Source organism: Cucurbita maxima, unplaced genomic scaffold, assembly GCF_002738345.1.
Source record: "Cucurbita maxima cultivar Rimu unplaced genomic scaffold, Cmax_1.0 Cma_Scf00006, whole genome shotgun sequence".
NCBI classification, from domain to species: Eukaryota; Viridiplantae; Streptophyta; class Magnoliopsida; order Cucurbitales; family Cucurbitaceae; genus Cucurbita; species Cucurbita maxima.
The window spans coordinates 2,198,630-2,331,461 of record NW_019272022.1 but is presented as its reverse complement, the minus strand read 5'-3'; the positions used below and the strand labels follow the sequence as shown (position 1 = coordinate 2,331,461).

General features: G+C 36.2%; 25 protein-coding genes, 2 long non-coding RNA genes and 1 other non-coding gene across 36 annotated transcripts in view; 18 read left to right on the top strand and 10 right to left on the bottom strand.

The window, feature by feature from the left end:
* The window catches only part of LOC111480653, a 1,406-nt gene extending 936 nt beyond the window's left edge, over positions 1 to 470 (top strand). Inside the window, exon 2 of the mRNA XM_023125807.1 lies at positions 1 to 470. This exon is cut by the window's left edge and continues 112 nt beyond it. Coding sequence (XP_022981575.1) covers positions 1 to 248 — 248 coding nt within the window. The 3' untranslated portion in view covers positions 249 to 470.
* A 584-nt stretch (positions 471 to 1,054) lies between these two features.
* LOC111480660 (vesicle-associated protein 4-1-like) lies at positions 1,055 to 4,184 on the bottom strand. Of its 2 annotated transcripts, XR_002717883.1 has the most exons (8): positions 3,731 to 4,184; positions 3,281 to 3,351; positions 2,638 to 2,719; positions 2,412 to 2,530; positions 1,899 to 1,976; positions 1,667 to 1,786; positions 1,477 to 1,572; positions 1,055 to 1,352 (listed from the first exon to the last, which is right to left on the bottom strand). XR_002717883.1 is itself a non-coding variant. In XM_023125817.1 (7 exons), exons 1-7 carry the CDS (start codon positions 3,984 to 3,986, stop codon positions 1,528 to 1,530), a joined length of 771 nt encoding a protein of 256 aa, XP_022981585.1. In that variant the 5' UTR covers positions 3,987 to 4,184; the 3' UTR covers positions 1,056 to 1,527. The 2 variants fall into 2 exon arrangements, 1 of the variants encoding a protein (XP_022981585.1); XM_023125817.1 differs by having other exon boundaries at positions 1,056 to 1,572.
* Positions 4,185 to 6,260: 2,076 nt separating this feature from the next.
* On the bottom strand, positions 6,261 to 21,048 carry LOC111480528 (ubiquitin carboxyl-terminal hydrolase 14-like). Its single transcript, XM_023125624.1, has 20 exons — positions 20,672 to 21,048; positions 17,893 to 18,064; positions 17,132 to 17,244; positions 16,701 to 17,037; positions 15,773 to 15,867; positions 12,870 to 13,003; positions 12,734 to 12,790; positions 12,573 to 12,650; positions 12,359 to 12,413; positions 12,231 to 12,272; positions 11,874 to 11,954; positions 10,413 to 10,611; positions 10,285 to 10,342; positions 10,086 to 10,208; positions 9,755 to 9,843; positions 9,574 to 9,663; positions 8,440 to 8,610; positions 8,151 to 8,266; positions 7,871 to 8,009; positions 6,261 to 6,853 (listed from the first exon to the last, which is right to left on the bottom strand). Exons 1-20 carry the CDS (start codon positions 20,777 to 20,779, stop codon positions 6,675 to 6,677), a joined length of 2,436 nt encoding a protein of 811 aa, XP_022981392.1. The 5' UTR covers positions 20,780 to 21,048; the 3' UTR covers positions 6,261 to 6,674.
* Positions 21,049 to 21,930: 882 nt separating this feature from the next.
* On the top strand, positions 21,931 to 23,089 carry LOC111480657. 2 transcript variants are annotated; one of them, XM_023125814.1, is made up of 3 exons: positions 21,931 to 22,357; positions 22,496 to 22,789; positions 22,894 to 23,089. In XM_023125814.1, exons 1-3 carry the CDS (start codon positions 22,085 to 22,087, stop codon positions 22,936 to 22,938), a joined length of 612 nt encoding a protein of 203 aa, XP_022981582.1. In that variant the 5' UTR covers positions 21,931 to 22,084; the 3' UTR covers positions 22,939 to 23,089. The 2 variants fall into 2 exon arrangements, with proteins under 2 accessions (XP_022981582.1, XP_022981581.1); XM_023125813.1 differs by having other exon boundaries at positions 22,496 to 23,089.
* Positions 23,090 to 24,477: 1,388 nt separating this feature from the next.
* Positions 24,478 to 34,107, top strand: LOC111480662 (universal stress protein PHOS32-like). 4 transcript variants are annotated; one of them, XM_023125818.1, is made up of 3 exons: positions 24,478 to 25,345; positions 33,687 to 33,725; positions 33,806 to 34,107. In XM_023125818.1, exon 1 carries the CDS (start codon positions 24,577 to 24,579, stop codon positions 25,342 to 25,344), a length of 768 nt encoding a protein of 255 aa, XP_022981586.1. In that variant the 5' UTR covers positions 24,478 to 24,576; the 3' UTR covers position 25,345; positions 33,687 to 33,725; positions 33,806 to 34,107. The 4 variants fall into 4 exon arrangements, with proteins under 4 accessions (XP_022981586.1, XP_022981587.1, XP_022981589.1 ...); XM_023125819.1 differs by lacking the exons at positions 33,687 to 33,725; positions 33,806 to 34,107 and adding an exon at positions 26,426 to 26,644; XM_023125821.1 differs by lacking the exons at positions 33,687 to 33,725; positions 33,806 to 34,107 and adding an exon at positions 26,422 to 26,644.
* On the top strand, positions 28,219 to 34,107 carry LOC111480659 (universal stress protein PHOS32-like). Its single transcript, XM_023125816.1, has 3 exons — positions 28,219 to 29,091; positions 33,687 to 33,725; positions 33,806 to 34,107. The coding sequence occupies exons 1-2, from the start codon at positions 28,320 to 28,322 to the stop codon at positions 33,692 to 33,694; spliced, it is 780 nt and encodes a 259-aa protein (XP_022981584.1). The 5' UTR covers positions 28,219 to 28,319; the 3' UTR covers positions 33,695 to 33,725; positions 33,806 to 34,107.
* Positions 34,108 to 37,643: 3,536 nt separating this feature from the next.
* On the bottom strand, positions 37,644 to 39,292 carry LOC111480652 (histone H3.v1-like). The gene is made up of 2 exons (XM_023125806.1): positions 38,541 to 39,292; positions 37,644 to 38,179 (listed from the first exon to the last, which is right to left on the bottom strand). The coding sequence occupies exons 1-2, from the start codon at positions 39,102 to 39,104 to the stop codon at positions 37,898 to 37,900; spliced, it is 846 nt and encodes a 281-aa protein (XP_022981574.1). The 5' UTR covers positions 39,105 to 39,292; the 3' UTR covers positions 37,644 to 37,897.
* A 4,314-nt stretch (positions 39,293 to 43,606) lies between these two features.
* Positions 43,607 to 46,575, top strand: LOC111480539 (G-type lectin S-receptor-like serine/threonine-protein kinase SD1-1). The gene is made up of 6 exons (XM_023125641.1): positions 43,607 to 44,531; positions 44,619 to 44,872; positions 44,948 to 45,158; positions 45,233 to 45,470; positions 45,923 to 46,073; positions 46,151 to 46,575. Exons 1-6 carry the CDS (start codon positions 43,757 to 43,759, stop codon positions 46,454 to 46,456), a joined length of 1,935 nt encoding a protein of 644 aa, XP_022981409.1. The 5' UTR covers positions 43,607 to 43,756; the 3' UTR covers positions 46,457 to 46,575.
* A 3,774-nt stretch (positions 46,576 to 50,349) lies between these two features.
* Positions 50,350 to 54,697, top strand: LOC111480527 (G-type lectin S-receptor-like serine/threonine-protein kinase At4g27290). The gene is given in 9 exon segments (XM_023125623.1): positions 50,350 to 51,570; positions 51,573 to 51,689; positions 52,162 to 52,278; positions 53,142 to 53,272; positions 53,350 to 53,560; positions 53,644 to 53,881; positions 53,970 to 54,120; positions 54,193 to 54,555; positions 54,598 to 54,697. Coding segments are annotated over 8 exon segments (2,454 nt in total). The 5' UTR covers positions 50,350 to 50,387; the 3' UTR covers positions 54,499 to 54,555; positions 54,598 to 54,697.
* Positions 54,698 to 54,944: 247 nt separating this feature from the next.
* Positions 54,945 to 57,841, top strand: LOC111480671 (multiple organellar RNA editing factor 9, chloroplastic-like). The gene is made up of 5 exons (XM_023125833.1): positions 54,945 to 55,450; positions 56,651 to 56,748; positions 56,831 to 56,896; positions 57,025 to 57,201; positions 57,679 to 57,841. Exons 1-4 carry the CDS (start codon positions 55,098 to 55,100, stop codon positions 57,198 to 57,200), a joined length of 693 nt encoding a protein of 230 aa, XP_022981601.1. The 5' UTR covers positions 54,945 to 55,097; the 3' UTR covers position 57,201; positions 57,679 to 57,841.
* Positions 57,842 to 60,443: 2,602 nt separating this feature from the next.
* Positions 60,444 to 61,581, top strand: LOC111480695. The gene is made up of 2 exons (XM_023125866.1): positions 60,444 to 60,973; positions 61,502 to 61,581. Exons 1-2 carry the CDS (start codon positions 60,520 to 60,522, stop codon positions 61,552 to 61,554), a joined length of 507 nt encoding a protein of 168 aa, XP_022981634.1. The 5' UTR covers positions 60,444 to 60,519; the 3' UTR covers positions 61,555 to 61,581.
* Positions 61,582 to 64,061: 2,480 nt separating this feature from the next.
* On the top strand, positions 64,062 to 65,999 carry LOC111480639. The gene is made up of 4 exons (XM_023125790.1): positions 64,062 to 64,502; positions 64,974 to 65,142; positions 65,286 to 65,379; positions 65,469 to 65,999. Exons 1-4 carry the CDS (start codon positions 64,147 to 64,149, stop codon positions 65,777 to 65,779), a joined length of 930 nt encoding a protein of 309 aa, XP_022981558.1. The 5' UTR covers positions 64,062 to 64,146; the 3' UTR covers positions 65,780 to 65,999.
* Positions 66,000 to 66,022: 23 nt separating this feature from the next.
* On the bottom strand, positions 66,023 to 71,155 carry LOC111480609 (mRNA cap guanine-N7 methyltransferase 1). The gene is made up of 13 exons (XM_023125752.1): positions 70,889 to 71,155; positions 70,544 to 70,683; positions 70,374 to 70,442; positions 70,226 to 70,297; positions 69,920 to 70,021; positions 69,623 to 69,679; positions 69,184 to 69,322; positions 68,646 to 68,710; positions 68,503 to 68,553; positions 68,307 to 68,369; positions 66,595 to 66,718; positions 66,452 to 66,513; positions 66,023 to 66,358 (listed from the first exon to the last, which is right to left on the bottom strand). The coding sequence occupies exons 1-13, from the start codon at positions 70,962 to 70,964 to the stop codon at positions 66,266 to 66,268; spliced, it is 1,113 nt and encodes a 370-aa protein (XP_022981520.1). The 5' UTR covers positions 70,965 to 71,155; the 3' UTR covers positions 66,023 to 66,265.
* Positions 71,156 to 72,266: 1,111 nt separating this feature from the next.
* LOC111480728 lies at positions 72,267 to 75,991 on the top strand. Its single transcript, XR_002717902.1, has 2 exons — positions 72,267 to 72,467; positions 75,565 to 75,991. It is a non-coding gene; the product is annotated as an uncharacterized LOC111480728 (long non-coding RNA).
* On the bottom strand, positions 72,489 to 75,375 carry LOC111480568 (putative beta-glucosidase 41). Of its 2 annotated transcripts, XM_023125687.1 has the most exons (13): positions 75,186 to 75,375; positions 75,046 to 75,112; positions 74,868 to 74,926; positions 74,630 to 74,705; positions 74,474 to 74,545; positions 74,306 to 74,393; positions 73,973 to 74,228; positions 73,757 to 73,872; positions 73,445 to 73,668; positions 73,281 to 73,312; positions 73,095 to 73,197; positions 72,912 to 73,020; positions 72,489 to 72,809 (listed from the first exon to the last, which is right to left on the bottom strand). In XM_023125687.1, the coding sequence occupies exons 1-13, from the start codon at positions 75,300 to 75,302 to the stop codon at positions 72,614 to 72,616; spliced, it is 1,515 nt and encodes a 504-aa protein (XP_022981455.1). In that variant the 5' UTR covers positions 75,303 to 75,375; the 3' UTR covers positions 72,489 to 72,613. The 2 variants fall into 2 exon arrangements, with proteins under 2 accessions (XP_022981455.1, XP_022981456.1); XM_023125688.1 differs by lacking the exons at positions 74,868 to 74,926; positions 75,186 to 75,375 and having other exon boundaries at positions 75,046 to 75,115.
* A 2,743-nt stretch (positions 75,992 to 78,734) lies between the features above and the next one.
* On the top strand, positions 78,735 to 79,869 carry LOC111480740. The gene is made up of 3 exons (XR_002717915.1): positions 78,735 to 78,926; positions 79,252 to 79,382; positions 79,552 to 79,869. It is a non-coding gene; the product is annotated as an uncharacterized LOC111480740 (long non-coding RNA).
* A 534-nt stretch (positions 79,870 to 80,403) lies between these two features.
* On the top strand, positions 80,404 to 82,523 carry LOC111480658 (60S ribosomal protein L8). The gene is made up of 2 exons (XM_023125815.1): positions 80,404 to 80,918; positions 81,956 to 82,523. Exons 1-2 carry the CDS (start codon positions 80,479 to 80,481, stop codon positions 82,296 to 82,298), a joined length of 783 nt encoding a protein of 260 aa, XP_022981583.1. The 5' UTR covers positions 80,404 to 80,478; the 3' UTR covers positions 82,299 to 82,523.
* Positions 82,524 to 83,309: 786 nt separating this feature from the next.
* Positions 83,310 to 86,247, top strand: LOC111480692 (organelle RRM domain-containing protein 2, mitochondrial-like). Its single transcript, XM_023125859.1, has 4 exons — positions 83,310 to 83,647; positions 84,330 to 84,398; positions 84,488 to 84,594; positions 85,864 to 86,247. The coding sequence occupies exons 1-4, from the start codon at positions 83,395 to 83,397 to the stop codon at positions 85,957 to 85,959; spliced, it is 525 nt and encodes a 174-aa protein (XP_022981627.1). The 5' UTR covers positions 83,310 to 83,394; the 3' UTR covers positions 85,960 to 86,247.
* A 592-nt stretch (positions 86,248 to 86,839) lies between these two features.
* LOC111480564 (organic cation/carnitine transporter 4-like) lies at positions 86,840 to 88,895 on the bottom strand. Its single transcript, XM_023125678.1, has 2 exons — positions 88,300 to 88,895; positions 86,840 to 88,216 (listed from the first exon to the last, which is right to left on the bottom strand). Exons 1-2 carry the CDS (start codon positions 88,721 to 88,723, stop codon positions 87,054 to 87,056), a joined length of 1,587 nt encoding a protein of 528 aa, XP_022981446.1. The 5' UTR covers positions 88,724 to 88,895; the 3' UTR covers positions 86,840 to 87,053.
* Positions 88,896 to 89,461: 566 nt separating this feature from the next.
* On the bottom strand, positions 89,462 to 92,027 carry LOC111480553 (scarecrow-like protein 21). Its single transcript, XM_023125663.1, has 2 exons — positions 91,919 to 92,027; positions 89,462 to 91,733 (listed from the first exon to the last, which is right to left on the bottom strand). Exon 2 carries the CDS (start codon positions 91,624 to 91,626, stop codon positions 89,887 to 89,889), a length of 1,740 nt encoding a protein of 579 aa, XP_022981431.1. The 5' UTR covers positions 91,627 to 91,733; positions 91,919 to 92,027; the 3' UTR covers positions 89,462 to 89,886.
* A 9,675-nt stretch (positions 92,028 to 101,702) lies between these two features.
* On the top strand, positions 101,703 to 105,333 carry LOC111480588 (calcium/calmodulin-regulated receptor-like kinase 1). 2 transcript variants are annotated; one of them, XM_023125710.1, is made up of 8 exons: positions 101,703 to 102,079; positions 102,534 to 102,900; positions 103,025 to 103,178; positions 103,319 to 103,445; positions 103,995 to 104,080; positions 104,173 to 104,244; positions 104,355 to 104,558; positions 104,781 to 105,333. In XM_023125710.1, exons 2-8 carry the CDS (start codon positions 102,587 to 102,589, stop codon positions 105,096 to 105,098), a joined length of 1,275 nt encoding a protein of 424 aa, XP_022981478.1. In that variant the 5' UTR covers positions 101,703 to 102,079; positions 102,534 to 102,586; the 3' UTR covers positions 105,099 to 105,333. The 2 variants fall into 2 exon arrangements, with proteins under 2 accessions (XP_022981478.1, XP_022981479.1); XM_023125711.1 differs by lacking the exon at positions 101,703 to 102,079 and adding an exon at positions 102,104 to 102,458.
* A 799-nt stretch (positions 105,334 to 106,132) lies between these two features.
* LOC111480584 lies at positions 106,133 to 107,870 on the bottom strand. Its single transcript, XM_023125705.1, has 2 exons — positions 106,877 to 107,870; positions 106,133 to 106,758 (listed from the first exon to the last, which is right to left on the bottom strand). Exons 1-2 carry the CDS (start codon positions 107,553 to 107,555, stop codon positions 106,133 to 106,135), a joined length of 1,305 nt encoding a protein of 434 aa, XP_022981473.1. The 5' UTR covers positions 107,556 to 107,870.
* A 1,812-nt stretch (positions 107,871 to 109,682) lies between these two features.
* On the top strand, positions 109,683 to 110,649 carry LOC111480720 (histone H2A.6-like). Its single transcript, XM_023125898.1, has 2 exons — positions 109,683 to 109,970; positions 110,160 to 110,649. The coding sequence occupies exons 1-2, from the start codon at positions 109,782 to 109,784 to the stop codon at positions 110,376 to 110,378; spliced, it is 408 nt and encodes a 135-aa protein (XP_022981666.1). The 5' UTR covers positions 109,683 to 109,781; the 3' UTR covers positions 110,379 to 110,649.
* A 1,331-nt stretch (positions 110,650 to 111,980) lies between these two features.
* Positions 111,981 to 119,590, bottom strand: LOC111480513 (formin-like protein 5). The gene is given in 8 exon segments (XM_023125597.1): positions 111,981 to 112,669; positions 112,718 to 113,696; positions 114,322 to 114,557; positions 115,857 to 116,059; positions 116,147 to 116,966; positions 117,071 to 117,512; positions 117,514 to 117,722; positions 118,780 to 119,590. Coding segments are annotated over 7 exon segments (3,111 nt in total). The 5' UTR covers positions 117,607 to 117,722; positions 118,780 to 119,590; the 3' UTR covers positions 111,981 to 112,331.
* Positions 119,591 to 120,817: 1,227 nt separating this feature from the next.
* TRNAA-AGC lies at positions 120,818 to 120,890 on the top strand. Its single transcript has one exon. It is a non-coding gene; the product is annotated as a tRNA-Ala (tRNA).
* Positions 120,891 to 123,153: 2,263 nt separating this feature from the next.
* On the top strand, positions 123,154 to 128,130 carry LOC111480530 (kinesin-like protein KIN-14N). Of its 2 annotated transcripts, none has more exons than XM_023125628.1 (16): positions 123,154 to 123,959; positions 124,143 to 124,287; positions 124,374 to 124,483; positions 124,571 to 124,690; positions 124,766 to 124,948; positions 125,037 to 125,246; positions 125,324 to 125,398; positions 125,522 to 125,668; positions 125,749 to 125,887; positions 126,461 to 126,570; positions 126,649 to 126,810; positions 126,896 to 127,113; positions 127,282 to 127,363; positions 127,462 to 127,566; positions 127,658 to 127,762; positions 127,839 to 128,130. In XM_023125628.1, the coding sequence occupies exons 1-16, from the start codon at positions 123,768 to 123,770 to the stop codon at positions 127,992 to 127,994; spliced, it is 2,259 nt and encodes a 752-aa protein (XP_022981396.1). In that variant the 5' UTR covers positions 123,154 to 123,767; the 3' UTR covers positions 127,995 to 128,130. The 2 variants fall into 2 exon arrangements, with proteins under 2 accessions (XP_022981396.1, XP_022981395.1); XM_023125627.1 differs by having other exon boundaries at positions 123,154 to 123,986.
* Positions 128,131 to 128,954: 824 nt separating this feature from the next.
* On the bottom strand, positions 128,955 to 130,010 carry LOC111480674 (photosynthetic NDH subunit of lumenal location 3, chloroplastic). The gene is made up of 3 exons (XM_023125837.1): positions 129,650 to 130,010; positions 129,283 to 129,569; positions 128,955 to 129,211 (listed from the first exon to the last, which is right to left on the bottom strand). Exons 1-3 carry the CDS (start codon positions 129,918 to 129,920, stop codon positions 129,113 to 129,115), a joined length of 657 nt encoding a protein of 218 aa, XP_022981605.1. The 5' UTR covers positions 129,921 to 130,010; the 3' UTR covers positions 128,955 to 129,112.
* Positions 130,011 to 130,562: 552 nt separating this feature from the next.
* Positions 130,563 to 132,832, top strand: part of LOC111480664 (transcription factor ILR3-like) — a 3,002-nt gene continuing 732 nt past the window's right edge. The window contains exons 1-4 of the mRNA XM_023125824.1: positions 130,563 to 130,884; positions 131,523 to 131,585; positions 132,610 to 132,687; positions 132,782 to 132,832. The exon at positions 132,782 to 132,832 is cut by the window's right edge and continues 112 nt beyond it. Coding sequence (XP_022981592.1) covers positions 130,745 to 130,884; positions 131,523 to 131,585; positions 132,610 to 132,687; positions 132,782 to 132,832 — 332 coding nt within the window. The 5' untranslated portion in view covers positions 130,563 to 130,744. The remainder of the gene's footprint in view (positions 130,885 to 131,522; positions 131,586 to 132,609; positions 132,688 to 132,781) is intronic.

Below are 132,832 nucleotides of genomic sequence, written 5' to 3'. Positions count from 1 at the left end.
GCCTGGTCACGGATTGCTCCGGCGGCGACAACAAAGGGCGAGTTCTGGCCAATGATTTTGTGGTGAGAAAGCTTGAAAAGCTGTGCTCCGTTAAAAGCGCCTCCGCTAAAAAAACCGTCTCCGGCACCGTCGCTTTTTGTCTGTGGGAGAGCTTTAACGGCACGAAATGCGGCGTCGCCGTCTTCGTTCAGAATAATTCGCATCATATTTTCGGTTGTCAGAGTTTTCAATTGCCGGAAGATATATGAAATTTGAGCGGAATTTGAGTGGTTATCGACTTCCTTGGGGCTCATCAATGGCGGCCGATCGTTTGTGGCGGCCGTTTTATGTCTAGTATATGCAAGTCCGTTAACTACTTGGTAGAGTTATTGTTTAAATTTTTTTCCTCGTTTGTTTAAATAGTTGTTTTGTGACTTTTTATAACTATTATTTTCTTTAAAATGGTCTATTTTAAACTGAGATTTAATTTGTATTCATGTATGTGTATCCATTTACTCAATAATCTATTCATTCTAAACTTATCCATTTTGCTCCATTTCATTTAATTTATCATTATATATATGGATTAGCCCAAACCAAAATACCCAACAAGCATTAGCTCTCCCTGAAAAGGAGGTGATTCAACCGCACTTCACTCCAGTCACTAGCCCTGCCTTCGGCATCCCCCTCCTTGCGGTTAAGGTAACGACTTCGGGCATGGCCAGCTCCCATAGTGTGACTGGCAGCGTGTACAAGGCCCGGGAACGAATTCACCGCCGTATGGCTGACAGGCGATTACTAGCAATTTCGACTTCATGCAAGTGAGTTGCAGCCTACAATCCGAACTGAGGACGGGTTTTTGGAGTTAGCTCACCCTCGCGGGATCACGGCCCTTTGTCCTGGCCATTATAGCATGTGTGTCGCCCAGGGCATAAGGGGTATGATGACTTGACGTCATCCTAGAATTTAATGGTGAGATTACCCATGATTAAAGAACAAAATATAATAAAAACATCTCCCTAACAAATAGTGTATAGTGTCTGTCCGTAGTAGAGAAATTTTGGCAAACAGATAAAAAAAAAATGAAATATGAAACTCAAAAATGCATTGTTGCCGCTTAGTAAGCCATACAAACGTTGTATAACCTGGCCTGCTTCTTGATTAAATAACAGAAGCAACACCCAGATTTAACCTCAACGTATGTAATTTCTGCAAAAACATCTTTCACCACATTAATTAATTCTACACCTTATCCATCCAAAACTTTGAAATCTTATGATCATAAGCTCAGGTACATTTATTTTCACAACCAGAATTCATCATCTACGATGAGCGGCATAGCATTCGACTCTCGATCGAGTTCTTCAACTTTCCTGCAGCTCATTTCATAAGTAACAACACTGACGACGTCGATGTCGTATTATTTTTCCGCTTGATGAACATTCCAACTAATTCCATTCATCTTCCAGATATCCAGGGATTGAAGATGGGTAATACCTGTACAGATTTACCACTGGAAAAGTGTGTAATGCAACAGTAAATCTAACTTTACACAACTTGTTGACGAGCAAGGTATTTCTCCCTTCTTTCTTTCTGAACAATCAATCCAAAAATGAAAATCAGAGGATTATAAGATTAATTAATATATGAACATAAGATGAACTCAACATTATTCAGAACATCATACCCATTCATCTATCACAAGGCCTTCCCCTACAACCGGTGGACCTGTTTCTGCTGGAGGTTTCTTGCGTGCTTCAAGTGCAGCATCAGCTTCGGCCAAATGACGTTTGAGTTTTTCAAGAGCCTAAAACATCAAAATGGCATTAAATTGGACCTCTCTCTTTCTCACTCTCTCCGACAAGAACAAGAACACGAACACGAACAATAACAAGCCTGTGTTTTATTGATTTACTTACAGCACTAGGTCGCTCTGGATCTACAAATACGACCCGCAAAATTTGCTCAACTGTTACCTGGTCCTTCTGTTCATCAAACTGAAAATTTTGCACAACATAAGTACATGCCAACAAAAAAGTTTGATGTCGAACTTTTACTATCGATCGTTCAGTGATCGAAGACAAATATGCAGAGTTCTTGAGGTGAGGAGGTCATTAAGTGATTGCACCCAACTTCAAATAATGAAAAAACGAACTCATTAACTTATTTCAGTTGCTACCACAGAAGAAAGTCCATTAGGAAGTAGTACACTAACTGGAGATGCTGGTTGACAAAAATTCACACTAAACTACATTGACAACATGGAGGAAGACAATGGAAACCTTAATGTCGGATAGAACACACAAAATGACAAAAACAGAAGGCAAGACATTGGCTATGTTTCATGAATCAGAAATGTATAAGTTTAACCAATCTCAAAACAAGCAGAGAGAGAGGAGGGGAAGAAAACCCCAATTCAAACCGACACTCACCAGCTCGGGTACGTATTCAGTTCCTGCTTTCACTTTAAGGCTCATGATCTTAAACTTAATTTTGCTCTTCTGGTCCATTGGCTTTTCATTATTCTCGGGCTGCTCAACAAATCTGAAGACTGTTTAAGAGATGAAACCAATGGATTCTTGAGTTGATATTGATTATGTATCAAAAAGTAAGAAAACCACAAAAAAGGAAATAGGGTTATGAAAATGGAAATATTACCAGTAGCAATAAAATTTTCTCCTGGAGCCAGAAAACCACCAGGAGGCCGCATATAACAGCTCTTGGGGGCGGTAGTTTGGAACTGAAGAGAAAGATACAGAGACCATTTAGGATGATATACTCGCATTTCAAGTAATCTTGGAAGTGAACAGTTCACATTCATTTGAATGATATTCAAACAAGTATGCAGTTCACCAGCCTTTCCCTGGCTTGCTGGTAATGTGAATTTACTTTAGTAAACCAAAGAACAAAAATACAGGAAAAACTCGAAGAAAAACCTTCAACGAATTTGATTTCCTCAGCTGAAGAACTTTACAAGAAGCTGAAAACAATTTGAATGCAAATTTTCACAGCTTGGAATGCAAAATTGAATGCAAACAATTTGAATGCAATTACCCAGAAACATCAATTACTATAAAGGTAATTGGAAGATCAGCATAATCTAACAAGACTCATTGTTTTCAAAGTATAGAGAGGAAAAGTTCATCAGAAGAACAAAATCAGATGCATTCAAACTTCAGTAAAGCGTTTGCCGTACCCTTGGCTTGTTTGGGGCTTAAAAAGTAAGAAATCAATAAAGAATAATGGAAAAGAACAAAAGGTGAAAGTAGGCCTGCTATGGAAAAAAACACTAAAGTAATACCTTGAAAGCTACATGAGATCTGCTCGTGTTCTTCAACCTGATGGCGCTCTTTACCTGCTTCCCGGGTTCATCTACACAGCAATCATCAAACAATACAGAGATGAAGACGAGTAAGAAGAAATCGATGCAAATTCTGAACAATTATTCCGTACATTTATCCAAAACTTGCAACTCCCCTGCTTCATGTAAATTTGAAATTCAACTCGCAAATGGCAGCCGGAAAATCGATTGGAACCACTATTTAATTAGATTCAAAATTCGAATTCATGAGAAAACGAGTATCATTTCGGGCTCGCATTATCCAGATTGAAGGTTTCCAAATGGTTCGAAACATCCGATTTCGAATTCTAATTAACCACTACAAGTCAACAACAGCAAAACCTCACCATCCAATTCAACAACCTAAGCACCAGCAATGAACAGAGAGACGAAGAGAGAACAACAACTTACAAGGGAAGAACAAGCAGTTGTTAGGATCAAGCCGAAGCCGACGGCGAGGAGGCAACAGCGACTTCGCCACAGAGGACACCGTCTTGGAAGACGATGAAGTTTTCATATTATTCGACGCGGCTAAGTTTCTATCACTAGGGCCATGGATACTACGATGAAGATTCTGAGTGGAGGACGAAGAAGACGAAGTATTCCCCGATTGCCACATCGAACACAACCTGAAGACCTTGCGACGATCAGCAACGGACATGGTCATCAACAATATCCCATTAAATTTTCCCGACCAAAACTGAAAATGGACGGAGGAGGAGGAGGCGACGGTGACGGAGAGAGCGGAATCGAGGAGCGTATGTAAATACGACGGAATTTTGCTCTGATATCCGTGCGGGTGGACACGTGTCGAAAGGAGAATGCATCTTGATAGCCCAAACGACCGGTCGTGCAATTATTACGAATCCGTGCTTCTCTGAGTTGTAAGATTTTCTTTTTATGAGATGAGATGGAATTGTTTGGATAATATACACGCGCCTTTATGGCGCGTGTATTCCACGTTTACCTTTTCCCATTAAATTAATTCATTTTTTTTTTTTACAAGCACGTCAACAAACAAGACAGAGAATAATTACCGGGTAACATTTTGATTTATTTAATAAAAAGTCAATTTTTTTTTTTTTGGTAAATTGACTGTAAAATAAATTTAATGTTTTTTTTTTTTGGAAAGTATTTGATTGGTTTTGTTGATAAATACTTTGAATTTATTTTTAATATCTTTCAGATGTTTTTGTGATTAAAGTAAATTAATTACTCAAATATTAAATAGTTACTAGAAAAGAATTATTAGATTAAAATCTAAATCGTTATAGCGTGAAATCATGAATTTAAAATTTTTAGGTTAAATTTGTAAGTCCGAACTTTAACTCAAATAAGTTGAGAAATTTGGTGCAACCGACTCAAAACTAGTACCATAAAAAGTGAGACACGAGATAGAACCGTGTCTAAGATTTACCAACTTTGATCCATAGGGCAATTAAAATAGTGGGCTGTGGCTAAAGCAGTTTGGTGGAAAGTTGTTGGTTGATTTCCTACCAATTTATTGGGTCAAAGTAATGATGAAAAATAAATGCTTCAAGTTGACTTTTTGTATTTTTAATATTAAAAATCATTTTTCTATGTTCATTTTAATTATTAGAAAAGCCCATTATTTTGGGAGGGATCTAATCAACTGCTTTAATTATTTCTAAATATGGTATCCTTTAATTAATTTTTTTTGTTGTTGTTTTTAAAGGTCTGACTAATTTATTAAAAAACAATCTTGATTGTACTATTTCATAAATAATTTTTAGAACGGTTTATTTAAATACGATCATTTAAAAAAAAAAAAAAAAGGTTTGAATTTAGAACGAATTTGTAGAATTTGTAAATGACAAAAATACCCTTTTAACGAGATACTAAATTTATTGTAATTCAATCGGTAATTCAAATCAAAATATATTCAATTGTTAAGTATTTAGAAATAGAAAATATTAGTAATTAGTATTCTAATCAATTGATTAAGAATTTGATACATATTCTTACATTCATAGAGACAGAATTACTTGAAAACTAAATTTCACCTAAAAAGAAAATGCGTTGGAAAGAAATTATAGCCATTAAAGATGCCCCCATTCTTGGCCACTGGCTTCTTTTATAAATTCCCCCTTTTCACATTCATGAATTAAATTTGAACTAATCTAATGCAACAAATAACAACTATTGAAATTATATTATATAATTAAAATTTAAAAGCTAAAAGCAAAAGGCCATCACTCAATAAATATAAAATTATTAAGGACAGAAAATAAATCTCTCTTAGAACGTTAAATGCTACGTTAATGTACAACCTATGAGCCACATTTAATCAATTTCAACTCCCCAACTTTGTGCCTTAAAAAGGTTCATAATTTGGTATGCTTTACGAGAATGAAATGTATAGAGTTATTGTAACGGTTAAAGCTCATTGTTAGCCATATTTTTTTTTGGATTTTTCCTTTCAGGCTAGGAAAAGGTTTTCACACCTTTATAAAAAAATATTTTGTTCTCTCCCCCAACTGATGTGAAATCTCACAATCCACTCTCCATTGGTGCCTAATGTCCTCGTTAACACTCATTTCTTTCTCTAATTGATGTGAGACCATCCAATCCACCTCCTTTGAGCCCAATATCCTTACTGGCACACTACCTCATATCCACCCCCTTCAGGGCTCAGCCTCTTCGTTGGCATCACCCGGTGACTAACACCGATACCATTTGTAACATCTCAAGTCCACCGCTAATAGATATTGTCTCCTTTGGACTTTTTCTTTCTGTTTCCCTTCAAGATTTTTACTATGTGTTAACAATACTTCGTTCTCCTCCCATGTGGGTGGTATCTCACAGATAATAAATGAAAAAGAATTTTAAAAGAGCGAAACAACATTCAAAAAAATAACCAGAAGAGGAAATCAGATGAGTAGCCGTTGTTGACCAATTTCCTCATCTAATTATTGAAACAAGCAAAGCAATCTCAGTCCAAGATTATGTGTTAACAAAAAAGGCAGTAAGAACAATACCACAAAGAAATGACAGTGTTGTCAGTGTGTGATTTTTTGTTCTAATTAATCTTCTTTTTGGTTCCACAAATTTGGAAAACAAAGGGATAAAAGAAACCATGGAAACAACGGTGAATGAATTTTTTATGTGGGAGAAAAGGGCAGGCGGCCCACATTGAACAACATCAATTACAGCAATGAAAGGAGTCCCAACAAGACACCATTTTTCACAAATTTTCCATCAAATATAGGCATCACATAGATCCGAACGAGTGTCGCAGCAAAGCTGATGAAATCTGAATGATTTCCCTTTTCTCCCTGGCTCAGCTCTTACCATATTTGGGTGAATTATCAACTGAGACGAAATTGGTCTACGATTACTCTTTGAGTCTCTCAAAGAAATATAAATATCCCATGTCCTTGGGTGGGTTCACCGAAACCCCAACCTTGTCGTCATTGAAAATAACCCATCTACCATCTTTAAAGATGTGAGCAACATAGTGACCACATTGAGTAGACGTCCCAATGTGGCTTATTATTCCCATCAGTCTATATCCTGAAACAACACAATCGTTGAGGGCTCTTGAGAAATCGAAAGATATCATCTTAAATATTGAACAGAAATTCAACAGACCAGAGACAGGCTAACAAGATAATTGATTAATAGTAAAGTACAAGTTAAAAGAAAGTGGTTAAAAAGTACGTAGGTTAGATGTTATTTAAAAAAAAAAAAAAAAAAAAAGCACGATGTATTCTATCTGACGCATTCTGAGAAAAACAAAAAATGTTTTTCAAAGGTATCATGCAATTGACCAAGAAACAAAAAATTGATTCACCGAATAAAGGAAGGCTTTTCATTTGGTAGACAATGTTCATCGTCATATAGGGTTATGTAATAAAGTGGCACAAAAGTTTGTTCAGAATTGATGCACAATAGAACAAAATTTTCAAGCGTAAAATTTCCCCGTTGTAATGAAATACAAAAATTTCCCCGTCATTGCGTAAAATACAATAATTTTTTTCCGCTTTTATAAACACTAATCTTATCATTACCAGTTTATTTCTTTAGATTTTCATTCTTTACAAACTCTTGAAATCCTAGACAAATTTCTATACAATAATAGATAAAAGAAAATAAACTCGAAAACTTATTTCTTCTAGTTCTTTAAATTCCACTAGAAAATCAGTAACTTTTTAAAAAGAATTTTCAAAGCCAATCTAAAGGACAGAAATTATTAGTAAATAAACCTAATTCAACATAAGGATCAATGGGTGCAAAATGATTTTTTTTCCCCTGAATAACAAAATTTGGAATAAGAAAGAGTAAATATCAAACACATATTTTGAAATAAAAGACGAATGTTTGAGAAAAGACGGGGATTAAAAAAAACGTTGAAATGCTCAAAGTAGACCATTTAGTCTTGGAAAAAACATTTTTGAAAATTGTGTAAAACTAAATTTGTCATCTAAATTGCGACTGTAAGTCCAGGGATTTATCAAAGTAATTAAAAAGAAAGAAAATGCATCCAACAGACAACATAGAAATAATTATCAAGAGGAGTAAGAAACTAACTCTCTCCACCATCGGGTAGAGCAGCATCGAGGTTAGTTGGTGTGCTTGATGTAGTGGCATTTAAACAGTCTGACTCAGATGATATAGAAGCTTCAGGATTGTTAAATATCCAATCTGTCGCTTTCTCAATGTCCCCACCCTGCAACCAATGATGCGGGGAGGATTAACACTATCATATGACTTAACACGTTTCTTCTTTTTAGTTGTTTTCTATCCTTTTCTATTCACCCTCTTTCAGAAGTTCTTTTTTCTGTGTGTGAGTTAAGGGAGCAGAGCTTACAGATGCCTTTAACGCTTTTCTAGCAATTGCTTCTTGAAATCCAAATTGAAGCAACATGTCAACTTTAGTTTGATCAACAACAAAATCTTCCTTCTGGGAGATCGGATCATTTATATCTACCAGAAAAAAATAAATACATGAATGGCGAGTATTTCTAAATAACACCTTAAAGCATAAGCGATGAAACAATAAAAACTGTGGATTAATGTTCCGCAAGGATAAGAACATACGTAAAATAGAAACACAAGGAGACGAACCTACACATCAAGACAATAATGTTTAAATATACCTGGATCATCCATGTGAGAAAGTAACCAATTCATAGCCTCTTCAACTCCAGCGTTTGAGGTATTAATGGCAGCTTTCTGACAGTGAAGATAGTTAAATCCCATTGACACAAGTTGGGAAACAATATCCTCGTTCGCTGAAGGTTTATTTGACTGAAACTCATCCTCAGGACCTTACAAAGATGACAAAAATTGGGATCAAATGTCACATCATCAAGTAAAACAAACAAATATGTAAAACCAAGAAATTTTTGAAGTTCTTAATCTTAAGAGGATACGGAACTTGCACCATTATATTCCATAAATATTGACAAGATAGAGACGAGACACAAAGATCAATACATACATATATGTGCCAATCGATGTTTTCCTATTTTAAAAATTACATTGATAGGTAAGCTTTAGGTATACAATTTTATAATATTCTACAGATGTAAATATCAAATAGTATAAATTATATGACAGGAACTCAACATTCTTCAACAAAATCGGAAAGCGAAGTCAATTTCCCACCAAATGAGTAACAAGTCATCCACAAAAAATAACACATCTTCATGAGCACGGTTATTTCTTATTTTGTATCATCTATTTTTGTTGCCGGATTTTTTCCATTAATTTAATTTCTTTCTTACTTTATTCTTCATTTTGGCGCATGCCTTCTTATTGGTTTTTATTTTTAAAATTTCTTCAAAACGGATATCTGCAAATATCAATAAGAAAAACTATGTTCTCCGGTCATTTTTATTCATTATCTATGCATGTCTCTTTGCACATTCCCACAGTTACACAATGCATATTTATAAAAGCAGGGGAAAAAAAATCTTTCAGTCGTGTGCCTTGCATAGGGTCCATGTTAAATATGTGCCCAACATTAGAATTTGAAAAAAGCGTTTCTATCCAAGAAGCAGATACACAAGACAAACGCATATGTGAACACACAATCTAAATTAAAGAAATAACTGTAACAATATATTTATGAAAGCGCATACGTGTACACAATCTAAATTAATTAAAGAAATAACTGTAACAAGAATCCATAAATTAAACTTATGATCTATCAACAGTAAACTTATGGAAGCGTCAACTTCTCATCTGTGAGAGAGTAGAGACTGAAAGACCAAGAAGAATCCACCTACCAGCCTCAGGCAAAAGCTCTTCCCCAGCCCTTGGTCCTTTACTACGCATTTGACTAAGATCAATGATATCAGGGACATCGACATAGACATCTAAGTGATACAAAATAAAAAAGTTAAAACAAAAGGGACGGAAAACCACAAAAGAAAAGACAAGAAAATCAAGAAAGGTGTAGAGAAATACCAAGTTTTTTGGGCACCCAACCGTCCCCCATAATAAATTTGCGCATATGCAAGACCAGGTAGTCTGGGAAGGAAGTTAATCTTGCAGTCCTGTAGAGTTATAGAGCACAGAAGATGGTAATAACTCACTTCTGCTCATTGGCAACAACTCAACTATGGACAAAAAATCTTGCAATGGATTGCTTAATGACATTGATTACCGTATACCATAAACTAAACTTTTGGAAATGACGAATGAGTACTGAATGCCAACATTACAAAATAAAATAGTGGAACATGCAATTTTTAAAATTTTATTTTATAGGAATCTGCAAAAAATGAGGAATTCTTACTTTGTTGCTGTTGTCTTAGCTTGCAAGGCAGTGCTGTAAAAATCATGAATCTCCTCCGGAGATGAAAAGCTTGCAAGGCATGCCTCTAGAGGTACTCTAGGCCGCACAATTTCATCAGTGCCTCTGATAAACCCATTATTCTTAGTAACAAACTATCAATGTGAAGTGAAAAGACATACAAAAAAAGATTCCCACTTACAGTTCCTTCCCTTCTGAGATCTTTTGAGCCTTGAGCTTCTGGAAGGCTTCAATTTCATCTGAGATTTCAAACAATGGTGTCATTTGGTGATTGATTGTTATATAGAAATAATGGCTAAACCATTTTACCTTTATTAGCAGCTTCGTGTAATGGGATGTTCAATGAGAGAATGTAATCATGCCGTCTATTATAAGCAACTTTTCCAGAGGAACACACAATACGATCCTCAATACCAAATTTGAAACTTCTTGCAGGATTGTCTCCAGAACTCCCAGAATTCTGTTGCTCAACTTGGTCAAGAAAATGCAGGAAGAATTCCAAGGCATCCTGTAAAAATTTCATTACTTTTATATAAAACAGACTAGCAGATTTTGTGTGCAAGACTAGATAAACCTAAAGACAAAATGGTTTTCTTGACAAAACCAGCTTCTTTTGTGGCCATCAGGCACAGGCCACAGTTTTTGAAAACATCTTTGACATAAAACCTTAAAGGTTAATCATCTGAGTCTCAGGGCCTCGGTATAAGTGGATACAATGGATTGCAGTGTAGTTGTCAAGAGAAAACTTGAAGATATTATAATTTAAAACAGTAAAATAACTAAACAAGAAAAAATGGGAAAAATAGCTGCTGGTAGTGATATATATTTCTTCCAGCACTGAGTCAACCCTAAAGCTCTTCCATATATAGGTCCAGGCTTTTGCAACAGGCATATGAAATATAATTCTCCAAGTTCCAAAGGACTAATGCAATGCCCAACACTGATCTGATCTACCCCTCGCACAGGAGTCATGGCGAGGCACCTTTTTACCATTACACTTACCCAAAAGTTCCTTTCGAATCATTATTCACTGACTCTTCTCTTCTACAGCACATATCCACCTCTGCTGTGTTACAACATTACAACAACATCTCATTCGCAAAGAAAGCACAAACACTCCTCTAGGAGCTTCTTCAGTATCAGCCAACCTTACTGGGATCAAGGTACAGGTTACCAACCAAACATTGACTCTCCAATATCTCCTTCACACTACTTGACTCTTCTCTATCATTCAAAACAGAAGTTTTGCTTCATCCCTAAAACAATCTCCAATGTTTCCTAATCGTTCCTCAAACTACATTTTGTTTCAGGGTTCACATACTTAAGGCGTTGGCCACCTCCACTCAACATACAACTAGGAATCGTTCTTCTTTCTCAACATATTGAGTAATACAACCTCAAGAAACCTTAAATTCCCTTCATTGAAATAGTTTCTCCTGGAGGAACAATGAGCTCCATGCCTCAATTATCATTTCTTTTTTCGGTTTGGGGCTTTCTTTTAACTCTTTCTTTTTTTATGCATGTAATTCCCTTGTATATGCTTTCATTTCTGCTCAATTGGCTTCGACATTTAAAGAAAATATAATAAAATTAAATTAAAAAGCATCCATAGTGTAAAGCCAGAGGATTGGTTGAGAAAAATGGAGAAATAGTGAAACTACATCTACTGACCCAGATCGATAATATACTACTTGCACAACTCAAATAAACAAAATCAAGACTTGCCAATAAAAAAATTGCATAAATAATAAACTTACAGTGTGAACATACCTGCTGTCTCATCGTAGAAAATTCTGGATGATTAGCGGCAATAACTGTTTTGAACATCCGAGGGGGTATGCCTTCCTGTTTCTATAGTTGATACACGTAAATGTCAACAGAAAGACAAACAAGAAAATCTTCAAAATATGTTCAGAAGTTTGAACCAGCAACACAAGAACAGATATTACTAGTGAACAAAGAAATTTCGAGTACTTCTAAAGAACATAGCAAACAAAACAAGGAAATATTCACAATTTCCAAGAATTGAAAGAAAAATAAAAGTGCAGTCACTATCATTATTCAGCAATTATGTTATTCTATCTCAGGTCTTTAAAAAATTGAGTAAAGAGCTCGTCCAAAACTTACTGCATTTATTGCTGAGGAAGAAGAATTCATCCTTTCACATTTCTACAGGACAGATCAGAAAATTCCAATCAACTAATAGCAGAAACAATAGATACAGAGGGCTTGCTTCCTTTTGTTTAGCTACTTACTTCTAGTGAAGGAATGGAATATTTTCCCGATAGCAAACCATGTGCCAGCTTTGTTCTGTAAGACCAAAAAGTAACTAGTATAACTATATCATCATCCACCTTCCTCTTTCTCTCTCTCTCTCTCTCTCTCTCTCTCTCTCTCTCTCTCTCAAAGAAAAGAGTGAAGAGAAATACTAGGCAATTATAAAAGCCTTAGAATTTCCTAGCCACTTACAGTTGCATGTTAAAGTCAACAGTCGGATCTGCAGGTGCAGTTTCAAAAGCCGACTTTAAACTTTGCTTGGTGTAGTATCTGAAAACATACCCGAGGGAAATTATGATTGAGAAAGAACATACAACATGATTTGTTGTAATAAAACTATGTAGATATGGGACCTTTCACAGAATGAATACGTTGAAAGAACAACTTGCATTGTCGCTGCCAAGTAGCAGCTGCAAGAAAAAGCATATTTGTGAGCCAAGAAAAATTTAGATACACTAGTTTAACACACAGTCAACAATGCATCAATACCTGTTTCCCAAATTAACCAGCCCTGTGTAACCTGGTCCAAAAACTGGCTCAACTTCTTGTCCACTTTCTTGTATCCGATTCCAATCAAAATTAGTGTTTTGGTCAAGCTCTCTTTCAGCAGTGGTCATTTCAGTCTGTAAATGAATAATGGAAGCTGCTTTCAACAAGATTGGACAACATAGACATGAAAGATAAAGCTATAGGTGCATAACATGGTATTCCAAAAAGCTTCCACAAAAGCATCCAAAACATGGCCACATAGTAAAGTGAAGAAGAGATCTAAAAGTCAACATATAAGTGCTATTAAAAAAAAAAAAAAATCCTGGATAAGAAAGAGCTAATTCAATTTTTAAGAACACCACCTGAGTTGAATCCCTATTTACTCTTTTTTTTTACTTCCTGATTGGGATCCCCAGTTTTAGGAGTAGAAACATAGAGTTTACTGAAAAATTTTGTATGGGGAGGAATTGAGGAGGGCAGTTAATCTCACTTGGTAAGGTGGGAGGTACTTCCGAAGCCAATGGAGGCTAGAGGTTTAGACATTGGTAAATTGAGATTAAGGAATGGACGATGCTGGCAAAACAGTTGTGGCAGTTTTCTAGTGAACCACGTGCTCTATGGTATAGGATATTAGAGAGTAATTACAGTTTGCACACAGTTGAATGGGTTTCAACTTCCAAGTGGTGAATTGAAAGGCTTTAGTACCTCTGCACTGCTACTGATTAGAGTTCTCCATTTTCTCCCAGTTAGTTAAATGTTCTATTGAGGATGGATCTCATAGTTATTCTTTGGAGAATTGTTGGATGAGAGTTAAGCCCCTCTGTGCATTTTTCCCGCAACTTAATCACCAACACTTGTCAGGTAAGAGGTGGCGCTTGGTGGCCTCTGTTTTGTCGTCCTTGCTCACTTTATTCTGTCATCCTCACACTAACTAAAAGTTTTGAGAGGTGGTGGGTTTTCTTTCTATTATGTCTGATCATAAGGTCTATTTAGGGAGGCGGGCTTTCTAGGCTTGTACCCCTACCCCTACTAATCCATTTTAGGATTTTTCTTTTATTGTTCATTCGCCCACTTCTTTTGTTCCCCTTCTCCCAATTGAGGGGTCTCATTTTTTTCCTCTCTAAAGAAAGATACAATCCCTAAGAAAGTGAATGTTTTTTCGTAGCAAGTTTTGCACATGAGAGTGAACACTCAATATTGTATCCAACGGCATTTATATTGTGACTGCAATATTTTGTCTTTTGCAAATATCAGGAGGAGAATTTTGATCATGTTTTGTGTTCTTCTATTCCTTTTGGAGTTGGAGCTTTAGCTTGTTTTTAGTTGTTATAGTGCATAATGGGGACTATCACTTCAAAATGAGGAGATAATGATGAACTCTTCCTTTGGAGAAAGTGATCTTGTGGCAGGCTTGTTCTTTTTCGATCTTGTGAGCAATGGTTTGAGAGTAATACAAAAATTTCTAGACGGGTTGAAAGGTTTTTGAAGGGGATTTGGGAGCTTATGAGATTTAATGCTTCTTCAAGGGTATCCATTAATCAGACTTTTTAAAATAAAGGCTTGTTTTAGGAGATGTATGGGGCACCGTTTATTATCTTTCTACTGGAATGGTATGGAGCACAGTCTAGTAATTTATTGTAAAGCAGTTAGACCTTGAAATACATTCTTTTACATGTTCTTAAAATTCTGGTAAGAGATGGAGCTTTCGTGGAGAAAAATGAAAAATGATTCTTTTTAGTATTTGTGAGCTGTGTTTGGACCAGTTTATGTACACCTCAACTAATCTCACAAAAATACTGCTCAATCCTACAACATTTCATTACTAAGAAAAACACACAGGCTACTAAATTCTATGTAAGTAGCGGTCAACATAGACTGAACTCATTCCCTCTAAGTCCTTTATTATTTCCATGGCCCTTATTAAACACTAGTTCAATCCATCCCAATCAGAAGATAATTATAATAGAAGAAAGAAGCATACAAACAAACCAAAAAAAAAAAAATAACATTTACAATAAAGGATCAACATGATTGCCAAGATCACCACAACAGCAGAGCTGGAGAGAGGTGGAGGAAATGTCAAGGTAAGGAACGATAATGATGTAATTCATAGAAGAAAACTCAAATCTTACACTAGCAAACCAAATTTTTGTTTCCTTCACATTTTGAGTCTCTTTTTACTCTCTGAGGATGGCCATCCAATAGAAATTTAAATCCTAAAATACCTAATAGTAACTAGACCAATCAATCTGACTCCCACCAAAATGGACTTTCCACAAGGTTAGGTGAATTGTCCTTAGACGGAAGCTCAACAGAGCAACAATGCCCATTTGAGGTGAGACCTTCAATCTACAATCATCTGCATGATCACTATCCACAACTCCTTATCGCCCCCCTCCAAAACCCCAACCTGCCCCGGTTATCACTCCTCTCATGCATTGTCATTCTCTTGGGATTCTTAATCTAATCTCTTCTTTAGCCTTTTCCTTCCCTTATCATAATGGCATCTTCAACCCCTCGCACCACTTCAATTTTTATTAAAAAAAATTACAACTTATATTCAATTGTCAGTTCAGAGATCCTCTCCTACATGTATAAAACATTTCTATTACGCAATTCCCCTAGATATTAAAAACTAAGATTAGCCTCATTTCAGATGGCAAAAGAATAAAAGAAACGGAGAACGCTATAAAATTCCTACCTTAAAAATATTGTGGATCCATTGCAAATTGAAGATAAATAAGCACATCATAAGAACCAAATGTGCACCAAAAATATAGTTTGCACCACAACAAATAACTTCTAATCCGAATTAAAAATATCCAGTTTCTATCTATTTCCACATATAAGCCCCCTGCAAAATTAAATAAGTGCTTCAAGCATTCCGTGAGAGAATACCTAACCTTCTGTAAGGATGAAAAGTCAATGCCAAAGAAAGCAAGGTGTTGTCCTAGCATTGGGTCCAAGACACTATCATCCTCTGGATAAGAGTAAACATCTGAGCTGCCACAAAACATTGCCCATATTTTAAATTCATGCATGCATCAGCTGTGATAAAAAAACAAAAGTGGGTAAAATAACACACTTAATTGCTTCCCAAAATTTCCAATCATTAAGAAAAACGGTCATAAATTGATATGGCAATGAACCAAGGGAAACAACCCAGAACGTTGTTCCCAAAGAAGGTCTTACTACTATTACCAACACAATTGAAAGATTCTGCACATTGCAAAAATAATTCAAAAGGTTATGGCCAATTCCTTGTGTTAAGAAGTCCATTTGTGCTTTTGGAATCTTTGGAAAGAAAGAAATCAGAGAATAATTGCAGAAACAACACAGACCTACACAAAACTTTTCGACAATGTTGTTTACCAAGTTATATCTTGGTGTAAACTGTCTAATATTTTTACTTCCTATAGTTATACCTCCCTCATTGCAAATTGGGAAGGTGTTTTGTAAACATCATGGACTATACATCCCTCTTGTAAATTTCACTCATCAATGAAATTGTCTCTTATCAAAAAAAAAAAAAAAGAAGAAGAAGAAGTCCATTTGTGCTCATCCTTCCGATAAATACAAGCCACCACCTTCTGCCACAACTCATTTGTTTCCTTTGGAAATCTTTGATACGATTTTGATAACAGGGCTTTAATCAGACTTGGAAACCATATGCCATCCCATTAAATGTCCCACTCTCCGCTTCTTTTTAGTGGCTTTCTAATTTTTTTCCCCTTTGCAGATGAGTGGTTCAATTTTTATGAAGTAAATGAATCGATTAAGATGAATACAATTATAAAGTGACATTGATAACTTTATCAAGCAAAACATTACCTGCTGCTTCAAGGTCAGCCGTGATTGTCCCTAGCTTAACAGCAAGAGGATAGCCTGTATCTTTGTAGTGCTCAACAGCATGGTTGTTACCTCCTGTTCCATCCCAATTTTTTCTCCCACAAAGTATCATTCCATCAGTTAAGTTGAGCCACAGATTCTCAGTTTTATCACATTTTGAACACTTCCATCCAGAAGGAGGAACTATCACACCATTGTCAATCTGCTGCAAATTCATTGCATACGAACTAATTTTCAGCTTATCAGTTGTCCATGATGCAAGTTGCTCTTTTCTCTCAGCACCCTCAGCCAATAAAACAGCATCAACTGCCAACCTTACCTGCAATTATAGCATTAGCCATGGTTTAAAATATTTTATTAAAAAAAAAAGTTCTGCTCCAAGTGAGAGATGGAGGTGGGGGAAGAATATTCACCTTCTCTGGCAGCTCCACGGAAGGAAATGGAAGAGTTGCATAATTAGGCAGTATCACTACACTATAAGTTTCATCATATTCAGGTTCATTGCTATCAAACCCACCATCAACTCCTGGAGAAAAACTAATAATAAGCATGACAAGGACTGAATCGTTGTCCAAAATTAGAGGTTAGCAGGAAAGTTCAATAATATGCATTCTCGGTGGTGTGCTGCAGAGAATATTATTACAGTGAAAGCAACCCCTCTCATAAACTAAAAACAAGCGCTTCATTATTGAATGAACTTTGGCAAATCATTGCCATGGTAGCTAAGCCTGACTCGAAATAACAGGATTCTCTTGGAGAAATCTAAAGATAGGACAGAAATTTGGGCACTAGCTAAACTTTTATGGTTGTCTTGGCATACTAAACAAACAATTTTGTATTATCCATATGTTAAAATCACTCCTGGAGTAGTTTATCTAGACGTATTGGCAATACTACGTTTTTTCTTTCTAAATATATAAGGGAAAAGGTTATCAAATATTCTTATTTCTACATATAAGTAAAAGTGAGTCACAACATCAACATGTTAAGTATGAATAACGCTACTGGGAGAAACAACTTATTAAACTACCAACAATGCTTTTGGGAGTGAAAAAGCAAAATGTGAAAAACATAAAAATGTGTTTATACCTCAATCAGAAAAGAAAAGTAACAACAAGACAGATTAAATGAGATTAACCATAGTAAGGCATACAATGTTGTGGTAGAAAAATACCTATAGCTAAGAGCATAGGTTTCTTCGAAGGCCGGTCTTCAGGAACCAACTTCTTTGTTTGCTTTATGTGCAAATATACAGGGTCTCCAGTCCTTTCATAATTCCAAACTACAAAATCCTTCCCAAATGCTAGAAATGTATTCAAATCAATGAACAGACCACCTTCTGATCTCTGTAACTCAAAAGAAAACAAACATCATAAGACAACAGCAAGGAAGAGGAGTTTCCACAGATAAAAAGGTGTAGGATATCATAAAAGCATGTTGAACAAATGTTGTTGCTTTTGGACAAATACTATCCAGATAAAAGCATAGAAGAGCCCACGGAGGTGATCAAGGTGAATGTTACTGGTCCAACATTTTCATACACATGAGAATTTGAATTTCATTTATATTCCTTGATCTGCATATAATGTCTTTCTACTCGAGAAGGAAAACTATGAAACAATAATAGGTCAAACAGATTCTTGAATCTTGGCTGGGCTTGTTCTATCATACATACTGATACAACCTTTAACATTCTAAATATCTTACTACAGATCAAATCTAACCCTTTTCTTTTTCATAATAGACATCTTTTTTCTTCATTTTAAGTTCAACAGATTCTTAAAGATGTCATTAACTTATAAAGAATTGCAAAATCAACATCACATCACTCCTCGACCTTCTTTTCAAATAATTATCTTATACGGATGATAGTTTTTAATGGAAAACATACTTCCATAAAGATAACAAAGGGCCAACAGAAATACAAGCCAACAACAAAAAGAAGCAAACAAAAACCTAAATTATGCTCTAAATACAAAGGACTCCAATCACCCAAAATAAGGCCTAAAGATCCTTAGCAATAGAATCTCACAAATAAGCGTTGAAACTAGCTGAGAGGGTAGGATACTCTCTCAGCTGAGAAAGAAACTAGTAAAGGAATCTCATGAATAAGTGTTGCATTCACATTCCTTGATCTGCATATAATGTTTTTCTACTCAAGAAGGAAAACTCCGAAGCCCAAACCTCCCTGAAGGCCACTTCACCCCTCTAAAGAATTGTCTTGATGGCAGCTATATTATGATGAGTTGACATTTGTGTGAATAATGTCTTCATTTATTTTATTTCTTTTCTTAGAAGTTAGAACCATCATCGCTTCAGGCTCAGTTGAAATTAGATACCCAAGAAAGCATGAGACCAGCAATAATTTAGGCGTGAAATTTATTTTAGTCCAACTTATCCTATTATTTCATAATTTAATTTTAGTTCATTGCTAACGCCAACAAAGAGATGCTATGATATTTGAGTAAATTTTTTAGTAAACCAATTTAGTTGTTAATCTAAATATTACCCTTGAGATCATTGGTAATACGTAAGCTTTAGCCTATGCTTATTCTTTGCACTAGTCCCTGCAGTCTCCATTGTCCTGACTAATTAAATTGAAAAAAGAATTAAAGATTTCAGAAAACTTAATAATCGATCAATTCATTACATAATTTGGCGGATTAAGAATTAGAATCACAGCTACATTGAGGGGTCTAAACTCTATCCAATGCTATATATGCACCTAACAGGTGTAAATGCTAACATACACATGACATCAAATTGTTTTCTAAAAATTGGGTAAGAGCATGCAGAGTATACAAGCATAAATGGCTCCCATTTATTTGTATGTTCTGATACGTTGTATGGATGTCATGTTTAAAAGTTCTTGGTGCCAATTATGAAATTGCATTCAGTCTGCAGTATGAGAGAAGATATAAAATCCACTACATGTTTCCAATTATGGAATATTTGTAACAGAGCAGGTAAAGAAATCCAAAATTGAATAAGCATATTTGTAAATCATTTGGGATTTACAAGAGACTTCAAATTTAAAATTAAATCTCCATACAATTGTACAATTTAAAAATAATAATAATAATGTCTTTCGAGTCCAAATTCGTTATCTATATTCACTTTTTTTTAAAATATCCGTGAGTGTCCCAAGCCAGCTCGCGTCTACCTCGACCAATCTCACAGGACAACTATCAAACTCTACTATCAAACTCTACTACATTTGGTTGCCAAGGTAACTTGTAGGATATTAAATCCTAGGTAACTTGGCCACCATGGTTTGATCTCATTCCCTCTAAATCCGTTATTACTTACATGACTCTTCCTGACCATTAGGCTCACTCATGGTGATTTATCTGTATTCACTTCTTCTTTTGTCCGAAGCGAACAAATGAACAATATATTTTTATATTAATGCATCACTCAAACCAAGTTATCTCCCACTCACTGTATAACTGAAATACATGGACCTATCTCCGAACAATCAATAATGACAGTGAACATAAATACAGCCAGAGACAAAGGAAAATATCGGGACGTTTGAAATGAATATAACAGGAGGATGTGGAAACAATGCTACGAGATAGAGAAAATACATATATTAAACAGGGGAGGCTTCATAAATTGACACTTGGACGAGTGCATTGGTGATCATAGCTTCAAAACGACTGTAATCGAAATGTTCAAACCAAATGAATGACAATCCTCGACAAAGCCAGGCAAAGACTCGCTATTCCTTTGACATTCATTAACATTTCTTCAGAACAAAACGGAAATTGACCACATGAAGTTCTCAAGCAAGCACTCGGCAAAAACAAAGCTCTTGACTACTGAGCACCGTAATTCCAGCACAATGAAACTAAATGGAGCAATCGACAGAGAAGGCACAAAAAAAAAAAAGTAATAATAATAAATAACAGCGGTAGCCACAGTAGCAAAAGAAATGGAGAACATGTTACCGGAGTATCGAAGGACAAGCAGCATTCCTGCTTGTAGATGCGATTGGTAGGCTCCGGAATCCGAACACGCGACAGATTAGATCGAAGCAAATCCATTGTGCAGGTCATCGGAGCGAAATCCGAAGAAGCTGCAAAATAGATTGTTGATGATTCAGAGGGAAAGAGGAAGAATAGATTCCTTTTCCTTTGCCCTAAGCAGATAGAAAGCAACTGAATGGGCTCTTGCTCTCACTGCGAGTAAAATCAGGGGACATGATGAGGAAACATAGCCTTTTATATACAGCGCGATTTTTCCATTTTCTTTGTCTTCTCGTCTTCGTTTCTTATTCTACTTCCGATAAAGGAGACGGGTTCACGCAACGCAGTCACGGAGAAAAAAAAAAGTGTTTATATTCTTTTATTAAAATAATATAATTTTATTATTTTAAATTTTGTAATCTTTTATAAATATTTCAAAACCATAACTATAATACAAAATCTTGGACAAAAAAAAGTTTGAAATACCATTTTCTTTTTGTAATATTTTTAAAAGGAGTATTTTAGTATAGAATTTAACTAATTAAAATAATATTATTAAGAGAACTATTATATACATAAATTATTTAAAGTATTTGTAATTTAGTTAAAAACCATTATTTACCTAAAATGCACTTGGATTGAATTATTTTCTTGTTTTTTTTAATAACAATTTAAAGTGTGATTTTATATGATAAATAATATTTTAAAAAATCGTAAAAAATGTCACTTAAAAATAATAAATAATAAAAATATTTGAAATACGTTGTAAAAAAAAATTAATTAATAGACTTGCAAATAAACAATTTTGTTAAAAAAATTAAGATATAAAAATATGTTTTTAAAAAAATTGCGCTTAAAATAATTTATTCTTTTATTCTTTTATTTTTAAAATTTTAGAACGGGTTATCTTATACGATAATTTTTATATATATAACAACATTAATATTGAAATTTTAATTTTAGGAATTAATAATTAATTTTAATTTTGTTATCTTATTTTCTTATGTTTTATAAATATTTATAAAGTTAATGCTATATTTTAATTTATAATTTAGCCTTTATAAAACAATAGCCAATAATCTATTTTAGTGTTTAAAAAATTGTGTGTCCACGAGAAATAGACACTTCGATTATTAGTCTAATGGCTTTTAACGGTGAAACCAGACGAGTCGCGCCCTATATAGTCGCCAGCCCCTAGCCCTCGAAAACTCATAGGCCACACGCAAATCCCCTCCATGAACACACCGCCAGCTGTTCTGCTTCTTCAGGTTTCCTCCCATTTCCTCATTGGATCCTTGTTCCGCAGTTCCATCAGATTTTCTAGCCTCTCAAACGCTTTGCTGAATCCTCGTAAACTGCACAGAAAACACCTTCGATTTTCGAGTTTTAGATTCAATGGACTCCTTCGCTGCAACCAAATCGAAGAAGAAGTTCTTTCCGTGTTTCCGATCGACGGCTTCCAGCAGCCCTGTGAGGACGGTGCGAGGTATGGACGCTGCAGACGAACAGGTTTTTCCGTTCATGGCGGTGGAAGAGAGAAACGGTATGATGCTCCACAATGTGCAGCCGTTTGATGGATGCGGCGACGTTTCTGGTCGCCAGAAAAAGGGAGGCGGCGGTGGTGCTTTGTCGCGTGCGCTTAAGGCTGTCTTATTCGGAACTTCATTGGTTTGTCCGCTGATTCTGACAGCTTTTGAAATGAAACGCTAATTTCGTTCTCTGTTTTTCTTTTTCTATGGTTGACATTTTTCGATTATTCGATTGATTTTCCTAGCGCGGATTTCGGATGTTCTTTGAGTGTTGCAGGCGAAGAAGATCAGAAAAAGGAAACGAAAACAAAAGGAAAATTCGAATGAGGAGAATCAGAGACGTCAACTTCTGTCTTCAATTAGCAGCAGATCATCAGATCCAAATTTCCGCAACTCTTCTACCTGTTCTTCGCGCATTTCTGCGCCATTTTCATCCACCTCATTCTGCAGTTCGTCTCCTACCTCCTCGGAAATCAACGAAATATCATTTCGATTTCATCCAACTGCCTCGAATCGCTTGTTCAGGCAGATTAATCTCAGAAATACCTCCCGCTGTTGGTTTGTTCTATTGGTATGTCTTCTAAGCTTGGTTTTATGGGAAAAAATCGGAGCTACTGTGTGCACTTCGATTTGGATCCTCTGTTTCCATTTTTACCGCCGTGAAATCGGATTCAGGTCGCCGGACGACAAGGCCAGTGCGGCGGCCATGAGTTCCGATGAATACAGGAAGAGAACCATCCTGGAAGGATTTCTGAACAGAGATCGTTCGGCTGTTCGTAATTCAATCACACACATTGATTGACCTAACTGCCAAATGGCGCCAGAAAGATTCGAAATGGCGTTTCATGCATTTTTCAATATGAATTTGAAAAACGTCATTTCGAGTTTGTTCGCGATAGATATGAACGAGAAACAAATGTACCAATTCTCAACACGAAAAAAAAAAAGGAAGTACCGTGAAATTCTCACATTAATTTCTGTTTTCTTTCTCCATAAAAATCACCTTGTAAATGTGTAGCGTAGAAGCTTTCAACCTTAGTGAGTTTGATTAGTTTGTCAAACCGTGCTAATTAAGAATGCTCTTTGTACAATTCTGATGTAAATATTTTTGTTACTCACATGTACATTCACATCACTCTAATTCATATTATCCAACTCAAATTATACGATTCAAGTTGGATTTTTTTTTTTCTTTCTTAGTGGAATATATTTGAATTCTAGTTATCTCCGCTAGATCAATACAGAAAACCTTGTTTTCATGAATATTAAAAATATTTGATGTAGATGCTAATAATATTTGAGTTTTATGAGATTTTAGTTATAAATATGAGTTATATCGTGGATGAGTAAATATTTTAGTAAGACAGTAAAAAATGAAAACCCGGACAACTTAATTCAACTCAATCAAAAAAATAAAGAGTTGGGTTGTGAACCATATTTAAACTATTACGGTCACCCACCCACCTAACCAATTTGAATTTGTCCACCAAAAAGTTCTAATGCAACTCGGGAAATTTGCAAATATGGAAGAATCAACCAAATAACAGTAAAAAGAGCAATCCTCTCGAACTTTGTATAATTATTATGCTAGTTTATCAATGATAACATTTTATCACCAATAAACGACGTATATTGTGATTGAAATCTAAATTACTACTAATTAAGTGTTAGCCCATCCGTAGTAATTGTCTTGGCATATGTAGCCGATCGGTGATAGAAGTAATACATTGCTATTATTGATAGACTTGTAACAATAGGCATACTAAAAGTCGTGAATGAAGTCAACCAATCATAGACATTTAAAAGTAAATCGAAACCGCTCAACCATAGAAGAAGCACACAATTTGAAGAGCAAAACACAAAAACAAAAAAACACGTGTGAATGCTTAAATATATTTAAAAGTTAATATATATAATTTGAGTAACGGTTTATTTTTATAATTCAAATAGTTTTATTTCATTTTAAAAGTAATTGAAAACTCCACCAAAGTTATAAAGGTCATACTTTAATTGGTTTATAATGTCAATTTTGCAGCGGGTTTATGATGTTATCATTAATTAATTAATATATATATATATATATAGACATCTGTCATTTTTTTCTCCCAAAAAAAGTAGGAGTCATTAATTTAACTGGGCCAAGGTTCAGAGCAGGCCCATGATTATGTAGATTTCGCGTTCGTTTCAAAGCCCATTGAATAATGGCCCATTAAAAAAAGCATCTTCGGCTAAAACATTCCCCTCATTTTCCTCGTCTTTCACTCCATTTCACTGTCGTTTTCCATTCCGTACCAGTTCCCCCGAAATCTCCGAGCTTACATTTTCTTGAATTTCTCAATCCCACTTCCAAATTTTTCCATGGATCCTCAGCACCAGCTTCGGAATCCCACCTTAGATACTGACCCCCAACTTCCCTCCATCAAAATACACCATCCGGCCTCCCCTCGTCACCCCTCCGCCGCCGCCACCGCCACCGCCGCCAATTCCACCCCTACTGGTGGCGCCCGACGCAAGATTGGCGTCGCTGTCGACCTTTCTGAAGAGAGTGCTTTTTCCGTCCGCTGGGCTGTCCAACACTACCTTCGCCCCGGTGATGCTGTTATTCTTCTCCATGTCAGCCCTACCTCTGTACTCTTCGGCGCCGATTGGGGCTCCATCGACATTTCTCTGAATACCGCCGTTGATAGTCCCGATGACGAGGTTCCAGGCGATGGTGAAAACAATCAACATCAGAACTGCAGCGAGCGGTCAAAGCGTAAATTGGAGGATGATTTTGACGCCTTCACTGCCTCGAAAGCTGCCGAACTTGCTAAACCTATAAAAGATGCTCAGATTCCGTACAAGATTCACATAGTGAAGGATCATGACATGCGAGAGAGGCTGTGTTTGGAAGTGGAGAGATTGGGGCTCAATGCACTAATCATGGGCAGTCGGGGCTTTGGTGCAGCGAAGCGCGGTAACGACGGTGGGCTTGGAAGTGTTAGCGATTATTGTGTTCATCATTGTGTGTGTCCTGTGGTAGTGGTTCGGTTTCCGGACGAGAAGGACGGCGGCGCTGTGGTGGCGCTGAAGAAGGAGGACGACGCCGAGATGAAATCCGAGGCAGAGGAAGCGGTGGAGTCTTAAGGTTAGATATCTCTGTTTGCTGCTTCTTGTATTGTTATGGGTTCCAGAATCGATTCAATTTAGTTTTCCATTCGAGTGAAGTTGAATATGCTTAGAACGTTATAAATTTGCTAAGTATTTTCCATTTTCATGTTAGTTTAGAAGGGCATGGCTATGGCGGACTTGTTTCTGTTCTTGCTTTCAATAACTTAATGTAATTATGTTATGTGTAGTTGAAGGCTGAACGTATTATATGTTGATTATATATACTTTCAACTGGATTGGCTAAGCATTTTGAATGAACGTTTCTTATCAAAAGAGCAACGTTGCATGATGATCTTGAAGCGGTACAGAGGAATCTGTGATTTGCTGATAATGCTGTTGAGGAATTAGGATACTGAGAGAAAATCTTTTCCGAGTAAACTTATAATGAAATACTGTTTCCTTTATGTTATAATGATGATTAAACTCTGAAAATGACTGTTCTTTCTTCAGTTGAAAATGCTATTATCAAAAGTCATTCTAAACTCACCCTAAACTTAGTATTCTAGTTTAATGCCTTGGCGTCCTTAATTCCCGGTTTAGCTCTTGCCAACCCAAGCATCCTCAATTGGTTAAAACATTACAATCAAACAGCCCAAGTCCACTTGTGATGTCCCACATTGGTTGAGGAGGAGAACAAAACACCCTTTATTAGGGTGTGGAAACCTTCCCTAGCTGATGCGTTTTAAAGCCTTGAGAGGAAGCCCGAAAGGAAAAATTCAAAGAGGACAATATCTGCTAGCGGTGAATCTGGGCTGTTACAATTGGTATCAGACCCGGACACCGGACGATGTGCCAGCCTTCTTACGGTTCTTTGAAGGGGGGTAGACACGAGGATATATTATCCACTTTGATCCGTGACGTATTGCTGTCAGCCTCACGATTTTAAAACGCGTTTGCTAGGGAGAGATTTTCATACCCTTATAAAGAATGTTTCGTTTGCTAGGGAGAAATATTCATACAGAAACATGGATTCATTTACTGACATAATATGAATGTTTTTGTTTTGGTTGTTTTTTTTCTTTTTCTAATCTCTCTACATCCAATTTGGGGAAGGAAGATGGAAGGACTTAATATTGAAAAGAACATAACTTGGCAACCTAGGTAAGAGCTTCTACTGTCATATTTTAGGTGGAATGTAACTTTTAACTTGTTTATTATACATGTAATAAACTAGTAGATCTCGATTACCATATTTCGGAAGCAGGGGTCACAGTTACTGCTGTTAAGTCATGTTTTGTTCTATCATCTATGTAGTATGAATGCAAGTTTTTCTTTATCTATAGAAGCAAATTTTTACATTTTTAGTGAATTATACTCGATGCATATTATGATATTTGTATTCAAGTTCCGATTGCTATGTGTATATGATGTTTCAATGATTTCCTACGACGATGGGTCTTTCGACCTTGGAGGGAGGACTCTTTTGCTAGATATGATTGTTCACATGGTTGATTTCATTTTTGGTTTAGAATGAATTGTGGGAGAAATACCCGGTGGTTGGTATCAATTGTGAATTGGCTGGTAGGTTAGCATAACTTTGTGGGTGACAAGGGTGTACTTTGTTGTTTGTTGCTCATCCTCCCTTAGGGGCATAACCTTACACTTTTATAGGTTGGGAACCATCCAAGCCCACCACTAGTTAGATACGGTCCTTTTTTAGCTTTTCCTCAAGATTTTTAAAACACGTTTGCTAGGGAGAGGTTTTCACACCCTTTATAAAGAATGGTTCGTTTCCCTCTCCAACCAATGCGAGATCTCACACCCTTTAGGGACTCAGCGTCTTCGGTGACACTTGTTCCCTTCTCCCATCGATGTGGGGTTGGGATTTGATCCTTACTAGAACTAAACTATTTCTTCTATCATTTAGAATTCCCTCTGCCATTTTTGTGAGACTAGACTTAAGAGCAGTTTCTGAAAATCTTTGTATTCATTTGTTTTTCTGTCGGAAACGGTCTCTAAATCAAGCAATAAAGGTAGGTAATGGATTAGGAACAAAGTTTGGAGGATATTACTCTTTTGACTTAGCTGTTTTGATGCTTTCCTTAGAGCTCAAGTTTTTGTGAGTAATTATGAATTTCTTTCCAATATGAAGGGAAGAATTTGTAGCTCTCCCTTTTGACTTGCTTTTTTCTAGCACATTTTGACACGTCATTAGTTATTCACCTCAATAGTTCGAGAAGAATTCTCGGGTTGCCGATGAGGTTTATTCACGCATCTTTAGTAGAGCTTTTGGCAATCCATCTCTGAGCCCTTACCTTGTCAACTTCGGCTTACTTTATTGATCATAAGTGTAACAACTCAAGCCCATCGTTAGTAAGTATTGTCTATGTTGGCTCGTTACGTATCATCCTCACAGTTTTAAAATGCGTTTGTTAAGGAAAATTTTCCACACTCTTATAATGAATGCTCTTCGTTCTTCTCTCCAACCGATGTGGGATCTCATAGTAAGCGTCCTCCATGATCGGGAAGAGATTTTCATATAGGCCCATTGTATTATTGAGGTTTTGAGTTGGTTGACTTAATAGTGTCCTTACTCGGTTGAGTAAAAATTAATTATTTTTAATGTAATATATACCTAAAAAATCAACTATTTCATGAAAAAAAAAACCCTAAAATTAAGTGCCATTTTAAAAATAACATGAAAAAAAAAATGTGTGTGTGTGTGTGGTGAGGGAAATTATCAATTTTTTCGTTTTATTTTAACGAACTATTTGTCCCACGATATATTATCTTAATTTTTAGACTCTAAAAAAACATGGGCCCATAAATTAGGAGAGGCCCTTGATTAAGCCCATTAAGAACAGCCCATTAAAACAAATTTCTCCCCTAAACATTCTCTCAAATCTTCCATTTCTTCTATTTTACTCCTCCATTCTTCTGACCTGTTCTTCCATAATTTCTGCTGTTCTTCCATTTCTCAGAATTTCTCTATACCAAAATTTGATTTCTCCATGGATTCGCTGAACCATCTTCGAAATCCCTCCTTAGAACCTGACCCGCAACTACCCAACATCAAAATTCACCATCCTGCCTCCCCTCGCCATCACTCCACCTCTACTCCCGTCGCCACCCCCACCCCCACCGCTGGTGCCCGCCGTAAGATTGGGGTGGCTGTTGACCTTTCCGAGGAGAGTGCTTATGCTGTTCATTGGGCTGTTCAACACTACATTCGCCCTGGTGATGCTGTCATTCTCCTCCATGTTAGCCCTACTTCCGTCCTCTTCGGCGCCGATTGGGGCTCTATTGACATTACTCTCGATATCCCCGGTGATAATCCCGACGATCAGGATGCTGCGAATTCTGAAAACAGTCATCGGCAGAACCGCACCGAGCGCTCAAAACGTAAAATGGAGGACGATTTCGATGCATTTACTGCCTCCAAAGCTGCTGATTTAGCTAAGCCTTTGAAAGATGTTCAGATTCCGTACAAGATTCACATAGTGAAGGATCATGATATGAGAGAGAGACTTTGTTTGGAAGTGGAGAGATTGGGGCTGAATGCCCTGATCATGGGCAGTCGGGGTTTTGGTGCTGCGAAGCGTGGAAATGACAGTGGGCTCGGGAGCGTTAGCGATTATTGTGTGCATCATTGCGCTTGTCCTGTAGTGGTGGTGCGTTTTCCTGACGAGAAAGATGTTGGGATCGGTAGCGGTTCTGTAGCTGTAGCGAAAAAGGACGATGACGCCCAGAAAAAATCTGCAGCAGAGGAAGTGGAGCCGAAAGGTCAGGCATCTCTTTTCCCTGAGATTGGTTTTTACCTTGTTACTGATGATGGTCTTTGCTTGATTTCTAAAACTAGAAGCGATTATCGCAATGTTATTATAATTTCCTGAGTACTTTTGAATTTATGCTTAGTACATCTCGTAACTTCTATTAAGAGAGCATTGCGGTTGCGGATTTACTCTCAATATATGGGAAACTAGGATTTGGTGATCATGACCTTCGGGATATTAGAAAAATGTCATTTCCGAGTAAAATTAGTATGAGATGCCTCTTAAATTCTTCTTTTAATGTTCCATGGGTGCTTAAATTCTGATAATGACAGTTCAAAGTTCTTCTTGTCTCGAGTGACTGATGTTTTCGCAAAGTTCCTTTGCCTGCCACATTGGGAACACGGCTGATTCCCCAAATGTACATGCTGTGTGTTTGATATTCAGAAGACATTACTTGAAGTTGAAATTTGATCTTAAAAAAAGATCTTTATGATGTTGGCTAGAGTTTCTTGTGTTCTACCCTTGAAGCTAAAGATCTTGTCCCTAGATGGAGAGGATGGATTGGAAGAGCTCAGTCCTTTCTAAAGAAGATACATTAACTCTTTCAAGTATTATTCTTTCTTTTCCTCACCCTCCCAAGTTCCAACTTGCTAAATGTCTGTTTCTCTCATGTCTAAAAAAGGCGTCTATAGTATTGAGAAGCTTATAAGATATTTAAATTGGGATTGTAACATGAAGGAAGAAGGTGCGTATTTAGTCAACTGGAAAAAAGTAAGACAATAAATTTTCTTAGGGGTCTTAGAATAGGTAATACAAGATTCAATATCATCTTATAAATCACTTTGTGGATTCTCCTGTGCGAAAAATGCTGTTTGGAGGAAAGCGGTGACTTCTAAATACAAAGTTTATGAGGAGATTAGCGGTCTAGGCTTTTCCTTGTCAAACATTCTAAAGGTTTGTGGAAGGACATATTTTAAATGAAGAATCTTCTTGTAGACTGAATAAGTTGGTAGTGAGGCAATATCGAAAACATCAAATTCTAGGAGGATCTTTGGATTGACAATTGCAAGGATACTCAAACAGTAAAAAGTATCTTATCAATCTTGTGTGGAAATTTAAGTCGTCTCCTTGTGATTTAGCCTTCAAAAGGAGCTTCAACAATCATGAGACTGCCAAATGGATATCACTTACAGACCTCATTACTCATTAGTAGGTGCTACCTTCTTCCTCTCAGATGATTTCAGTTGTAAGTGCTTTTTGCTAGATATTCCCAAGCATTTTTGTATCCTGATCCATACCTTCGCAAATGGACTCGGAATGTTTATAGCCCTAAGAAAGTAAACGTTTTCATGTTGGATTTTGGATACAGTCGTCTTTCCCCGTAATTGGTGCTTAATTTGCAAATATAATGAAGAATGTTGGGCCATCTCTCTTTTGATAAGCATTTTGTTCTTTCAATGATTATGAATAGCTTTCTTTAACTGGCTTCAGCTGTCATCCTTTCAAAGAAAAATCTAAATCTCTTTGTGAAGTTTATTAGAGCTGATCTTTGAACCTTTTGATTAGAAAGATTTGATAAGTTCTTTGTGGGGGTTGATCTTTTCCTCTTTTATGGGAGCATATTATTATAGTTGCCTAATCATGGTGTAAATTATCTAAATCCTTTTCTAACTAAAGTTATGTATGCAATTACTCTTGCATTAACATGGTACTTTTTTCTTTTCCACGAGGATCCAACTTTCTTAAAATAATTTGAAAGAATATGGAAGGGACATACAACAGCCTGATATAAGAAGCCACCAAACTATTTACATGGTATTTGGGGGAGTTGAGACTTGAAAGATACTATAGAGAAAATAATAGAACTCGCCGACATAAACTTTTTACCTTTTTAGGAGAAAATTTGTTGGTTTATTATATTGCATTTTAATAAGTGAATCCATTAATATTTGATCAAAGAAATATAAGCATGGTTTGATAGTAAGTAGGAGCTCATGGTTATGGTGCACAGCCAAATTTTGTTCTAGAGACTGCCTGTATTTATTGTTGTAGTATAAATGCTAGTTTATTGATTCAAGTGCCTGTTATCGTGAATGGATGTGCGAGTACGCCCTGTTTCTGCCGAAGATGGAAATTTATCATTCCCTTGCATGTTAAAATATTGGGAGCGATCTTTATGTTTTTATTCTTCCTATCCCTGTGTTCTTAATGCACCACAAAAAAGTTTACTATTTTGATATTTTAATTCTTTTTATTTACTTTCAAAAGGAAAATTGGCTTTATGAATTATGAATTGATTGTTTGGAGTCTCAAGTCCCTCTTGATGACTGAACATATATAAGTTTATTTTATTATATATTTCTTTTGTAATGGATTTATTTTATTTTATTTTGGTTAGTATGGCGTATATATTACCCATTGTTTAAAAATAATCTTGAACGACTTGAAATTTGTTTGAAATAACCTATCAAAGATAGGTTTGAAAAGAAATTACATTTTGTCGCCCTTTGTAAAAGAAAAGAAATTATCGTTTGGCAGGAAATTTATTTGAAATTTAGATAGGATAAAATTTTAGTTGAATATTTATTTATTGCATTCTAATGCATAGGTGTAGATATACGTGTGTGTTATGTATATATTTTGTTTATCTTTAATTCCTTCTGGTCAATTTAAACATTTGTATTGGTTTAAGCTAAATTTAGAGAAGCACTGTTGTGGATGAAGTTTGATTGCGATCTTTGACACATTGGCTCAATTGTATTAATTCATTTTGAAAGAAAGAGGTAGCATAGGCTTTTAAATCCAACATTTTGTGACTTTTAAAATATAATAATTTAGGACCGAGAGTAAGTTGTAGGCAGCAAAGTTAGGCTTTACATTCATGGTGCGTGGGTTCTATAAAATAGCAGAGGAAAACAGAGAAATAAATGGGGAATTTCAATATTTAGCTTTACCATTTGTGACAAAGAACAGCCAACAGTTCTTGTACTCTGTTAGTTATTATTACTCGAGGCAAAAATTTTCAGCTATTAATTACATTCTTTTACTATCAAATTATGTAACTACCATTCTTTCGAAATATAAGGTAGTGTGTGTTATTCACTTACATGAGTTCCACACTTTTTAAGTGATTGTTATGTACTCCTGATTGATTCATGGCATTATCAATGAATAACCATGCATGTTTTGATCGAGAATTTTGTGATCCTTAATTTGCTTGTTTTTTTCATGTTCTTAATAAATACTTTGGAAGGAAAATGTGTTTTAAAGTGTGAAAGTTGCTCACTGAGTATTTTTTTTCAGTCATTTTTATTTTTCTGAACCTGTGAGAGTTTGTTCAGTTCTCTGATTTGGTTAAAGGAGGATATACGCTACTTGCTTGCAGTATAGTGACAACAACGTCTTCTTCTAATCTAGGAGGGAGGATTTTTTGGCCAATCAAGATAGGATTCACATATCTCGGGATTAAATATATGTAATAGGGAGTGTCATAGGATGCTGCCTCTTTGGTCTTGCTTTTAAGGGACTCCTTCATTCCTCAGGGTCGTGAATATTTTCATTGTTCTCCTCCTTCCTAGGGCTTCCCTTCTAATTCGCTTATGTCTTCTGCGAACTGCCTCACCTCTCCCATCACCCTTTTGTTTTCTTCTCTCGGAAAGATTTAGTTCTCCAAGAAGGTTATGTTGTTTGCCAGACAAGTCTTGAATAGAAGGGTGAACACCTTAGACTGAGTGCAGAGATTCACCATTCCTTAGGGGGCTGCTAAGGTGCTCCCATTGCAAAGTTGCATCTAAGAACCTTTATTATATCCTTTGGGTTGTACTTTATGCTTAGTCAATATAGTCCTCATTCGAGGATGCTTTTGGAGTCTTGTTAGAGCATGGAACAAGGATTGTAAGGCTTGGATGGAGGAGATTTTGCTGTCTCCCCAAGGGAGAATGCGGCCTTCTTTGGCTGGCATGCTTATTTGCCATTTTTTCTTGGAGATTCGGCTTGAGAGGAATGGTAGGCTTTTTAGAGGCACGTGGAGTTATGGGAGGTTGTTAGGTTCAATACCTCGCTGTGGGCCTTGGTTAATAAAGCTTTTTATAACTATCAACTTTGTCTTATCCTTTTAGGTTGGAGTCCCTTCCTGTAGGTCTTTGGACACTCCCGTGTTGGACTGTTTTCTATATATATATATATATATATATATACTCATACATTCTTTGATTTTTCTCCTGGGACGCTTGATTTCTTATAAACAAGAGAATATATGTTAGGTGAAATTGTGACCTTGCTTGGTGTGCAAACTTGTGGGGTGCAAGGTTCTTCTGTTTCCCATTTTATTCTTAGGCTTGCCTTAACCTCAGACATTTTTGGGGGAAGGGTGAAAAGTGTCTCTCTTATTGAAAGAAGCCAAGTTTTTCTATAGGGATATAGACTAACAAATGTATGGATTATATTGATCTGATATCCAAACTAATTTATGTAGATTATATTTGTTCTTTGTAGTCTACTAGACTACAATATCCGAGCTTTGTTGTGTTCTGTTTGACTTTGTAAAATGATATCAAGAAGTGACAGCATGTTGTCCCTGTATGTTGTCCTTGTTGGCTTCCACAGGTGTTTAGCTGGTAATATCCACGTCAGAGACTGATGCAAGTAAGTATTGCGTTTATATATCTATGCAACTAAAATCTGTGTATATCCTTGTTTGATTTTCGTTGCATTTCGTGATGTAGTTTGTGTTGAAAAGCTGGGGTGTCATGGTGATTAGGTGAGAAGCAAAGTGGATTATGGGTTTTGAGTCTGAATAACAGAGCCCCTATCCCCTGTTATCCGAGATGAAGAAACCGGTGAATAAGAAAGTAATATGTGTGAATGATTTGAAGTTGATGTCTGCCCCTTTTCAAATTGTTTTATTGTTTTGATATCATCAATTAACATTTTGTCGCTCTTTTGCCACGTTTAATTATCTCCTGAAATCTTGGAACAAATTTGATATGTTGCTTCTTTTTCTCATCAGTGGTTGAATTGTGAAATATACCCCCACTTCCTTTGTTCTCCAATGCCAAAAATCTCCCCTTAGCCCTTCATTCAATGCTTTTATCATCCCCCTTCTTAAAATTACTCCCATAAACCACTCTATCTAGTTTTCGATGATGGATGGATAGGTAATTGTATTGTTGTTAGGTACGAGCGTCGGGAAAACTCTTAGTGTTATTGTAGTACATACTTCAATCTAGTTTTTTGATTGAGAATATATGAGGTAAGAACGACTGCATTTGTGTTCGTACTTTTCTCTCTTTTTATCTTCTTTTTCAGCCACTTGTTGTTGTGAGATGATGATAATGATTTGTCTATCTATGTTGCATATTACTGTGATCAATAATGGTGACTTATTTGTGTAAGTGGTTGTATGTAAAAAGCAAGCATAGGACATTACCTTGAACTGAGGAGCCCAGGAACTATTGAAAATAGAATACGAAGAATTATGAAATCATATGGTTTTTTTCGATGTCGAACCCGATTTCCATATTTAGGTTCATAAGCAAAATCCAATCCTCAAGGCTTTAGGGTTTTATATATAAGATTGAATTTATGGGATGTGATAAGTTAGGCCTTTGGGGTATCCCAATTTTTGACCCATAACTTATCCTTTGGTCCCCTGTCCCATCCCAATGCCGGCTAATCCTACCTTTTCTTTTTTAAATAAATAAAATAAAATAATGATTTGCCCATATGTTACAACTCAATAATATTTTAATTTTTAATTCATGTCCAATATTTCAATCTTTTTTTTAAATTATTTTTTAAAAAATAATAATAAATATTTGCCCATAAATGTTTCTGTTTATACATTTAAGTGTAAATTAATTTTAATACTATACTTTTAATTTATTAAATTTATTAAATTTTAACTCTAAATAAGTTGGGGTATTTTAGTCTATCAATAGCTTCCATTATTATTATTATTATTTTAAATATTTATGAGTATTTTTTTATTGTTAAATGCTTTTAAGTGGGTTTGATTTAGACAGTTCGTTACCTAATTTTTTATTTTATGATTTTTTTTTTTATCTTAACCATTTTTTTTTTTAAATTATGTTTGATCCATCACAAATTTTTATTTTTTATTTATTGAAAACACATTCGAATTCTCAAATAAATTCAAAAAATATTATCAAATTTAAAAAGTACAAAAATTTTAATTTTCAAAAATCGATTTACTAAGTTAAAAAAATAATAATAATAAAGATAAACCTTTTCTGTATTTGGTTTTAGTTAAAAAATTAATTGCCTTTATTTTTATTTAGAAATTAGACAATATTTTAAATAAAGGTTTGATATTTTCAACTTCTTAAAAGAGACGTTTAGAAATTGAATCGTATCGTATCTGACAACAATTGATTATTAAGGCTGCCACAAATCTTTTCTATGGTTCAAATTTTAGCTCCTTTCTTTTTTTTTTTTCCTTTTTTAAAAATTACATATTTTTAGTAAAATATAAATTCAATTTTATGTCCTAACTTTAATTTTGTATTTAGTAACCTTACTTTTTTTTTAAAAAAAAATACTTTATTATCTATTTTAGAAAAAACAAATAACACAAACCATTAATAATTTAACTTTAATTTTATATATATTTATTTCATTTTCAAGCAAGTTTTTGTCGGTAAAAAAAAAATCAAATGGATTCAAGGGGCTTTTCGAGAACGTATCAATAAGTTAGATCCATACTTCGAGTTGTTTAAATAAACGCGAACATAGACAAGGAAATTCACATCTCTTACAATTACAACCAACACAGTCTTCTATTCACATCTCTTACAATTACAGCCAACATAGTCATCTATTCTTGGAGCTAAAGCTATTTATTTAGTACTATTACAATTTAACATTTTGTACAGAGTTTTAGACAGATTTATTTGAGACATTTACCATTAATGATTCACTATTTCCTTCCTTATTCATCTATTTACTATTTTAAAAAATATAAAAACCATTTAAGTGTAAGCACAATAACTGCATCAATCCCCATTATTAGTTCCCGCTCAATCTATCTTCGGGTCAAGGGCATATGGTGATTCTTTAGGCGTTAATTTCGGAGTAAGCGAGCTTCTGGATGTAGGATTTCGTTAGTGATTTTTTCAGATACATGACTTGTCACATGAGCTTGAATTTCATATTTCTTATCGTAAAGTCCACAACTAGCCAATGTTGTCCTCTTTAAACTTCCCTTCAAGAAGATTCTTGAAAGTGTCCTTTTTAAACTTCCCTTCAAGAGGATCCTTGAAAGCTTTAAAACGTGGTTTGCTACGGATGTAAAAAAAAAATTACCCAAAAGAAAAACCAAAGGGAACCCAGAGGAAATATAACTTCTAAAGAAAGCAAGGCTCAGTCTCAACAGATCTGAAATAATAATCTTCAACAAGAAAATCCAGTTTGGCTGACCAGAAAAAAGTAACATCAAACTCAATCATGTTGAATTCCAACAACCAGTTCCTGCTGTGCACTCATTTCTTCCTCAAAAAAGAGTGTAAACTCAAGAAATAACCAAAACCCACAATTAATTTGATTTATTGAAGAAAATTATGGATACCTAACAACAATTGACTATATAACCATCCACCTGCTTGCCTCATATAAGCAAGACACAGCCTAAAAAAATACATTTAACAGCTGCTACGCCAGCACACACTCAACCACACAAATATCCCTTGGCAGCTGATATTTCAAGCCATCAGTCAAAAAACCAAACGAGTGGCAAGGAAAGCTCTATCCTTTTTCTAAGTGGAACCCCTCTTCTCTTTTTCTCTCTCTCTCCCCTCTCTATCAAAACTTATGGCTAAAGATGGTCTTCTAAAAAGCAAATGGGTATCGTGGAAATTGTTTGAAATATCTGTTAACATCAAGGGATTGGAGTCGACCCATGGCCATGGCCTGAATCTAGTCATGGTTTTGAACAGGGAAGTCTTAAATAGTGAGAAGATTTGAACCACTCAATAATCCAATGGACATTAATTCGACCTAAAAGGAATTGGCAATTCCAAAAGAAACAAGAACCATTCTTTATCGACACCTGGCCAGATTTGAAGACTATGGATTGGAAAAGTTGGAAAAGTCGAGGGTTTTTTCCCAAACAGACCCATCTAAGATACTTCCCAGAAGATGGAGATGCTGCGCTTAAAGAATATGGCCATGGAGATTCCATCAAACACAAGGTCGGCCATGATCTTACTATTTTAATCATAGACAGGCAGCAAAAGGAGGATTGGAGGAGATTAAATAATATCAGGTGATATGATTGCTTTCAGTTCGATCTTGAATATGCAAGCAAAATAATCCCTAAAAGTGGCTTCCTGGACCTAGAAAAATGTTGGGTTGTGGGAGTTGATGACGAGGGCTTCTAAAAGAGATATGGTGATATGGGTTTAGTAATGATTCTTGCTTTGAAAGCATTCATTTTCATATCTCCTGGTCGTGGGAGACCTACAAAACTCAACTAAAACGCGAGAAACTAACTATGAACAACTAACTAACATTGACTGAGATATGGATCAGCAAAAGACTCAAAAGTGTAGAGAAATCTGTTAATAGAATGTGGTTCAGTGAATTAATATCTGGCTAAACATGACAAGGCTTCACAAATGATAACAGATCTAATGGAAAATAGAAGGATATTCCAGGTTGTACACAGTTGAGTACACAAATATAATCCTAGAATTAATCGATCAGGACAGACCATTAGTGAGAAAAAGAAAAATGAAAAAAGATGAAACCCAAAAGGATTTCAAAAACCTAGCTACCTCCGTTATGTTGTTAGTGAAGGATCAACGATTCTGATCTCTGCTCATTTTGCATATCCCAAAAATCAGTTTGGAAGCATCGTTGATACCGGTGGGCAGACGATTCTGGAGACTCTGGATCGATCTAATGACAGCCGTGGATTTTAAATCTGCTTTACGAGCTTCATCATCGGGGATGATGCTGGCTGATTGGGTCGGTCCTGTAACTCTTGCTTGCTTCAGTGGCCTGTGGGAAGTAGAGGAAGTCGCTTCGTCATTGTAAGAAGGCCTGGTTCCTTGTTGAGCAGAAGAACACTCGAATTCGTCCTGCATTCAAACGGCAAACGATTATTAAAATTCTGTTTGGATCACTGGGAAATTAAAAACTCAGAGAATGTTGATGATGTTTCAGATCGGGATATCAAAAATGATTATGTGCAAAATCATAGGTTCTGAAGGATGAAATTCGTATCGTTCATGAAATAGAGAGATTCGGCCCTAATCTTGAGTCTTCACTCACTAAGAGAACCGAAATCGCTATCATATTTTCAAAAAACCGATTCTAGACAAGAAAATGAACGGACAAAGGAATTCCAAATCCACAACGTTTTCCTTCCGCACAGACAAGGAAAGTAAGAACATAAAAGAAAAGAAAGCAGCAAAAGAAGAAAAATCCATAAATACATACCTCGGAATCGAGATCGACGTCGTACTCTTTCCTCCGCTTCGATACGCCACCAGCGCAAGCTGACATCTCGCCCTCGCTGCTAGAAGTCACTGTCGGTGGTGGTGGTGGCGTCGAAGAAGACGCACAAGACCACGGAACCACCTGGTTTTCTCCGTCTTCATCCTCTTCTTCTTCCTCCACCGCCTCCTCCTCATCGTCATCCTCATCATCATCCTCACTATCACCTCCCTCATAACTCCCGAAACCTTCACCATCGTCAAAATCATCCCCATCATTAACTTCCTCCTCGTTATCTCTACGGCGCTCTTGATATCCACCTTGCTCGCATTTACCACCATGGACTTCAACACATCCCTCACACACAGAAACCGTAGGCGTAAGCTTCCGACCAGATGCCGTCCATGGAGTCGGCGACTGACACGCACGACATAGAAGACTCCTAGAATGCTTAGCAACGAGAAAATTAGCACAGTGAACCTTCTCATCGCAGTCCCAACATAGGTTCGCCCGATCGGACTCACAGAAAGTCCTCGCTAGCTGCCCACACAGCTCGCACTTCATCATTTCTTGTTCAAAATCTCCGATTCCCCGATCTTCTTCTTCTTCTTCGATTTCTCAGCCTCTGATTTCTTCTTCTCGATCTCCCTTTTTATCTCTTCAATCAGTTCAATCGGAATGAAATGAAATGGCCAAGAATAAATGGAGAGGAAGGGGAAAGTACAAGCTCCTTACATTAGGGGAACTGCCCTTCATCTTCGCTCTAAATACCACCCTATTTTACATAAATAAAAATAAAATAAAAATAAAAATAATTATTTCTCAGGGCTATTTCAGATATTTCACTCCCCAACGCAAATACAAATTATCTTTAAACCGCTTCCCGGGAGCCATCAACGTGGACTAATCAGGCTCAGATTCCTTCCACCTGCTGCAGAACTAACACGTGGCGTAATCCTGTGGGGTTGGTGATTTTAAGCAGTTGGCACAGGATCATTTCTCCATTTTCTACTGACTCGGCGTCTACCACTCGTACGGCAAGCGTGTTGCCACGTGTCGACTTCTCATGGAGAGTTTAAAATATTATTTATATTTATATATTTATAAATTTTAGATATCTTGTGGAGTCGATTTCAGTGACTCGCTCTCCGAGATATTTCTTTTCCGCTTCCTGGGATTTTGTGGTGACGTGTCAGCAAACGCTGAAGAGCCTGAAGATTCGAACTCCATCCTACGTGGCGCGCTATGGTCATGATGAACATTTGCCACGTGAAACCACCTGAACCCTCTCTCTCTCTAACTCCATCACCGTACGCCTACGTGGCAACTGCGTTTCACCAGATTACTGCCCTTCCAGTTGTCCCGCAATCATTCTGTCTTTTTTTTTTTTTGACTTTTACTTTCAATTTTATTTAATTTCATTATTTTAAAACTATTTTCATGTCTTTCATGAATTATAAAATAGGTATGCAATTGAAAATTTAATATAATTTTTTAAATTATATTAAAATCAAAATTTGGTTGAAATTTATAAATTTTATCAAATTTATTCAATAATTAATTCGCTCAAACCTAAATTTGTTCAATTATATAATATAAAAAATAGGAAATTACAGATTTGTAAAATCCTAAAAATAATTTATGAAATTGAAAAAAAATAGAATTATGGAAAAGAAATTTGTAATTTAGTACTAAAATTAAAATAATAAAGCTGCAAAAGAGGCTTGGGAGGCACTGTCGTGGAGCAACGGTGGCCATGTTTGGGAGGAGGATGAGATGGCAGAATCAGTCACGTGGGGGGGAGGTGTGACGTGGAGGAGAGAGATTGGAGAAAATCTGGGATGGTGAGGTGGAGATATGAAGAAGGGGTAAAGGAGGATTCGGTGCCACGAGAATATTTGGAATAAATACGTGGCGGAAAGAGAGAGAGAGAGTGGAATGTGTGGAGGATAAAAGAAGAGACTTAAACGGGGAATTTTAAACTCCGAATTAAAATTCAGACTTGTGGGGCCCACCTCATTACCCACACACTTTCCTATTTCATCTGGGCCCCACCCAACCCCTTTTCAAATTCCTTTTTTNTTTTTTTTTTTTTTTTTTTTTTTTTTTTTTTTTTTTTTTTTTTTTTTTTTTTTTTTTTTTTTTTTTTTTTTTTTTTTTTTTTTTTTTTTTTTTTTAATATTTGTCTTAACTTTTATAATTTTAGTAATATCTTATTTAGTAGTATCTTCAAAAGAATAATAATAATTATTATTATTATTATACCCTTTATTTTATTAATAATTTAATATATTTTATTATTAATATATAGACGAAACTTTTTAATTTAAAGATATATGGTACGAAATTATAACTTTAACATTTAAAATATATATATATCTTAATGTTATAAAATTTATAAATATTTTTAAAATATATATATTTAAACTTTTAAAAATAAAAATACAAATATCATAATTTATTAATTTAATAAAATTATATATAAAGAAAAAAATTGAGTTTCAAGCCCCACATATTAATGCTTGAATTATATTAAATATATCTCAAATTTACATTATTATTTTACTTTTGAATTTTAAACATGGTTTCAAAATTACCCTTTTATTAAAATTAAAAAAGAGTGATGCGACAAATACTTAACTTCGATTTACTTATTTTCTTATGATTTCAAATTCGAATTTTAACGATCTTTTTATCCTCTAGAATAAAGTTTAAAAATAAAAATTAAATAGCTTTAATTACATTCAAAATAATATCGATACGAAAAATAGATTAGGAGTGTTTAAAGAATTTGATAGTTGAAAAAAACATGATTAACCTAATCCGACATCCGGATAAGTTAGAATATGAACTTATTTAAGTTGAATTGATTTCAAATAAATAAATAAAAATTATGAATTTTTCTTTTATATATATATATATATATATATATATATATATATATATATATATATATATATATATTTATTATTTTTAAAACGTATATTGAAAATTTTAATTAAATATTAAAAAAAATATAATAAATATTTTACTAACTAACCTTTTATTTTTATTTAAAAAATTAAAAATTTTGAGTTGGGTAATAATCCCCGCGGCCCAACTTTATAGCTGCTTTTTTGGGACGTCGAATCTGATTACAGCCCAATCAACTACGCGCGTTCTGTTCAGTTGTGGGCTCCACTCAATTTCCTCCAATTTTCAAATTTTAGATAATTAATCACACTTAACTTTTTAATTACACTTTAATCATCATTTTGTTCAAACATTTGATTTCGTAATTAAATTCCAAACTCAAACGAAAATCCCTTTAAATAAATCAAATTTAAACATATATTTGAATATTAATTTTAATACTAACTTCAGGATTGCTCTTATTCAAATGTAGTCATAGTTCATTCGTGTACTTTTCTTAGGGTTTCGATCTTTCAATTCTTGTTATACTATTTGAGATGAGTACTCGTAGGGTCTCGATCGCAACCCGTAGATTAAATAGACATCTCTACTAAAAATATATGCTTAACTAACAATGACTCTATCTATAATGTAAACTGTCCTATCAAATTTGGATTATTTTATTGTTCTTAATATCAAAGTCAAAGATGATTTCTTCCTAAATCATAAGAGTCGAGTGAAAATGATATTTTATTTGTGATTAAGAGCCACATGTTAATTCAAATGAGTGCCTCATTTTCAAAGCCTTGACTTTGACTTAGAATTGTTCAATTTAATGATTTATAATTAATAAATTTCTTTTTCAAAGGATTATATTAATTTATTTATATACTTTTATTTTATAATATGCTTTTAAAACTAATTTAAGATATTTTTAGATTGATTGGGTTAAATTGGGGCATTTTTTTAGACCCAACTCTTGTCGATATTTTTTAATCAAAATAAATAATAATTCGTAAAATATTTATTTATTTATTTTCAAATTTTAATTAAAATTTACAACTTAAATAATAAAAAATTAAATTAAATAAAAATATGGGTATATAATTGTATAGCGAACAAAAATATATTTTGTCAATATGGTCTTGGCTACCCTAACGACCCGCTACGTTGCTTTCCAATTTAATTTGGTCAAATTTATATTTAACATAATTCTTCGTAGAAATGTAAGTAACACAAAAGAGTTTTCATGTGAGGACCCACCACTAGCAATATTGTTTGCTTTAGCGTGTTACTTATCACTGTCAATTTCATGATTTTAAAACGAGTTTACTATAGAGAGAGGTTTCCACACCTCTACAAGGAATGTGAGGGGGCTCAACATCCTTGTTGACACAAAGCTCGATATCTAACTCTAATACCATGTGTAACAGCCCAAACTCATCGCTAACAAATGATTGTCCACTTTGGTCACTACGTATTGTCGTTAGCTTCACGATTTTAAAACGATTTTAAACCTAACAAATTTTAGGTTTTTTTCGTAAAAATCTGAAAATACCATAAGAAATTATCTTATATTAACTTCTTGGTGGCAACCGTAGTAAAATTTGGAAGAGGAATATTTATGACTTTTTTTAGGGTTTTCATTGATTTTTTCGAGGTAAATGTGTAAGATGAAGCTAAGATAGGATCACACGAATTAGAGGCATATAGGGCGTGTGCTCCACATATGAGACCAACCTTGGCCTCGACCTAAGAGACCAACCATAGAGACAACACTCAACCACTTGTCGGAGTTCGAGGGTTAAAAGAATTAGATTTTGGCCTAATTTCTTCCCCTCTTCTTTACTCTATGGTGCGATCTTTCTGTGTCGGCCTAATGATCACATCAATTACCCACGATATAGTCACACCTGAAAAGTAAACAATAAAGTAACATGACCCTGTTACTGAACATACGTAAAAATGTTGAAACCATCAACGATTGAATTCGATGTCTAAATTATGGTTAAACGTAAATAGATTAATTAATTTTTGGTAGGTCAGAAAATTCAAATCCCGACCTTTTACTTTATTATTTTAGGAAATTCTTTCCATAAAAATAATATATTCTGTAGTTTCGTAGTAAAAAAAGCATAGCCAAAATTTGAAGTGAAGTAAAACCACGAGGAACAGAGTCCACAAACCCACCAAGTCAATGGCCGCCCTCTCATTTCTTCTCTGCCTCCAATCTTCACTGCATTCATATGAAATTCAATGCTCTTATACAACTCCGCAGAAGAACACCCTCTCCACTTATCAAATAACAAACAAAATCCAATGCAAAAATGGTAAATCTCTCTCTATTTCTGTTTCCGTTTGTTTTTCTCTTCTTTCCGCCGTCTCTGGCGGTTGATTTTTTAACCCCCTCTCAAAACCTCACCAACCCCGCCACTTTCGTCTCGGAAAAAGGGTTTTCCGAGCAAACCCCAAGAAATTTCACGAACCCATTTTTCGGAATCTGGCACAACAACCTCATCCCGATTCGCCGAATCGATTACCCAACGGACCCATTACTCCCTAGAAACGGAATCCACCGTCGATTATCCGCCGGAAAAACCCCCGACGACCTAGAACCGGCGATGTGGAAGGGCTCGAAGGAGCTCATGAGAAGCGAGGCTTTACTCCAGTCGGTACCAGGGGATTACTGCGACACGTACGGTCTCTGCGGCGCATTTGGGAGCTGCGACATCGAGCAAATGCCGGCGTGCCAGTGCTTAAAAGGGTTTCATCCAAAAGTGCAGGAGAAATGGAATTTGATGGATTACACAGATGGGTGTGTCAGAAATCGGCCATTGAATTGCTCTACTGATATAATCGGGTTCGCAAAGTTGCCTGGGCTCAAACTTCCAGACATGAACATGTCGTGGGTGAATGAGAGTATAAGCTTGAGTGAGTGCAGGGACAAGTGTTCAAGGAACTGTTCTTGTGTAGCGTTTGCAAACATAGTGGCTAGTGGCTCAGGGAGTGGCTGTGCCATTTGGGTTGGGGATCTTGTTGATATCAAAGTGGTTCGAGGTGGAGGCCAGGATTTGTATATTAGAATGCTGGCTTCTGAATTGGGTATACATATATATATATAGATATGTATATGAATTTATTCTTCTGTTTCTCTGTCTGTTCTGTTTCTTATTGTGTTTGAATGTGTAGAGACGACGAAGAAGAAGAGCTTGGTTGTTGTCGGCATTATCGTCGTCGCAGCCGTTGTCGTGGTTGCTGGTTTGGTTCTTGTTGGGTTTTACATTAGGAGGAGGAGGAGAAGAAGCCATGACAGTAAGGATCTAGAAGTGCAAGAACAAGACTTGGAGCTTCCATTACTTGACTTACTGACAATATCTACTGCCACAGACAATTTCTCAGCCTCCAATAAACTTGGAGAAGGTGGTTTCGGCGCGGTTTTTCGGGTAAAATTCGTCGGTAATAAAAAAAATATATTGAAAACGATGATAGTTGAAAAAATTTAGTCTATAAACTTTCAGGGTAGACTTACAACTGGACAGGAAATTGCAGTAAAGAGGCTTGCTAGCTATTCGAGACAAGGGATGGATGAATTCAAAAACGAAGTGATACTCATTGCTAAACTTCAACATCGAAATCTCGTGAAGCTTTTGGGTTGTTGCATCCAAGGGGAGGAAAAGATGTTGATTTACGAGTACATGCCTAATAAGAGTTTGGACTTCTTCATATTTGGTTCGTATCGATCTTTATTCTTGATAATCGTTAGTTTTTGTTTTTGACTAACTTTGGCTCGTCATATTGGTTAGACCCAGTTCGAAGAAAGCTTTTAGATTGGTCTGAAAGATTCAATATCATATGCGGAGTAGCTAGAGGGCTTCTTTATCTTCATCAAGATTCGAGGTTGAGGATTATACATAGGGATTTAAAAGCAAGTAATGTCTTGCTTGATGTTGATATGAATCCAAAAATCTCGGATTTTGGAATGGCTAAGACGTTTGGAGGGGATCAAACAGAAGGAAATACGAGGAGAGTTGTTGGAACGTAGTAAGTTTCTGTTCTATTGAACTTCAACTTTGTGTAAATCTATTAGTTTCATTGTAACCGCCACTGCTTTGGCTTGTTACGTATAGCCGTCAGCTTCACACTTTTAAAACGCGTCTGCTAGGGAGAGGTTTCCACACACTCATGAGGAATGCTTAGTTTCCCTCTCCAACGAATGTGGGATCTAACAATCCACCCCCCTTGGGGGCCAACGTACTTGCTGGCACACCACCCGGTGTCTAGCTTTGATACCATTTGTAACTACCCAAACCCACGGCTAGTAGATATTGTCTGCTTTGGCTTGTTATGTATCGCCGTAAACCTCACAGTTTTAAAACGCGTCTACTAGGAGGAGGTTTCCGCACACTTACAAGGAATGTTTCGTTCTCCTCTCCAACCAATGTGGGATCTCACATTTACTCGACTAATATATTTTTTTTAATATTATCTTGTAGTGGGTATATGGCACCAGAATACGCCATTGATGGACAATTCTCCGTCAAGTCTGACGTCTTTAGTTTTGGTATTTTGTTGTTGGAGATCATATGTGGAGAGAAGAACCGAGGTTTTTATCGTCCCAATCATGCTCTCAACCTTATTGGACATGTAAGTTACAGACTCCACTCGATCATTGCACAACTTGCCATCTTGAGCTAAATAGTGACTTACACTTTCATTTTTAGGCATGGAAGTTATGGAATGAAGGAAAACCGTTAGAATTGATTGATGCGACCATTGGAGACTCTTATTCTTTATCTGAAGTGGTTCGATGCATCCATGTTAGCCTTTTGTGCTTACAACAACAACCCGAGGATAGACCAACTATGTCGAATGTGGTTCTAATGCTAAGTAGTGAGAGCGTCTTAGCACAACCAAAACAGCCGGGATTCTACATGGAAAGAGATTCTCTTAAAGCAGATTCTATTTCGGGCAAGAATGAATGTTCAACTACCAATGAGTTAACGATTTCCCTAATGGAAGCTAGATAGTAGTCTATACGTTTCACATATTGTAACTTGATTCTTCTAATTGTTCATCTCTGTGCACATTCATGTAAAATGATGTAACTATGTCAAAATAACACTAAATGATTTACTCGTGTGTTTCATTCGAGGTGCATGCTTAGCCTACCTTACTTCTTGACATACGAGGCCCCTATCATTAATAATGAAATTGATTTGAACGTCATTTATCACTTCTTTCTTTTTTTTTACGGTTGTTTTGTTCTTTTGGATGGACCATGAAAATGAACTCGGGCTAAAATTAGATGTGTAGTACTTCTCTTCACACGCCTACGTATGCGCACATGAACCCACTAGGCAAGCATATATGTACCCCTGAACTTGTCCTTCAACTAGCACACGCTCATGCTGCCGAAGCCACAAAGGAAAAGGAGCTCGCATAATATCATAACATAAATTAATATCATAATGTATGCATCCGTACTCATCATAACGAGAAAGTATCTCAATGCACATGACATACAAAAATGCATGAGATCCCCATAACTTTAAATCATGTCATAAACTTGAAATGGTCAACCAATAAGGCAGAGCCGAGTCATCCCAAGTCCCATCAATAAAGTTGAAATTGATTTTTATAAACAAGTCAAACATTGGGTCAATTTTTCTCATGGGCCTTACCTCTAGGAGGACAATGGTTAAGAGCAACGCAAGCGAATGGCCAATAAAGTTCATATTTCTCTTCATTGGGTTGATTGAAACTCAAGTCTTGCAGGCTCTCGTCGGACACCGTGTGGTGCCCTTTAACTGGAACGGTAGCAGAATGGGTAATCTTCCTCAGCTATCTTTTGTTATGACCCTGTTCTTATATTCTTCTTTCAATATCTCTTCGGCTGTTGATATCTTAACACATACAACTTCTGTGGTGCTTTTGGGAGCTGCAGCATTGAGAACATGGTAGACTGTCATTGTCTTGAAGGGTTTCGACCAAGGGAGCCAGAGAAATGGAATCTGATGGATTATACAGACGGGTGTGTTAGAAATAAGCCTCTTAATTGCTGGGATGAAGTTGGGTTTGTTAAGTTTCCGGGGATGAAATTGCCTGACACTAAGTTGTCCTGGGTTAATGAAAGCATGAGTTTAAGTGAATGCAGGGAGAAGTGCTTGAGAAATTGTTCTTGTTTGGTTTGAATCTCTCAAAAGCTCTCTAAATTTATGGAAGGATGGAAAACCATCTGAATTGATCGACACATCCATCAAAGACTCGTATTCTTTGTCTGAACTATTACGATGCATCCATGTTAGTCTTTCGTGCTTACAACAATATCCTGAGGATCGACCAACCATGTCAAATGTTGTTCAAATGCTAAGCAGTGAGTGTGTGTTGGTGCAACCGAAGCAACCAGGATTCTACCTAGAAGGAAACTCGAGTGAAGCTAATTCTCTTTTAGGCAAAGATGAGCCCTCTACCAACAATGAATTAACTATTACTCTCCTCGAGTGTGTTGTAGGTTGTTTCAAATTTGTCTCTCCTTTGTACATTTATGATACCTTTCAAACGAAGGTCTTATGATTATAATACTACTTTGGGGAAGCTAACCAGGTAAGTGGCTTACCCGTCATAGGTTACGCGTTATTTGCTGTATGTTGGCACGTGCCCGTGGATTTGCACGTGTCATTAAATTGTATGTTAGTTTAATGTGCTTAAGTACGAACTCATGTGAACGTGAATGTATGCTATGTATGCTGCTTAGTTTGATGTGATATGTCATGCATGTGACGATATGTGGTCCTTGAATGATTGTATGGAATATGTGAGTGTAAACCGCATGAATTGTATGACATAAAACACAGTAAACTGTCTGGAATCATAACCCCGATAGGAATATGTAGGAAATGTGAATTGAAAATGAGAATGACATGAAGCATGGAACGTGACAGGGGGTTATGATCATTAATGATAAATGTAGAAGTAGGGGGACCTCATGCATTATGTGTGTTCATGCATCTGAGGGGATATCTCTATCCCATCACGAGGGTACGAACGCGTACATCCAATGACAGAACAACAATCGTTATGCTTTGCATAGCGTTGCCGTGACGATTCTAGTTTTAACGGGTCCTGGCATAAGAGTCTCCTAGAGTATGCCCATTGGATAAGGAAAGTGGCCCAACGGTGTGCGAACTAGTTGGTGAGCCTATACTCGCACGTATGGTCTGTGTGTAGAGTATATGGTACACATCCACGATTACCTGTTAGGACAGTACCGTAGGGAAAACGAAACGAAACGATAGGTCTCATCATTTCATTGCATGTGATTGTTGCATAACTCCGATAGGGGGTCACTTACTGAGTATTCTAGAAATACTCAAGCCTCGTGCTACTTCACTTTTGCAGATAAGGGCAATACACCCATGTGACAACGACGACGACATCGTACACCTCAGGACCGTGGCACATGCATAAGGTAATTGTTTTTCCATTTCATAGTCTAGGTTGAATTCGGTTTACATCACTAGAATAAGTTAGTATAGGTTGAGTTGTATTTGCATAATAAACCATAGGGTAGAATTAAAACATTTATTTCGATTTTGGTTTCATTTCCTTTATTTCAATAATGTTCGTTTCTTTTTCTTTTGTAATCATTTTCTCTTTCACGAGGTAATAAAAGGCGAGTGTAAGTCGCATTTATGAACGGAGCTCATTTAATGTATATTCTGCATTTCAAAGATAGTAATGACCTTAGGTAAAATTTAGGGTTGTTACATTTGGAAGTTCAAATCTACCTAAAATCGTAAGTCGTGTTTCTCATCTCATCTATCATAACAATTAAAAAAAAAAAATTAAATGGATAATTAATATTATAATAAAAGAATAATATTTTTTAATCTCTCGCTTTGTCCCTCGTTTTTCGTGTAAATGAAAATTTTCTACCTTGTTCAAAGTAGGTTAAATAGATATCTCTAAGTTTAAGACATGAATTCAGTTTTTGGAAGTTCATAACCACGGGTTCGAGTTTGACTATAATGAACTAAAACCGTAATTTGCTCGTTAGTACAACTAGGCCCCTATCATTAATAATGAAATTGATTTGAATGTCCATACATTGGCATCAATAGTAAGTCGAAGTCAAGTAAAATTTATTGTTTATTTCTTTCATTTCTATTACTTTCTCATACGTCACTCTGTTTTGTTTGTCTGAATGGACTAGGAAAATGAAATTTGTTTTCCAATTCGCTCTAAAATTGGATGTGTAGTACTTCTCTACACACGCTCATATATGCGCACATGGACCCACCAGGCAGGCGTATACATCCCATTGAACCTACCCTCCAACTAGCACACACGCACGCTCACGCTCTCGAAGCCATGGAGGGAAAGGAGCTCGCATAATATCATGACATGCATTAATCTCATAATATATTCGTCCGTACTCATCATAACAAAAAAATATCCCGATACACGTGACATGAGATCCCCATAACTTTAAATCATGTCATAAACGTAATTTGCAAATCGTATATTCATCATTTCATAAACACTTTCATAAATACATACTTAATATAACATTTCATAGTCTTGTAATAATCATGCTAACATAGTGTGGACGACATATCATAGTATGACTACACATAATACAATGTATGTCATATTAATCACAAAATACGATATTTAGAGGAGTCATAGAGCATGTGTTGTTCATACTTCATTCCATTCATACAATCATGTCAATAGTAGAGTCAACGTTTGGTGCCGGTGTAAAAGTTGAAATGGTCAACCATTCTTATTGGTATAGCTGGGTCCTCCCAAGTCCCATCAATAACGTTGAAATTGATTGTTACAAAGAAGTCAAATATTGGGTCAATTTTTCTCATGGGCCTTACCTCTATATTGGGTTGATTGGAATTCAAGACTTGCAGGCTCTCGTCGCACACTGTGCGGTGCCCTTTAACTGAAATGGTAGCAAAGCCGAACGGAACCCAATGCAGAATGGGTAATCTTCCTCTGCTATCTTTTGTTATGACCCTGTTCTTATATTCTTCTTTCAGTATCTCTTTGGCTGTTGATTTCTTAACACCTTCTCAAACCCTCAGCGATGGCAACACCCTGGTCTCGGAAAATGGGTATTTCGAGATGGGTTTCTTCAGCCCTGGAAATCCCATGAATCTTTACTTGGGAATTTGGTACAAAATTATCCCGATTCCCACTGTGATTTGGGTCGCCAATCGAGAAGCCCCGATCAAAGATCTTCATGGTGTTCTAAGAATCAACACCACAGCCAGTGAAATCACTCTCACCCAGAATGATGATCTTGTTGTTTGGTCAGCAAAATCGTTAAAACCAGTGGGAAATCCCAGGCTACAGCTCCTGGATTCTGGGAATTTGGTCCTGAAAGATGGGAACTCCGAGGTGTTCTTATGGGAAAGCTTCGATTATCCAACGGATACATTGTTGCCAGGAATGAAGCTGGGATGGGATTATAAAAATGGCTTAAACAGAAGATTGTCCGCTTGGAAAAACTGGGATGACCCATCTCCTGGAACATTGACCATGGAAATGGAGAATCATAGCTACCCAGAACCCGCCATGTGGAATGGTACTCAAGAGTTCATGAGATCCGGACCTTGGAATGGGATTCGATACAGCGCCAAACCCTTTACCGCTTTCCCAATTTTCGTCTTCCATTACACGAAGAACAAAGATGAGGTTTATTACAGCTACCAGTTGATTAATCAATCAATGATTGGAAGAATGGTGTTGAATCAATCCAAGTTCAAGAGAGAGGCTCTGTTGTGGTCGGAAGCTGAGAAGAACTGGAAGGTATACGCCTCAATACCGAGGGAGTACTGCGACACGTACAATTTTTGTGGTGCTTTTGGGAGCTGCAACATTGAGAGCATGCCTTCTTGTAAGTGTTTAAAAGGGTTTAAGCCAAAGGTGGCAGAGAGATGGAATTTGATGGATTATACAGAAGGGTGTGTTAGAAATAGGCCTCTTAATTGCTTGGATGAAGTGGGGTTTGCTAAGTTTGTGGGGATGAAATTGCCTGACACTAAATTTTCTTGGGTTAATGAAAGCATGAGGTTAGATGAATGCAGGGAGATGTGCTTGAGGAACTGTTCTTGTATGGCGTTTGCTAATACGATATCAGAGGATCAGGTAGTGGTTGTGTCATTTGGGTTGGTGATCTTGTTGACATTCCTGTGATTCTTAAAGGTGGACAAGATTTGTATGTTAAAGTACTTGCTTCTGAGTTAGGTATGAGCCTTGTTCTGTTCTATAATTTCCTTCCATTCGTTCGTTTTTGTTGTGAAATCTCACATCGGTTGGAGAGGAGAACGAAACATTCTTTATAAAGGTGTGAAAACCTCTCCCTAGCATAGACGTTTTAAAAACCTTGAAAGGAAGTCCGAAAGGAACAATCTCTGCTAGTGGTGGGTTTGAGCTGTTACAAATGGTATCAAAGCCAGACACCGGACTATGTGCTAGTGATGAGGCTAAGCCCCAGGAGGTAGACACGAGGCGATTTGCTAGCAAGGACGCTGAGCCCCGAAGAATGGATTGTGAGATCCCACATCGATTAGGGAGGAAAACGAAACATTTTTTATAAGTGTGTGGAAACCTCCTCCTGTTGAGGGGAAGAGAGAAAATCCAAAAATAATAATATTTATTAGCGGTGGGTTTGGGTTGTTACATTCATTGTCTTTATTGTCAGAATCTTTAAATGCAGAGACAAAGAAGAAGAGCTCGTTGACCATAGTTGTTGTAGTTTTAGCTGCTGCTCTCATTGTTGCTGCCCTGCTTTTGGTCGGATTTTACGTTGTTCGAAGCAGGAAACACCTCAGAGGTAAGATTTGCAGCTGAAATGTCTTCGTTTTTTTATGATTATCACGCTTACTTAATGGCATTTTGGCAATTCCGTCTCTCCGATCTTGTCCTCTTTGGACTTTTCTTTTTGGGCTGCACATCTTAAGAGAGGTTTCTATACCCTATACCCTTACAAGGAATGTTTCGTTCTCCACTCCAACCGATGTGGAACCTCATAATCTACCTTCTTTGAGAGCCCAACGTACTCACTAGCTCATCGTCCGATGTCTGGCTCTGATACCATTTGTAACAGCCCAAGCCCTTTAGCCTATTACGTATCGTCGTCAGCTTCGCGATTTTAAAATACGTCTACTAGAAAGAGGTTCTCACACTTTTATGAGGAATGCTTCATTCCCCTCTCCAACTAATGTTGGAGCAGGGCTAGACCCTCTCCATAGTAGACGTGTTAGTGTGAGATCCCACATTGATTGGAAAGGGAAACAAAACATTCCTCGTAAGAATGTGGAAACCTCTCCCTAGTAGATGCGTTTTTTAAACCGCGAGACTAACAGCGATACGTATCTGCTAATATTGGGCTTGAACTGTTACCTATCATAATTTGATGAAATGGCCCAAACAAATCTAGACTAAGCTATGAGAAGATGCGCAAATGTAGCTAGGAAACATCCCCCAAAAAATATCGTCTGTGGATGTGTTTTCTCATCGAGGTTTAGACTCCACACTCTAGTTTGATGATCTTAGCTCCCATTTTAACTATGTTTAGCTCCACCCAAGACACGACCCGTTTGGAACGACTTTTCAAGTGCTTTTTCAACACTCAAAAAGTCATTCCAAACAGGTCGAAATTACCGTTTCTGATATGATTTTCCAACTTGGCAACAGGTAAGAAGCTTGAAGTGCAAGAGGAAAGCATGGAGCTTCCATTATACGACTTATCGACAATATCACATTCCACAGACAATTTCTCAAACTCCAACAAGCTTGGAGAAGGCGGTTTTGGTGCAGTCTTCTGGGTACCAAACAAAAAACATATTGAAAACGATGATCATCATAATACAATGCAATTGACCATTTGCCCATAAACTTGTAGGGTAGGCTTCCAAACGGACAAGAAATTGCAGTAAAAAGGCTGTCCAGCCATTCAAGACAGGGCATGGATGAGTTCATGAATGAAGTAAAACTTATAGCCAAACTTCAGCACAGAAACCTTGTAAAGCTTCTGGGTTGCTGCATTCAAGGGGAAGAAAAGATGTTGGTTTATGAATACATGCCTAATAACAGCTTGGACTCCTTCATATTTGGTTTGAATCCGTAAAAACTCGGTATCTTTTTAGCCATATATGTTCGTTTTGAACTAACTTTGGCTCGTTGTGAAACCGTTTAGATTTGGCGGGAAGGAAGCTTTTAGATTGGTCGAAGCGATTCAATATCATATGTGGAATAGCGAGAGGGATTCTTTATCTTCATCAAGATTCTAGATTGAGGATTATACATAGAGATCTCAAACCGAGTAATATCTTGCTTGATGTTGATATGATCCCGAAAATCTCAGATTTTGGAATGGCTAGGACTTTTGGTGGCGATCAGATCGAAGGGAACACTAAGAGAGTAGTTGGAACATAGTAAGTATCTCTAGTTTTGTATTATCCTCCTCGAGAGTTTCGTTATTTCGTTAGTTTGATGCTTCACCTTTTCGGGTGTGTTTTATAGCGGGTATATGGCACCGGAATACGCTATCAACGGACAATTTTCTATCAAGTCTGATGTATTCAGTTTTGGGATTTTACTATTGGAGATTATAAGTGGAGAGAAAAATAAGGGGTTTCGTCGTCCAAATCACGCCCTCAATCTTATTGGTCATGTAAGTTACGTACTTTGATTCATTCGTTGTAAGATATAATCCTTAATTAAATGGTGTATTTTTCATGTTTAGGTATGGAGATTATGGAAGGAAGGAAGACCATTAGAGTTTATTGATACATCCATTACAGACTCGTACGCTCCATCTGAAGTATTGCGGTGCATCCATGTTAGTCTTTTGTGCTTGCAAAAACATCCCGAGGATAGACCAACTATGTCAAATGTGGTTCTAATGCTAAATAGTGATGGTGCGTTGGTGCAACCAAAACAACCTGGATTATACGTCGAAGGAGACTCACTTGAAGTTCATTCTTTTTCAAACAAAAATGAATTTCTTACTACCAATGAGTTAACTATTACCCACTTGGAGGTGAGATAAGTGTGTAAAAATTTGTAGATATTATAGGTCAGATATGTTAACCCTTAGAATCATGTTCAACATGTGTTAGAACCCTTTTTAAAATGGTTTTAAGAGCCTAAGCAATTGAACACGTAAGTCTATGACTAATTTTAACTTACCATCGCTGTCAGCTTCACAGTTTTAAACGTGTCTGTTAGAGAGAGGTTTCTATACTCTTAAAAAGAATGTTTCGGTCTCCTCTTCAACCGATATGGGACTTCACAATTCAATTGTGAGATCATAACCAAACACGGGACGAGGGGGTGGATTGTGCGATCCCACATTAGTTGGAGGGAGTAACAAAACATTCCTTATAAAGGTGTGGAAACCTCTCACTAATAGACGCATTTTAAAACCATGAGGCTGACAGTGATACGTAACCGGTGAAAGCGGTAACCGTGGACTGTTATACCAGATATGTCAGCTAATGGGCCGAGTTTCAGATTTCGATTTCCAAATAAATGGGCCGAGACCACTCGTCGGCCCAAAAAGTTCTTTGAAAAATCTCTCCTAAAACCTCTTTTCCCGTAAACATCTTCGTTTCGTAGAAAGTTCGCTATCCTCTTGGTTTCTCTGTAATGCCAATGGCTACCAGTCTCTCCGTTTCTCCTCAGTCCCTAATTCCACTTCAGAAGCCATTGCTCTTACCACGAGTTCAACAAGGTCACTTCCTTCAACTCAAGTCAGTGAGTCGGATTTCGAGTGCTCGCATTCATTCCGGCTCTCAATCGGGGGTTTTGGTGCGTGCCGCTTTGGATAGCGATTACTCGTCGGAGAGGAGTAGTAGCAATGAGAAGAGGGAGGAGATTATGTTGCCTGGTTGTGATTATAACCATTGGCTTATTGTCATGGAGTTCCCCAAAGATCCTGCTCCGACGAGGGAACAGATGATTGATACCTATCTCAACACTCTTGATACTGTATTGGGAAGGTTCTCTCTCTCTTTTTCGCTCTCTCTATATCTTTATGTTCGTTTTCATTTCAAATGTTTGTGTGAGAGTTTCATTTGAGTAGAGTTAAAGAATCGCTGCGCGAACATGCATAGGTTTCGGAGACTGAAAATGAAATTAAAGAAACGCATGAAGTTGTTGGAAATTGACATGTTATGTCGATATGGAAGCGTCTTGAGTTATGTAAATATTCATTAGATAACAGATAGGAGGTTTGGTGAGGTTGGAATTTCGTTGTTGAAGTGAAACAAGAACGATCATTATCCATTTGCCGAGAGATGGTTGTGCTTGTATCTGTTTCTCGATTCCCTCTTCGTTGCCTATTTTACTACTTTTAGGGCACCTCTAATAGGGATTTGGTGCCAATGTGATTGCTTCCTCCTGCTCGCTCTGCTAGTCTTTTTCTTTCCCTCTTTTAGAGCACCATTTATAATAAGAGAAACCAGTGGACAAGGAGGTCAGCACAATAAAATGATAGTTACACACGATATATGATAGAGAGATTGGAAAATGTAATTCAAACCTTCAACTTATACCAAGATATCACGAAATCAAATGGTCAAGGATCTGTTAGACTGTGAGATCCCATATCGGTTGGGGAGTAGAACGAAACATTCTTTATAAGGGTATGGAAGCCTCTCCCTTGCAGACGCGTTTTAAAAACCATGAGGAGAAGCCTGAAAGGGAAAGCCCAAAGAGGACAATATCTACTAGCGGTGAGCTTGTGTTGTTACAGTTGGTATCAGAGTCAGACACTGGGCAGTATGCTAGTGAGGACACTGAGCCCCGAAGGGGGGTGGACACAAGACGGTGTGCTAGCAAGGATGTTGGGTCCCAAAGGGAGGTGAATTAGGGAGTCCCACATCAATTGGAGAAGGAAACGAGTGTCAATGAGAACGTTGGACCCCAAAGGGGGTGGATTGTGAGATCCCACATCGGTTGGGGAGGAGAACGAACATTCTTTGTAAGAGTGTGGAAATCTCTCACTAGCCGGTGTTTTAAAAACATTGAAGGAAAACCCCAAAAAAGACAATATCATTCCGGACTAAACATTTAATTTAACATTTATTTCATTAGAATGTGGTTAATCCAAAAACTTGAGAACTGAACCTTCTGGGATTTTGATGAATTGTTGGTCAAGGTTAGTTTCATCTCTCATGTGTGGATTTTCTTGGAAACAGCATGGAAGAAGCTAAGAAAAACATGTATGCCTTTAGCACCACCACCTACACTGGATTCCAATGCACAGTGTCCGAAGAAACATCCGAGAAATTCAAGGGTAAGGATTTGTTTTTAATTTTTTTTGGAAGTCCTGTTCTGACAATCATGCTGAGAGTTGCCATATAACCTTTTCATTGCAGGATTACCCGGAGTTCTTTGGGTGTTGCCAGATTCTTATTTAGATGTCAAGAACAAAGATTATGGAGGTTGGGTTTATATCTTCTCTGTATCTTTCTATCCCCTGCTAGTTTGCAACCATAACAGTAGGATTAGGAGCTTCTTTTCAGTAGTTTTAATCGATTATCATAGTTTTTTTTTTTTGGTTAACTTTTAGGTGACAAGTATATAAATGGGGAGATAATTCCATCGAAGTATCCTGTTTATGAACCAAAGAAACGAAGAGAAACAAAATACGAAAGTAGGAGATACGAAAGAAAAAGGGATGGCCCTCCTCCCGAACAACGAAAGCCGAGACCCCAAGCAACCAGAACGGAATCAAATTCGGATTAAGGTAGTACACGGATTTTCCTTCCATTATTTGCAGTGATTGCATTGGAATATAGAATGTTTTTGTTCATTTCTTTTGCAATCCATTAGTATAATATGACTTGAGATTGAGCTCTGAACTGAACTACCAAGAAAGATAGATGCAAAATGAAGAGGTTGTTCATAGAATTTCATCTTTGGACTTCTGTGTTGTAGTTCAACCTGAAAAGGATTTTTGTTCTGTGATATGATTTTATAGCTTAGGGTATCATTGGAGAATATAATATATAGTTTAGAACCGTTATTTTTATTAGTATTCAAACCTTATTGAACGGCATATTGTTAAGAATCACAGACTTCCACAATAATATAGTATTGTTCACTTTGATAGGCCTTCATGGTTTTGTTTTTGGTTTTTGAGGCCTCGTACCAATAGAGATATATTTCTTACATTGATATATTTCTTACTTATAAATCAATGTATGATCATTCTTTTAATTAGCTGATGCAGAGACTTCTAAGCAACAATCTTCAACATACATTACACACATTAGGGAGGAATTTTGAGTGGTTTTGGTTGATTGATTAGCTCTCAAAACCCTGTCTTCATTGTTATATAGATATTGGTGTTACTATTTATATTTAATTTAGGTATTGTTATGTTTTATGGATATTTGTAAAATCTATCAAAGATAAATCAAGATATGGATAGATATAGTAAATATCTTTTTAAAAATAAAATTGCTGCCACAATCTATGCACAATAATGGCCTTTGAAGAGAGCTCTGACATTTGACTGATTGTCTGGACTTCTCTTCGTGTTCACCTCACAATCAAAAATCTTTCTATTTTTTTTTTTTTATATGTCGATATGTATATTTCTAAAAATAAGTTTGGATTGTTATCCACTTTAATCTTAACATTTGTAACTTTGTTTACCAAAACTAGAATTGGAGAGTCACACTTTTTATAAGGGTATTGGAGGAGAACGAGAATGAAACATCCTTTTACGAAACACTCTTTTACGAAACACTCTTTATAAGGGTGGTATGGAAACATTTCTTTGAAGCTCTGAAGGGAAGTCCGAAAGGGAAAACCTACAAAAGATAATATCTGCTAGCGGTGGTTTGGACTGTTACATGTTAATGTCTTTACTTGTTTCTTTTAATATCTTATCACGTGTGTTAATGTCCTTATAAACATATTCTCTAACTTATCGTATATCATTTAATACCAAAAGTACAAGTCATCACAAAATTGTAAGACATTAGCATACGATATGAAGAGACGAAAACAAAAACAAGAAGGGAAATTAGAGAGAAATTTTTAAGCAAATATTGTGAGAGAATTTTCTATGGAATCCCCAACCACCTTTTAATTACTTTCTTAATACCCTAATTATTGTGCTCTCATTTGGACCGTCGGCCGGTCCAATTCACTCGCTAAAAATCACCCGCCCGGTCTCCAAGTCGCAGGTAACCCTCCATACTGTTTGGTCTTCGTGCGTCAAATCAGTTCGCTACGGTCACCATCACCCGTCCACATCAGCTAACCGTATATCATTACTCCCCTGGAATTATTTTTTTATTTTATTTTTTTTCCTAGTAACACAGTACGCGCGTGACTTCATAGTGGCATTGCGTCGTAATTATTGTCCTTTTCAATGTCTAGTTTTGGAAATTCGGTTTCCGAAAAGTATCGTGGGATTGGGGTTGGCCGATACGAAGAGAGATTTATATTTATTTAAAAAAAGCTTGTTGTGAGTTATTTTACCGTTTTACCCCTCCCTTGAGGTTTTTTAATTTTAATTTTAATTTTAATTTTATTTCTTATTTTAACTACACGACAACGTTTTGCCGTTCGCGTCCTCTGTCTTTTCCTCCGCCGGTTGTGGTGTTTATTTTTTCTCCGTTTCCCCACCTGAAAGCTTCGGATTGGGTTCGGATTTTCATGGACGAAAATGCCCCTTTTGTGTTATTAAATTTGTTTGACCTTGTGATTTTGTTTTTGACGAATTTAAATGGTGAAAATTCTAAATATTATATATATATATATAATATATGTTTTTTTAAAAAAAAAAACTTTCAAATTTTGAATTTAAAATTTTAAAATGTAGAATAGATAAAATTTGGTAAATATAGTAAAATCATTTCATTTTTCTTAGATTAAAATAAGTATAATAATATAAATTATATGACATTTTTCCTCGTTTAATTCTTTTTTATTGGTCCATATCTAACAATCTGTTTGACATCTCGTCACAGCAATTGATACCTACATCTAATTGAAGTTCCATTTTAGTGTCTCTAATAAGGCGGTACACAGGTTGAGTTAGGTTGGATTAGAGAATTTTTTGGACCAACCCAAGTTGTGATCTTGACACACTCGCGATCATCTTTGAGGTAAATCCAAGTCTCATATTCATTTTTCGCCCGGCTTTGTGGCTTCATCGGGTCTTAGGCGAGATTTGTCTTCGCCTACCGAACATCACTTGTGCGGAATTCAAGCTTGTTTAGCCACACATGCGCCCTACACGTGCATGTTCAATTATATGCAACACAACCGACTTGCCTCTACATTACTCCAAGTCACTCGACTTACATTGCCTCTACTCAGGGCCAAGGTCTCTCAACGCAACGTCGTATTCAACATCATCTTTGTTCCCAAAATTTTGTGTTGGTCTAGTTGGTGATCCAAGCAATCCGAATAGAGTTCACAACTGAACCCTCTATTCTCAAACATCAAACATTCACAAAGTCGTAAAAGTATCTATATCTCTAATCTTAAATCTTCTACTTATATGGGTTTTTGCTCGTTCTATTTATATTCAATTATACTAAATTGACCGTTCTTGAAAATTTGAAATGGTCCAATAAAAATGAAAACGCTCAAGCTCACACTTAGAGTTGAAAATTGAGGTACACATCCCTAAAAAAAATGATGTTTAGCTCATATCCCATAATCAGCAATGATATCAAGAACTCAATTTTGTTACCACCAAATCTCAAAACCTTGAAATTTACACAATGGTATCATAATGCTAATCAAAATGTCTCTCATGTGAAATGTCCAAAATACCCCCACAAGAACAAAATTCCAAAAACTAAGCTCCACTTCCCACAAGCCCCCAAAAACAGAGGATACTAAAAGAAAGCAAACCACAAACATGTGAAGGATCCCTTACCAAATATACCCCCTACAAGGACAAAACCGTAATTTCACAACACCCTTCAAGCTCATCTCATCTCATTCTTCTTCCCCCAAACAGTGTCCCCCACCTTTCTCTATCACAAAACCCCATCAGCGTCCATCTCTCTCTGTCTCTCTCTGAAATTCTCCAGCCATGGCTCTGTTTCGCAGCCAGAATCTTAGCCTTTGGATCTCAATGATCTTGTTTTTGGGTTTTTGTTCTTGTTTTTGCTGTAATTCTAAGGACGATTCTTCAATTCATGAGCTTCTTCGATCCATGGGGCTGCCGGCGGGGCTAGTGCCGAAGCAAGTGAAGTCTTACACAGTGGCTGAAAATGGTCGGTTGGAAGTGTTCTTGGATGGTCCGTGTATGGCTAAGTATGAAAACAGAGTGATTTTTGAGAGTGTTTTTAGTGCAAATCTTAGCTATGGGAGCTTGATTGGAGTGGAGGGAATGTCTCAAGAAGAGCTTTTTCTATGGCTTCCTGTTAAAGATATCATTGTTAATTATCCTACTTCTGGTGTGGTACTCATCGACATTGGTGTCGCTCATAAACAGCTATCTTTGTCTCTCTTTGAAGATCCTCCTGATTGTAGTATCCCTCAAGGTGAATTCTCTTAGATCTCTTCGATTTTTATGGGTTTTGTTGGTTTTGATCAATGGGTTCTTCCTGTTTTTCATCACTTCTTCATCAATGGCTTCTCTTGCCTCTGTTTCCTCTGTTTTTTGTCTCTAAATTGATGGAGTTTTCCAAATCTGTCTTTAATGGCTTCTTTTGACCATATTTTCTCCTCTCTCTTTCAATCTAAATTGATGGGTTCTTCTTGTTCTTCATCTTTCATTTCATCAATGGCTTCTCTTGGCTCTGTTTCCTCTGTTTTTCTTCTCATTAATGGCTTCTTTCTATCTCCTCTGTTTCTTCTCTTCACAACTAACAGTTTCAGCTCATTAATGGGTTCCTTTTGTTCCATTTTTGGCGAGCTCCATTAATTTTTACATTCCCAAAACGACTATGAGTTGAAAGTTAGAGACAAGAAAACATGGGAAACTTGCAGTTGAAAGCTCAAAGTTCATTATTTTTGCTTCTGTTTTGTAAAACATTATAGTAACTGAGTTTCTTTGTCTGGTTTTGCAGCTGCGTTCGGGAATCGTCTCAGGAACCAAAGAGCCTTTGAATCTCTTAGATAAGAGAGCCAATAATAATAATAATAATAATAAACAATAAAAAAGTTGTCAAATTCAAGTTTCCACCTTTTGTATTTATATCATTTTATTGTGTAATAATTTGTATTTTATTTTATATTTAAAAAAAAAAAAAAAAAAAAACCCAATCGATCACACTTTAGTATATACTCAGAGCCCTTGTATCTAGTTCTCGATAACTCGATCAATTTAGACTATTTAGCTCAAATTATGAAGGTTCAATTTTTTTTAGTTGGGTCGACCCATCTGAAAATAGGGTTATAACTCAATGCAACTCTACTCTAATTTTAAAAAGAAAGAACAACTGAACCACTAGACCATTAGGTTCGGTTGTGACAATTAAAGTTGCTGAGGTCACTAATTCAACCCACCCAAAAATTTTGAAATTTTAATTTAAATTATTATTATTATTATTATTTTGGGTTAAAAATTATTGGGATTTTTGTGTAAATATATTTTTGAACAAGTGAGAATTCTTTTTGTATTTCTTAAATTATAATTAAAATAAAAGAAAAAAAAATTAGATAAGGAACCAAAGCAAAGGATATTGTAATTTAATTATTTATTATTAATTATTAATTTAATTTATTTGGTATTTTTTGCGCAATTCTCAATAATTTATAAAATGTGGGGTCCGGAGGTTTTGTTATACGCGTGAGTGTGGACCCACTACCTATGCCCCTATGGGCGGGACCCACTATTAGCATATATAATTTCCAACGTGGGCTCCAGATCATTACTGTTAACCACGTGTCATATTTTTATTAGTGGAAAATTAATTAACAAGCTTAAGATATTTTCACGTTGTTGACGTGTACTGGGCTTTCGGGGGTCCCTACAGATAAATATGCCGAGATTTTCTTCTAGCATAGTCGATATTTATCGTTTAATGGAATTTAAGATTTATGCCTTTATAAATAAAATATATTAATTTAGTTTTTTATTTTAATTATCTATTTAAAGCGTAATTAAAAGCGGATGTGAAATCACTTTTACCGCTAAAATTTTGGTGTTTTTGTCCAAATTCCAATAAGGTAATATACTTAATATTCACGTGACAGCAACCGTAAAATTTGTTTAGTGTAGAAGAACGTGACATATAAAACAAAAAACCCTACACGAGAGTGTGGTGTTTGTCACACCATCTTTAATGGTGAAATTAGCGGCGAGAATTAAGATACAGTCAACCATTTTATTTGTGTTAAGATATATTATAATATTTTATTCATATTTAAATATCATTATCTCAATATATACATACATATAAATATATATATATATATATATATATATATATACTTATTTTAATATTTCATGTATAAAATAAATAAATAATTTAACTATTAATTAAAAAATTTCGAATATATTTTTCACAAACAAGAGTTCATAACTCATTCAGGATTATTATCTAGTCGTATATTATTATCTTATGAAATATTAATCTCTTCGTTTAATAAATTTATAAAAAAGAAATTAAATGTTCCCAAGTTCTAGTCTCCTCCAAATTCATTGTATAGGATACCCCAACTCACATGTCTCTCTATTTAAAACTAAACATTTGTAACAACTCTTAATTAGGTGGTATCGACAGAATTATCATAATAAGATACCCAATATTTATATATATTATAACTTTTTAAGTTATTACTTGAACATGATCCTCTCGTATGTTTACCATATATTGTTAAAAATTACATTAATAACCTTAAATTTTTCATATGTGAAATTGCAACTTAATAATCAAAATTATTGTTAAAAGTAAATCATTGATTGAGAGGTTTTAGAGTACAAATTCCAACCTAGAGGACAAGGACCATCTAGGTCATAGATTTGGATGGTAACAAAAGTCGTGCATCACTGTGCTATGATATAAATCGTCGACAAGAGAATAGGAAAAGACATAACTAGATTACCTAAATTGTAGTAGACTCGAGCATAAAGACAAGCTCGGGAGAGAAAGATCATGTAACTCCCATGGTTGGGGTAAGCTCGATGGAGCTAGATAGCACAACAAATCGTTGAGTAGATCACGAGACATCAATAATTGAAATACGAGCTCAAACGAGCTAGATGATGAGTCACTTGACATCAATTATCGAGATAATCTCGGATAAGTTATAGAATGTGAATCCAACCAGTGGGATAGACCATATGCTAAGGATAATATTCGAGTTTACGTGGTAAGTGAACTCAACAGTTGCCACGGTGGTGCCTAGTGTCCAAATATTCGGATTTTTATTTTATTACTTTTTATCAGAAACAAATATTATCTTCGGTTTAAATTGTATGCAACCGATTACACAGTAACTTCTTCCAAAACCACTTGAACTAAATCTACTCAAGTAATTGATTTCCGCTCTTAAGATTCCAGATTACATCCGACGGTCGTAAGATAATTTCAGCAGCTTTGTAAAGCGTGGCAGAATTTGATTAGTTGGATATTATGTATCATAATGCATCTTATTTTTCCTCCATATACCGACCTAAAAAAGGAAAATTAAAATTCCAAAGGGATGATAAACTGGCGAAGGCTCTTCAATCCTTTCTCGTAGATTCAGCCAATCCGATTTCACTGCCATGGGAGGAGGAGAATTCGTTAGGGCAGCGGCGAAGATGGCCAGTGCCGGTAACGCCGGTTTCCGAGGTTCATCGACGGTGCCTCAGTTCGGGAAATTGCTTCGCGGCTCATCGAGGCCGGTGTCTGTTTCCGTCGGATCGTCTTCTCCGGTTTCGTCGGCGAAGGCCACCGCTGGCGCTGAAGTGGAGGTTCTGCAGAAACCGATGTGGGAGATTGATGACTGGGAATTCGCCAATTTCGAGGACGATTTGGCCATGGAGGCCGCTGGACCTAAACCGAGAATTGTGTTCGGGACCGTTCCGAGTTTCCAAGAGGCAAAGGAAGCTACGACGGAGGTTAAGGAGGCTTTGGATAAGTATGTCATGAATTTCTTGAATTCGAGTTTTGATTGAACTAATGAATGGTTTTATTCTGTGTTCTGTTCTTTATACTGAACTTGGAATCGAATTGACTGGTTTCCATTTCGTTAGTGTGTGAATAATATGTGTAATTGTGTGTCAAACAAAAGAAGAACAAAATTGTAGGAAAATTCATTCAGAATCCTTCATTTATCGAAGGAAGAAGTGTCCACTGTTTGTCGGAATATGTTTTTGGTCTCTTCATTGTCATACAATGATGTTATGTTTACCTGAAAATCCAATTTGAGAGCTTTGAAGTGCCATTTCTCGAATTTAGGTTGTGATTTTCGCTTCAATATCATGTACTTTAAGAGCAGTAGAACCATTGTCGCTGTAATTTACGAACCTCCTTGCCTCCATTGCTGCTCCCCAATAAAATTATGTTCAGGGGTGAGCTTCTGCTTGATTTTTTTATTGATTTTTTTCAGGGTATACTTGTCTTCTTCGCCAGAATCTTGTGGATTGAATCAGATTGTATCTTCAAACAGTAAACTAGTGCTCGAGTCATGTTCATCTATTCAGACAAGTCCACAGACTTCCGTGCCTCAGCACGCAATTCAGGCATTTAGGTTGCTCAAGGAAAGTGCTGAAGCTCAGGTAATTAAAAGGCTTAACCCTTCCTCCCAAAAGATACTTTAATTATGAAGAGAAGTTTGTGAATTATTTAGCCAACGAATTCATTTAGAGGTCTGAACTTTAGAGTTTAAAACGTCACTTGTTTATGGCTTTCTCCTATTCAGACTGTTGTTGCCTCAATTGCCTCTGACCCAAATGTCTGGAATGCAATGTTGGGCAATGAAGCGCTTAAGAGCTTCTTGCAATCATATCAGACCAGTAAGACTTTGTTCAAAGTTCAAATTTTAGTCTCTGATAGTTCTGTAAGCATGCTTCTCTTGTCACTAATGGTGTGATTATACTTGTAGACAAAGCACTTGAGTATCAAGAATTATCTGAGAAGCTTGAAGAGTCTCCAGAAGTAAGCTTTGTCGAGGAGTCGAAAAACGAATCGAGTAATGTCTTTCACGAGACACTAGAATATATTAAAACATCAATCGACGACATGCTGGCTACAGCATCCATTTTTCTTCAGAAAGTATTCGGATCCTCACCATCTGAAGTTTCTGGAAATGACAAAGCAACCTCTGGATACTCCACTGCAGAGATTGCCATGGGATCATCAATCATGGGACTGGTTGTTGTTGTCATCGCTGTACTGGTTGCGAAACGAAATTAGATGTCAAACTATGGTGTTGTTTTGATTAATCTGTCGACATTTCGTCGTTGAATCTCTTAAAACTGTTCTCTACGGATCCTAGACATATTACTGGGTTTCTTCGAACCATACAGGACGAAAGGAATAGTTGTAATTATTAGCTATTTCGCCTTTGTTTTTGGTTGTTGATTGTTACAGAACATATGGGGAATTCTATTATATATAACGTTTATATAGCAAATTCTCAGCTTGAACAAAAACTAAGGGTGAAAGTTATTCTACTGTAATAATTGGTCTTTTCTTTTGCTTTCTGGGAAGCTGCAAGGCTGTTCAATCTTACATTTTATTGTTTGTTATAAAGATACAAAATTGATCAGCAGAAGTATTCTACAGTAAGAAAGAAAAGGTTATAAAACGATGGTTTGGGGGATGATTCACTTGCTTCCACTTAGCCAAGACCCTTGCCATTCTCCAGGGGAGCTTAGGAAAGGGCTCTTTGGTGAACTACTAGTCAGTTATGTACATTATGTCCCCTTTTGCTATTTGCATTTGCCCTCTGTCTCGTCTATTCGGTGCATGTGCTCGGTCGGGTTGGCCTCGCTGATAAAAGAACTTGCTGTCAGTACTTGAGGAAACCCGACGACATCAAGGTTATTCTACTGGTAAATGATATAATGGGTGTTTAAGTGATACCTTTTTCAAGACAAATGAAAGGTAGAGATATGCCACTTCCCACTCGTCTGGAGATAACGTGCCTGCGTTCGACAAGGCAAGAATGAACATTTCTACACATTGAAAAGCTCCTCTAGAGCTAATAAGTTGCAGCAAAGACTTACTTTGATCTTGGTTGCCATCACCCAAGGCACCAAGCCGTCGCATTAGATCCACGAATTCGGGTTTTTTCAAGTACTCGTGCACGAATTCATGTGAGTTCTTGACAAAAACCAACTCTAAGCCATACTGCACATTATTTAACCAGAAACAAACTTTAAGTTAGAGAAACAAAAACTGCAGTAGGAGGGAGTGAAAAGCGCACACAACAAAAAACGAAACCAAAAAGGAACTCTAAAAATACAAGAACCCAAATTAAACAATTAAGAACAAAGCACCCAATGGAGAAACACACAATAATTCAAGAAGCAAAACCATGAAACCGAAGAGCCACCAACGTCTTCCTGTCGATTCATCTTCTAAAACACTACCAATCCTTGTCAAATCCGAATTGTTACAAAACAACCTAGGATCTATGCACCCTGCACTCCGAACAGTACGGGAGCCTTTAAGCTTGTATTGCTTACACTCCTAGAACTTCATGGCACCTCCACCATAGTGTGAGTTAGGAGCAGCTCTGAAAAGCGAGGCCTACTCCAAATTTGCTTTCAACAACCCCACGAAAAAGTCAACTATGGAAGTCCAATAATCTGATCATAGGTGAAATCCAATCCCTTGGCCTCCCGGAAGCGCACAAAGGGGTAACTAACTGATTATTTGTTCTTCAGTCTGTGTTTGGATTTGGATCTAGACATCACCGATTAACGAAGCTCAACTACATTTTGAGGAAGTAGCTACAAAGCCTAAAGATCAAATTAGATTCACTTTCTTTCCTTTACACGTACAGCAACATTTCTCGGAGTGGAATCTTTAAACTCAACCTCAGCAGGAAGAAACCAAAAAGATTATGTGGTAGCAAAGTTTCAAACCAACAAATTTAAGAGTTGGAGAAAGGGAATCTTTTGAATTCCCCCAAGTAATTCCCAAGAGCTTACAAAATCTTAGTAGAGGTAAGCTCTGGAGAGTGTAATCCAACCTCCATAACCTTTGACCACCTAACTCTTGCTATGTTTCATAAAAGACTTTCAATGTCCAAGTGGGTATGTCCAATTTTCGGCCACCTTCCCTTTTAACCAGGACCTCTTAACAACCTCTGTCCCCCGTCCTCTTCAGAGCTCGAATAACCATCAACGAATTCCATTCGAGCTTAAAAACCTACTTTTCTTTTCAAAACAAATAAGACTGAGGTTGGAATTTTCATCCCCTTACACACAGAAACCACAGAATTCAAATTTTAAGACTTAGGTTGGAGGAAGATGTAACAGCCCAAGCCCACCGCTGGTAGATATTGTCCTCTTTGGACTTTTCCTTTCGGGCTTCCTCTCAAGGTTTTTAAAACGCGTCTACTACGAAGAGGTTTCCACACCCTTATAAAGAATGTTTCGTTCTCCTCCCCAACCGACATGGGATCTCACAGAAAATCACTTGTATACAAAACCTTCCCATCTTATCTCGGCCCGACATGCCTTACAGAAATGACTGGTTCAGTTCCCCATATATATCAGTAATGTCTCCTCAATCACTTCCCAAATAACAAACCATCCCCTTTTGTTGATTCCAACAGGGACCAGAATGCTTCTTTGATAAAAGAATGATGTAGAACAATAAAAGCACCCTAAATTAACCAGACTCAACAAAAAATTGAAGAGACTTGAACAACTTTTTGAACAAGTTTTCTAGCGTTGCGAGACTTTGAGCTTTCAAGTAAAGTTGTTACCTCTTCAGCCAATGATTTGAAAACATGAAAAGGGACAATCCATTCAGGGCAATCAACAGCATCCTGCAACAGGAAGATACCTTCAATATAAAAGCAAAATCACGGAAACATAGCCAAAAGGCCATGAACAACCACACCTCTAAGGAAATTGAGCTATATAATAAGGCCTGCAACGCTCATATATTAGATATTGTACCTCTAGATGAAACAAGTACTTTATACCAAACGGGCTGGAAGCGTTAAATTTCTGAACCAGCAAAAACGAATAATTGTCAATTTCAATTTAATCTAACTATTGAATAAAATTATTCATTACAAAACAAAAGGGTCGTCTTCCACCTTTTCGGCATGTTCTTCATCAAAGCGTATCCAATAGACGCTATTTCCAAACGTCAAGCCTTGAGCTGCAAATTTACAGCAGAAGAAGCATCATTGGTCTGAAGAGATGTACATTTGTATGTTCAAAAACAGGAAACCACATCGAATCACATCACAATTTATAGAGTCTGGTACTAGAGGAGTTCATGGCAATTCATCACAAACCAACCAAAAAGTGAAGGAAAGGTAGCAAGAAAATCTCTTCATACTAACATATTAACTTCAATAGTAAGTAACATGGGGGGAAGACAACATGTAGAAACCAATGTACAATGAAAACATATTAAAATCTATGAGACGAATGTTGAACTTATACAACACTGCCCATTTCTCCGCCAAGTTCATAGATTCGTTGTTACTTGGAGCAAATATTTTCATTGCTAGATGAATCAACACAATCATAATCTTGCTATATTATGTCATTCGTAGAAGAGCTTGGGACAGAAATGGTATTTGCCTATGAGAGATGAAAGTTGGAAAGTCAAAACAAGAAAAATACCTTCTCTAAGCTTTTTGACGATCACGTTAGCATCTGGCATGGTACCAATGAGAATACCTCCTGGGCGGAGAAGAGCTGATATATTGGCCAAGGCGCGTCGTGCACGAGCCTCGGTAGACCAAGAATAATGCAATGCAAACTGCAAGTTTTAGTTTCAATGGAAGATTTAGAATTTGTTCAGATAAACTCTCAAGGAATCTTCTGATTTTTATCCAATTTAGAAAAAAAAATCTTTAAGAAGAACATGTATGGGTAGAAAATCCATCAATGTGCCTCCGATTGTGAGTGCATCTACATTGTTTCTTAATCGGTTTGGATGATGTTAATTGGTTTGGATGATGCCAAGTGCAAAAGATCTAATAGCGGAAAGTACATACCAAACCGAAAAACCGTTTACTTTACCCTAACAAGAAGGGCATAAATCACTGATATCACTCACCTGGCAACTGCAAATGTCGAACGGAGCATCATCTGCTAGGATATGATCCAGCCTTGCCTAAAAGGGCAAATTCGCAAGTCAATCCAACAGTGTTCAATGATAATCGTAATCAAATTCACACTATATTAGGCAAACGGTTAACTGTGAGATCCATTTTTCAAACAGGGCTGACTTGGAAACATCAGTATGAAGGCAGTCACCGGTACAAATGAAAAGCTCAACAGTATAGAAATCAAACGTGTGCACAGAAAAGGGAGCAGATCTCAATTCATTAGCTATTCATCTAAGTTCTACTACCTCATAACAATCTCCACATATGAGGCGGGCTGGAAATGAAAATTTTTTACGACGTTGATGATGATCAGCGTCACCATTGTAACGAGTACGACAATCTTCTATCTGCAACACAACACCATAATAACCTTAGACACATGATTTTGTCACAGGCACAACACACTTAACCAAAGCCCATGCTGGAGAAAATAAAGGGATAACAATCCAAGGGATTGTTTACTATTCAACTAAAGGTTATAAACACTCATGGAGCCGAGATACTCCGGAAATAACTTCAAAATTAATAACTCTAACAAGAATTTCACTTACTGATCCTTCAGCAATATCAATGCCAACATAATATCCAATTCTGGCCTTATCCCATTTGATAAGATCACCACCCTAGCAAGTGCAAAAGAAAAGTGTTCAACGCAAGAGCAAACTACAGCAATTCTTAAAGATTAAAAAGACTTATTACCTTGCCACAGGCAAGGTCGAGAACGGCATCTCCTCGACGAGCATAAAGCTGAACCAAGACACTCTTAATCTATCCAATGAGAACAAGTCATGAACGAACCATTAAAATGATAAAGGATCGGGAATCAAACATAAGGTTAAACTGTACAGTAATCAAAATACAAAAAATACCCAATTGTTAAGCTTTTTTAAATGGATGATAACACTAGCTTCTCGCTCTTCTAAAGTCTGATTTGTCCTAGCACTGTAATGATCAGCCACTTTCCGAGCAAAAATTTTGGTGGTTTCATCTTCTAAGAACTCAGTATCGCCTAAAAAATAGAACTCCAGAACCATTATTACAGTAATCCCAAACTTCAAATACAACGAACTATACATATTCAAGTAACTCCACTGGAAATCATCAAGCAACATCAAATTAAATGTCAAACCCACAAAGAAAAACAGATCCAAAAAGTGCAAAACTCGATTGGCAGACGAATTGAAACCATATAACGAAACGAATGAGAATTGCACCTTCTGGGTTGTGCTTGAATCTGGATTGAGGTGGCCCCAAAGACGCCGATGGGGATTCTGAGTATCCTCGTTTCATAGCTAAGAAGGGGAAGAAAGAACCTGAAATCAGGGGTGCCGTAGATTATAACTCAAATACGAAAAAGGGGGTTTTTGTTTCTTATTCCTATAATCTTTTGAGCAATATGACGGCTGCTGTTAGTTTCTGAATCGAGAGAAATAGAGACGAGAAAACCCCATTGGCTGTAAGCAATCAGAATTTGTGGGGAATTAAAAGGGGAAAAGGGGTTCTTCGTAACCCCAAGGTTGAATAAAGTTGTAATTCTACGAGAGAAACGCAGTGCCGGGAAGGAGTGTTAACGGTTCGGTTCGGTTCGGTTCGGGTGATTCTATTTTGGACCGGACCGGACCGAACCCCTGCGTTTTAACGAGTTCCATGAAGATTTCTCGATGTCCGGTTAATACCGAACCGGTGAGTTTTAGGTTGGTCAGTTCGTTTTAAACCCTTTTTTTAATTATTAAAAAAAATAGAAAACAACAATTTATATTTAACACGTGTTATAATTTTTTTTTTTTTTTATCTGTTCAATTTTTTGTTAAATTTACCGGCTGATTTACCGTCGAGTAAATTAAGAATATATATAAAAAAACGAATTTTAACCGAATCAAACTTTATTAAAATTTAGTCTAAATATGCACAAAATCAATAATCAGGTAATATTTTTAAATATGGAAAATTCTAATTAAAAAATAAATAAATATCAAACGAGTTTTGAAGTAAAATCTATTTTGGAGTAAAAATTAGATTAGTTAAACTATAAGTGACATATATCTTAAATAAAAAAAATGAATTTTATAAAATTATAATTACGTTTAATTATTATTAAAATTTGATAATTTGTGTGTATTTTTTTTAGTTGTTGTCTCGAGTATGGTCGTGGGTTTTAAAAGTTAGCTCTCTGACTCGCACTATCTATCATCAAGTGTCAATGCAATAAAAGATGAGTTCTCTCTTCTTCTTGCGAACTACGGGAGCATCGTGAGCAAAGAGAAACAAAGCTCGTTTTCCTTTCAAATTAAACCAATGCATGAAAAAAAGGTCGACCCATCAAAAGTCTAATTCATCTACAAGTGAATTTATAATCAATGAAGGTTCCGATAGCGTAACGAGTAAACAAGTAAGACACAATCCCAGTCTTTTGTTCATAACGAAAAAGATATTAAATAGTATATGTTTATAAAATATATATATATATATATATATATATATATATATATATATATATATTATTTACCTTACAATTTTGACCCTCTATCTAATTTTGGTTAATTCTTGCACTATATTACAGGTATATTTTATAATTTATTAAACGCAGTTATTTCAAGATCCAATATTATAATTTATAACAAATGTAGAGCTTGTCATTTTCCCTCTTACTTTCTCGTCAGAAATTCGTTTCTGAATATCCGATCTGCAAGCTTCATGCCGAGACGAATTCATTGTGGATTCTCGCTTCTTCGATCGTTTCAATCTCAGCCGAAATCGATTTGCCTTCTTGAAGAGTCGGAAATGGCGAGTTCAGTAAGTTGATTAATCCATGTCTTTAACAATTTTGATCTTTCTATTTCGTCATTTTGTATCATTTATTCAATTTCAGTTTTGACATATTGTGTGCATTGTTATGCTTGATATGAGTATACAATAGTTACAAGAGTATGAGGAATAAATCAAGTTTGATTCATCTGTTTGTCTTCTGATTTGAGCATACTCTTAAACCATTGAACGGATGCCTTTGGAATCCTTGTGAGATTGTTCTTGTAGTCAATATAGTAGAGTCCAAATCGGACGGTGTATCCCATGTTCCACTCCCAGTTATCGAGCAGCGACCACGCGAAGTAGCCTTGTACATTGCAGCCTTCTTCCCTGGATTTATTTAAGGATGCCAAAAGATTTAGTGTTGTTGAATCAATCCAGTGAAATTTCATCTAATAAAGGATTATCATTAGCATTTTGAGTTGTTATCACCTAATGGCAGTGGATAGATTTGAGAGATAATCTCTGTGGTAGCTTATTCTCTTATCATCCTGTAATGCCTTTTCCAAAGGTATGGACCGTTTGTTTGGATCATCCATTCCTGTCAGAACGAGTTGAAACTTGTGTCATTTTGTGAAAATTTTGAGTTCAAAGTTTGAAACTTTCATTACTCACCGTTCTCTGTTATAATCACTGGAGGGTTTCCATACTTGTATTTCAAATAAATTGCCAATTTCCGGATTCCCCATGGAACAATGTGTAACCAGCGGGAAGCTGCCTGGAAAAGGATGTTTGTATCAGCTCACTTCAATTAAAATATACAAGAGAACCTCTTGGGATCCAGACTTGTTTGAGACATACTCTTTCTCCAATGGTAGAGACACCTTTGTGTGCTGCAATAGAGCATTTGTAGAATAAAGATTGATTACCTTCCATTTTTTATTTATAGCCGTACATGTACAATTTGCAAACATTTTTGAGCAAATATATGAATATGGAGAATAATATTGTGCTTAAAAGCTTACGGGTAGCAATGACATAAGAATCTGTTGAGGCGTCATTGAATATCAGTTTTCGAATCCCAATCCTGTCATTTCGAGCATACAAGGAGGTGTAGTGGTTCAAACCAACGAAATCCAGGGTCCCTGTGAGGAACTTTGAAGTTTCACCTGATATTTTTGGTAGTCTTTCCCCCACAAGCCTTCTCATTGAAAGAGGATATTTGCCAAAGAAAATTGGATCAAGAAACCTGAAAATTTTCAAGGTTGTTCCATCAAATTCTTGAAATTCAATATCTGGTATGTGCAATCACTTAATTAATGGAGATGAGCAGTTACCATCCAAGTTCAAAGTCAAGGGCTCTAAGTGCTGCTTCTCTGTTCTCGTCATTTTCAGATATTGGTTCATACCATATGGCATCTAATGCTATTCCTATCTGACCTCCTTGTCTTTTCTAGTAGACAAAAAAACATGACATATTAACTTCTTAGTTTACTTATGGCTTATTTACGTGCTTCAAAGTTTCCGGAGTTAAAAATTGCATATTATAGTACCTTGAAATGAATTTGGTAACTGTGATAAGCAGCAGCATGAGATAAGAGAATATGATGTGCCACTATATATGGTTCAGAGGATGAATTTCCCTTCTTGCATAATATATGACCCAAGAAAGAACATCTACCAGGAGCTTGAATTCCTAGGTCATAGCTTTTTATGGAGTAGCCATGTGGTTCATTGAAAGTGATCCAGTTCTTCACTCTATCTCCAAAGGCTTGGAAGCACGTAACAGCATAATGTTCAAAATCTTTTCTACAAGGAATTGAGCTTGTTATCAACTGATCATCATTTCCAAGCATTGGTATATCATCTGGTTTAGTTGTACTTACACTATCCTTCTGCTCAGCCATCCTTCGTACTCATCTTCAAGGACTTGTGGAAGATCCCAATGGTAAAGAGTTACAAAAGGTTGAATTCCTTGTTAAAAGGAAAAACTCACTTCAGTGATATATTACCATATGGAAAATTGAATGCTGAGAAATGATTTAATAGATGACCTTTTTCTAGCAAAGCATCTATAAAATCATTGTAGTAGTTTATTGCATCTGGGTTTGGCTTTCCTGTTCCATCTGTTGATAGTTTCTCATAGGCAGTTAATGATATATTGTTGGGAAGGAAATGCAGTTGGTTTAAATACTTGAACTGTTTCTTACTTGGAAGGATTCTTGGCCATGAGACTGAAAATCTGTAGGCATCCATGCCCATATCCTTCATCAGCTGTATATCGTCCTATAATAAGAACATAATTTACATCTAGTTAGTAATAAGAATGGGAATCAAAGAATGACTATAATAAATGAACTCAAGTATGACAGGTGTTTATCCTCCCATTATTATATTTTGCAGTTGGTTTGTCATTAATGCATTATTTACTTCTCTCTCTCTCTTCACCTTAAATCTGTGGTATTGGTCAACTGTCCTGTCTGCATTGCTGAAGTCTAGTATTCTTCCTAAACAATGCACCAAAAGAAAAAGAAATTTACTCACTACTAGTATGAATTATATTGTATTCAAACTAGTCTTCTGTCGTAAAAATAGGGAAAAAGTGTTCCATCAAATTTTAACTTGCCTGGTTCCTTCACAAATGTATCCCATATGCTGACACCCCGATTTCCTTCATCTACAGCCCCTTCGAACTGCCATAGAATATGTTATTTGTTCATATTTTTAGAAACCCAGCAATGAAAGTAGCCATAAATCCCTCCTTACCTGGTATGCCGATGCTGCAGTTCCAAAAACGAAGCCATCTGGAAACTCATCTCTGCTTAGACATTCAGAATTAGTAAAGAATTGACTAATCAGAGAACAAATCAGAATGATTCTCATGGGGAAAAGTTTGAATTCCTGATGAGAAGATGAACTCTCAGGTCGTCCAGTTTAAATTCCCCAAATCATTCTTAAGTACTTTGTCTTGTTAGGTATTTCGCCTGCTGGAATAGGAAAAGAAAAAGAAAAACAATGGATAGAAATGCAAAATTGTCAAGAACAACAATGGATAGATTAGCTGAATTATGAAATAAGTTGCGTGTAATCTATCTCAATCTCTTCCCTTTCTTCCTCTTCTTCACTTTTTTGAATCTATATGCAGTTGGTGATATCAAAAGAGAGGAGAAATGGATAGAAAGGAATCTAAAGATGACATCCGGCAAGCAACTGTGTCATTAAAAAAATTGCTTCAAAGTGGCGTGTCTGTGGAGAAGAAGCTCACGTTTGAAAAGCTTTAAAGCTTCTTAATTTGATGAAGCCAAGGCAACAACCGAAAGACCAGGGCGGTTTGCATTGAAAGGTAAGTCTTCTCTTCTTGTTACTGAATCCAATATACAGTTTTTTCCATTACGGTGGTGATTATAATAATGCCCTGCTCGAAAATAATGGAGAACAAAAGGGGATAAGGTCAAAAGAGGATTAAATTTAGGGCCCTGCAACATCTTTCAATTACATTCTTTATTTGTTAAATTTCCAATTTAGACCAACCTTAAATTTTCTTATCCCATCTTTATCGACAATTTTTTTTTTTTTCTTTTTTCCATATTTTAATTCTTTGGGGGTGTTTGTTGAGATGGAAAATGACATGGGTTTTATAAAAAAAAAAAAAAGTTGCATTAAAACCCATCCTTTATTTTATTTTACTTGTTTTTTTTTTTTCCTTTTGTATTATTTCTTCCTCCACTAATTTTAATAATCAACAAAATAATTTAAAAAATGCCCTAATGTAATCCACAAAATACAAATTCTTTAACTAATAAGGGTAGTTTGGTTCAAAGTTTTATTTATAATTTTTGAGAAAATAGTGTCTCAAAATCAAATAAATTTTTTTAAACAATTTTATTACATTATTTTTAGATAATTAATTATTGTAACTACTTTATTTTTATTAAATTAGATTATTAAAATAATTTTAATTAATTTAATTTTTATTCATGTAGATTAAATTGTAGGGTTTTTTTTTTTTAAGTTTATTTTATAATAAATTTTAATAATTTTTTTGAGTTTATTTTATATTTTTTTAATTTTTTGTATTATATTTCTTCTAAATATAATTTTTTAGATTATTTATATTTAGTTTTGTTTCTCTTTCTTTTGTAACTTCTTCTACTGAGTATATTTGATTTAATATACTTTATTCCACCCTATACAACATTTAATTTTTGAAATATAAGTTGGCTAAATATTTAAAAGTTTATATAATTTTATTAAAATCATCTTTTTAGAATAATTATTAAAATTTATTATAAAATAAACTCAAAAAAAAAAAACCAATTTAATCTACATGAATAAAAATAGAGTAGTTACAATAATTAATTATCTAAAAATAATGTAATAAAATTGTTTAAAAAAATTTATTGGATTTTGAGACATTATTTTCTCAAAAATTATAAATAAAACTTTGAACCAAACTACCCTTATTAGTTAAAGAATTTGTATTTTGTGGATTACATTAGGACATTTTTTAAATTATTTTGTTGATTATTAAAATTAGTTGATAATAAGGTTTATTGAAAATTTATAAAACAAATTAGGCCATATTACGTCATATAAGCTTGTCATTGTTTTAAAGTATATGCTTATTTTTTCTTCGTTTGCCATAGTTAAAATCTCTCTCTTTCCATCCCTTTTTCTTTCAATATTAAGCAAGAGAGGGATAAATTATATATGGGTCAATATTATTTCGTTGGAGCCTCATGTTTATTATAAGGTTTAGGTCCAAAGCTTAATAAACTAAGCTAAACTTATTAATCAATCCCTACCTCTACCTCTTCCTCTGCTAAAAGCTTTTAAGTTTTTCATATGTTCTAACGTAGTTGTAACAGTCCAAGTCCACTGCTACTAGATATTGTCCTCTTTAAGCCTTTCCTTTCGAGCTTCCCCTCAAGGCTTTAAAACGTGTCTATTAGGTGAAGGTTTCCACACCTTTACAAAGGGTGTTTTGTTCTCCTCCTCAACCAATGTGGGACATACAATAGTTTTCCTAAAAAAAAAAACAATAGATAAGATAACAAATTTTAATACCAAAGCTTTATTTGTTTATTATTTAATATTGAATCTATTATTTTTGGTTGAGGTTATCCATTTGGTATCATTTGTTGAATGATTGATAGCCTATACTTTGTTTTGACAAGTAACTCGTGGTTGAGAATAGATAATTCAAATTACACGCCATAATAATAATGATAATAGTAGAAAACGACCATTAGATAAAATCTATGTGCGATCAAAGGACCAAAAAAACTTAAAAAGTATGAGGGTGAAATTCAAATGTTAGGTCAAATCATTTAGAGGGTATGTTTTTATTTAAATATTTTTTAGCGGATTTTTTTTTTTTAATTGGATTATGTGATCCAAACACAAATTCCTAAAAATCTCCTTTTTAATGCTTTCGGTGTTTTCTTATTCTGAATTTGAAAATTCAAATTGTAAAATTACGCTATTATTAAAATAAAAAGAAACTTCAATAAATATATTTTTTAATTAAAATATATTAATAAATTTATTAACAATATTCAAATTTTAACCAAACATTTGTAGGTAAATCACTCCTATTATTATTATTATTTTATTATTATTATTTTATACATTACTAAATGCATTTTGAACGACTTTTTAAAGTGGGATTTAATTTCTAAATTTATTATCAAAATACATATTAAAAATACTAAAAATATACCATACAACTTTATTATTTGTTGAATCTTTTGTTTTATAATGTGTTTGGGAGATTTATGTATGTTTACTTATTTAATCTAGGTCACTACTATACTTTAAACGCAGAATTTATTTGGTTCTTATCATAATGGGGACATAAGTTTGTCTTTTATTACCTTATGAATAAGGAATACAAGGAAAAGAAATGGGAAAATAACTCTTAAATAAATGTTCTATACTAACTTATGATTTATTAATGCGATTACAATTTAACCTATACTAATGATGCAAATGGGAATTCAACCTATACTAACCTATACTATGAATGCAAATGAAATTCAGCCTATACTAACCTATACTACGAACGGAAAATAACTATCTGATGCATGTGCCACAACCCGAGATGTGCGATGCTGCCATCGGTCTCACATGGGTGCCTTGCCTTTTTATGAAAATGTGGTAGCATGAGACTTGAGTATTTCTAGAATGCTTAGTAAGTGACCCCCTATCGGAGTTATGCAACAATCACATGCGATCTATCTTTCAATCTATCTTCCTTCTGTACTGTCCTAACGAGTAATTTGAACGTGTACCATATACTTTACACACAGCCCATACATGCGTGTATGGGCTTACCAGTTAGTTCGCACACCGCTGGGCCACTTTCCTTGTCGGACGAGCATACTTTGGGAGCTCTTTAGGCCGAACACCTGTTAGAACTAGTAAGCACGGCAACGCTATGCAAAACATAACAAATGTACACCTACCATTGGGTGTACGCATCCGTACTCTTGTGATGGAATAGAGGTATCCTCCTAATGCATGAGCACACATAATGCATGAGGTTTCCAATATTTCTACTTTTATCATTAATGAATATAACCCCGCTATCATCTTTCATGCTTAACATGTCATTTCTCATTTTTCAGTCTACATATCATACATAATCCTAAAATGGGGTTACATTTCATGCAATTTATTGTGATTTCATGTCATACTTTACATTCAAATTATAGTACCATTCATGCCAGAATTATCCTGACACATCATACACATCATAAGCATGGCACATCACATCATACTAAACAACATACATTCACATTTCACAAACATACTTAATCGAGTATAACAGTCTAGCATACAATTTAATGACATGTGCGAATCCACGGGCACGTGCTAACATATAACATACAATGCGTAAACCTATGACGGTGAGCCACTTACTTGGTAGGACTTAGCCGAAGTACTCCCTAAAATATAAACGTAAGCTCCTAGCTCCTCGTATATGTCCTATGCTTCTGTTGGTGGTTAGTTCCTATTGGATCATTCGACACCTTCCTTAGTATTTCAAAAACATAATTAATTTCCAACTTGAATTTGTGAAATACGGCCTTAAAATGATATATTTTACCTTAAACGAGTCGAAATCAAGTTGCGGGAGGGTCAGAACAGTGCCGAACAGGTTAAAAATAGGGTTCCCGAGCCGAATAAGTCGCCAGAGACAACTAAGCCGTCAGAGCCGAGGGAGTTTAGCGCCAGAATTTTCCACGTGACGCTACCAGGAGCGGCCGCGTGTGCTAGTCGAAGTCGGGCCGAGGCACGAGTCGTCGGGTCGAGCACGGGTTTTCGGGTTGCAGTCGCGGGTCTAGGTTAATTGCGAGTGGTGGACTGAGCATGGACTAAAAGGAAACGATTGCAGGTGGGCTGGGCTGTGAACGTCGGGTATTGGATTGGGCTTGCGGGTCTCAGGTCAGTTGGGTTTTTGGTCTCGGGTCGCGGCTGATGGGTTAGGACGTAATTGGGATTCCTGGTTTAGGATGAGGCGACTGGGCCGTGGGGGTGTTGTCGGCCGAGGTTTAGACTAGAGTGGGTTGGACTCAGTTCGGGTCGCGGGGGTCCGACCCTCAGTTCGGGCCGGGGTCTATTGTTGTGGTGACCCTCGAAGTTGGGCGAACGGACCACAATGATATTTGGGGTTTGTGTTTTAATTTTATTTCCTCCACGATACTTATTTATATATTTTTATTTATTTATTTATATTCGAATTATGGTGTGAATATATATTTTTAATAATTTAACTTCAAAATAGATTAAAAAATTAATATAATTATATAATTGTATGGCAAAATATACATATTTTTTAAATAATCAGGGAAGGAATAAAAATATATTCTTATCAAAGCCAAACCCATAACTAATCCGAACAGCGGATAAAGCTACACCTGTTCCCAAACACCAGTCTAGGGCAACCCTCAATCGGTCTCTAAAAACCCTAATCCCCATCATTTCTCAGTTCTCAATTACAGCGCCACTTCCTCCCCTTCCCCCAAATCCCCCAATCCCTAATTCAGATCCTCCAATGGGTCGTGTCATCAGAGCTCAACGTAAGGGTGCCGGATCAGTTTTCCGGTCTCACACCCACCACCGCAAGGGTCCTGCCCGTTTCCGCTCTCTTGATTTCGGGGAACGAAATGGTTACCTGAAAGGCGTGGTCAGTGAGATCATCCACGATCCCGGTAGGGGTGCGCCGTTGGCCCGCGTCACCTTCCGCCACCCTTTCCGCTACAAGCACCAGAAGGAGCTCTTTGTCGCCGCTGAGGGTATGTACACTGGTCAGTTCGTTTACTGTGGAAAGAAGGCTAACCTCGTCGTCGGTAATGTGCTTCCCATTAGAGCCATTCCTGAAGGTGCTGTGGTTTGTAATGTTGAGCACCATGTTGGTGACCGAGGTGTGTTCGCTAGATGCTCTGGTGATTATGCCATTGTTATCAGTCACAACCCAGATAATGATACCAGCAGGTAAATTTTGATTTCTACACTTTCTTCTTTTTGTTATTTTATGAAACAGAATCGAATCATGATTGAATAAGAACTATAGGTTTTTCTTTGATTGTTGTATGTGGTTGTGTACTTTTCATGACTCGTTCTTTCTTGCTAATTGTACTATGGATGTTTGTGCTATAATTCGTTTAATGAAGTTTCAACTGAATCGAACAAATGGGTTTGACTTGAATTTGCCTTTTGCGGTCAGAGATTACAGATTTAAGATCTCTGTTTTGGGCTACGTCCCTTTCTCATACATTCTTTGAAATTAGTTTATTGTTTTACTAAGAGTTCTATTTGTGCTTTAATTAACAAACAGTAATTCAATTGATATATGTGGATAATCTTATTGACATATTTGAACAATTTGTATGGGAAGGATTGTTAGGAAACAAGAAGATAGTTTTGAAAGGACTGCCTGAAGATAATTTATGACATCTGATTGTAATGCTTTTAGCTTCCATACGGATTAATTCTTATTATAACTAATTCTTATTTTCTTTCATTTTTATAGTTTCACTTGATTGTTGATATAATGTTGTGCTTCGGTGCAAAGAATATTGTTCATCTGTAAAATAAGTTTTATTTGTGTTCTGTTCTTGGAGTGATGCCTAAAGTTAGTAGCTTTACAGCACGGAGTTCCTCTTTTATCGATGAACATGAACATCGATATGCTATTAAACTTTTATCACAGGAAAACTTGTTGTACTCCTTTAGAATAGAAACTCTCCTTGTTTATGTTTACTTGCTGCGTGATTTGCAAGCGTTTGCCATTGTGTCTTCATTTATCTTAAGAAGGCACATGTAGAGTACCCTCTTTGGAATGAGTATAGATGATATGTTTATCTATCATCTTTGTCAGGTGAAAAGGAAAATTGATGAAGGAGATTAATTTTTTGTAGTGAACTGCAATTGTGTTTATGAATGCTTTTGCTAATTTTGTTGCTCGAATATTGGGATTTTTTTATTTGATTCCTAGTCTGCCTTCATCTCTAAAAGTCTGTGTTTTGCAGGATTAAGCTACCATCTGGAGCAAAGAAGATTGTCCCAAGTGGGTGCCGTGCTATGATCGGTCAGGTTGCTGGAGGAGGACGAACAGAGAAGCCTCTTCTGAAGGCAGGTAATGCTTACCACAAGTTCCGTGTGAAGCGTAACTGCTGGCCCAAGGTTCGTGGTGTTGCTATGAATCCTGTTGAACATCCCCATGGTGGTGGTAACCATCAACACATTGGTCATGCCAGTACCGTCCGCCGTGATGCCCCACCTGGTCAAAAGGTTGGTCTCATTGCTGCCAGAAGAACTGGTCGGCTCCGGGGACAGGCTGCCGCCACTGCTTCCAAGGCTGATAAAGCTTAGAGCCATAGTTTCATGTGTTGGACGCTTATTTTGCCTAATCCTTAGCCTTTTTTCATTATGTTTGATTGGATTTGCATTGTGTTGAAGAAGACCATATTTAGAAGTTTTTGTCCCAAGTTTTGTTACAACATAGATCCTTTTTTAACAGAATCCTCTCTCCTATTTCTGGTTGCTACAATGAACTTGAGAACTTGAATACCAAGTAATCCCTGTCAAAATCATCTATATTTCCTGTTTACCTTGTTCTCTCTATGGATAATTTATCAACTTAAACAGGCTTTTGAAATGTGATACAATTACTCGATCCCCGTCCATTTGAGGTTGGTTTATCTATGAGGTTCCTCAAAAGTCTTTTAGTTGGCTTCCTAAAGATTATCTAGAGCCTTTGTTGACCCTAGGGGATTGATTGGACTTCAAGAACCTTTCAATCGACTTTCTAAAGATTATCTAGCCCCTTTGTTGACCTTAGGGGCTTGATTGGATTCTGAGGTTCCCCAAGAATCTTTCGTAGCTTGGCTCATTATTGGCGAGATAATGGTCTACTTCTTCACATTCACTGTGCAATGCATGTCATTATTGATAGACAGAATAATCAATCATGGTATGCACTTCTGTGTACTAGGTAAAGCGTTACGTTTGTCTGGTGGAGACTATATTCACGTTGGTACCGTAGTAGGTATGAAGGGGAAAGAGACATCAGTTTTGGCTTTGTTGATTTACTATGTGATGATTTTGTTGAAAAAGATCGAGACTACCTAGATATTATCCTTGTAAATGAAAACAAAATTAGAAAATTGTTTGAAATTATTCCCTTATTGGGCCAGTCATTACAACCATCGGCCCATTTAAAAAACCATATTGGGCCTCATTTGTGGCGTGCCCGACTAACGACAGAGATAACTAGAGAAAATAGCGGAAAGACACATTTACCCTTAAATAATGAGAACATTTTGGCAAAATCTAGGACATTTCAGTAATTTAGTCAGTACCCGCCTTCTTATTCCATTTTTGTCAAAGCAGACTGCAACGTCGGCTTTTTTACAAGTTTTTCTTAGTCTGTTCCTGAAAGGGTTTAGCAGATTAAACCCACAAGGCCATGGCTCTCAGATCGGCTGCGGCGGTGGCTTCTCGGTGTTTGAGGCGGCTCATTATAGGTACTTCATCTCGTACTCTACCGATAATCTCGCAGGCAATTTGGGATTGGGAGAAACTGGAATCGAGCACGAATGCCTTCGTTTCTGGGCGGCTTTTCTCTAGCACTTCAATTTCCAGTTTCATTCCTCCGCCGCTCCCTCCGTCAGCTCAGCAGCGTGAGAAGCCTGAGCCTAGTTCTAACCTTTTTGTTTCCGGTAACTCACTCTTTCTTAATCTAGATGTCTTTCTTTTATTTGTTTTAATAATCGTGTAGTTGTTTCTCGTAAATATGTCGCGATTTGTACATCGACCATTTTTCTGGTAGTGAATCTGCGAATATTATTGTGTTTAATGGTTCTATTCCTGCCGAATCATCTCTGTGTGGCTATGGTGTCGTTACGTATTTGAGTTTGTGGAATTTCAGTTTTCCTGTTGTTTTTTTTCCTTCTCTTTAATTATTAATTTGTTCGATAGCTTTTTAGTTAGTGTTAAGACATCTTTTTGAGTTTTATACTTTTTTCCCCTCCGCGTTCTTGAGTTTGCTTCACCCCTGGGTTAGCAATTGTAGTGATGCATCCGTATATTTATCAAGTTTTAATATCGGAGAGTTAAGTCGTGGTAGAATATCAAGTGTTGTATGCTTAAGTCTATGCTTGATCACATGAGGTGGCTATCCGTTCTCTGGGAGGGGCGTTACTTTTATCTCTTTTATTGATTGGTTCTTGGAGGTTGGAATTGAAATTTGGCTATGAATGTGTTTTTTTTCATTTTTCTGTTTGTTCCCCAGTAGAGGAATTATTCTGATTTTTAATCTAGATAATTGAATTATTGTTGTTGCTCTAAAAAAAAAAAAAAGTCTCTGTTTTTCATGTGACGGTGGTGTTTATCTTCTTTCAGGCCTCAGTAAACGCACTACTACTGAAAAACTAAATGAAGCCTTCGCAAAATTCGGAGAAGTTGTTCATGGTCTGTCCGTTCTCTTTGCTTATGTTTGATTTGTGCTTAGGCCTGAAAAATTGCCGTCTTTGACCTTTTGTTTTCCCTTCTGTTTACAGCAAGGGTTGTGACTGATCGAGTGACTGGATACTCTAAAGGATTCGGCTTTGTTAAATATGCTACTTTGGAGGATGCAGCTAAAGGCATAGAGGGCATGGATGGCAAGGTGAGTTTGCATCAATTCCCTATCTTCTCATTCGAGACGTGAAGCTTGTCTTTTGTGTAGTTTTATCCACATTTATACAAGATTCCTGGATCTCTTACTCATGTTTTGTGCCTGTGCTAGGAGAGAGGCCAAGGTTGTTGACTACTCTATGAACAGAAACCCTAATAAATGAGAGAAAAAATAAATTAGAATATGCTTTATTATGCTAATGGGGCGTACCACACAAATAAATACAAGATTCCTGAATATGGCTAAGATAGCATTCTAGAGCATTTGATCAGCAGCATGGAAAACATATTACCTCGTACAATACTCAGCTATTGACTGTGATACCTGCTTTGCAATCTTGAGTCTGATTATATCTGACTTGGTAGAAATTTCTCATTCTCATTTGCAATGGTGTTTGCTTGATGTAATTCTTTCAAACATAGTATTATTATGTGGAAACTCATAGATTTAGTTATCGAGCTTTTCTTCTACAATTAGAATCCGGAGTGATATTCATATCCTAGGTAAACCATAAGCTCAAAGCTGTGTGTGGTATAATTTCTCTTGGACTTAAGCCAACACATGGTGGTTGCATTTTGATCAAATATTCTAAAGAGTATAATCTTGTTGCCAAAATTTGGGTGGTATTTGACACTCCCTTGTGATGGTCCTTCTCACCGTTATTTTGATGGTACGTCCCTTTTGGGTGTGAAGCCTTTGTTGCGGATGCATGTTGCCTGGACTTTCTTTTGGGTTTTATTCAAGAAAAGAAACCAAAAGGTGCTCTTCGACAAAGAGCTCACCTTTGGTGGGTGTTTTGATTTTGTTATTTATCATTATTATTATCATCAATTGTTAAATCCATTGCCAATATGTTGCTAAATTGTTAATGAGCCTTCGTTGTCAAAAGGTCTTTAAAGAACAGACTTAACAATACAAAACAATTGTAATTAAACAATTAATTGATTTAGGTCTCTTTTAAATCCATTTTGTTCATTTTTGGAGTTCAACAATTGTAGGGGTGAGAGTCTAAACCATTTACTTTGACATAACTTCCCTAGGTTTTCTTCACTATAGTTTTTGACATTTTGGTAGAATAATTTTGTTATTGGCTGTTCAAATTAATTTGATTCCATGCAGTTTAACATATACTCCGGTAAACTTTAGAGATTAGAATGGGGAGACTGGTTTAATGCTTGCTTTTGAACACACGTTGTAATTTGTTTATCATGATTGAATGATGATGAAACTCCATTTATTTTACCTCTTAATGTTTTCCAGTTCCTGGATGGTTGGGTTATATTTGCTGAGTATGCAAGGCCAAGACCACCTCCCGAGCACCATTCTGCTCCTCCGCATAGCCAGCGACCATATTAATTTTTGCAAGGAAGAATGCTTGCCATATCCACTAAGCTCTCCTGGTCTGCAAACTAGCACGCAACATTTATACACGATTCAAGTTCTTTTTTCAACGGAGGTTCGTTATTCTCTTCCATTGCTTAGAACCTTTTTGTACTACGGAACTGGAGATTAGCCGCAAGAATCAGAGTATATTTATATTGAGAGAAGAAATTTTATACGTACCATGTATGACCCTATTTCTAAATACACTTAGTCAAAACTAATTTATATATAAATTCGCAAATAAACTTACTTTCCAGTGCATTTTTTGTCAAGTGAAATTGGATTGAATATATATATATATTTTTGATATGCTGCGTAGAAATGAAGAAAAGCTTGATTCAAGCTTAATAAAGGGAATTATGCATGTAATCTCATAAAAGAAACTAGAAAGAAATGCTAGATTTCTTCTTGCTTATGAAATGCTGAAAAGTTCTTCATCAATTTTAACCTACAAAGTATAGATGCATATCTTTTTTGCTTGCATGATTGAGTAACAAAACTGCACAAATGAGCCAAGTTGTGCTTCTCTTTGTAGTTCATTATGTTTTAGTTTTTATGTTTTCTTCAATGGTTCATTAGATTTAGATTCTGCCATCGATTCATTTGATAAGTCAGTCATCGAAACTTTCCCTTTCAATGACAGACTAGACTAGTTTTGAACCAATTTTTTTTGACTAAATCCAAAGCTTGAAGTATCATTTGTACAAATAAAAATTCCAAATGTTTCATGTGAGATCCTACGTCAATTGGGGAGGAGAACGAAACATTATTTATAAGGGTGTGGAAACCTCTCTCTAGACACATTTTGGGTAACTCTAAATAGGACAATATTTGCAAGTGTTGGAGTTTGGACCGTTACATTTCATGAATTCTTGTGTAACAATTCCTTTTACCAGAGTACATCACTTCGGTGAATTGAAATGGAGTCTCTAATAGTTCTCTAAACTATATTAGATTTATTTTTACTATACATCTTCTTTCTTTTACTTCTTTCAAATTAAAGAACATGCATACTCATTAGTAGCACACTGGTCTCTTTTGGCATATGCCAACTAGAAAGCTGACCTTCAAGCACCACCAGGAGAGGTTCTTTGTCCCAACTCCATTCCAGCCATGGTGTCATAGAGAGGCTTATTCACCGTCTCCGGCAAGAAAAACACCAAACTCCCACCCACCAACCCACATACTGCAAACACCCCAAAGGCTAAACCACCTCCCAAAACCACCACAAACGGTGCTAAAACCGCCCCCATTTGAATCGCCAAGGTGGCGCAGCCCATCGCCGTGTTTCTCACCGCCGTCGGAAACAGCTCTTCCAAGTACAAAAACAGAAAATTATAGTTCCCAGCCATCCCAAATATCCCCATAATCCCACACACCATCCTCGCCACCTTCCACTTTCCATGGCTTCTCAGCAAGCTCCCAATGAGGCAGAATCCTCCAGTGAACCAGAGTGTCCCTACTCCTATCCCTTTCCTCCCAAGCCTCCCTAACAGAGCTGCAGTTATGGTGTATGCTGGAATCTCCGCAACTGCATTGAGGAGGACGCTGAGGTAGAGATTCGTCTTCAGGTTGACGACGTTTAAGCTCAAACCGTAATATGCAATTGCTCCTACAAAGCTTATAGACATTGCTAACAGCAGACGTATTCTCGTGATCGGCGAGCGAATTAAGACAACGAAGCTACCCTTTTCTTCGCGTTTGAGCCCCGAACCCCTATCATCTTTGTTGAATGCTTCTTGATCAAGTAGAAGGATTACTCCTTCAGGAAGGTGTTTACCATTGCATATGGCTATGGACTTCATCACCTTCATCGCCTCATCGAGCTTCCCGCGAACTAGATACCATCTTGGAGATTCAAATACAAAGGGAAGGACGGCAACAAGGAAGAGGAGAGAGGGGATTGAGGAAACTATGTACAGTTCACGCCATGGTCGAAAAGTATAGGCCATCCCTGATAGTATGGCGATCCCACCAGCAAAAAAGTAGAACGACGACATTCCAGCCACCCCGCGTTTCGTCGGGCCAATGGGTTCGGTGGCAAGTACGAAGGTGCTTACAGAATTCCCACCGCTGCTGATTCCGGTCAAGAAGCGGAGGAGGACGTAGGTCCAGTAGTAAGGAGATGCTGCTGTTAATAAGCCAAATGTGGCGTTTAATGAGGAAACTAAAGCAAGTGTGCGTTTTCTTCCCAAGGCAGAGTTTGAGAGGTAGCCGAAGATAGCAGAGCCTAATGATATTACAATGAATACATTAAACTATGCATTTAGTCTTCATGATCCTAATTTTAATACAGGAACTCAAGAGACTAACCCATCATGCAGCCAAGAAAGAACATAGCCTGAGCCAACCCAACCTTATACTTATCACCACAGATCAAACCCCATTGAGCCACCGTCGAGCTCCGGCGACCTTCGACCCATTCCCACGATCCCAGCTTCAACTCACAAACGCTCTTCCCGGCTCTGTCACAGGCAACTCCTTCGACACACCGCCATTGGGGCTCATGGTCGGCGAAGATGACCACCATGATGTGTAGAGCTTCTAAGGTCCAACTCAAATTGACCAACATGAAGTTCTTCAACTGCCATGGTCCAAACTCCCCACAATACTTCTGCAGCATGTCGTCGACAGTCAGCCTCTCCTTTGGCAACTCAACAGCAGGTTCGGTCGATGGCGGTGGCTGTTGCTCTTGGAGCTCAACGTGAGCTGATGTCAATGTCGACATCCTTAACATCAAAGGGTGGCAAAGGAGGTAGCTGTTAGCAATGGGAGTTGGTGAGTATTGAATATGGGAAACGGTAGAGAAAATTGAAAGATGGCAATGGGAGTTTATGAGTTGTTGGCATTACAAAGCTTCAAACAGGCAGCTGCCAATAATGCCAACATTATATTTATTTCTTCTTGGATTTTCCTTGCATAATCTTTTTACATAATGTATTTTCATATTTTAATATTCTTTTTTTTTTTTTTTTTTGGAATTTTAATGATACAACTTATTATTTTAAATCTTAAATTTTAATTGATTAGTGACGTCATAGGCTTTAGTCTAACACTATCTCTATACCCTCGCCAACTTAAATACATGTATGATCGTGGCCAATTATATACAAGAGTCTTAACAAACTTGTAAGCATCTTGTCTAATTGAACAACTCCAAACTATACCGGCTATGGTATTTGTGTGCCTCAGTCCTATAGGATAAACCTCCTTAGAAGTTAGTTGGCAACTCTCTAGTGATGCTAGACTTACATGAACACAATACTTCATGAAAAGCGTTTTTAATCACTAACTATGGTGTCTATGTGTTTCATTCTTGTAAGACCAAACACCGCTCCACCCGTGAGATCCAAGTTTTTCTCCGAGAAATGGGAAGAAATTACTATAGATACAACATTATTCTAAAAAAATAATTTTTAAATGAAAAGGGCCACTCCATTTTTTGGGGCACTCTATATATCTTTCTTCTATTAAGTTATCTTTGATCAAAATTAAATTTACCTTAGGCTTCAGTTATTGGAGTTTCTATCCAGCCTCAAAATAGGTACATTATTCTACTAAATCAAAATAGAAACATTATTCTTCAAAATATCGATTACATTCATGGAGGTCGTCTATGTGTTTTTCTCCTGCTCTTCAAACCATGATTCCTAACGAGGAAATCACGCACAAGGTCGACGATATAATTTCGAGAAGAGTTCGGTGTCAATGGTAGTTTTTACTGACAAAATGGACAATTTTAGTTCAGCTGTCTGGTTGAATGTCCAGGCCTGTTCAATGGTTGATAGCAGCAGCTTCACCTGAGTACCACGTCAGAGCAGAGCCCGTCAACGAGCCCCTCCCCACCCCCCGATACCAGGTCGTATAGCTCAGTCATCGTTTATCTGCATTCTTGTACTCTCAATACCAGGCCGAGGCAGATATCAGGTTCCTGTTTTTCCATCCCAGCAGCATTGCTCCATCTTTTTCGACGAGAGTGTAATGCTCCGAATAGCACCTGAGCAGGCTCCTGATGACGGAGTTGACGTAAGAGCTCAAAGGGAACTGGCAGAACCCTGCCATTGTCAATCTTGTTTTCCACTTGCCGAAGAGCTCGTGGCGTTCTTCTCGTTCCCTCCCCTCGCAAGCGATGACATTAACGATATCTTTCGCCAAACAATGCTGCTCGATGTTGATACCCTTCTTGCTGTTCCTTGGTAGAGTGACATCAATGGACTCGAAGATTGCTAAGTAGTAATCTAAAGTTTCCACAAACCTGTTGAAGAAAGGGGTTGTGTTGGTGTTGGATTCTTGCTCTACCAAAGTTACTACCCTTGGGGACAATGACTTCACCATTCTCAGCAAACCGTCCCGTGGATTGTTTACGTCAACGCTTTCATCGGGGGTATGATGAAGCTGCAAGGGGAAGTTTACAGCCAGAGCCTCCCCGGGTCTGATATCAAGCATACCACGCGTGACGTCTGGAGCAAAAACGGGTAATCCATGAAACTCTACTGGTATTCCATACTTCCTCGAGACTTCAGCCAACCGCCTCTCAACGACCTCCAACCCCTCACCACGGGCATACTTAGAAACGGGGTCGTCGATACCAGTTATTCTCACATGGGGAGCACCACCGGGCCTTGCTGCGAGTGCCTGAAGAAGAGTTAACCACTGTGTACCCTGAGTAATCTGGAAGTCTATAATGTGGATGCGATCTTCGTTTCTGCAGGCTTCGGCAATCGCCCCGTTAGCTGCCATGTAACCGAACTTCAAGTAAGGGCAGATTTCATATAGCATATGCATGTAAGATAGCAAATCATCACTTGCAGGCTCTCTACAGTTTAGAGCACGGTATATATTCGCCCCCGACTCCTCTTTCCTTGCCACCAACCCTTCCACCATGTAAGCACCGAGACGCTGGATCGGTTCTCCGCTGATAGACACAGCACCTCTTGCTATGGCAACCAAGTTATCAAAATCCTCCATCCTGTTTTCAGCTAAAGCTCTTGCACACTCAATCAGCAACTCCTTCAAATTATCATATGGAGATCCTCCCTGCTGCAATATCGATTCATCCATCGATTTTTGGCGCTTCCCCAAGTGAACTGCTTGAGATCGCCGGCTTATCGACACCGGCAACGTCTGCGACTGTACAAGATTCGACTCACCCTGTCGATCTTGGCTCCATAAGTAGGACCTCTGCCCCATAATCTGTGGCCTGCAACTATCTCCAAACGAAGCATCAGGCTTACTCACAACTTCCTCATTATCCGGCCCCATAAGAACACTCTCCAATTGTTTCAACGTGAAGCTTATATTCTCGTTCGAGCATCCATTGTAAACAAACGCATTCAACCCCGGATCCAAATTCGACGACGACGCTATTTGATTAGTTTCAAACGACGAATTACAAGAAGGGCCAAGTCCAGAGAGATTCTCAGGGGAGTTCCTCTGATCTTGATTATCACTCACCGTAGTCTCCAGAAATGAATCCAATTCAAAATACGACGAAAAAAACGAAGAAGATGCCGGGGAATTTCTTACACTAAATTTCAAGGGTCCAAGCAAGGTATTAGGTAAGGATGGAACGGAGGAATAAGGAGTACAAGAAAAACCTGCACTATTGACTCCAAATCCAAACAGTTGACGAGAATCCATATTATGAACTTGGCATCACCTCTTCTACCAGAGAATTTAGCGACGTTTCTCAGTAAAAACAAACGAACAAAATTTGTTCAATCTCACACAAAAGAACAAAAATCAACCTGTGATCAAACAAACAAACAAGAATGGCATAAGCTCTTGGCTTGATTCAAACAAGATGCGACAAAACGAAACAAAAAAAATCAATTCCCGATCTCATAAACACTTCCAAAACCTCATGAATCAACAACAAAGAGGCAAGAAATGAGATCAGAACAGAGTATGAACAGGGGGATTCGATTCTTACCGGAGATTTAAGGATCAAAGTCCAAAAGATTGTGATTCTGATTGTGGATTTTTGGTGATGAATTGAGGGAAGAAGTTTTGAGAGATAACAGTAAAGAATCGAAGGGGATGATGCTTGAAAAAGGGAAGATGAAGGGGGGAGGGGTTTTATTGTTCTTATGGGATTTAACGGTAACGGCGGGAAGGTCGTTGTTGTACTGTGGGGTTTGACGGTGTTGGGAAAGAACTTGACGGCGTATAGCTTCGCCGACCACACGGTGGGGAAACGACGTAAGCTCTGGTTTTTTCTTGAATAATTTTGAAAGCCACGCGCTTTTTTGGAAAGTGGCTGACACTTTCCATGGCTACTTGTGAGTGAAAGGTTACACATTTTTATTTAAATATAATTATAAATACATATATTTATTTATTTTTGTTTAATTTCATTTTTTATATTTATTTATTCTTAAAAAATTTTAAAATAATTTTAACTATGGAAAAAGTAGTAAATATTAATTAAATAAATATTTTTTAAAATTAAAATTTTACTTTTATTAAAAATTAAATTAAAATAAAATATTCAAATAACTCAAACCAATTCAATTAAAAAATCTATAATTAGGTTGAGTTGAATTAATAATTTAATATCGTTTGTTTGAGTTGAAAAAATTTACAATCTTAACAATTGAGTTCGGTCTAAAAATGCCTCAATCCGACCCTACATAACCTACGAACACTTCACCAAAAAAAAACGATGAACGTTCTATTTTTCATATAGGTTTTATTTAAGCTTTTCATAAAATAAAACATTTTAAAGTCTTTTTAGTTATTTAAATGGTTCTTTCAATCCCATTCCCCCACCCTTAGGGCAGTGAGTGGGCTTCACGCGCAGAGAAGTGGCGGTGGGAGTTGGACGCCCCTTTCGTTTCACCGTTGAAATTCTGACACATAAATGGTACTAACGAGTCGAGCGCATTTTGGCGGGATTGGTGTCACGTGACATGCACGTGACACTATAAAATTTGAAATCCCTTTAAGGAGTTGGCGCCACGTGGAATATGGTTTGCCACGAAAGCAGTGACACCATCCAAATTAAAGAATTAAAAATCAACGGGGAAACGTGGAAGTCAAAATCGAGACCTTTGACCATTCCTTAGATAATGACGTGTCACGGTCTTCAATTATCATCAATCAAAGGTCATGAGAATAAGTCAAAGCATAATCATTTCACCTTTTCAACTATTTTCCACTCTCTTTTTTCTTTTTCCTTTTTTTCTCCAAATTAATAAAAATATATTTCAATTTAAATACTTTTCAAACTTTCAAAAATATCAATTATAGTTTTTAATTTTTTTAAAAAAATAAATACCATTAAAGTTTTAAAAATATATTTTGTTTCAAAAAATATTCTTGAATTTATAAAATAATAAAAGAAAAAAACATTTAAACCTTACAAAAATAAAATACACTTTTAAAAAATACTCTCCAACTTTTCAAAATAACATTAAAAACATTTGTTGTCGATAAACATTTTTATTCATATATTAACGTTAAAAAAATTTTAACATTTTTTTATAAAGGCAAAGGTGTTAATACTAACTTTAAAATTTTATAATTATTTTTTAAATATAGTACTTTGATATTTTTGAAATACTCTTAAAATTTTAAACCTATTTTTAAAATAAATTATTAATAATTTCCTCCAAAATTAAGTTAATAATATTTTTAAATTTTCTTTAATTTAAAGATATTGTTAAAAAATTATTAATTTAATTTTTGATTTTATGGAAATATGAATGATAACATTTTTATTAATGTAACATGCTTTTAATCTACAAGTTTAATGCTACATTCACGATTATACAAACCCAAATATTTAAATCAAATGAAAATCTATAAATAAGCTTCAAATTTAAATGGATTACAATTCTCGATATTAAAGTGTAGGTGGGTCATTAAAAAAAAAAAAAAATTATCTTTACAATTTGACTTCAAATTCAAGAATGTCGATGGCTGAATTTTAAATAGATTCGAGTTATAAGTTAAAATTTTTTTAAAAAAAATTTAAAAATTTAAAAACATTATCGAAATGAAATTTTAACATTTTTTTTTTTTTTTGTTTTTGAAAGATAAATGTTTATTTATTTATTTTTAACTCTTAAAAGTCATATTTTAATAATTTTTTCAACCATTTAGTATAATTCTAAATCTATTTGCTTAAAAATTTAAAATAAAACATCTTCCATGGGACTGAAATTAATATTTTGTATATAATATTTAAAGTATATATTATTTATAGAATATATCTTAAATATTATATCTTAATATTCTCTATTTATTAATTTAATTTATAGTATATTTTATTTTATTCTCAATATTTAATTAGTTTATAATTTTCTCGCTATTATCTATTAAATTCACCTTTTTTAACTCTCTCCCTTTTTAACCTTAAATTAAATTTGACAGTTACTAATTTTTTTTTCAAATAAATTAAAAATTTACGAACTTATGCACGATAATTTTTATACATGTTAAGAATGAAAAATAGACTCGAAGGTGTGTATTCTCATTAATATTAATATCCTTTAAATAGGATACAAGTTAGCAACTAATACCTACTCGAAAAATATAAATTAATTGAATATTAAAAATAAAATAAAATATACGATATTAACATATATATCTAAAATATATTTCATAATTAATATATTTTTCAAATATTATATCTCAACATTATAGTAATTTAAAAGTGGGTAAAAAACTGTTTTAAATAGTTTCAATTTTTTGTTAAGAAATTATTGGAGGTTGTTTCCAAAATAGTTTCGTCTAGTTTTCAAATAAATGTGTAAAATATGTTTCTATAAGAGAATTAATATAATCTAGATTATACTTCAATATATTTAATCTAGAGAGTCGAAGTTATATGGGAATCTACCTCAAATGGGATGAAGAATGCTAGGTAAGGCGTGAGATTTTGTAATGGCTCATGGTCACTGCTAACGGATATTGTCCACTTCAGCTCATAAAGAATCGTCATCAGCTTCGTGATTTTAAAACGCGTTTATTAGAGAGAGATTTCCATACTTTTGTAAGGAATGATTTGTTTCTCTCTCCAATGGATGTAAGATCTCACAATTCACTCTCCTTGGAGGTCTATTGTCTTTGTTAGCACGCCGCTCGTTGCCTGACTCTGATACCATTTGCAACAGCACATTATCACTGATAACAGATATTGTCCATTTTAACTCGTTATTTATTGTTGTTAGCCTCATGGTTTTAAAACGCATCTACTAGGATATTGAGAGATTTCATATCGGTTGGAGAGGGGAACGAAACATTACATATAAGGGTGTGAAAAAATCTTCCTAATAGACGCATTTTAAAACCGTGAGACTGAAGGTCAAAAGCGGACAATATCTACTAGTAGCGAGCTAGGACTGTTACATACTTTGTAGACGTGTGTGGATACTTCGTCGTAATATTAAAATTTAAGTTTGTACAAATTATGTTATATTTTTATTCATAAAATGTTATTAAATTTATTGTTTTGTTTTATCTCCTTCCATAAAAATTATATTGAAAAATAATCCATTTTAAATTATATTATATATATATATATTAAAAAAAATTAGTGTCAGATTCTCCAAATTCTCGAAAAAAAATTCATGTCTCAATCTTAATTCTTTTAAAAATAAACGAGAAATTTTGCATTGAAATTAAAGTTTGGGAACGAAGAAGTTTTCATCCTCATCATATAGACTTTTAAATCATTATATCTCAGAATACTTAGAATAGTTATTATCCTATAATTTTATTGATTGAAACCTTAATTAACAAGAAAATAATGAAATAAAATTAACCAAAAATTTGGGTTTTGTAAGATCAAGCTCGAAGAATAGAGATAGATAATCGAGATTGAAAAGTAATAGAGAACTCAACAAGAACCCGAATGAGTTGAGGAATTGGGTTTCGGGGCATGCTTATTACTTGTACCGTGCATGCCCCTTAGCTTAATCTAAAGATAACAATATCTGCTACCGGTGGGCTTGGACCGTTACAGCTGTACTACTTCCCTCACTCTGTGCATAAATATAAGTCTCATTACATTTCAAAGCACGTTTTAATGACCGACGACAACATACCATTCAAATATCAACCAGATATTAATGAAACATTTTTAAAAATATTTTTGAAACAAATTTAGATCAAATATGAAATTCATGTTATTTTATTTTTATTAATTTTGGAAAAAGAAAAAAAAAAAACATCTTATCACTACCAACTCAGTGCCACGTATCTAAGACAAAATTTAGAACAAATATGATCCAAAATATAATGGGTCAAAAATAAACACAAAATCCACGTGAGAAATGTGACGTCGGTGAAGAGGCCAAAAGAGAGGGTGTGGGTGTTCACATGTATTAATCCACGTGTTTCTTACACTATCCAATTCTGTAGACGTAAAATTGCCACGTCATCTCTCCGACAATGTTTCAACACAAACCACAAAACTTTATTTAATTAATTAATTTAATCAGAAAATTTTAATTTCTTTTTTTTATATATTATGAGTGGTTGGAGAACCCATTGTAAAAAAATTAATTATGAAATTAAAGAAAATTAAATAAATATATGCATTTATATAAATAAAAATGTATTTTTTAAAATTAACAATATATTCAGATTGTTTCGGTTCCACTCAAACCGTATGGGTTCAGTTAGATTAGGTTGATCGAATTTTCCACGTTATCGAGCTCCTCTACTTTTCCATTTAATTCTCAATTTTTTTTCATTTATGTTCATTCATCTATTTTCTTTTTCTTCGTTCTATTTATTTATTTATTTATTTATTAGTTAATGTGATGGATTTATCATAAATTTTATTTATTAGTTATTTTTTAATTCAAGTTTTATTTATTAGTTAATGGAATGGCTTCGGCCCATTTGGCCCATTGAGGCTTGGGCTTTTTACAAAAGCCCATTTTCTATTTAATTGCCAAGTTTGTAGATAAGGGTTTCTTGTATAACTAACTATTCATAAAAATTATTTTATTTTGGTTAAATATGTAACATATTTTTACATATAAATTTATTTATTTTTATTTTATATATAACATATTCTAAGTTTATTCACTCAACTACAAGTCTCATCGCTTTGCTTTGACTCTACAAGAGGCTTTATACCAATAGAGATAGTATTTTTTTATTATAAACCTATAATTCTTTTCTAAATTAGTCGATGTGGGACTTTCATCCAACACTTACGCCTTTATATTTTATTTATTTATTTATTTATTTTGGTTAAAATCCTTAAATTTTTATAAATATTTATTTGGATACTTTTGCTTAAAGCTTTGCAATGTGAATTTAATAAAAACGTTTAGCCATGCATTTTTTAATTTGAGCATTTAATATATAACACAAATTTTATTACATGACTTTTTATTTATTTATACACTATAAAATTTAAATAAAAAAATGCAAAATTTAAAAGAGGAGTAAAATATTAGAAAATATAGGGACTAAGAAATAAAAATTAGGATATTAAATAATTAGATTTTTATTTCACTTAAATTTTGTTTTTAATTACAATATTTGTCAAATCCAATCTATAATATATATATATATATATATATATATATTTTTTTTTTTTTAAAGTTAAATAAGAAGAGTTTTGTTGTATTTAAATAATTTAGTAAACATTAAACGTCATCTTTATAATGATTATATATTCAAATTATTTGTTTTCATATGAAGGTCTTCTCTATATTATAACGTGATTTGAATTAATAATTATAAATTTCTCTGGTTGTCTTAGAAAAATATTTTCAATCAAATATATCCATAGTTTTGTAAATAATAATAATAAAATGGCTATAATTTCGATAATCGATCGGAGTGCAATTTGTTGTAGTCTCGTTATTCTAAATTATAATATTTATTATTCTAAATTGCAACTAAAATAATAGTGATTCCCATGTGAAATTATATAAAGAAATTTGAGGTACGGATTTGATCGAGCCCATCAGTTTTCACTCGATCGATCGTGATTATTGAGTGAATGTGTTCATATAACTCAACGACTCGACCAATTCAGACTATTTAACTTAAATCATACTGATTGAGTTAGATTATTTATTTATTTGGGTTCGATTGAATTTTAGTAAATCGAAAATGTAGTTCGATTTATGGGTTGATATTTTTTGGTCGAGTAACCTAACTATGTGATATCCCATATTGGTAAGAGTGTGGAAATTTTTCACTAGCCGACGCATTTTAAAGCCTTGAGGGGAAACCTGAAAGGGAAAGCCCAAAGAGGACAATATCTGCTAGCGGTGGACCTGGGCTGTTACAAATGGTATCCGAGCCAAAACATCGGATTATGTGTTAGTGAGGAGGTTGTTCCCCGAATGGGGTAGACATGAGGCAGTGTGCTAGTAAGGATGCTGGCCCAAAAGGAGGTGGATTTGGTGGGGGGGCCCACATCTATTGGAGAAAGAAACGAGTGACAGTGAGGACACTACGACGCGTTTTAAAGCGTTGAGGGAAAGGTCAAAAGGAAAAGTCCAAAGAGGACAATATCTGGTAGCAGTGGACCTAACCATTATAAACTAACTCAAAAATAAGGATCCAACTTAACCTAACTCGGGGAGTAGACACGAGGCGGTGTGCCAGTAAGGACGCTAGGCCCCAAAAGGGATGGATTTAGTGAGGGCCCCACATCGATTGGAGAAAGGAACGAGTGTCAGCGAGGACTCTCGGATGAGTTTTAAAATCTTGAAGGGAAGCCCGAAAGAGAACCCAAATAGTACAAGCAGTGGACCTGAGCCTTTAAAAAAAAATAATTAAAAAAATAAACAAATGAAAAAATATATATATTTTTTAATAAATAAACAAAAACAATAAAAAAAAATCCCAACATTCCTGAATTTCTTGTTTTTTCTATCCGTTATCTGTTAGGATTTATTAATATATTAAATTGATCGTGGCCTCCATGAAGGGACCACCGCCGAGGCCTTTCTAGTTAGTTGTGACTTTAAATAATCCAACCAATTTATTATGTTATATAATTTTTTTCAATAATTCCATAACTTAATTAATTAATTAATTAATTCAGCTCCCTATTTTTCATTATTTCTACTCTATTTTCCTACTTCTATAAATTCATTAATTAAAATAAATAATTTAATTCATTAATATAAATGTCCAATCTCTATCATATAATAACTTAAATCTTTATAATTTATAAAATACATTTTAATATTGTACAATTGTATTACTAAATTATTATTTTGTGACGAAATTAATTTTGTACCTATACTTATTTAATTTATTTTAAACTATAGTGTTATAAATTAGGATGTAAACGGGTTGATTATGCTTCCAAACTAACACATTAATTCAAAATTTCGAAAATGACATTAAAACTAACCTATTTCATAAAACCCACCATTATTGCTCAAAAAAAATTATTTAAACATTTATTGATATTCATTGAACCAATTATTTTTTTAAATGGTTCTCGACCCATCTACATTTTCATACTGTTACGGATACAAAATTGAAAATAATGCTATCGTAAATTGGATTGACTATTGATTCGAGCCATGGCACGTTGTCGATGAATTTCATTTAATTAGTGGCTGAGAGTAAGAAAACTGCGTTCATTGAACGGATTTGTGGTTGAGTCAATAACGTTATGCTCTGGATTTCGCTGCATGCATTGTTTTCTGTGCATGTCCGTGTCATGAATAACGAATATTTGATGAAATTGTTTGTCTCGCTATGTTTTTAATTGTGCAAAATTGAAATTTAGATTTTGTTTAAGGTTTCAAAAATGTGTGTTTAGTCTCAAATATTTAAATATAATTTTTAATTGATTTCTATTTGGTCTCTAAATAATTATATATAAGTATTATGTCAACATGGTTATTATAGGTTCTGTCATTGTATTCACATGTTTTTGTATTTAACACTATATGTGGTCACTTATTGAGTATTTATTTAAATACTCAAGCCATGTACTACTACATTTTTCAGGTTAAGGCAATATATTATTGTACGGTTGACGACGACATTGCAACTCGAGACCATGACACATGCATAGGATAGTCGTATTTATTTTCTTAGATTAGTTTAAAATAGCTGGAGGTTATGTTTTATGAAAGTTAAATGAAGTATTTCCGCATTTAATGTTTATGATACGTAAACAGTAACAACTTTAAATTAACTAGAAAATTTCGGGTTAATTATCAACTCTACTTACAAATAAAATTAGATTTTAATTTTAAATTTTAATATCAATTAAAAATGGTTAAATCTTAGACCGAATAGGAATATAGTGTTAATGAACCCAACCCAACTCGCCTATAAACTTTTTGAGTTGGGTCATTTATTCCATTTTTTTGTTTTAATAAAAGTAATCTCACTAAAAATATGTGTTTATTTATTTTTCAAAATATATATAGTAAAAAAATTAATTTTTAAATGGATAAAAGAAATTATTTTTAAGAATATATATATATAGTAAAAATAATTAATTTCTAAATGGATAAAAGAAATTATTTTTAAGAATGGTTTGAGAATAAATAATAAAATAATAATTATAAGATTAAATATAAATATATTTTTCTATAATTGTATATTTTTAAATTTAACGATTTAATTCAATATAGTTTTAGGGAAATTGATTGTGAGATCCCACATTGGTTGGAGAGGGAAAGAAATATTCCCTATAAGATGTGGAAACCTCATCACAACAGACATGTTTTAAAATTGTAAGGTTGACGGCGATACGTAACGGGCTAAAATGGACAATACCTATTAGTGGTGGGCTTGACCTGTTACAAGTGATATTAGAGCCAGATACGAGGTGGTGTGCTAGCGAGGACGCTGGGTCCCAAGGGAATTCATTGTGAGATTCCATATTGGTTGGAGAAGAGAACGAAACAAAACTCCCCTTTCGGTGGGAATAGATTGTGAGATTTGCTAGTGGTGGATTTGGATCATTATAGGAACGAAGCATTCCTCAATACGTAATAAGTCAAAGGGGATAATATCTGCTTGAGTTGTACACCCACGAGCGTACCCAGTCTATCCAACCAAGATATATTTGACTCGAGAAAGCATAATTTTTTGCCTGAATCTCGATCCTTAAAGGTAATGTAAATATATATGAGATTAGGTGTGTTTGGTGGACAATTCATCAAAATTTCCAAACCCATTAACTACCAAAATCAACAACCACTTCACTTTCCCTAACCCCTTCTTAGTAAGTGTTACCATTACTTAATTTTCTCATAATCTTAATTAGCATCATTGTCTAATTTTTTATTTTATTTATTTATTTTTATAGGATATTCATATTTTCACCAACTCCACAAAGGGTTTCCATAGAAAACAATGTTTGACAACTTAACCTATTTATTTTACCTAATAAAACACTTAGTCATCCACTTATAATAATTGTTTAAAAGAAATTAACAAATATTCGATAAAATAATTAGCATTTTAATTCAAATATTCAACCAAAATATCCTTGATGTTTGCGTGTTATACAGACAGTAATATTTTATTTTTGAAATTAAAAAAAAAAAAAAGCTGAAGAAATAAATTAGTAACTGAAAAAACAAAAATAACTGTAAGAATATATATATATTTTAAAATTTAAAGGGTTTTTTTTTTTATTTATTTTTATTAATTTAGAATTATATTAGATAAATTATGGAATTATAATGGAAAGTCAAGAGCATTAAGGCGTGTGCAGTGGTGGAGGGTATAGTTGTTGAAAGAAGCTCAAAACCCGATGCCAATTGTGGAGTCGAGTCCCTTCGGTCCTTATCAGTTTCATTTCCTTCGCAATAATAAGAACAGCAAAAGAACACCCAAAATCCAAACCATTTTTGTTAATTCCATCCCTTTTTCCACATTCTAATATACTTCAACTTCAACTTCAACTTCCCCACATAAAAAAGTAGACGACAGATCGTATTTCGCGACTCTGGGAGTTACTTCACAACCATTTTCGTCTCTTTTTCCTGCCTCCGATTCCTTTCTCTCACTTGTTTTCTTCGAATCTCACACCATTTCCCCTTGTTTTTCTCTCTTATCTTCTTTTTTCTTCTTTGCGACGCTTCCCATCTCTTTGAATTTCCCATTTCGATGAAATCAGTTCGATTCGAAGGTATTTTCTTACTTGTAATGTCAATTCTGTTGATACCCAGTTTGTATTTTCTGAATGGATGAGGAAGATTCTCGTTTCTGCTTTGTTTACTATTGATCTGTTTTCTGGGTTTGGTTTGTTCTTGTTCTGAATGATTTGTTTGGGATATGGGTGATTTAGTATAGAAATCTGTGACCCATTTGGCTGGATTTTGTGTTTTTTGCTTGTTCTTTGTGCTGATTTTTAGGAAATTGATGGTTTGAACTTCAGATGTTGATTGTTATGCTTGAGAATTTCGTGAAAATAAGATGCACATCAAGTGTTTGATCAATTGTCAAAGAAGATGGTTTGAATCTGAGTGATATTATGATAGTTCATGCTTTTGGAGAAGAAATGAACTGTTGTTCTTCTTTCCCAGAAGATGAATTGTTCTTTCTACAGTGAGTTTTCTCTCTTATGAGTCTTCTTTTTGCAGGGCTGTAATGGATTAAGCTATTGGATTGACAATTGGGAAGCAAAAAGGAGGAGATGAAAGGGGAGTCATCTGGGTTGATTATTGGGATTTCAATAGGAGTTGTGATTGGTGTGCTTTTGGCGATTTTGGCTCTCTTTTGCTTTCGGTATCAGCGGAAACGTTCACAGATAGGAAATAGCAGTTCCCGGAGGGCGACGACGATTCCTATCCGGGTCAATGGTGCTGATTCGTGCACTATACTATCAGACTCAACCTTAGCTCCAGAGTCTCCTGTTAAATCTGGCCATAATGGCATGTCTCACTGGCTTGATGGATTGAGGAAAAGTAATGTTGTAGCAGCTTCTGGGATACTTGAGTATTCTTACAGGTGTGTTATCGAAACTTCGTCATGACATGTTTGGTGAACGATCTTTTTTTATCTCGTTATCGTGTAGGATAAAGAGTGGCTTGTAGGATCTTAGAGTGTTTTGTTTAATTCTTGGATATGGTAGGGATCTGCAAAAAGCTACATCCAATTTCACGACTGTAATAGGACAAGGAGCGTTCGGTCCTGTTTATAGAGCTCAAATGGCTAGTGGTGAAACGGTTGCGGTTAAGGTGCTTGCAACTGATTCCAAACAAGGGGAGAAGGAGTTCCAAACAGAGGTGATCATTATTCTTTTCAAATGTTATTGACTAAAACCATTGAGTTCAGCAGCTTATTTATTCTGATTCATGAGACATATCTTCTTCTTGATGCTTTTTATATATCTGATCCATCCATTTAACGTTATTCTGTTTACTAGGTTATACTACTCGGAAGGTTGCATCATAGGAACCTCGTAAATTTGGTTGGATACTGTGCCGAAAAAAACCAACACATACTTGTATACGTATATATGAGCAAAGGAAGCTTGGCTTCTCACTTATACGGTAAGAAATCGAACATATCGTACAAGCACTAGTTAACTTATTGCAGAATGTGTCAAACATAGTAGTCAATAAAGGTCGTGTAAATAGTAAAGGGCATAAAGAGAATGCTATTGTGGCCACCTTCCTAAGATTTAATACCTACGAGTTGCCTTGACAACCAAATGTAGTAGAGTTAATGTAACACCCCAAGCCTCACCACTAGCAGATATTGTCTTCGTTGGATTTTCCCTTATGGGCTTCCCCCCAAGGTTTTTAAAACGTGTCTGCTAAGGAGAGGTTTCCACACCTTTATAAGGAATGCTTCATTCCCCTCTCCAACCGATGTGGGATCTCACAGTTAAAACGGTTAACCCGTGAGATTTGACGAAGTGTGCAGAAGCTAGTCTGGATACTCGCAAATAAAAAGAAGAAGAAGCAAACATAGAGTTTTGTAACATCTTTCTTGAATGGGCACGTCTCCTTTGTGAAGGAACATCTTCTTTTGGTTAAAATGATGATACAGTGTACTTCATCTGTTTCTTGGAAACTGACACACACTGTTATTTGCAGGGGGGAAGAACGAACCACTGAGCTGGGAACTGCGGGTTCGTGTGGCATTAGATGTTGCACGGGGACTGGAATATCTCCATGATGGTGTAAGCTAAGATATATCCTTGATGGACACTGGGATTACTAGCTTCTTCAACCTTATAATTCATTCATGTGGTTTTTTGTGACATTACTGCAGGCAGTTCCACCAGTAATACACCGTGATATCAAGTCTGCAAATATTTTGTTGGATGATTCCATGAGAGCTAGGGTATGTTTTCCCCTTTAATTTGTGAAAACTGTATGCAGAAAGAGTCCATTGTAAGAACATCTCATCGATATTTGTTTGTTTGTTTGTCTGCTTATTCTTGATCAAGCCAGGTTGCCGATTTCGGGCTTTCTAGAGAAGAGATGGTCGATAAACATGTATCCAATATTCGTGGAACTTTTGGGTACCTAGATCCTGAATATATATCTACAAGAAAATTCACTAAGAAAAGCGACGTTTACAGCTTTGGAGTATTGCTGTTCGAGCTTATAGCTGGCAGAAACCCGCAGCAAGGCCTTATGGAGTATGTTGAACTTGTAAGTTCTCTGTCTTCTCATCTGTCGTCACCGGTACTTTCAACCAACAAAAAAAAGTTATTTTACGACTCTGTTCTTGTGGAAACTTTTTATAAAACAAGAGGCTGGTTTAGACTCCAAGTTAAGGCCATAATTACAGTAACTTTTCGAGTTCTTTTCTAAGTACGCTCATGTACTTTCACGATCCCCAACTTATATGTATTTTCATTGTGAGATGTTTAGGCAGCCATGACTTCAGATGGGAAAGTTGGGTGGGAAGAAATCATGGACGACCGTTTAGATGGAAACTTTAATATACAAGAGCTGAATGAAGTTGCAGCTCTAGCATATAGGTGTGTCAACCGTAGCCCCCGAAAACGACCTACCATGAGAGACACCGTACAAGTGATCTCACGTATTATTAACCTGAGGCTCGAGCACAAGCACCATAGAAAATCTCTGTCAGCCACGACAGATGAAGTAACTGTCGATATCGACCACGTCTCCGAGCACTTTAGAAAGGATTCAATGGACAGTGCTTCTGATACCAATGAACTTTAGGCCATAGCTTCCCTTTTTGGTGGTTTTTCTCTTGATTGTTTGTCTTGTAGTTCATATTCTCTTTGATCTTGTGTATGATAGTTGATTCTTTCACTCTTTTAATGACTGAAATTTTGTACATTACTGAATATAGAAAACTTTGTAAAGTTTCTTCACTGTAATGACCCACAATTGTTACAAGAACTCTCCTTGAGTAGTTTGTGAATGAAAATATCGAAATATTATTACGACCTTACTTGAACAGGAAATGTTCTTAGGTTGTACAACTGTGTCGTTCCGTTCTAGGAAAACGACAAATATTGTTTCTTTTTGTCCCTTTCCTGTGAGCTGCAGGTAGTTCTTAGAGAAACAATTCATCTTCTTCTCTAGTGTTCTTGTCCACAAAAACCTACCTTCGCCATTAATGATTAATGTGGACTTTGCTGAGAGTGAGCGACAATCACGGCAACGACTGAGAGAGTTTCAGTTCAGTTAAGAACAACAACCTCTGTGAAACTGATTATAGGTGTTGGACAATAAATGAATCTTTAGCAGACATTTCCTAGCTGCAATCACACCTAGTTCTTGTAGTATCTTGTTCTGGTGACTAACTAGCTTGATCTTCTTCTCGATCTCTTTGGTTTTGTTAGCTTATATGACTCTACTGATATGAGATCGAGTTAACAGGGAGATACTCACATCGACAGTAGGAAAAATGTCGAAAAGTCGGTTTCGTAAGTGTAAAGAAAGTCCTCGTCCCTTGAGTAACAGGGAACTTTCTTTGTCGTCTATGAAATCGACATCGCTACGAGTCAGCCAAAAGTTTCAAATTTTGAATTCGGGTTCATCTACTCTCAAACCAACCCCACTCAAACATTTAAGACTCATTGAATTCCTACTGTCTAAGAAATCTATCCTCTTTTTTCTCCTAAATGTGCAGCAATGGAGCTTTAAAAGCTGTACTGTCCTGATGCATCAGTAAAAGTAAATGCTCTGTTCTGATACAAACTCAACACCAAATGATAAACCAAAGAGAAAAACAAGTTTCTTTCTGTTCATGGTTTGAAAATTACAACAAAACAAGGAAGCAAAGCTCTATGATTAAGCAAATAAAGCTCTTGAATGTTGGAATGTAATCCCACTTTCCCAGCCAAAGAATCAAACCCTGTTTGCCCAACAATATCTTGTATGTTCTCCAATGGCCTATGAACTCTCCCAGCTATCACTCTACAGATTATCAATGCTTTCTTCACCGAGCTTTCGTTCTCCGTTTCAATGGTTTCGAAAGCTTTTCCGCTCGTTGAAGTCGTAAAAACTCCTACTTCTTTCATATCCTTCTTTTCTGAGAAACCATTCCTTATGATTCTGCAGACATTGCATTTCTGTGATATGCAGAGGCTGGTGGAGCCATTTAGTCCAAGAGAGCAAGCTAAAGTCGTCCCGAAAAACCTCAATAGCTCGTTCCCATCGACGAGGCATCGAGGGTGTTTCTTTGAGAGCTTGCTTGCTTTGATCTTCACTGTTTCTCTGTATTCTTCAAATCCAGCTAATGTTTTCTGCATATTGTGAACTTTGAAAACTCGTTCGATTCGGTTTCCATTGTTCTCCGACTTTGAAAAGTTCGTTTGACATATCATTTCGACGATTTTCCTCGATGAATCACCCTCCACAAGCTCAGTAACTGAGAAAAAAGAATGAAACAAGCAACTCCATAAAGGCTTGAACTCAAAACAAGAATAGCCATTTTCATGAACCAATTAAAACATTGAATGAACTATGTGTAAGAACATCTATCTAACCAGCATGCTTGGAGAGATGGTGAGACTCAGCAGCCTCCAATTTGCAGAACTGTTCTCCACATTTATGGCAAGTAACTGCCGAGAACGTGTTATCGCTCGACTTGGTTAGCGGCGAGAACCTTCTGCTTGTATGAACTTCCCTACCCCCCTTAAATTTTGTAGTACTCCCAGCTGGAGAGGCATCCATATAAGATAAAGGAGAAGGAAGCTTTCTTGCAGAAGTCATGGAGTTGGAGTTGATAGCAAAGTTCTCCCCCGGACCGGGAGTTCCGGGCCTATGAGTACCAAAAAACGGCAAATCTCCGCCCCCACCTCCTCCAAAGCCAGAATTTCCCACACCCTCTAAGTGGAAGCCACCAAAACCAGTGATCTTGAGCTCACACTTGGAGTTGCTGAGTATCACTTCATGAGCAATCGGGTTGAGAAACTCGCTGCTACCGATCGATCTCGGGCTACAAATCGGTGGATTTTCCATGTGTCTCTTGCTTCCATGGATGACATCTTTAAGATTTGCTATGGACCTTGAACAACCTGATCTTCCAGAAGAACACCCTGACTTATTGGCTGCTTTCTTGGTTGTGATTGTGTTGAGTTGTTTCCTGCTCTTTGGATCATAGACTTCTGATGGCTCTGGTTTGCAGGGGAAGGACTTTTTCAAAGAAAACCAAACTGTTGGCATTTTTCTTAACTTCAAAAACTTTCATATCATTACATTATCCGTCCCCATTTCACGCTCCTCCGCGTCTCAAAGTCCAACCGCTATGCTCTCGAGGCAGCAGTTTCAGACCAAAACATGTCGAGAAGACGATGACGACGACGGAGGAAACAGAGCAGCTCTGGTAGAGAATAGAGAGAGATGAAGAGGAAAACAGATATATATATATATATATAGAAAACAAAGACTTTTTTGATTGTGTTAAGTTGTTGAAGAAAGATGCTCTGTTTGTTAGGAGGATGAGTGAATTCAAGCATCAGCTCTGTCCGGTGATAATGAGGAAGCAAAACACTATTGTATTGTGTTCATTCATGGGTTTGGGTTGGGCTTGTTAACCGAACACAACTCTCCACCGACGTGGGACTTTCATCCACCAACACTTCCTTTTCTTTTAGAATCCTTTGTTCGACATTTGAGGATTCTATTGGCATGACTAAGTTTAAGACATGACTCTAATACCATGTTAAATGAACACGACTCTCCACAATGGTACGATATTGTTCACTTTGAGTATAAGTTCTCGTAGCTTTGTTTTGGGTTTCTCCAAAAGACCTCATACAAATAGAGATAGTATTATTCGATTATAAACCCATAATCATTCTCTAAATTAGCCGATGTGGAATTTTCATCCACCAACGGGACTTTTAGCGGTCGGGATGGTCCATATTGATATTTTTTTTCTTCTAAAAATTCATAGATATGTGTTTTTTAAAAAATTAATTAGAAAAATAAATATATATATTTGATATTTTCAGCTAATTTTGTCTAAAAAATATTCTTAAATTTTCAAAAAAAAAAAAAAAAAATACTTTTACCCCTTACTAATTCGTTTAAAAAATAGTGTTAAAATAAGTTTTTTATTTTATTTTATTTTAAAAATAAAGTTCGGTGGTATTTTTTTTAGTTTTGAAAGAAGTTTGATATTAAAGAAATTTTCGAAATATTTTTTAAAATTTAAGGATATTTTTTAAATAAAGTAATAAAAGTGTATTTATTTTAATTTTTTTTTACTGTTAAACGGGAAACGAGATAGGAAGTGAGAAGATATTTTTTTTCCCACTAAATGGGGACGGGGACAGGGACCGGGATGGAGAAGGCTTTCCTAACCTCATCCCACCCGATGGACATCTATAAAAGCCAATAAGAATATTATTCAACACTGATTAACATTTTTAATTTTTTTTATGAGGTCAAAGATTCAAAATTCGATCTCGAGATTCCACCTAAACAACAGCAATCAAAGGGTCAAATAGATGGATCTCATTCGTTATGTGTAGGATCCAGTTCCCAACTATTGTGGGTTAGTGATATTGAGATATCGGTAAGGTCACATTGCTTCGAACAAGACTGAAACTGACCCCACTTTCATTGAGCAGCAGCTATCTTGCCTGATACTTTTTCTTCAATGCGACTCGAAGGTCTCATCCACTCGTCCTTCCCAATTCATAAATTTTCATAATCCACGTTATTTCTAAGCATGTACGTTCTCACAATTTATTTGAAATAATTTTTTCAAATCTTTTAAAGAAAATATTTGAATTTCTAGCTAATTTATATTAATATTAAATGACTAAATATCATGTCACATAAATTTGCTAATTCTAATTGAAAGGGATTAAAATATAAGAAATTAAATTTAAAAACTAAAATTTTAAAAATTCACTAAATAAAGGAAACTACAAATAATCACATATTTTCACGATTTAATTTAATTTTAAAAGTTCAAATTTCGTAAATAATTTTTAACGATTGAAAAATTCTCATAAATAAATAATTTAACAAATTATATGAATTAATTAGGACTGAATTATAATTTTTAAATTTGTAATTAAATTTTTTTAATTAATTATTCCGCAGAAAAAAGGAAAAAAAAAAATGGAGGGACCATCCCGCCAATTCACTCAAGACGCTGACGTAACCCATTCAATCGCGCCATCTAGTACGAAAATCGAATCCTAAATCAGATCTGGACCGTGCCATCACTCATCCATCCAACGGCCAAAATTCTCGATCCGCGTACTCAGCTTTTATTGGCTCATATTGCAAGACTCATCTCACTATATATACCAAATACTGTCCATCATCCTTCGTGTTTATTTATCGTTCTCTCTCTCGCGCACTCGCCGGGAAATCGCCTCCAATTTTCTCTGCTTAGGTTTTCTGTCTTTTCCGTCCAACCGATCTCATTCAATGGCCGGCAGAGGAAAAACCCTTGGATCTGGGGCCGCCAAGAAGGCTACCTCGAGGAGTAGTAAAGCTGGGTTGCAGTTTCCCGTCGGTCGTATTGCTCGTTTCCTCAAAGCCGGCAAGTACGCCGAGCGTGTTGGTGCTGGTGCCCCTGTCTACCTCGCCGCCGTCCTTGAATACCTTGCCGCTGAGGTACGTGAATTAATTGGAAGTTATTTTCAATTTGATGTGGGGTTTTCTGGATTGGCTTCTCCTCGTGGATCTAGGGTTTCGAAATTTTCCCCAATTGGCTTCCTCTTTCTCAAATGCCCCCTAACCTTTTGAGAATTTTGATTGATTTAGTTATTTTTGCGATTAACTCGAGGGGTTTCTGATTTTTAGGTTTTGGAACTCGCTGGAAACGCTGCAAGGGATAACAAGAAGACGCGTATTGTTCCTCGTCATATTCAGCTTGCTGTACGTAACGATGAGGAGTTGAGCAAGCTGTTGGGGGATGTGACTATTGCTAATGGTGGTGTTATGCCCAACATTCACAATTTGCTTCTGCCCAAGAAAACAGGAACTTCATCAAAGAACGCCGGTGGTGATGATGAACCCTAGATTTGTTTGTAATAGAAAAGGGAATGGAACTGAATCATTGAATGTTGATGACATGTGGCTCTGGTCAAGATAGTGCTCTTCTTACTTTGTTAGATTTTTCAATTTTCGTTTCTCTTTTTTCGACATCTATTATTTTCCTTAGGTTAAAGATCTTTTGCTTATGGAATTTGTAATAGTCCCAAGGAGTAGTGCTAGAATTTCACCTAGTGTTGTGAATATCATCATCATCATCATCTATTAATATCACCGCCTACTTTTTCTTCATCCTGTAGATGACGCATTTTTATTCTGGGTTTTCATAACTTCGGTTTTGTGAATTATCCCTTAAGAATGAGTTGAAATTTGAATTAAGCCAAGCTTTCTCCCTTTCTGTTTTGTTTAGTGTTGGTGAAATATTTTGCTGCTGTTCTAGTTCGCAGGTTCTTTTAGGTGGTTGTTTCTCTGATATTAGGGATATGGGTCACTTGGTTCTTGCTTCAATAACTCAAGTAGATTGCGTGTGCCGACTTGTTATGGTAATTTTTTATGAGTTGTGGTTTGTGATGTGCCATTTTTGATGTTTTGAACTTTGAATAATGTCTTTAGACAGCCACTTCTAGAATATGGTTGTTTGGGAAATCTAGAATGGTATCATTATATTAGGAAGGAGAGGAAATATGAATTTATGGAGTATATATGAATTGCTTTGCTCTATTTAGAGAAAAAGATGTTTGTTTTCATGTATATATATGTTCCTAGGGCTAAGTTTTGGAAGAGTGCAATTTTAATGATGTTAGGCTTAAATGGTAAGTGTATTGGGATTCTCCTGAAATACTGGATTTCAATGTTTTATTTTTTCTAATAATTTTTGTTCATTGAATGGAAGTATTATAGGAGATTCAAATTATAGGGTCAAATTATAGGGTGTATGTATGTGTTATTTCTGGTGAGTTAGAATTTGTATCATATGATGCAGACAAATATTTGCTGGCTCATGGCCACGTTATCTTATGCTATCTAGCAACAATAATGTATGTATTGTGAGATCTTATATCGGTTGGGGATGGAAATGAAAAATGGGGATGGAAATGAAAAATTCTTTATAAGAATGTGGAAACTTCTACTTTGTAGACGAATTTTAAAAACCTCTTACATCAGTTGGGGATGGAAATGAAACATTCTTTATAAGAATGTGGAAACTTCTACTTTGTAGACGAATTTTAAAAACCACTTACATCGGTTGGGGATGGAAATGAAACCTTTATAAGAATGTGGAAACTTCTCCCTTGGAAACTTCTCCCTTGTAGACGTATTTTAAAAATCTTGAGGAAAAGCTCAAAGAGGACAACTGCTGCTAGCGATGAGAGCTTGAGTTGTTACATGTATTATGATTAAAGGTTTAGGGTTTAGGGTTGTTACATCATGTAAAGGTGAGTTGCTCCATCTTCACATGTTTGTTGAACAAAGAAAAAGGAAGATTGACAAGTTTATTGAAGATAATATATTTGAGTCCCATATGAAAATATAAAATTGTGAAGAAAAACATATGGAGAAGGCTTGCAAACATGAGGGATTACCTCCTACTACTGCCTCTAAGAAGAGTTTTTGAGGCCAAAAGATAAGTTTAGTTCAAATAACAAGTGGAGAAGCCTTCTTTAATGTTGAGATTTTGGGGAGTTGACAACAAAAAAGAAGAGAGACATTTAACTGATAGTCTGATACTCTGGTAACACAATCTACATCTACAAACTCTATGTTGTTGAATGCTCCAACTGCCAAAAACGTCAAAACTAAGTTCTTTTTACAAATGAATGAAGGGTGAGTGAAAAATAAAAGTCAAAGTCTAAGTCTAAGTGCATTCTGAGCCCATTGTGGCAATTCATGGAGCTTCTTCTTCTTACTGCTACATATCTTGCCTATGACCAAAAGGAGCCTAACAATTATGAAGGCTGGGCTCCTTTTCAGCTGATTAACCTATGGACTCTCCTCGTCTGAACTTGAGTCACTGATCCTACGATCAGTAATTGCTGGGAAGATCAGTTGATTCAGATCGGCAGAAGGCGCGTGTCGTAGATCAGGGGGACGAACAGGGGGAAGAGCAGTGGGAACTGGAGGTGAAGGGGGAGGAGGAGCAGAGGGAACTGGAGTTGAAGGGGGAGGAGGAGCAGAGGGAGCTGGAGTTGAAGGGGGAGGCGGAGCAGAGGGAACTGGAGTTGAAGGGGGAGGAGGAGCAGAAGGAGCAGAGGGAGCTGGAGTTGAAGGGGGAGGCGGAGCAGAGGGAACTGGAGTTGAAGGGGGAGGAGCAGAAGGAGCAGAAGGAGCAGAGGGAGCAGAGGGAGCTGGAGTTGAAGGGAGAGGAGGAGCAGAGGAAACTGGAGTTGAAGGGGGAAGATCAGCAGGAGGTACGGGGGGGCGATCAGAGGGAAGATCAGAGGGAACTGGTGTTGAAGGGGGAAGATCAGTGGGAGAAACGGGGGGATGATCAGCGGGAAGATCAGAGGGAGCTGGAGTTGAAGGGGGAAGATCAGCGGGAGGAACAGGAGGAAGATCAGCAGGAGGAACAGGGGGAACTGGAGTTGAAGGGGGGTGATTGCTATCAGAAGATACTGCCTGTTTGTGTACCTTCACCTGCTTCTTCTGTGCATCCTTTATTTCTCGACATGTTTTATCTATCATTACCAAGAAATCTCGCACTATTACGAACAACCGTAAGCCCTCGTCCTTCCCTGCATTTCCATGGAAGTAGTCACCTGTGCTTTTCACCATTTCCATGATTTTTTTTTCTTCTGCCAAGAGGGCCATGATAGCAACCTCAGCATTCTGCAAAAAGCTTTTCAGGGTTTCGTGAAACTGACTCTCCTCACCTAAACCCTGCATATCTTTGTTCAGAAAGTCTCTTGATTTTAAGAGTGCATGCCCAAGTTTGGAAACAGTTCCAGTTAAGGCATCAGCATCTATGGTTGCTGCTTTCTTCACATTCTGAAGTTCACCACTTAACCCTGAGACGACCTCAAGACCAAGGGTACGGTAATGCTCTTCCACATCGTCAGGTGTTTCATCCAGCAGATCATTTGATGTGGTGCTCGAGAAGCTATGGCTTCCTGTGGCGTTCCTCGCAGCTCTTATCCCTTCTGTACGAATTATCTCCTGGACTACAAAGTGCAATAGCGTAGTCTTGCCATCTTTTCCTTTCACATCTGACAATTTTAAAAGAGTGTCCAATTTGAATGCTTGTGCACCACCTCGAAAAGTTCCATCGTTCATCCGGTTTCCCGTCTTAAGAACAGCTTCTAGAAGTTTGAGGAACAGCCTGCTGCTCCGAAGTTCCTTGCAAGCAATCTAAGATGAATCCACAATTAGTCAGGAGGAAGTTCCGAGATGGAGGGAAATCAAACTTGTTTAATGCAACAGAACTTTCATTTCATAATGTATCTGTATTTCTACATCATATTTAGACAAATTTGAGAGTATGAATATACGAAATAAGATGAACAAAGATTCTAACTTTGTAGTTGGAGAACATCCATCGTGTGCATCAATCATTTTCCAGCAGAGCTAAACAAATCGAACATAGTAAGCCGAAATTCATTCTACAGCTTGTAGATGGATAAAAGACTTTGGGGGCAGAGACAAGTAAATGGAATAGGTTCAATGACAAGTGTAAATCTAAGTTATATACTGTGCTCATCATGCCCACTTTGCATGATGTCCTTGTTGAAATTGAATTACTCCCTATTCAACTGCTTTCTTAATTGCTCAGACTTACAAACTCCGTGAATAGCTTCATTAGAATACTACTTATCAGAAAACACCTGGCTATCATGGCAACAAGACTCAGTTACCTATCAGTCGCTCAAATTTTCATGCAGAACTAACTAGCGGCTTTAGAATTGTTCATATTGAGCTAACCAAGATGTTGGAGAGTTCTAAGTACTAAAAGGTAATAGGGTGGCAAGTGTTCTACCTCCAAGTTAACAAAGGACTCCTTAGTGATGTTGATGTCCTCCTGGAGAGTGCCCATGAAAAGCAGCGATTCCAACCTTTTGAAAGCAAATGGGATATCAACCAAACTTTTAAGGAAACGCTCGGCATTTCCAAGTTGAGTAAGTTCCCCACTAAACAGTCTAAGCTTGAGTTCTTCTTCTGGTGTTGGTGCCATCCTCAGTAAGTTTTCAAGAAGTTCGGCAGGAAGTTCACCTCCTGATCCAACCAAGAGAGGTCAGAATATGCTCAAGATCATATCATGAAAATGTAAAATGGGCAGAAATGGCTGCTGAAAAAAGGCAGAAAAACATATCTATACATCATGTAAATTACAGGGACACGTTTTTGTTCAATAACAATGACACTAACAGTAATGATCTCTCCGTTTAGAGAAATGTTCAATTACCTTATTTAGAATGATGATACACCCATGCCGTATGAAAACATATATTTTTGGTTACCTTTTAACAAGAGTGTCAACTAGAATTCTTATTTGGGAAAAGAAATATCGATTAGAATCATTGTTAAGAAAAATTTGGCAGAAACGGATGCAAACAAATGTTAACAACTACTTCTCCATATTTACATCAGAGATTTACCAGGGAATAATGACCTTCCATCACCCAGAAAAGAGCAAATATAGCTGATTGCAAATAAAGACACGTTTTATATGGAAAGGGAAATGCATAATTTCATTCATTGTTCAATGTATAGGCTCCCTAGAACAATCCCTCATTCACAATTTGCTCAACAAAGATGGGGGAAAGGGGAAAAATATATTTGGGCGTAAGCAAGTAGACATCAGCAATTTCAGAAGTACCATTCTATTAATCTGAGCCTGCGCTCAAAAGGATAAATTCCGAGTTCTTATACTTAATGCCACACAATGGTTGTGAAAGTAAGATCTTCTGAAGCAAAACCATACTTGCATGTTTCCAGCATTGTCATGCAAATTAATGTTCATTCTAAATTATGTTACTTGGACTTTCTATCACGAGGAAATTAACATGTTACGCCAATGAAATAGATGATTTTGAGTGTTGTATTGGATATTTAGCAAATTGAGAGTTTGATCATTCTCCAAACCATTTAGCAAATTGATTCTCAACCTATGTCTAGGAGTATTGTCTTAGATATGCCTGCTTTCTTGTCTTTTTTTAATCATTCAACGAGCTAGAAAATGAAAGGTTGCTACCATTTATAGGTTTAACATGCTCTCTAGAGCCCATTTCCGGGAACCATGTTCTTTGGATCTCAACCAGCCTATCTCCTGAAGTTTTTGGGTGTGGAGCAACTTCCCTCAGCTACTTTATTAGAAAAGATCACGTTTCTTAACATCTATTGTAAATTAACATCCCATAGGAGTATCAGGCATATTGCTTCTAGTTCAACCAAATTCTTCACTTTTGGGACAGAATCAAATGTTAAAGAGAATGAAGTGCATGCCTCCATTCAGGCGTTCCTCTTTATGTCTTCTTAAGAAGATGCAAGAAAGTCAGTATCAGGTAAGATTACCTTCATGAAGCGCATCACAAACTTCTTCTTTTGTCACATTTAGTGCCCGCAAAAGAATGGACAAATTTTGTGCTTTCTTTGAATCAATGATCTGAATGAACTGGTGCGCAGGATCTTGTGATGATGCCTCCTTCTTTCCCTCACTTTTGTTTCTATCAACTGGTGTATATCCAAAAAGAGTTTCTATCATCTCCTCGTTGAATCTGTATTATTTAGATTACATGTTTTCAGCAACTAATAATATAATTTAAAGCAATGGTGATATAAAAGGAGTGGAACTAATAACATACTGGAAAGATCCTGCTTTTATCTGATGCCAGACCATGGAATCATCAGGGTTTGCAAGAACTTTGTCCCAGAAAAATGGTTTCAATTTGGCTTTGGGAACACCCGATTCGTCCATACCTTCATCATCACGTCCAAAAGGTCTTGGAGGTCGAGGTGGATTTACACCTTTGGGTGCTCCTGGAGGTGGTGGTCGAGGTGGACCACTACCACCACCACCTTTAGGAGGTGGTGGTGGGGGAGGGCCTGCTTTGTTGCCTGGTCCAGATGCTGGAGGTAGAGGGGGTCCAGGAGGGCGACCTGAATTTCCAGGAGGTCCTGGTGGTGGAGCACCAGGTGCAGGAGGTGGAGGAGGAGGAGAACTACTCATGCTGGATGGTGACTTAAAGGACGAAGGGGGCTCAGGAGGAAGGGGAGCAGCAGCCCTGCCAGGAGGCAGGGGAACAGTCTTGCCAGGAGGCAGGGGAACAGTCTTGCCAGGAGGCAGGGGAACAGTCCTGCCAGGAGGCAGGGGAATCGCCCTGCCAGGAGGGGGCTTCAGAGGTGGTATAATCTCTGAGTTGACTGGCACTGCTCCAGGAGGAAGTGGCACCAAGCCAGTAGTACCATCAGCCATATAAGTTGATTCAAAAGATGCGTTATTGGCAATTCCAGCATCTCCAAAAGCTGGATGTCCCTGCATTGAGGTATGTGCACCATCGGAGACAATGTGCAGGTTACCATCCAAAGATGGAGCTCTCTGGTGGTGATTCAAGTTAGATGCTTGATTGATGAGCACGTCTTCCTTAATAGAATTCCCAAAGGCAGAATACTTGGGCGAAGAACCTGAAAGGTCATGATTTATATCAACATTAAGAAAACACCAAAAAAATAAAAATAAAAATAAAATCCATAACATGCTTGTGAGAACACAGAATAAGAGTACTCACTTAAGCTCAAGCTTAGGAGAGGCCTTTCATGATTTTCATCATTTTGCTTCATTCTGGAAACACTCTTATTATAGCATAAAAAGAGCAAAGCTACAATAATAAAAGTCACTGTTGCTGTTATGACAACAGCTAAAATAACTGTTTGCTGATGATTAGATTTCTTTTCCTTTTGTCCACCTGTGCTAGAAGCTTTTCTTACAGGAGTTTCATCTCCTGAAGATTGACTTGAATTTCCAGAATCTGGTGGAAAAAATGGTTTTCTTTTATGACGGGGGGGAGATACAGGATCTGAAGATTCAGGTGCCAGAGCGGGCTCTTCTTCAGCACTTCGAAGCCATCTAGAACTTAACTTCCTTCTAAAACTACCAGGCATAAAAAGCAATGACTCCAGATATCGGGTGTACCAAGCTTCAGAATTATAGTCTCTCCCGGAGACATGAAAATTCTTTCTTACACAATCTAAAAGAGCCTGCTTCATCTGGGGATGCATGGAACTTAGCATTCTGTTTGTTTTTTCTTTTGCAAGCGTCCGGCATTCGAAATTAATTCCATCTGTGCTTCTCGGTTTTTCTTCAGAGCACGAATCAGTACCAACTACATCTTCATTCAACTGAAAGAAATCCAAGTTGCACTTCACCAATAACAGCTCAGCCTGCAGCAAGTTTTTTAATTTAAAATAAGTTAACTTAAGAATAATATGCCATATGTGCAGATCTTAGGCCTAAAAAATCAGCCTAGAGCAGAAGCCACATAGTTATAGGAACAAACGAAAGGTCAAGATAGATATTTATCAAGAATAGAAGTTGAGAATTCTAAAACATATGTCTGATTGCTAACAGCTCTTTTATGTTGTAATCTACTCGTTTAAAAACGTTCGTAAGATTCTAACCAAAATTTTTAATAACAATGAAAGTGGAAAGCTGTTTGGAAGCTATTTTAGAAAAAAGAAAAACATTGTTTATGTTCTCAAAAATGTTTTAAGCTCTTGAGTAGTTAGTAAGGGTTAAGGTAAAGGTTATTAAACTGTAACAGCTCAAGCCCACCGCTAGTAAATATTATCCGTTTTGGCCGGTTACGTAGTGCCGTCAGTCTCACGGTTTTAAAACGCGTCTACTAGGGAAAGGTTTCCACACCCTTAAAAGGAATGCTTCGTTCCCCTGTTCCCCTCTCCAATTAACGGGGAATCTCACATAAACAGTTAGAAATACAACTAATCTATGAATTAATTAAAAAAAAAAAACGTGTTTTCAATAAGTTCTTATTTTCAAAAGAGCTATAAGCAGCCTATAGTTCTTCAAAAATTCTTTCTCAGAGGAAAAATGGGGCTAGGATTTCAAACAAAACAAGAATATTATCTATACAACTCTTGCTTTTTAAACATACAAAGAGAGAAACAAATTTGTAATTGAGCGTATAAATGCATAAGTTTTTATCACATTGCGCTCTCATCTCTGTTCATTGTTCCAAATTCTTTCCTCCATTAACAGGCCTTATTATAAATTCAGCACAAACATGTTCAAGAACTTAAGAACAGTTGTGTCCAAAACCAAACATAAGAGAAGCAATCAATCGGTCTAAATATCATTCTAGAGTTGCAAAGATCAAAGAATTCAAGCAAAACTAGCTTTGAATCTAACGAGAACAGTTAAGGAACAAGGTTTAAGATAAATGAAGCTGAATAAGATCATATCATAAACATAATTGCTTACCATCTCTATATTGACATCCCCAGTAATTGGGTCAGCTAGTTGGCTCAGAATCAGTTCCTCTTCCTCATGGTCCTTAAAGCAAGTTGCTAAAGAAGCACATATGAGAATCACAAAAACAACCAAACATCTCCTTTTTGCAATACCCATAAGTCGTTGAAATGTCATTATAACAGCATAATATCCTCACGGTTCCATCTTTCCCCAACCACAAGTGAAAAAAACCATCCAAAACCAAGGTTCTTCAGAAACACGATGCCTCAAAATCCCGCAGCAAACCGAACAATAATTTCAGATAAAAATCGCAAAAAATAGCTGGAAGACGATCAATCTTAACGATTCAAACAAAAGGGGAAAAAAGCTCAGAAAAGAAACAATCAGATAACGAAGCTAAGGAAATTCCAATTGTAAACCAAAATAATTGAGAAAAAGAGAGCGATAAAACCCCTTTTGAAAAGACGAAATGGAAATCAAAAGAGGGCAGAGTGGAAAGGCCGCCAATGGGTCTCCGATTCAGACCAGATCCACCAAAAGAAGGTCGAGGAATTCGCCGACGTTAGAAACATTTGACTAAATAATAATGCGTTGGAAAGAAGGCGTGATTCCGTTGTTGGAGAGGATTTTTGGAGAAAGCTGCTGCAGGAAGAAAGAGAATCATAATGAAATCAGACCACTTTCAATGGCGGTATATTGATTATTCCAGTCGTTTTCTCCTAAAACTCTCTCCACCTAAATCCGTGGAGAATTGAAATCAGACATTTCCATTCTAACCTGAAAATTTTCCAACCTAATTCTTTTGCGATCCAATCTACGACTTTATTTGAAATCTTTACACTTTCTTTTTTAACACCTTACAACCCTATAATCTATACTATCTCCCAAAAACTTCATATCCTTGTATCAAAAAATTCAAAAACACTTTTTAACCTTCCAAAATTTCACTCCTACCCAACAAAATTTTTAAATATTTTAAATTTTTTTATTGTCAATATATACACGAAACTGTATATCTATACTTCATAGATCGTATTCAAGGATATCGACGTTAAAAAATATGTTAAACCTTTTTTTTCCGTTCATAGATAAAATTATTTTTAAACTTTATAAAAAAACTTTTGATAGTTCAAAGACAATTTGTCTGTGGGTTTTTTTATTTTTTTTATTTTTTTATTATGGTATCTTATTAATTTAGTTTATTTTTTTCTTTTTTGTGGTTTGTTTTAATAATGGATTTTAGCTAATGTGTCCATAACTGCTTACTCTATAAAGTTAAATTATTTTCTATTAAATTTTTAATCATATAATTTTGTTATTAAAAATATTTAAATTTATAAGATGTCAATATTAAAAATTATCAAACTAATTTTTTTATAATATAATGTTTAACAAGTTGATGATAACATAAATGAGGAATTATTTCACCAATTCGTGTAACAAATTTTGTCAATTAATTATAAATAATATACATTTATCATCAGCTAATTTTAATAGTCAATAATAAGGTTATATAATTAAATCCAATATTTTAAAATAATAGAAATTAAAAGACTAAATCATGTATTTAACGTAACCGGTCCAAGTAAATATTTTCAAATTAGCGAAAACAAACAAAAAAAATAATAATTATATAATAAAAAAAAAACCATAACAAATGGTATTTACTCGATTACATATATTTTTTAGAGAGCGACAACCTGTTTCAAATATAAATCTATCTCGGTTAGAGGAAAGATTTTACATCAATCATAGATGGAAACCATTTATCTACACCTTATTTTATCTCCTTTTATTTTCGGTCTTTCATCAAGTTTATTAAATTGTTTGCATCAAAGTCAATGTCAAATCCTATGGTATAAAAATCTTGGTAATATTTTATCATAAGGTTTTCTCTAGGGAATTATTATTTCGATATTAATCATAAATTCAATTTTATATGATTAGATAAATACCATATCTTTTACTTCATAAATATGAATAAATTATTGTTTGAAAAATAAATAGTTTATTATATTTAATTTAAAATATGACCTGATTCTCAAATGGGGATGTAGCTCAGATGGTAGAGCGCTCGCTTAGCATGCGAGAGGTACGGGGATCGATACCCCGCATCTCCAATTTTTGCTTCATTTATTTTTATTGTGTTTTCAGAACTGGGATTTGGGCTTCAGTTTAGGGCTTGGGTCGGATCCAATTTGTGTCGTCTTCGGCCCAATAAATATGGAATCATATATATGTTAATTATCTCATATTATATATATAAATAAAATTAATTAAATATATAAATAATATATCCCAAAAAAAGGCATTTTTGGGATCTTAGTGCCTAGTCATCATACAAGTAATTATTAATCTAATAATCGTTAATTAATCATGACCTTGTAACTAATAAGGATGATGGTGTTTATAATTACCCATTAAATTATTTAATTTTAGAAATTCTTTTATTTTTTTTCCTCTCAATTTTGTTGTAATTATTGTTTTTTTTAATAATAATAAAAAAAAAACTCATTATTGGTGCCATGTCTGGAAACATGTATAAAAGGAAGACCATCAACTACGAGTGCTATGAACGAAATCAACCAAAGGAGCATGCACACGTGTCTTTGTTGACAAAAGCCTTAAATAAGTAGCGTCTCGATGCCCTCGAGAGTGGTGAGCCGTTATCCATATGGTTTTCCTTACTTGATTCGATGCAGTTCTAGCCTCTCAACGCTTTAACCTTGAGTTAGGTTCAACTAATTATAATTTTATCGTGGTTAAAAAAATTATAAATTTATTGAAAAATCCTTGATTAGATGGGTAAAAGAGTGGATCAAGGTAAAACAATGCACATTATGCTTAGCTTGTGGTAATTTAAAGCAATTAAAGGTGTAGTTGACGACAAAAGAAAATTCCATACATTAGTGTCGATTGATTCAATCTTATATGTTTGTTTTATTGTTTCAAAAATTTTGGGTTTTTGTTAGTTTTGTTTTGTTCGTTTTTTGTCCAAACACGTAACACGTTGAGGTGTTCAATTGGCCTGCAAGGACGATATTCATATCAGTGTGGTGCTATTCCCAACACGTTTTAACGGTTAGTAACCATTTATACTCAAGTGATGTCCAGCTAGACTAGGGTAGTATTGCACACATCGATAGCAGAATGAGTCTCGATATTCATAGAATTATTCAATTTTTTACTTGATCTGAAAGCTTGAAAATGTACTATTGAATTCATTGTTTGACACTAGTCGTGATGTAAACTAATCTCGATCTAAAACTTTATATTAGGGGAGTACACGAGTTGGGTTGAAAAAATTTCTGGTTGGTTGGATAGATAATCTAAACAACCCGAATGAAGTCCACAACCCAACCTAACCTAACTCTCTATTTTCAGGGTGGGTTGGATTGTCGAGTTGTTTTTTTTAATTATTTAAAAAAATTCCCTTTACCCACAGTTACATTAATAACTAAAATTTCATAAAATTCAAATATCAATCAAACTCATCACTAACATAAAATACAAACGTTAAAAAACACTAACCCACAAATCGAATCGAATTTTTCGGCTTTTAAAAATTCAATCCAACCCAAGTCGAGAAAAATCTAACACAACCTAACCATTATGATTTGGGTTGGGTAGACTGAATTGCTCGGGTTATCGAGTCACATGAACACTCCCTCTTCATATGGTCGGTAACTCAAAGATATATTTAATAATTTGAAGAGAGAGAATGTAATTCATAGGGTAAAGAAGAAGCCTCCAAAAAGAGACCAAAGAATGAATTGAGATATCAACAACTTCTTCCACACCATTACTACAAGACAGAAAATAAAAAATAAAAAAAATAAAAAATAAAAAAAGTAATAAAATTCTTGTCCTCCAATGGACGCAAAGAAAAGTAATTATTTATTAAATAAATACAAAAATTAATATAATTATAAACCCATTAGTGGCAGGCTTTTCTGTTAGATCTCAACAACAGAGACAAAAATTAATCATAATAATATATTTATATCATAATTATAATTTTCTTAAATTTTTATTTAATCTATTAATATATTTTTAGGTGACATTTTGTTTTCACTTAACAACCCTTTTTTATTTTTTTCATTTATTAATTAAAATGAGAAAATACTCATATATATATTACTTTTAATATTTTAATAAAAAATTTAAAATTTCATAATATTTTTTTTTTTTTATAGTTATTTAGGCTCGTTAGAGGCAGTTTCTACTGTTCAAGGTTTAATTGCACTCGTCACAACAGTTTAACTCGTTTATACGGTGAGAGTTATGTTTATAGAGCTTATTTGTTTATACTTAACGATAAAAGCTTTTTTTTTAAGCTTATAAGTTAGTGTATTATTTATTACTAGTCACATGCTTCCCATCTTGTTCCCCAAAAACCTGATTTCAAAAAATTTGAGTGTCCTCCTCCATTGATAAGAGTGAAAGAAGGAGGCCAGGAATCCGTGCTTTTCTCTACCAAACAAGAACAACCCATTAAAATCTCTGCTCAAAACTCCAATTCCTTGGTTCTAGATACGTTTTTTTTAACCAATTTACACTCAAATCTCTACTCACCAGAACCCCATTGCCCATTTCTGTACACAATCTTCATACCCTTTTCTTTTCTCTCTCTCAGAGCTCATCAATCTTTCCTGCTCGTTCAAGCAAGCGGCTGCAGTGCACACAAATAATCGTTAGCTTTAAATGCAATTTATGGCCCCACAACTATATGCTTGATTCATTTTTTGCCTATCTTCCTTCTTCAAATATTGTGTTGTTCTTCTGTTTCTGTTGGCTTCATTCCCTCTCCTCATGTCTTAGATTCTTCCATTTTCAAGATTTGAGTGATTTAACTCTTCTGGGTCTCTAGTTTTTGGGGTTTTTTGTTTTGTTTTGTTTTTTTCACCCCCTTTTGGATTTGGTTTATGATCCATCATTCAGGGTGTTGGTGATGAACTGGGTGTTATAGATTGTGGGGTGAGTAACTAGAGGCCATAATGGTTGGACCTGCTATTAATGTAAGGACCCGTTTGTCCTTCTCCGACGTTAACGGCGGAGAGGAGCTTTGTCTTACCAGTGCTCCGACGAGCATTGCCGGCTCTGAGTGCGGTGGCATTGAGTTCACTAAAGAGGACGTTGAGGCTTTGTTGAATGAGAAGCTTAAAAGGAAGGATAGGTTTAATCTAAAGGTCAGTCCCTCCTTTTCAGCGGTTAAGGTAATTCAGAGATGAACACCATTTTTTTCTTTTGCTTTTTTCTTTTTTTGCATTATCAGATAGTTAGAATGTTAGATCAGTTAAAAGGGTTGATGGAATTTGAGAAAATGTTTGTGGGGATTGCATTTTGATGAGACCATTTTGTTGGGTTTTCAGGAAAAATGTGATAACATGGTGGAATACATTAAAAGGCTTAAACTCTGCATCAAATGGTTCCAAGAGCTTGAATATAGCTACTTATTAGAGCAGAGGAAGCTACAAGATGAGCTAGAAACCTCTGAGATCAAGTCCAGTGAAATGGGTATCTCCAAGATCTTATGTTCTTGGTATTTGATATCATTTCCAACCCATTTTTCATTTATATCGACTTTCTTTTGTGATTATTAGAGATGATAGTGAAGAACAAGGAAGAGGAATTGAATTCTATCATTGTAGAACTCAGAAAGAACAATGCATTCTTGCGAGAGAAATTCACACAAGAAGAATCCGAGAAGTTGGTAAGCTTTTAATCGAGATGTCGTGTATGAACGATGAAATAAATGGGAGTTTGGTTTGTTGACTTAAGATTTGAGTATCATTGTCAGGCTGCAGTAGAGTCTCTCACCAAGGAGAAAGAGGCTAGGCTTATTATGGAGAGGTCACAGGCTTCGATCTCCGAGGAGCTTGCAAGGGCTCAACGTGAGCTCTCGAGTGCAAATCAAAAGGTAAAATCGAAAATAGACTAATTGGTGTGCTTAACACAACAAATGTTTTGACCTCGACTCATGGGAATTCTGCAGCTATCGTCTCTTAATGAGATGTACAAGAGGTTGCAGGATTACATTACGAGTTTACAACAATATAATGGAAAACTTCATACTGAGCTTTCGACTGCTGAAAACGACCTCAAACGAGTAGAGAAAGAAAAAGCTGCCATGGTAGAGGATCTCAGTATGATCAAGGGCGAACTTGCATTGTCTAAAGTGTGTTCTTTTTCTACGAGTAGCCTTGCGTTTTTACTTACAGATAACAGTCCATTCTGAATTGTCATTGTCTATATTGCGAGTATAGGCTTCTCAAGACGAGGCATTAAAGCAGAAGGATGCTATGCTGAACGAAGTTACGTGTTTAAGACGAGAAATACAACAGGTTAGAGACGATCGAGATCATCAACTCTCTCTGGTGCAGACTTTGACAGATGAAGTAGAGAATTGCAGGGAGTCAGCAGAAAAGTACTGTGAGGAGCTGGATGAAATTAAGGCAAAAGCAAATGAATTAGAGGTTCTTACATTGATGTTCATTGTTCCCATTTTTTGTATAGATCTTTAAACTTGAATTGGAGTTCATTTTTTTTGCAGGCAAGATGTTCTTCACAAAGCATTGAACTAAAAACATTGCAAAATCATCTAGCTGCTGCAGAAAACAAGCTGCAGGTGATGATAAACAACCTTAAAGACATCAAAATAGTAATTTAGCTCTGCAAATGTTGTCTTTGACATTAAAATGATGAACTGACCAAGTTGGATGATAAATCTTTTGACATGCTTTTCTTCTAGGTCTCTGATCTAACTGCAATGGAGACGATGCACGAATTTGAAGATCAACAGAGACTCGTAAGTGAGTTACTAGCACGGCTTGGAGATGCAGAAACTAAGCTAATGGAAGGAGAGATGCTTCGAAAGAAACTGCATAATACCATATTGGTAATCCCTCGTTGTAAAAACATTATATTAGCTGCTGTACTGTTGTTTTTTTTTATTCACTGAGCTCTTTTGTAATGCAGGAATTGAAAGGGAACATTCGTGTGTTCTGTCGAGTGCGACCTCTGTTACCTGATGAACGTTCTAGCCCTGAAGGAAATTTCATCTCGTACCCGTCATCAGTCGAATCGCTTGGACGAGGAATCAATCTGGTGCAAAATGGTATACTTTTTACTGATAATATTCAAGTCCACCAAGTTACTTCCATATAATATATTTGTTAGGAATCACGGATCTCCCAACAATTTTCCCCTCGATCAAAGTACACTATAGCCTCCCCTGAGGCCTATGGAGCCCTCGAACAACCTCCCTTTAATTGAGGCTCGACTCCTTTGGAGTCCTTGAACAAAGTACACCATTTGTTCGACATCGACACTTGAGTCACTTTTGACTACACCTTCGAGGCTCACAACTTCTTTGTTTGATATTTGAAGATTCTATTAACATGTCTAAGTTAAGGGCATTCCTCTAATACCATGTTAGGAATCACGACTCTCCACAATGGTATGATATTGTTCACTTTGAGAATAATCTCTCATCACTTTACTTTGGGCTTCCCCGAAAAGTCTCATACCAATAGAGATGTATTCCTTACTTATAAACCCATGATCGTCCTCTAAATTAGCCAATATAGGACTCCCTCCCAACAATCCTAAACAATTCATTGCCCTCCAGCTCTCTTTATTCGAACTGATATCAGGAAATAAAGCTTCTACCATGCTTATATATTGTCAGGGCAACGACATTCTTTCACGTTCGACAAGGTTTTTGCACCGGAAGCGACACAAGAAGACGTCTTTGTAGAGATTTCCCAGCTTGTACAAAGCGCCCTCGACGGTTATAAGGTAATACATGACACCATAGTCTTTACTCCCATATTTTGGCTAATTTACAAGTTCTTTGGTAAATGTTATTTCTTTTAGGTTTGTATATTTGCGTACGGTCAAACGGGTTCGGGAAAAACGTATACAATGATGGGTAAAACAGGGATCCTTGAGGAGAAGGGACTGATACCTCGATCATTGGAACAAATATTTCAAACCAGGCAATCTCTTCAACCTCAGGGTTGGAAATATGATATGCAGGTGAGACATACATTATACTATTTGTCGTGTCTTTGCTGTTGTCATGTTCGAAGACATTTTTGTTGAACTTCTTATCGTTCTATAGGTATCGATGTTGGAAATATACAACGAAACGATCCATGATTTACTATCATCAAACCGATCAGCTCCAGATGTGCTACGAGCAGAAAATGGTTCTCCTCTGAAGCCGTACTCGATCAAACACGATGCAAACGGAAACACACAAGTGTCTGATCTTACAGTTGTAGATGTTCGTAGCGCCAAGGAGGTCTCGTTTCTATTACAGGAAGCTTCTCGGAGCAGGTACCAATAGTTTCCTCATTTCCTCTCATAACGACTTGCACTAATGCTCCTTACCTGCAATGCTCAATGCTGCTTGAGTTGTTGATGTAGCTATAATAACACTTTTTGATTAGTACGTTATGTTTTTACGAGTAACGATAGTGAAAACGCATTGCATTTTTCCCTTAGATCCGTTGGCAAAACCCAAATGAACGAGCAATCATCGAGAAGTCATTTTGTGTTCACTCTTAAAATATCCGGTGTCAATGAGGTAAAATTTGGTTGGTCCCCGTTTATGTTTTAACATGTCGTGGTTCTTCTCTACTGCCATGTTTCCATAGAGATTCATTCTCATTTTGCATCTGGTAGAGTACTGATCAACAAGTACAAGGCGTTTTGAATTTGATTGATCTTGCTGGGAGCGAGCGTCTTTCCAAGAGCGGATCGACGGGGGATCGACTGAAAGAAACCCAAGTAAATGATCATTACTATCATATTTTTGTTTTAAACTTGTTTTGTTATTCAAATTCCGCTCTTAATCCTTTATTTTCTTCATTACAATCAGGCCATAAATCGAAGTTTATCGTCTTTGAGTGATGTTATATTTGCTTTGGCAAAGAAGGAAGAACATGTGCCATTTAGAAACTCAAAGCTTACATATCTTCTTCAGGTACTTCTTGTTGATTTCTCTGTTTGACATTTATTATACAATCATTCTAACTTTCTGAATATGGATGGTTAACCAGCCTTGTCTCGGTGGAGATTCGAAGACGTTGATGTTTGTAAATATCTCTCCCGATTCCTCCTCTGCTAACGAGTCGCTCTGCTCGCTTCGCTTTGCTGCACGAGTCAATGCTTGCGAGATCGGTACTCCTCGGCGTCTAACCAATACACGACCTTAAGGTTTATGCTCGAGCCTTGCTTTTACATTGAAAATCAGCTGTATGATAATTGAATATGAGGATGATTATGACTTAGGCTTAGTTGTATAGCAAAAGAGATCTGATTGTATTAATGAAAGCAAGATTTTTTTTTCCCAATTCTTGTGCCAAGCATGCTGTAAATGATCATGATCCTTCTTGTAATGGCGAGTGGTAGCTAGCTCACCACTAGCAGATATTGTCATCTTTGGGCTTTCGCTTTCGGGTTTCCCCTCAAGGTTGTTAAAACACATTTTCTAGAAACAGGTTTCCACACCCTTATAAACAATGTTTCGTTCTCCTCCCCATGGTATCTCGCATCCACCCCCCTTCGAGACCCAACATCCTCGCTGGTACTCGTTTCCATCTCCAACTGATGTGGAACCCCTCAAATCCACCCCCCTTCGGGGCCCAGCGTCCTTGCTGGCACACCACTTCGTGTCTCACAATCCACCCCTTTTGGGGCCTTGCGTCCTTGCTGGCACACTGCTTCGTGTCTCACAATCCACCCCTTTTGGGGCCTAGCATCCTTGCTGGCACACCGCTTCGTGTCTCACAATCCACCTCCTGGGGCCCAGCGTCCTTGCTGGTACTCATTCCCTTCTCTAATCAATGTGGGAACTCCCAAATCCAGTACAATTTGGGGGCCAGCGACCTTGTTGTGTCCACCCCTCTTTGGGGCTCAACCTTCTTGTTGACACATCGCCCAGTGTCTAACTCTGATACCATTTGTAACGGCCCAAGCCCGCCACTAACAAATATTGCCCTCTTTGGGTTTTCCCTTTCGGGCTTCCCCTCAAGGTTTTAAAACACGTCTTCTAGGGAGAGGTTTCTACACCCTTATAAAGATTGTTTCGTTCTCCTCTCCATTCGATGTGGAATCTCACACTTCTTGTCTGTCTGATCGATATCGTCCCCCTCCCGTTCAAGACAAAATCTAGATTGTTGAATTATGATTAAACACTCGAACCACTGTTATTGCATCGTTACACCACATTTATATATGGATGCAAAATCGAATCGAATTATAAACAAGAATAACAGAAGAATGGTGGAAAAAAAGGAAACTGATCCTTAATCTTCTCAAGAACTTCCACAGTTTATGCCATTCTATCCATAACTTCTTGAAGTATAGGCGTTGTCTGTTGATAGTAAGCTTCAGTTTCACTCAGATTCTTCTGCTTTGCTGCATCTTCAAGCTACAAACACACAAAACAAGAAACTTCAGCTTCAAGAATTGCAGATTTTTGTAAGCTTTTTTGTTCTATACCTTTTCGAAGTTGTCGAATAATCGGTTTGCTAAATTGGTGAGAGGCTGCTTCTCACCGTCTTCTGCTGCCGAAATAACATTATCGAAATCGTAGTACATGAACGTCGATTTGAGTCGAAGATACTTCCTCACATAATTCAAAGTATCTTTCCCAATCAAATCCGCCATAGCCAGAAGATCAAACGCATATCTCTTCAATCTGTATTTTCTCCCTTCCGTCCCTATGTTAGCTATGTAAATCCCCGTCTTCAAAAACGATCGAGTACCCGTTTTCTCGTTCGCTATGTCTGTAACAAAGAACCCATCATGAACTAACAAACCCCAAACGACTTTCAACTTATTCTACATGAAGAAACAAAAAGCTTACTGTTATAAACAGAAGGGATTGGTAGAGGGCCATCGAGCCAGTACTCGTTAGCCGAAGCGATCTCAACCGATGCATTGCCAAAGAGAGCGACAGATGCGAGACTGGTAAGAGCCAATCTTCTTGTCAATGAGATTCTATGAGAGGAAACCTCCGCTTGTTTCTCGAGAAGCCCCATTATTTTTGATCTCTTACGAGTCTTTTCAAGCTTCGAAAGCTTCGGAATGGCGGAGAACTTCTCCGAGACACCGTTTAAGTTTGCAAGACGAGCCATTGATGCAAAGCTTTGAAGAGAAACGGAGGAATTGGCAATAGAAAGAGGCAGAGCTTCTAATTCAGTTATCCGTTTCCCCTTTTCTGGTGTCCTTTACAGTCCACTCAAAAGGATATCCTCATGGAGGTTATTTTAGTAATTTTGTCATGAAAAAAAACTAAAATTATTATTTTAAATAAGTCCTTAAAAATAAATTTTAAAACTTTTATTTTTTACCGAATAAATGTTCGTATTGTTCGAAAAATTCACGAACCTATTAAAAATAAAATTAAAATTTAGTCCTTTAATTACAAAATTAAAATTTAAATATTTGGCCTTTTGGTCGATGATGTAATGTGTTCGTTGATATTTAATTTAATAATATTTTTTGATTTATTATTTATAATATATAGTTGAAGTGTCTCAATCTTGATCCATCACCATATTCTAGTTTCTTAATAATATTATTATAAAACTTATATTCAATGTAAATAATATATCATTAAAGTCAAGTTTGAAAATGGACCGAACCGTTTCGACTCGTACGAAAACCGATTCCGACCGACCGACCGGCTCAGCAACCGGCAACCGTTTTATTTCTTACCCAAAATGTAATTCACGCGTTAGGATGACGTGTCTCTCCCACTCAATCCCCCAATATGGCCGAAACCTACCAACAATAATACGCCCCAAATCCCCAATCTTCCACAAATTTTATCGTCCCCAAATTTTTCATCTCCTTCAATTGCCCTAACCCTAATTCTGGTCCTCTGATTTTTCTTTCAATTATCATTCTGATCGGATAGTAACGCTTTTTGTTGTTGTTGTTATTGTTGTTTGAGAAAATGGTATCCCCTGAAAATTCTAATTGGTTGTTTGATTATGGATTGATCGACGACATCCCCGTATCGGATGCGAATTTCCCAGTCACCAGTTCGAGCTTCTCGTGGGCTGTTCAACCCTTTGATGGCACCCATGATGTCGGGTAATCTTCAGATCTCTTTCGATTAAGCTCTTAAAGCTTGTTTTTGTTTTTTCTTATCGAAAGCTAAATTAGGTTTTGTTTGCTTCGAATGGTGTTTTGTTTTTTTGGGTTTCTTCCCGGGTTTTCGTGTACATGCCGAATTATGCGAGGTGGGGTGGCCCTTTTATTGCTGTCCAGATTAATATTGGAGAAGATCTCAACCTGCTTTGGAACTTTTTGGATTGAGCTAGTAATGAGTTCGGACGTCCGAGTTTTATGACTGGAAAACTCTGAGGTTTTGAGGAAAATGGTTTATAGATACTACTGGTTCTGTTTGGTGAACTATTAGGTTGTTGACCGGATTGATTTAGTGTCCACAGGGGTGATGGGCGGGATTAACAAGACGTTGGGGGCGTGAATATACCAAGAACTATGTGTTGTTGTATTTTGGTAACAGTCAGATTGTAAGGATGATTGTGCGTCTTGGGTTTTAGGTTTATATGAATTTGTATAAATGGTAGTTTCTCTGTGAGGAAAGTTTTTCGTATGTTATGTTGAATTCCAGTGGCATGTAGAAAGATTTGTCTTTTACTTTTTTCGACATATTAATGTAAATTTTGTTGATGTTTAGTTCTTTTTCCTTGGACATGTTATTCTAGTGTGGAAATTGATGGGTCATCGGCAGATCTAGATGGTCGTCTAGAATCTGGCTCCAAGAAGAGGTACGAAACCTTCGTTATTACTTTTTAATCTTGTCTGTTCAATAGAATCAACCTTTTGACTCTTGTTAATATTTCTGCTTTGAAGTCTTTTCCATAACGATGATCTGGGAATCAATATCATTAGAAATATATCAGCCGTATTATTATTGGCACAAACAGCATGGTTTGACGGAGTCATAAGATCAGGATTTCTTGGGATTTTTTAATCGACTTTGTGCGAGCATTTTAGTTAGTCATTACTTGTACAGTGAGGTCTTTTCTAATTTAAAATTTCCAGAAATTTGTATCCAGTTTATGTTTTAATCGGCTTGAAACTAGGTTTACATTTTATCTTACCGCTGAAATTTAAGTCTATGTGATCTTTTACTCCGGTCACAGCACTTACTATGGTTACTCACTTGTCAGATATGTGTTAACTGAAGAGCATTCAGTTTTGTGGCATGGATGGGAGGGAGTGATAAAGCTATGATTCTTCCTTTATTTGAACTTCAATGCAATTATATGTGAGAGTTCTAATAGGATTGTATGGAGATGATATGTAGGATATTAGTAATGGCACAGTAGTAACTAGATAGGGTGACTTGGTTATAAATAGAGGGAGATAGGGACTTTAGAGGGGAGATCATTTTAGTGGAATTGACCATTGTGGGACTTGGGAGCGAGTTTCCCACTCAAAAGGCTACAGTTATACTGTAATTTCCCTTTGATATTGCAATTTATTAGTATCTTGTGGTAAGTGTTTGGCACCTAATAAATTGTTTGTGGCTTTTTATTATAACTATATTACATCAAGCTGATTATTCGTATTGATATCGTATCTAGTGTCCTAATCAATGTGATAGTAAAAGGCTAAGGATCCATTTATTTATTTTACGTCCTTTTTCCGTTGTGAAATTTGGCTTACCATGTTAAGATGTTGAATTGGTTTAACTAGGTGTAAATAGATATAGTAACAAATGAAACTAAAAGTGGGAAGGAAAATATGATATAGCATCAAATAAAGTACACTCGTTTTATGCTGCAGGGTCAGATCTGATTCATGTAGTGGATCAAGCTCCAAAGCATGTAGGGAAAAATTGCGGAGAGATAGGCTCAACGAGAAGTACTTCCTCTATCCCGAACCCCCCATTTATCTATGTTTATAACGATTGTCTGTTACCTCAACAAATCAAATTGTTATGTGCATCTCAAAACAGGTTTCTGATACTGGGCTCCATTTTGGACCCTGGAAGGACACCCAAAACCGA

Excerpts from the sequence above, each read along its gene's own strand:
- LOC111480671 (XM_023125833.1), top strand. The coding sequence starts at position 55,098 with ATGCCAATGGCTACCAGTCTCTCCGTTTCTCCTCAGTCCCTAATTCCA. Across the intron at positions 56,749-56,830 it reads AACATCCGAGAAATTCAAGG|GATTACCCGGAGTTCTTTGG; the intron begins GTAAGGATTTGT and ends TTTTCATTGCAG. Across the intron at positions 56,897-57,024 it reads CAAGAACAAAGATTATGGAG|GTGACAAGTATATAAATGGG; the intron begins GTTGGGTTTATA and ends GTTAACTTTTAG.
- LOC111480662 (XM_023125818.1), top strand. The coding sequence starts at position 24,577 with ATGGATCCTCAGCACCAGCTTCGGAATCCCACCTTAGATACTGACCCC.
- LOC111480659 (XM_023125816.1), top strand. The coding sequence starts at position 28,320 with ATGGATTCGCTGAACCATCTTCGAAATCCCTCCTTAGAACCTGACCCG.
- LOC111480720 (XM_023125898.1), top strand. The coding sequence starts at position 109,782 with ATGGCCGGCAGAGGAAAAACCCTTGGATCTGGGGCCGCCAAGAAGGCT. Across the intron at positions 109,971-110,159 it reads TTGAATACCTTGCCGCTGAG|GTTTTGGAACTCGCTGGAAA; the intron begins GTACGTGAATTA and ends TCTGATTTTTAG.
- LOC111480639 (XM_023125790.1), top strand. The coding sequence starts at position 64,147 with ATGGGAGGAGGAGAATTCGTTAGGGCAGCGGCGAAGATGGCCAGTGCC. Across the intron at positions 64,503-64,973 it reads GTTAAGGAGGCTTTGGATAA|GGTATACTTGTCTTCTTCGC; the intron begins GTATGTCATGAA and ends GATTTTTTTCAG. Across the intron at positions 65,380-65,468 it reads CTTGCAATCATATCAGACCA|ACAAAGCACTTGAGTATCAA; the intron begins GTAAGACTTTGT and ends TTATACTTGTAG.
- LOC111480660 (XM_023125817.1), bottom strand. The coding sequence starts at position 3,986 with ATGACCATGTCCGTTGCTGATCGTCGCAAGGTCTTCAGGTTGTGTTCG. Across the intron at positions 3,352-3,730 it reads CAACTGCTTGTTCTTCCCTT|ATGAACCCGGGAAGCAGGTA; the intron begins GTAAGTTGTTGT and ends ATTGCTGTGTAG. Across the intron at positions 2,720-3,280 it reads GATCTCATGTAGCTTTCAAG|TTCCAAACTACCGCCCCCAA; the intron begins GTATTACTTTAG and ends CTTTCTCTTCAG.
- LOC111480530 (XM_023125627.1), top strand. The coding sequence starts at position 123,768 with ATGGTTGGACCTGCTATTAATGTAAGGACCCGTTTGTCCTTCTCCGAC. Across the intron at positions 125,399-125,521 it reads CTGCAGAAAACAAGCTGCAG|GTCTCTGATCTAACTGCAAT; the intron begins GTGATGATAAAC and ends CTTTTCTTCTAG. Across the intron at positions 125,669-125,748 it reads AACTGCATAATACCATATTG|GAATTGAAAGGGAACATTCG; the intron begins GTAATCCCTCGT and ends TTTGTAATGCAG.
- LOC111480588 (XM_023125710.1), top strand. The coding sequence starts at position 102,587 with ATGAAAGGGGAGTCATCTGGGTTGATTATTGGGATTTCAATAGGAGTT. Across the intron at positions 104,081-104,172 it reads TGGAATATCTCCATGATGGT|GCAGTTCCACCAGTAATACA; the intron begins GTAAGCTAAGAT and ends ACATTACTGCAG. Across the intron at positions 104,559-104,780 it reads TTATGGAGTATGTTGAACTT|GCAGCCATGACTTCAGATGG; the intron begins GTAAGTTCTCTG and ends TGAGATGTTTAG.
- LOC111480695 (XM_023125866.1), top strand. The coding sequence starts at position 60,520 with ATGGCTCTGTTTCGCAGCCAGAATCTTAGCCTTTGGATCTCAATGATC. Across the intron at positions 60,974-61,501 it reads TGATTGTAGTATCCCTCAAG|CTGCGTTCGGGAATCGTCTC; the intron begins GTGAATTCTCTT and ends CTGGTTTTGCAG.
- LOC111480584 (XM_023125705.1), bottom strand. The coding sequence starts at position 107,555 with ATGCCAACAGTTTGGTTTTCTTTGAAAAAGTCCTTCCCCTGCAAACCA. Across the intron at positions 106,759-106,876 it reads CCATCTCTCCAAGCATGCTG|TTACTGAGCTTGTGGAGGGT; the intron begins GTTAGATAGATG and ends CTTTTTTCTCAG.
- LOC111480564 (XM_023125678.1), bottom strand. The coding sequence starts at position 88,723 with ATGTTAAGGATGTCGACATTGACATCAGCTCACGTTGAGCTCCAAGAG. Across the intron at positions 88,217-88,299 it reads CTTTCTTGGCTGCATGATGG|GCTCTGCTATCTTCGGCTAC; the intron begins GTTAGTCTCTTG and ends TAATATCATTAG.
- LOC111480539 (XM_023125641.1), top strand. The coding sequence starts at position 43,757 with ATGGTAAATCTCTCTCTATTTCTGTTTCCGTTTGTTTTTCTCTTCTTT. Across the intron at positions 45,159-45,232 it reads TTTGGACTTCTTCATATTTG|ACCCAGTTCGAAGAAAGCTT; the intron begins GTTCGTATCGAT and ends CATATTGGTTAG. Across the intron at positions 46,074-46,150 it reads CTCTCAACCTTATTGGACAT|GCATGGAAGTTATGGAATGA; the intron begins GTAAGTTACAGA and ends TTTCATTTTTAG.
- LOC111480674 (XM_023125837.1), bottom strand. The coding sequence starts at position 129,920 with ATGGCTCGTCTTGCAAACTTAAACGGTGTCTCGGAGAAGTTCTCCGCC. Across the intron at positions 129,570-129,649 it reads AATCCCTTCTGTTTATAACA|ACATAGCGAACGAGAAAACG; the intron begins GTAAGCTTTTTG and ends TCTTTGTTACAG. Across the intron at positions 129,212-129,282 it reads TATTCGACAACTTCGAAAAG|CTTGAAGATGCAGCAAAGCA; the intron begins GTATAGAACAAA and ends GTGTGTTTGTAG.
- LOC111480652 (XM_023125806.1), bottom strand. The coding sequence starts at position 39,104 with ATGATGAAGTGCGAGCTGTGTGGGCAGCTAGCGAGGACTTTCTGTGAG. Across the intron at positions 38,180-38,540 it reads ACGTCGATCTCGATTCCGAG|GACGAATTCGAGTGTTCTTC; the intron begins GTATGTATTTAT and ends GTTTGAATGCAG.
- LOC111480692 (XM_023125859.1), top strand. The coding sequence starts at position 83,395 with ATGGCTCTCAGATCGGCTGCGGCGGTGGCTTCTCGGTGTTTGAGGCGG. Across the intron at positions 83,648-84,329 it reads TTCTAACCTTTTTGTTTCCG|GCCTCAGTAAACGCACTACT; the intron begins GTAACTCACTCT and ends ATCTTCTTTCAG. Across the intron at positions 84,399-84,487 it reads ATTCGGAGAAGTTGTTCATG|CAAGGGTTGTGACTGATCGA; the intron begins GTCTGTCCGTTC and ends TTCTGTTTACAG.
- LOC111480553 (XM_023125663.1), bottom strand. The coding sequence starts at position 91,626 with ATGGATTCTCGTCAACTGTTTGGATTTGGAGTCAATAGTGCAGGTTTT.
- LOC111480609 (XM_023125752.1), bottom strand. The coding sequence starts at position 70,964 with ATGAAACGAGGATACTCAGAATCCCCATCGGCGTCTTTGGGGCCACCT. Across the intron at positions 68,711-69,183 it reads CGTCAAAAAGCTTAGAGAAG|CTCAAGGCTTGACGTTTGGA; the intron begins GTATTTTTCTTG and ends GTAAATTTGCAG. Across the intron at positions 66,719-68,306 it reads TCAAATCATTGGCTGAAGAG|TATGGCTTAGAGTTGGTTTT; the intron begins GTAACAACTTTA and ends AATAATGTGCAG.
- LOC111480658 (XM_023125815.1), top strand. The coding sequence starts at position 80,479 with ATGGGTCGTGTCATCAGAGCTCAACGTAAGGGTGCCGGATCAGTTTTC. Across the intron at positions 80,919-81,955 it reads CCAGATAATGATACCAGCAG|GATTAAGCTACCATCTGGAG; the intron begins GTAAATTTTGAT and ends TGTGTTTTGCAG.
- LOC111480657 (XM_023125813.1), top strand. The coding sequence starts at position 22,085 with ATGGACTCCTTCGCTGCAACCAAATCGAAGAAGAAGTTCTTTCCGTGT. Across the intron at positions 22,358-22,495 it reads TCTTATTCGGAACTTCATTG|GCGAAGAAGATCAGAAAAAG; the intron begins GTTTGTCCGCTG and ends TGAGTGTTGCAG.
- LOC111480528 (XM_023125624.1), bottom strand. The coding sequence starts at position 20,779 with ATGACCTGCACAATGGATTTGCTTCGATCTAATCTGTCGCGTGTTCGG. Across the intron at positions 12,791-12,869 it reads CTGGTTAATTTGGGAAACAG|CTGCTACTTGGCAGCGACAA; the intron begins GTATTGATGCAT and ends TTTTTCTTGCAG. Across the intron at positions 10,343-10,412 it reads ACACGAAGCTGCTAATAAAG|ATGAAATTGAAGCCTTCCAG; the intron begins GTAAAATGGTTT and ends TTGAAATCTCAG.
- LOC111480568 (XM_023125687.1), bottom strand. The coding sequence starts at position 75,302 with ATGAGAATCATTCTGATTTGTTCTCTGATTAGTCAATTCTTTACTAAT. Across the intron at positions 75,113-75,185 it reads CTGCAGCATCGGCATACCAG|TTCGAAGGGGCTGTAGATGA; the intron begins GTAAGGAGGGAT and ends ATTCTATGGCAG. Across the intron at positions 74,927-75,045 it reads TACATTTGTGAAGGAACCAG|GAAGAATACTAGACTTCAGC; the intron begins GCAAGTTAAAAT and ends TGCATTGTTTAG.